The sequence below is a fragment of the Panicum virgatum genome, chromosome 9N, assembly GCF_016808335.1.
Source record: "Panicum virgatum strain AP13 chromosome 9N, P.virgatum_v5, whole genome shotgun sequence".
NCBI classification, from domain to species: domain Eukaryota; kingdom Viridiplantae; phylum Streptophyta; class Magnoliopsida; order Poales; family Poaceae; genus Panicum; species Panicum virgatum.
Genome location: NC_053153.1, coordinates 19796773 through 19937208, shown reverse-complemented (window position 1 = coordinate 19937208; position 140436 = coordinate 19796773). Strand labels below are relative to the sequence as shown.

General features: G+C 46.4%; 11 protein-coding genes and 1 pseudogene across 18 annotated transcripts in view; 6 read left to right on the top strand and 6 right to left on the bottom strand.

Annotated features, from left to right (window-relative positions):
• LOC120688409 (gamma-glutamyl hydrolase 2-like) overlaps positions 1-823 on the top strand; it is a 2417-nt gene extending 1594 nt beyond the window's left edge. For 4 of the 5 annotated variants that reach the window (XR_005681074.1, XR_005681075.1, XR_005681076.1 and 1 more), the window contains one exon: positions 482-823. Coding sequence is in view for 2 of the 5 variants with exons in the window: in XM_039970727.1 (XP_039826661.1) it covers positions 482-500 (19 nt within the window). In the remaining 3 variants the exon portion in view is untranslated. Of the gene's footprint in view, positions 1-478 lie in introns of all 5 variants that reach the window. The other variant, XM_039970726.1, reaches the window with a different exon arrangement.
• Positions 824-6830: 6007 nt separating this feature from the next.
• Positions 6831-7411, bottom strand: LOC120688408 (annotated as a pseudogene).
• A 14913-nt stretch (positions 7412-22324) lies between these two features.
• LOC120688407 (rab GTPase-activating protein 22-like) lies at positions 22325-25334 on the top strand. The gene is made up of 5 exons (XM_039970725.1): positions 22325-22715; positions 22800-22935; positions 23015-23064; positions 23466-23519; positions 23776-25334. Exons 1-5 carry the CDS (start codon positions 22567-22569, stop codon positions 25070-25072), a joined length of 1686 nt encoding a protein of 561 aa, XP_039826659.1. The 5' UTR covers positions 22325-22566; the 3' UTR covers positions 25073-25334.
• Positions 25335-25810: 476 nt separating this feature from the next.
• On the bottom strand, positions 25811-32607 carry LOC120688406 (cytochrome b5-like). The gene is made up of 4 exons (XM_039970724.1): positions 32429-32607; positions 32210-32309; positions 26355-26421; positions 25811-26262 (listed from the first exon to the last, which is right to left on the bottom strand). The coding sequence occupies exons 2-4, from the start codon at positions 32291-32293 to the stop codon at positions 26012-26014; spliced, it is 402 nt and encodes a 133-aa protein (XP_039826658.1). The 5' UTR covers positions 32294-32309; positions 32429-32607; the 3' UTR covers positions 25811-26011.
• Positions 32608-32710: 103 nt separating this feature from the next.
• Positions 32711-38771, top strand: LOC120688405 (protein HLB1-like). The gene is made up of 14 exons (XM_039970722.1): positions 32711-33287; positions 33898-34020; positions 34135-34204; positions 34371-34481; positions 34757-34840; positions 35823-35873; positions 36291-36320; positions 36441-36503; positions 36606-36671; positions 36830-36946; positions 37069-37104; positions 37448-37567; positions 37809-37979; positions 38240-38771. Exons 1-14 carry the CDS (start codon positions 32956-32958, stop codon positions 38348-38350), a joined length of 1485 nt encoding a protein of 494 aa, XP_039826656.1. The 5' UTR covers positions 32711-32955; the 3' UTR covers positions 38351-38771.
• Positions 38772-45592: 6821 nt separating this feature from the next.
• On the top strand, positions 45593-56978 carry LOC120688404 (serine/threonine-protein kinase BLUS1-like). 4 transcript variants are annotated; one of them, XM_039970718.1, is made up of 22 exons: positions 45593-46017; positions 48450-48704; positions 48787-48911; positions 49001-49045; positions 49313-49394; positions 49654-49722; positions 49835-50005; positions 50087-50152; positions 50424-50492; positions 50584-50652; positions 50825-50880; positions 51059-51328; positions 52121-52254; positions 52403-52491; positions 52587-52631; positions 52712-52771; positions 53650-53751; positions 53855-53906; positions 53983-54035; positions 54148-54215; positions 54537-54588; positions 56370-56978. In XM_039970718.1, the coding sequence occupies exons 1-22, from the start codon at positions 45802-45804 to the stop codon at positions 56445-56447; spliced, it is 2226 nt and encodes a 741-aa protein (XP_039826652.1). In that variant the 5' UTR covers positions 45593-45801; the 3' UTR covers positions 56448-56978. The 4 variants fall into 4 exon arrangements, with proteins under 4 accessions (XP_039826652.1, XP_039826653.1, XP_039826654.1 ...); XM_039970719.1 differs by having other exon boundaries at positions 45606-46017; positions 54151-54215; positions 56370-56872; XM_039970720.1 differs by lacking the exon at positions 52712-52771 and having other exon boundaries at positions 45628-46017.
• Positions 56979-66354: 9376 nt separating this feature from the next.
• Positions 66355-69311, bottom strand: LOC120688403 (DNA excision repair protein ERCC-1-like). The gene is made up of 9 exons (XM_039970717.1): positions 68954-69311; positions 68793-68868; positions 68571-68674; positions 68173-68272; positions 67998-68074; positions 67501-67600; positions 67215-67286; positions 66988-67056; positions 66355-66804 (listed from the first exon to the last, which is right to left on the bottom strand). The coding sequence occupies exons 1-9, from the start codon at positions 69226-69228 to the stop codon at positions 66496-66498; spliced, it is 1182 nt and encodes a 393-aa protein (XP_039826651.1). The 5' UTR covers positions 69229-69311; the 3' UTR covers positions 66355-66495.
• A 9596-nt stretch (positions 69312-78907) lies between these two features.
• LOC120688402 (AAA-ATPase At2g46620-like) lies at positions 78908-80942 on the bottom strand. The gene is made up of 2 exons (XM_039970716.1): positions 79153-80942; positions 78908-79115 (listed from the first exon to the last, which is right to left on the bottom strand). The coding sequence occupies exon 1, from the start codon at positions 80759-80761 to the stop codon at positions 79202-79204; it is 1560 nt and encodes a 519-aa protein (XP_039826650.1). The 5' UTR covers positions 80762-80942; the 3' UTR covers positions 78908-79115; positions 79153-79201.
• Positions 80943-92906: 11964 nt separating this feature from the next.
• On the top strand, positions 92907-96576 carry LOC120688399 (molybdate-anion transporter-like). The gene is made up of 8 exons (XM_039970713.1): positions 92907-93380; positions 93545-93689; positions 93786-93954; positions 94687-94957; positions 95046-95308; positions 95394-95609; positions 95792-95903; positions 95999-96576. The coding sequence occupies exons 1-8, from the start codon at positions 93230-93232 to the stop codon at positions 96040-96042; spliced, it is 1371 nt and encodes a 456-aa protein (XP_039826647.1). The 5' UTR covers positions 92907-93229; the 3' UTR covers positions 96043-96576.
• Positions 96577-97269: 693 nt separating this feature from the next.
• On the bottom strand, positions 97270-98271 carry LOC120688400 (mitochondrial import inner membrane translocase subunit TIM23-2-like). Its single transcript, XM_039970715.1, has one exon. The coding sequence runs from the start codon at positions 98133-98135 to the stop codon at positions 97548-97550; it is 588 nt and encodes a 195-aa protein (XP_039826649.1). The 5' UTR covers positions 98136-98271; the 3' UTR covers positions 97270-97547.
• A 10607-nt stretch (positions 98272-108878) lies between these two features.
• On the top strand, positions 108879-110443 carry LOC120688398. The gene has a single exon (XM_039970712.1). The coding sequence runs from the start codon at positions 109059-109061 to the stop codon at positions 110259-110261; it is 1203 nt and encodes a 400-aa protein (XP_039826646.1). The 5' UTR covers positions 108879-109058; the 3' UTR covers positions 110262-110443.
• A 10757-nt stretch (positions 110444-121200) lies between these two features.
• Positions 121201-126716, bottom strand: LOC120692979 (geraniol 8-hydroxylase-like). Its single transcript, XM_039976385.1, has 3 exons — positions 126472-126716; positions 125479-126382; positions 121201-121910 (listed from the first exon to the last, which is right to left on the bottom strand). The coding sequence occupies exons 2-3, from the start codon at positions 126358-126360 to the stop codon at positions 121305-121307; spliced, it is 1488 nt and encodes a 495-aa protein (XP_039832319.1). The 5' UTR covers positions 126361-126382; positions 126472-126716; the 3' UTR covers positions 121201-121304.
• Positions 126717-140436: the final 13720 nt, after the last annotated feature.

Below are 140436 nucleotides of genomic sequence, written 5' to 3'. Positions count from 1 at the left end.
TTGTGCATAAGCATTGCATGAAACTTAAGGTAAATCAACTAGCATTTTGGTAGAATTTATAAGCATTTATAACTAGGAATTAGGCAATAATACTATTATAGATGGGCAATAATATGGTTCTCGATAAGCGTCCCCCCATAAGTTCATCATTTGTGTCTGGTTTGCCGGTTAGTTGTACAAATAGGCGTGAACAGGCTCACAGAAGGCTTGAATTGGGGGATTTGCTAGTTATTGATACTGATTCAACTCCTTTGTATTTGCTGGTTAGCTGTCCTCATCAATTTCGGCCATTTTGCTGGTTATTAATAGTGATTCAACTCCTTTGTATTTGCTGGTTAGCTGTCCTCATCAATTTAGGCCATTTTGCTAGTTATTAATACCGATTCAATTCTCTGTTCTGCTAGTCAGTTGTTCTCGTCAATTTAGACAATTTGCTGGTTATTTATACTGATTCACATTTCTTGTTTTGGTGCCATAGCAGGCTCACACAAATCTGGTGATGGTGGCGGTCCATATTTTCTTGGTGCTAGAGAATGATGCATGAAGATTTATTTTGTATAAATGTTTAGATGGGTGAAAATTTCCTTTGTATATGTTTTAATTTTCTTAGAGTTCTTCATGAATTTGCTTAATTGGTCTCAAAAAGTTGCTTCATGTGAACATTGAGTTGAATGGCAGTATTAGTGAAGTAGAAATAACCAGTGAGGAGATTAGGAAGGGTGGTGGTGGTTGTGATTCCAGTAAAAAGTTGCTCGTGATACTACTTCTTTTCATGTACTAATTCACGTGGTTTCAAAATATGGAAAGTAACTTTTTTATTCTATTTATTTTTCCTAATTTGGGTAGGCCGTACGGCCGGCCTAAATTACGCGACCGTCCGTATGTTAGCCAGGTCCTTATGAATATTCTAGTGCCTTGCTATTTTCTGGCGATTTAGCATGTCGATGAAGCAAGCATGCAACTACACACCAAAAAAGCCGTGAGACAATTATTCGTGTAAAACGCAGAATGTGGAGGGAGTAGAATATGACGTTGATACAAATTTAGAATTCCATTTAAATCAGCTAATATAGACAAACATATATAAATGTCTTTTTCTAGATAATAAGCACATATAAACTACAGAAAGTTGTAGGGGAAGGAGGTGACGGTGGCGGAGGAGCATTTGGTGTCGGGGAGCAGCGCTGCGCCTTTCCGAGGACCTCGAAGCAGTGGCGTCGACGAGGACACCCGCAGGCAGTGGATTGGTGGCCTGCATCGGCAAGGCACCGGTGCTAGCGGGGAAGGGTGGGCGCGGCAGCGACGATGATGGCGCCTGCGGGCAGCGCGACCCCATTTTTCTACTGATACTTACAGTCAATTGTACTCCAATGTAGGTTCAATTTTTACTTTTTTAGACCAAAATCCAGCTTTGGCCCTACTTATATTGAAAGAAGAGCGTCTGATGCTGGGGGTACTAGATTTACAGGATCAGGCACAAGAGTTCAACTCCACTCCACTCACACATGGGGTAAAATCTCCAGGTTGCATATTGGTACTGTCTCTTGCACGTGGCCAAGCAATGATAGGAACACTTCAATTCTGGATGGCCATCACTAGCGCCTGCCTAGTAGCATCTGCATCTAAGGAAAATGGCGCGTAAAAGAAAAAAAAACACAGAGGTGGGACCGAGCTTTCTCTGCAACAAGCCTTCAGTTAACAACTTCGCCCGCACCTTCAATCAGCACCTCCAAATTCCAGCTTCCACTCCTTCGTACCTCTTCTCCGCCTTCATCATTTTTTCGCGACCGTGCCTGAGCACGTTTTTCATTAAGAAGAAAACAGTTACATACACAATCTTGATGTAGCCAAGTAGAGCTTGTCCAACGCAAGAGCACAAAGGACTAAAAGAAAAGAAACACTGAAAAAACACACAAACAAGGGAACACAACCAGAACAGCAGCAAAGCAACACGGGGATGACAAAGGGCACGACTCACAACACCCGCCAGAACCCTACAACTGAGCCTGCAACCAGAATCAACAACATCCAGGGTGCAAAGGTCAACAACCCAGCAGAGGCGGCAAAGCATCCACCCGATCAACCAAATATGGCAGCAAAGCATCTGCCCGAAGAAACCAACCATGGCGGCAAAGCATCCGCCCGAACGAACTTCCCCCAAAGCGACGACGGCGACAAGCATCCGCCAGTGAAGAGACTCCGCAGACCAAACACGACCTGGACGATGTAGATGAAATGATGCGAAGGCAGATGCAGAAGCAGAAACTCTCCGAGGAGAGCAAATGGCCGCCACCAGCAAAGCTTCCAAGACAACGCCTTCAGAAAGGAAACGACGCCACAGGTGCCATCGTCGTCCAACCAACATGGTCTAGGTTTTCACCCGGAAGACTAGCCGGAGAGGGAGGAAAAGGGAAGAAGGATGACGCCTTCAACAAGGTAAACGGTGCACGAGGGTGTCCTCGTCATCGGTCCGCAAGCAGAACAAAAGCTTTCGCCGTCACCCCTTTCCAACCCAGAACCGACGGCAGACAAAGCAAGCTGTGGCGCCACCACAGACCCAGACCACACCACGGGGACGGCAGCAACAGCCACCGAGAGTGGTGAGGAATGAGGCGGCAACGGCCACCGGCCCCGACAAGGGCGGCGCGAGGAGAAGGCCTGGCCAGGGCGAAGGGCAGAGCGCCCACCGACGGCGGCGCGGCCAGGAAGATGCTAGGAAGCTCAAAATAAATAATTCTTTCAAATAGAAAAACTGCTGGAGGATGTGTCATCTAAATCTTTATTGTTTCTAATACAAATTTTACTAGTTTGCATAAATTTTGCGGGCTTTTGTTCGGCCAATTCCATTCAAACAAAAGAAGTATAAAGTTGATGATCATTCAAAATCAAATTGAAACAACTTTCCTTACCTACAGATGATTAACTACGACCCGTATGACCAATGTACTCAGCACGTCACGTTCCACTGATGTATCATGCTCTGTCTGGATCCTTTGGATAAGAGCAGACATCGCACACATGTCGTTCTCAAGGGCACCGTTACGACTGAAAATTGGTCTACAGTGAAGACCAGAAGCAGATTGTTCAACACTCAACCTCAACACGCACGTACGCACACTCAAATGGAGGTGAAAGAAGAGGAGACAACAGAGAACACAAGCAAGGTACCTCGTAAGCCATCATTCTGAGGGTGATGATCAAAGTCATCAGCGTTAGCCAATATGCAGTACATCTACCGAAGATTCATGTCTTATGTAACTCCCTTAATTTTGACAATGTAGAGATTAAAATCTAACAGCAAAAAAACAAATCATATTAGTTATTTCTTTCATACAAGATAGAAATGGGAAAAGTATAGATAGATTTATTATTGTTAGGGTCCAGCCCATGGATGGGTTCACCATTGTACGGTGGGCCTCCACCACCACCACCACCTCCACCTCCACCTCCACCTCAAGCACCACCTCCACCGCCACCACCACCAAATTTCAAAAATTATCTGTTGAAATATGCAATGCATACTTGGAATATTCTAGAAGATTGTGGAAATCACAAGAAACTAACTTTGCAATGCATGAGGATAAGATCATGTCAAAGTAAGAAGGTTCTAGAAGAGTGGAGAGCAAATATAAGTAATAGTTATCATGCTTCATGGTGAAGTGTAGTACTCTCTAGAGAAAAAAATATTTGTATGATAGGATAAAAATGGAGAGAAATCTAGAAATGTAGAAGAGTGTAGAAGGTGGACACATGGCAACATCATATGAACTATGGAGTCCTATAAATAGGGGTCTCCCCCTCCCCCTTGCCATACTATGGCATAAGGGGTCTCAAGTAAGAAATGGCAAGGTTGCCATGTAGTGTAGTGGTGTCATAGTTAGATAGCCACATAAAGAGTGTAAGTGTCATCTCGTGTTGTATCAAGTTGAGTTGTGAATAAAAGATTGTGTTCCTTGTAAGTGTTAGTCTTCTAGTTTCTAAGTACTTAGTGTATAAGTTGTGATCTATCGTAGGCTGACTCTGCCACCCGGGATCACAAGGGTCTAGGCTTCATCTGTTGGTAGCTTTACTGTTTCTAATAAAATGCTAGGAAACTCAAAATAAATAATTCTTTCAAATAGAAAAATCTGGTGGAGGATGTGTCATCTAAATCTTTATTGTTTCTAATACAAATTTTACTAGTTTGCATAAAATTTGCAGGCATTTGTTCGGCCAATTCCATTCGAACAAAAGAAGTATAAAAGTTGATGATCATTCAAAATCAAACTGAAACATCTTTCCTTACCTATAGATGATCAACTGCGACCTGTATGACCAATGTACTCAGCACGTCTCGTTCCACTATTGTATCATGCTCTGTCTGGATCCTTTGGATAAGAGCAGACATAACACACATGTCATTCTCAAAGGCACCGATACGACGGTAATGTACCACTACCCAATCATTGATAGTGCTAAAAAACAAAACATAATTAGAACAAGAACAAATAAGACAAAAATATTACAAAATAAGCTGAATTAGATCATTAGATCATCTCACCTGCAACGACAGACTCGCATACTCCAATCATCAGCCGAAGCATAAAGTGCACTCTAAATTTGAACATTAAGTTTATTATTGACCTAATTTCAAAATAGCATTTGTAAAAAATGATTATTTTCTATTCAAAAATTACATAAGATAAATCATGAAATAACAAAATTATCTTACACTCCTTCTCTGAGACTGCCTTACGAACTCCCCATTCATGACTATCATTAAGAGACATACAGATATGGGCCCACTGTTCATCCTCTGCTTCAACATCGGGATCCATATTGACATTGAAAAGATAAACACCCTCTGCAAACAAGCATCCAAGGTGAGCTCAATTTTGGCCTTTGATCTTCACCACAGTTAGTGATTAGCTCACCAGAACCCTAACTATCATAGCTAGACAATACCAGCTACTCAAAGGCCATAGCAGCCACTATTCTAGATACCAAAATACTGATTATCAGTCCCATAGTATTTATCAATAGAAAAGCACAAAATTTCTTTTGAAACCATGACCAGTTAATTTTCTAGCTACCAAGATCTTCCAGTTCGCCTTATTAGTCCTAGCAACTTTATGTACATATGAGAAATTAACTTGTTACTTTAATATTTACCAGTTTCTTATATTAATCATTATTATAGGAGGAAGATATGAATTTAAAGGTAGTTAACAAGTGATGAAAGTAGTCCTTTATTCCTCTCCGAAAACCAATGAAAGCAGTGCCTGCATCTCCACCAATAGGTCTGTTGTTCTATCTGAGCATACCAGTACTAGTGTTTATAAATATCTAAAATTCAAGGCTAATACACAGGTAATATATCTCTTCTACCTTTTTTGACATGCTTGCATGCCTATTGGGTGGCAGTAGTTTTTTTCATGCAATACTGACCAACCGTTCAACCAATTAGTAGCTAATGCTTTAATTTTTCAGAATGTCAACAGTAACCATTGATAAACCCAATTATAAAAAATACACCGGCTACGGGACCTGCAGCCAAAGCATGATCAATTGCAGCCATGTGCACCCCTCCAACTAACCCCAAACCAAAAGCGTAGGGGGTCCAAAGCCATTGTCCCTCTGCAAATAATGCAAAAAGGGCATATGTAATTTTCATGTTTGCACAGAACTTCTAGTGGCAACTGCAAGAACCTTGTTTCAAAAGACCATACAAATTCTAAACAAAGATGCATCTACCTAGCATTTTTTTCTAAACAGCTATAATAAAATACATTGTTCTGGCCTTCTGGGTACTTGAAGTTCCTAACTTTTGTACCGCCACAGATCCAGAAGTGCAAGCAAAAGTAGGAAGATTCAATCATTCAATCAAGAATGCGCAGCAGCAAGTACAGAAAAAGCTATTAGAGATAGGGAGGAGGGATAAAGAGAAGAGGCTCATCGGAGGCGGCCGAGCGGCGTGGTCACGTGGTTGTGGTGGAGATGGAATCGGTCAGTCGGGTCGGCGGGTGGTGGCGCTGGATGTCGGTTATCGGGCGTCGAGGTGGCGGATGCAGCCCCGTACAAAAAATATTGTGAGAAGGCGATAAAAAAACCCTAGAGGAAGACGGAAAGATGTGGGTTCAGCTCACCTGCGGAGGCGCCGAGGCAGAGGCGGAGGCTGTTGTGGCGGTGGAGGTCGTGATCAGGGAGGAGCCCGATCCCGAACCTGCGGGCGGCGACGAGAGAGAGAGAGAGAGACGAAGCGGCCGTCGGCCTTTGGTTGGGACTGGGTGAGTGAGTATGGATGGATTGAGATTTCTAGTTTATATAGCTAGGGTCTGTAATGGGTTTCTATTGGGCTGAATTCATTCGGGCTCCAATGGTGGATCCATGAGTGAAGTTAAAAGATCCGACCCAAACCCGCTAGATTTAGGATATCATAACTCAAAATCTGTGGGCACAAATCAAACCCCAAAATTGAAACCCGTGGACGCGAAATCCACGGATACCCCCCCACCCGACCCACTGGCATCCAAGAGGAGGCGAAGGTGGAGGTGCTAGTGGAGTGACCGCGCAAGCGGAAGCGATGGCAATGATAGATGGAGCCGGACGGGGGGCGGCGGCAGCCTCACTACGGAGTGAGAGATGCAAACGGGGTGGGGGCGTCTATACCTAGTGCAAGCTGTCGATGGTCAAATGGGCTGGGTCAAATGGGCCGCACCAGGCACGACACAGAAAAACACGACCCTAACCCCGCCTAGCGCACGACCAATAGGGCCAGGGCCGACCCGACCCAATAGACCAGGTCGTCTCTGGGTCGGGACTCCAACCCAAGGCATCAAACAAATCACAAATCACATGCAAAAGAAGATACTGATCACAAAACAACTTACTACTTGCAAGTTGTCCCACACAATTGAAGATCCGTCGACCATACATCTCTTTTCGTTCCAAGTGGACCCACTTTGCTATCTGGCCGCTTTCAGCATCTTGTAATCTCCCTTTAGTTGACCTTCCTTCTCTTGAGTTTGACTTTTGGTGAATGACACGAATTTGTTTTGCGTGTGGAATTCCTTCACCATTCTATTCCAACCTTCTAAGTTCCAGCTATTATCTCCTCTACAACCACTGTCTTTGTACTCATGAAGGATTTCAAAGAGTGACTTCTCCAATTGTGTGTTCCAAACTGCTCTTTGTTCGCCTGAAAAAACAATTGCCTGTCATTTACATACATAATAAATGTACATTGTGATGAGTATTGAGAAGTTTTGAATAAACAATAAATATCATACCTTTTGGAGAGCCTTCTATCTTCTTAGCAAGTCTGCTCTGAGGAAACTTTCTTCATGCTTCTACTTGTTGTAGCTAGCATCCTACTAAACTTAGGCGATCCCCTTGAAATCATACTGACTTTTGGTGAACCTTTTCCAACCATAACTGTCGTATTATACATAACTTTATTTAATTATTACACAATAACTCATGATTAATATTTGACTGACATAATTTTAATCAATTATTACAACTCACAGGGGAAAAAAGAAAAAAGAACTAATGTTGACTAATATCCATGTCCATGTTGCTCATATTGGACCCACATCTCTCGAGAAATTGAGTCTCTCAATGCGTTGCCTTGTGCACTGCTAGCTGCATTGCCCTGATCACCACTTGGCAAATCAACAAAGTCTGCAGGGTTGATATTATCTTGCTGATCGTCCAGCCACTCATCTCCTTCTATTTTCCTGATTAGATTGTGAAATATAGCAGCTGCAATGGGTAACTTTACTTGATTCTTCAACTTGTGGAAGGTTGTGACTTTAAGAATAGAAAAGCGCTTCTTAAGCACTCCTAAAGTCCTTTCTACATGGTTCCTTAGTAGTGCATGGCGATGATTGAACAACTCTTTTGAATTTTGTGGTCTTCTATGTCCAGGTCCAAACTCTTTTAAGTGCTATCTGACTCCCCAATACGGTGCTAGAAAAGAACAGGTGTTTGCGTACCTGCCATTGACAAGATAAAATTTGCCTGGAGGCACCTCGAATCCTTTGTTGATAGCAGACCACAACAATCTAGAATCCGTAATAGATCCCTCCCATCAACTAGAAATAAACGTGATTTTAAGGTCAAAATCACAAGCAATCGTAATGTTGATGCTCAGTGTGTTCTTCCTATTTCTAAAAGGGGCAGATTTTTCAGAGGCAATTGAAATAGGAATGTGGGTGCCATCAATGGCACCGAGGCAGTTCCTGAAGAATAGATAATATCTTGGTTTGTGGCAATTTTTGTATGGACTTGATAAGGGTCTGTAAGTTTGAGGAATTCATGAGCAAGACCAGGGAGAACATTCTTGAAGAAGTGGTTTATGTGGTGGTGAAATGTATCATTACTGTGGTGAAATTTGATCTGGAGGTCCTGATAGGAAGACTTGTGGCGGAGCATGTGGAGGAAGAATCCAAGTTTCTCCTCGAACTTGATACTCGTATCAAGGACAAGTTCATTCCTTCAAAGGTAATCAAGCAAAGAACTGAAGATCCAAGGTTCCATCATAAAAGCTATCAAACAGTTCTTCACATGTCCTTGGAGCAATTGATGGACCTCCTCCTCGCCCGATTCCTCAAGGCTATGATGTTGTTTCTTTTTCCCTCCTCGATTAGACTAAAAAACTGAAAGGGCAGGGCATAAACAACATCCTATCGTCGTCATCTTCCTCCCACCTCTTTCAAATATGGTCTCTCAAAGTCATATTCATTGTGTTACTACATAAAAAATAACAGGCAGTCATATATTTATTAAGTTATCAAATAGTCAAATATTTATTGAACAACAGTGCAGTCATATATTTATGTTGACACCATTTTTTTGGCACGTGTCAATCTTATGGGCAAGCAGCCGATGGAGAGTGGGCCGACGTTGGGCCAAGAGAAGGAAGAAGCGCAAAATGATTTCATGGGCTAGAATGGGCGTCGCAGCCGATGGAGCTAAGGAAGGAGCTGGTGAAGCTATGTCAGTAAGTTATCTATTAGGAATCGTATTGTTTAAATTAGGAAAGTTTGTTTCTTGATTCGTAAGTTGTAATCTCATCGTATCGGCACCGGGGTCTAGGTTTAGGCTATATATATAGTTGACCTCCGTCATTTGTAAACTTTAATCAACCACATTCAAACTCAAACTTTACATTCAATGCATCTAGTTTTCCACATGGCGGCTTCGCCCTAGTTGCAGTAGTTTTTTCTCTTTACGAGTTCTTCTTAGCAGGTATGTTCCATCGCTTGTTGAAAATTTTCGAGTAGAGTTGTGTAGATGGATTCAGGTTGATGACGCATCGCTTCTTCCTCCGTCTATGACGCTCAAAGTTATCAAGGATGCTAGATCCATCCAGCGTGGTTTAGCTGTTCACCAGTTACTGAGCATGTTAGATCCGTCCGGCGGGGTCTAACTGTTCATCAGTTGCTGAGCTCTCTAGACCCGATCTTTGGTGTTTGGTTTGCTCACCTAGTCGGCTATCTGTTAGATTAATTTGATCCGTTAGTCTAACTTGCCGTTGCTTTACCACCAAGTTATCGATGTACACTTAGATCTTGCTAGGTTGACTCGTTTAATCTAGTTTGCTTTAAGTTTGCATCACAAGTTATCCAGCCTGGATCTATTCGCTATCGGCTCCTACTGTATCGATCTTGACCATAGCCGATCGAAATGGGATCTATGTGTTGTCTGCAGGTTGCGTCGTCACGGACGTGGCTTGCCTCCCCGTGAATCAGCTGTACGATGGCCGATCCGCGTGTGTCCATCGTTATCGGCTGGCTAGCGGATAGCCCCTCGAATTTAATGCATTCCTTGTCAATTGCAGGTCAAATTGACTGGCACGCTGAGCGAACCGTACGCTCACCGATTGGGTTCAGTACGACGGAGCAAAGTAGATCTCCCCGACCCTAGCGTACGTGGAGCGTGAGAGTCCCCCACAGTGGGATTTTTGTGTCAACAAGCTTCTTTGCATGCCTGGTGGGACTCGTCATCAACATCCACGACAACATCATATATGACAACATCTACATGGCCGAGGTTTCTAAAACCAACGAAGCCAAAGCCGCTGAGGGTGACACCCATGTAGAAGTTCACGCCAACAACACCATCAAGGTTACCAAGGAGCAACTCAATGATGAGCAGAAGCAGAAGCTTGCCAAAGCTGTTGAAAAATAGAAGACGAGTGTCTCATGACATTCAACATGGTCGGCAGAGGAGGCAAGGTGATTCAGAAGAACAATTTTCCCATGCCGTGCCATATCACCATCACTGAAGATTCTGACAAATTCCAGGAGATGTTCGACATGGCTATGCATCATGCCTTGAATAAACAATCCAAGGTCATGACGAACTCAGTCAAGAACGCGATCTACGACATGATGAAGGAAAGCTAGACTCCTGGATACATATGGCCGTGTTACTTCCAACCCGAGTCCCCGGCCGCCGCAGCAAACAGAGCAGCGACATCGGCTACAGTAGGCATCGGCTCCCAGCCGATGGCACCCAGTACAAGACAGGCAGGCACATGATCTATTCCTATGCCTGCACAATACTCTCAGCCGACGGCGTTCCAACCAGTTGGGACTCCAATGCAATCGGCTCCGGCATATGCCACAGCATTGCCGGCGATCACATCAGCATCAAGAAATTTGTTCAACACGCTACCTAGATACGTGCCAACTTCATCCTTTGGGAAGCCACCAGAGATGATGGCAGGCGTATGGACGTAGGCTCAGAATACTACAGGCCAGATGGGATTCAACCATGGTGCTCCACCGTCGCCTCAGAGATCGTTACCGCTAGTAATGCACCAGCAACTTCAGCAGCAGGCAGGTGGTCCACAAGCATCGCCATCGGCTGCACAGCCGATAGCTCAGCGCCCACAGTTTGATCCATATACTTTTTGGGCGATGATGAACGTCATGGCGCACATAGTGAATGAGCAAGCTCGGGGGCCAACACATCGACACCAACATGTTCCCGAGTACCAACAACAAGCGCCAAAAGAGGAGCCTCAAGGGTCAGTTCAACCTCCTACATCTCCAGGTCCGTAGCCGACACAGCACGTGCAAGCACATGTACAACAATCGCTCACTCCTCAGCAAGTTGTTGCTTCTCAAGTTGTTGACTGGTAAGCACAGATAGCCGATGTGATGAAGAATCAATTCGGTGTGAAGCCTAAAGAGCCGACATTCATGTACCGTAAGCCTTACCCTAAGGCTTATGATCAGATTGCTTTACAATCACGATACAGGGTGCCAAATTTTACCAAGTTTTTTGGACAAGACAACATGACTACTGTGGAATACATCAGCTGGTTCCTGATCTAGTGTGGGGATGCTTCACAGTTGATGCTCTGGGAATTCGACTGTTCCCACTATCTCTCTCTAAATCGGCCTTTGTGTGGTTCACTTCACTGCCACCGAATCCATCATTACATGGGCCGTTCTGGAGAAGTAGTTCCACAAGTACTTCTTTGCAGGAGTACATGAGATGAAGATCGCTGACCTGATGGCGACAAACAAAGGAATAATGAACCTACATCGACTACATTCAGAGGTTCAGAGACATCAGGAGCAGATGCTTCAGCTTGTCTCTCAATGATAGCCAGTTAGCTGAATTGGCTTTTCAGGGATTGCTGCCTCACATCAAAGAGCGGTTCTCCTCTCATGAATTTGAGAGTTTGAGTCATCTCGCTCAGAGGCTGGCATGTGTTGACGTCCGAGCCCCTATCCAAACACGGACCATGTTCCGAAAAGAGTCAACTTCGTAGGAGATTCCTCCGACTCTGAAAACAAAGAAGAGATTGGTTTGGCCGAGTGGACCAAGAAGAAAGAGCCAGTTTCATCCCCGTTTGCGAAAAATAAAAAGGAGAAGTTCAGGTTCGACATCACAAGGGTCGACCAGATCTTTGATCCATTACTTCAAGAGGGTAGATCAAACTATCCGCAAATCATATGATTTAGTCGGTCACTGAATTGAGAAATCGCAAGTACTGCAAGTGGCACAACGCCGTTTCACACAGAACTAACGAGTGCAAAGTGTTCTGCAAGGAGATCCAATCAGCGATTGAAGCAGGAAGAATCAAGTTTGATGTGCCAGAGAAGCCGATGAAGATCGACGGTCATCCCTTCCCTACCAACATGGTAGAGGTGATGGACCATGATGCCAAGATGGGGCCCAAGCTACTGACTTCTGAACAAGCCGAGCTTTCAGAAGCCGTGGACCCCAAGGTGCGAGTATCGGCCAGCCAACTCGAGGGGCAGGGCAGAAATGAGCACAGAGAAGGATCAAAGAAGCCTCGCTAACGCGTGACGTCCCAGATGTTGACCAATAGGTATTGGCATCAGCAAGAGAAGGAAGAACACCGGCAACAAGAACATGCCCGGTGGGAAGAAGACCACTGGTGGTGCCCGTTCTTCATGCACTGTTGGAATGCAGGTATGCATGTACCATTAGCTGATGACTGCCCTGAATGCAACAGGAACAAGGGAAAGTAACTCCCACACAATGAGCAGTATGGTGATGGACGCTACTAACAACCGATTCATGTGGACAGACCACAGAGAAGGCGTTCTCCTGTCCATGATCCTCAAGATCAGCTAGAAGCAGAGGCCAATGCTCGGTTTCTAATGAATCTTTTGCTCGTGACCCAGAGGTTCAGAAAGTTCATGATACTTTTGAAGATCCTAACTAATGGTGTCAGGGAGGATTGACCCGGTCTCAGAAGAGGAGACTGCAGAGGATGCGCGATCGTAAACGTCAAGAGGAAGATCGTGCTCGCAAAGAGAGGCGCCCAAAATCAATGGTTTGGCACCCAAAAGAAAAGGCTGATGGAGCAGAAGCTGCATCGATTACCATGGTTTTTGTCTACCCATGGAATTGAAGGCTTCATCTAATGAAGAGGTACAACAAACCATGGCTCAATTGTCCTTGGATCCTATGCAAGCAACATTTGAAAATCCAGGAGACAAAGAGCGCAAGCATCTCTGGCCATTGTTCATGAAAGGATACATCAATGGCAAGCCGATGACCAAGATGCTTGTTGATGGGGGAGCTGCAGTAAACATTATGTCATACACGATGTACCAAAAGCTTGGGCTCGGAGAGGATGATCTAATCCAATCCGATATGATGCTCAAAGATTTCCAGGGTGCAGTGTCTCCAGCCGGGGGGCAATTTGTGTTGATCTGATGTTTGGGAGCAAGACTTTACCAACCAGATTCTTCGTCGTCAACGGCAAAGGATCCCACAATACACTCTTAGGCAGGGACTGGATCCATGCTAACTGTTGCATACCATCTACTATGCATCAGTGTGTTATCCACTAGATCGGAGACTCCATAGAGGTCGTGGACGCTGACTCATCTTTAGGTTTTGTGACAGCTGACTTGGAATTTTGGAGCGGTCAGTGTATTAGATGCATATCCAGTGAAGCCTTGAAGTGTCCCCTCATGAGAGAAGACTTAAATGTGATACAAACATCAGTCCCATTAGGCTGATGACACATTTATAACATCAGATGGTTCATTACCGTACAACTCTACGCGGTAGTGAGCAGAGAAGCGCCACTATCGAGAGGATTACAACCCACACCCACACAATGATATTAATTATAAAAAGAGGGTCATCAGAGTCTTGCGCCATGCGGAATCTCCTGCGGGTGACCCAAATCCACAGGCAAGGCTGGGTGCAGGACGGTACCCTACTCAACGTCCTCTGGAACGAAGTCTGGGTCTTCCTCTGTAAAAATTAAGAATGGGGTGAATACAAATGTACTCAGCAAGTCCAACCACACCCACGGAGGGGGTATAAACAGAATATAATGCACAGGGTAAATCAAGGATAAGGCTAGGGTTTGATTTGCGGAAAGCAATATTTTATGCAGGGGTTCATTTGAAAGAAAGCATTTTCCAAAACCAGTTTTCTTGTATCGAGTAACACGAGGGGTTGATCCACACAGAATCCAAGTTTTAAGCTGCTACCGGACTCCTCATCTGCCGTAGCACACGGCACAACTGCCGGACACATTTCCAAAACAACTCACGCCAACCCATCCCAAAGTAAACACTAGTTATGTGACCACACCGTAACTCGCCCAATACCATGGGCACGGCTATTCGAATAGATTCTTAACTCTACAGAGGTGTGCAACTTTACCCACAAGCGGGGTACCACAACACGATCACCTTAGTGTCGGTGCAGATCCCAACAAAGCCATTACCCACCTTAGCTAAACCTGACTAGCCATCACGGGATGCACCAAGGGGTCATTGACCTATCACAGAGGTTTTAACCGGGGCATAAGTCACACAGAGCTAATCCCTTCTCCTTGATCACCCGTTGCTCTTAGCTCTCCTGATGGCTATCAGACTAACTAGTGGGGTTTATGCTAAACCGTTGCCCATTCAACGGTCGAGTGGTTTGCACGATAGTGGAGTTAGGTGAGATGACACATCAACTCAGTCCTTAGTGGTGATAAGATGGATATCTCCCTTCCTTGCTCTGCCACACAGGCACAAGCACACCAATCGGCAAATCACACAGAAATGCCACCCATCCCGTCTAAACTCATCTTTCGAAAATTCCACATTTTTCCCTTCCCACACACGCACACATTTCCTTTATAAAACATGTTGTATTGCGTATGAGGTCCTAAGCGTTATAGCAGTGATTAACGTCCAAACAACACATTCAGACATTAATCTAGGTGGTCAAGGAATGGTCATAACAAATCAAGGGGTGGCTATCAAACCGTGTTTTCAGCAGGCAAAACATATGCAATTTTGTAAAACAGGCCAATAGGTTGTGTTTATAAAAACTAGGACAAAAGCATGCATCAAAGGATGGGATTGAACTTGCCGTTCTCAAAGCCTTCCGGAAAGTCCTGATCGAGGTACTGTCCTTCGGGTTCGGGGTCGCGGAACTGGTCCTCGTTCACTTGCTCGCAGTACTGCTCATCGACAGGTTCTCCCTCGTTCACACCGTGATCTACGACGCACACAAGCAAGCACACAATCAAGAAAAGGAAATAAAGGTTTTATTGCTGAGCTCGAATCGGGAAAAATTAAGATAGAAAGATAAGAAGAATATTTTTGGGAGATTTTCTAATGGCACGGCTAAAATTATATTGGAAATGACGTGGTCGAATTTCAGGTCAATCGGAGGATTTTTGGCGCATGAAATGATAAGTTAAACAGATGCTTAAGGGCTAGACCGGGGTTCACGCAGAGATGAAAATAGTATGAATGGATCGTATATGATTTCATAGAAATTTAGAAAGAAGAATCGTGTGAATCAGAGTTTGGACGAGTGAGATATGACTTTGCAATGGTTGACTATTAATTAAATTCCGAAAATGATTTGGAGCCTAGCTTGCACGGGATTGGCCGGAGTGGGTTTTGGTTTTGCTTGTGCCTCTCGAACTGGCGCATGGGCTGCTGGTTTGGGCTTTGCGTTTAGTGGGCTGGTACCTAATTTGCTTAATAGGCTTGCTAGTCTAAACAAAACAGGGTGGGAGAGAGGGTCACGGGAACGAACAGGGACTTCGTCCCCGTTTTCCCAGTGCCGCCATGGCCGCATGCCCGAGCTCTCTGAGCTCCACGGGAACGGCGCTACCGGCCTCCATTCTCGAAGCCAAGGGTATGGTGAGAGAGAGGAGGGCAAGGGGGTTCAATCTTGGGGCTTCGCGACGGGGGTTCCTGCTGAAAAAGGAGGGGACCACGGGCGGCCATGGTTGGCGGCCGGCGAGCTCGCGGGGAGCTCTGCTCGAGCAACAAGAGGGATAGGCGGGGCTTGGGGCAGGTTGAGGAGGGTTTGGGGGTGCTCACCTCGAGAGGAATCGGACCGAGATGGCCCAGCCCAGGAGATCGACGGGGAGGTCTGTTCTTGGGGAAAAACAGAGGTGTGGGAAATTGGAGCAGCGAGGAAGACGAGCGGCGGAGCTACGCAGCTCGGCATGCTTGGTGGTGGCGAGGCGAGCTCGTGGAGGCCTTTTTATAGGCGCTGGAAGGCGGTGGAGAGGGGGGGCGCCGGTGGCCGAGCTCGACGACCATTAATGGTGGTTTGGCCTCGTCGGGGTGTCGCGGAGCGGCGGCGCGATTCGCAGTGGCATACAGGACGATGAGACGGCTCAGGCAGCGGCGAGCGGCGCGCCGGGCATCCCGCGGCGCGTGGAACGCGTGGGCACGGGGGTGCTGCAGCGCGTGGCACAGGGGAGGCCTTGTTCGTGCGTGAGCAGGAAGCAGGGAAGAGAAGGAAGGAGAAGGAAAAAGAAAAAGGAGAAAGAGAAAAAGGAAAAAGGGAGAAAAAGAAAAAAAAGGAAAAGGAAAAAGGAAAGAGGAGAAAAAGAAGAGGAGGCGCCGACGGGATTCGCGGCGACGGTCGCGAGCCGGGCGTGGCGTCGACGCGAAGCGACGCGCGTGAGAAATGAGAAGATCAGAGAAAAGATTAGATGGTGACTGATACGGGTGTCGGGACGGCAGATCGCCAGGGAATTTCGGGAGATTTGAAAATTATTTTTAGCGTGTGATTTAACTTGGTGAATTTTGGGATGTCACAAGCTTAGGAAGGAGGAATCCTGAAGATGGATGATTTCAGACTGGATACATTCTAAGAAATTGGCTCGAAAGAGTCATCCTAATCATCTACAAGGTGCAGATTATAGCCAATACTGTGTATCACCTTTAGCATATAAAATTAAAGAAAAATGTTGCAGAGATATTGTTCTAACTAGCCGATTACATTGACCATCTGTTGTTTCATGGCCGATATGTTATACATGTGTCGCCCTTGGTGCAAGAATACTTTGCAATGGAAGATTGTCTGTGTTACCATGGTGACTTCAATTTGTGAGGCTACAAAGCAAATCCATTATGTTGATCATTGTCAAATGGATAAAGAAGTTGTCTGCATAGTACATGAAAGGAAGCCGGCAAGTGAAGTCTCCATCAGAAGATGTGGTATGATCAAAGAAACTCTATTTCTTACTGCAAAAATACTTGGGAATTTTATCTTGCAAAAATAAAAGTAGCTTAGCTCCTCATTGATATTAAATTCCTACCAGAGCCATATGTTGACATCTTTTGAAAACCTTTTACATGTGCTACTTGTTTTTGCATTGAGCTTTGTCAAATTATGTGTGACCCTTGTGAGATTCATTTCATGATTTTAAGATCAAGATCACGTACACTCCACATACTGTTTACTCATATGCTGACTTCTACACTGGAAGTTTTGCAAAGACAGGCCTTCCATCCATGTAAAGATACTACTCCATCCCTTTGACACAACTCTTCATATTCGTCATGCAGAAAAATATGGGCTATGCAAAAAGAAAAAATATATCCATGCCCAGAAGTGTGGAAAGAAAAAAGTGAAAAAAATAAAGATAGCCCATATCTCAAGAGAGAAATAAAAGGTAGAGTTGTGCAAAAGGAGGTGCGAGTTTCATCCACAAAAGTTCACACACATGCACATCTTGATCTGATTGTATGACATGTTTTCTCTATTGGATCCGGTTTTTGACTTTGCAAAATATGCAGAATGAGTGTGCTTCCCTTTTCATTCCCAACCATGAGCTCCACAAAAAAGCCTTACTAGAGATAAGGAGAAAAGAGGCAACAAGATGCCTTGGTGAGGAATCATATACATTGAGTGATCGGAGAGAGTCATTTGGGGAGCAAGGTTATATTTTGATTTGAAAATTTTTCAAAAGGCCCAAGTTATTTAGCAGGAGGTTTAGGGTTGACTTAATTCTTCACATTGGTATAAACTTTACGATAAAAAGCTTGAAGAAGATCATCGGCTACGAAAAGGAGTTCTGCCAAAAAAATTTATCGCGGTTTCAAGTTCGCTACAATCTTCATCTATTAGAAAAACATCGGCTATGAAAGAGCAGTATCAGAAAAACCGAGGTGTCAAGTCCACGACATGATCATACAGATTGAGGCATTGGATCTGCAAAGTTTCGAAGCATGAAGCCTTCAAACTCTGAAACTGGGGGCATGTGTTGACACTATTTTTTTGGCACGTGTCAATCTGATGGCAAGCAGCCGATGGAGAGTGGGCCGATGTTGGTCCAAGAGAAGGAAGAAGGGCATAATGAATTCATGGGTCAGATTGGACATCGCAGCCGATGGAGATAAGGAAGGAGTTGGTGAAGCTACATCAGCAAGTTATCTATTAGGAATCATATTGTTTGAATTAGGCAAGTTCGTTTTTGATTCACAAGTTGTAATCTCGCTGTATCGGCACCAGAGTCTAGGTTTAGGCTATATATAGCTGACCTCCATCATTTGTAAACTTTGATCAACCACATCTAAACACAAACTTTATATTCAATGCATCTACTTTTCCGCACGGCGGCTTAGCCCTAGTTGCAGTAGTTTTTTTTCTCTTTATGAGTTCTTCTCAGCAGGTATGTTGCGTAGATGGGTTCAGGTTGACAGCACATCACTTCTTCCTCCGTCTATGGCGCTCAAAGTTATCGAGCATGCTAGATCCGTCTGGCGGGATTTAGTTGTTCACCAGTTACCGAGCACGTTAGATCCGTCCACTGGGGTCTAACTATTCACCAGTTATCGAGCTCTCCAGACCCGCTCTGCGGTGTTTGGTTTGCTCACCCAATTATCGGTAAAAGTCGGCGATCTGTTAGATTAATTTGATCCATTAGTCTAGTCCGCCCCTACAACTCATCAAATCTGCCTTCTTTTCTATTCTGCGCTATACGTATTCTCCAGTTATGAGAAAGAATGGATTTGGATGCTTGTCATTGCTTTTACCACCAAATTATCAATGTACACTTAGATCTTGCTAGTTTGACTTGTTTAATCTAGTTTGGTTTAAGTTTGCATCGCAAGTTATCTAGCCTGGATCTATTCGCTTTCGGATCCTACTGTATTGATCCTGACCATAGCCGATCGGAATTGGATCTAGGTGTTGTTTGCAGGTTGCGTCATCACAGACGTGGCTTGCCTCCCCACGAATCGGTTGTATGTAGTCGATCCACGCATGCCCATTGTTATTGGCTGGCTAGCCGATAGGCCCCAGAATTTAATGTCTACCTTCCTTGTCAATTGCAGGTCAAATTGACTGGCACACTGAGCACACCATATGCAAGGCTTTTGGCTATGGAGTTTGTTTTGCCAAAAAGCAATGGTAGATCCCTACTTTCAATGTTTTAGCTCAAAGTTCTATATAGATTAAGCATAAGCTAATATTTACAGAACCTAACTAGAGCAAACATGGTAGAGTATTAAATTACAATCCAAGGTGACCATCGTCATATACAAACCATGTTCCATATCATTACGCTAAGTTGTGACGCAGCGATCAAGGTTCACTTAACCGAGAGCGGCGGCATATGGATTCGATTTAATCCTTGCAAGGAAAACCTAACCACACGATGAATGCAACCCCGTCGAGTAACATGCATCAACAATTCCCGACAGCTACTACAAAATGGATGAACCGACCCTCGACCCGGGACTCGACCCTCGACCCGGGACTGCTAGCCTCACCGATACTAATTAACAAAGGGTCAGCCCCACTGGAGAAGCAGGTATCTGCTCAAACACCAGAGTGACCAAGGTACTTAGCTTACCGGGTTCGACTACCTCCTATTGCCGGCACGTGGTTAGTAGTGTTCAAACTCGATCAACATGGCCAACAATGAACATGACTTAATCGACACAGAAGGGGCTAAGACACCCAGGAACACTATCTTGTTGACATAACCTATGCCTCAATATCATTCCTCGTCTGATCTCCAATTTTATACATCCCATCAATATTTATTTATGATCCACTTTCCACGAGTATACATAGGTCCTACATTTCGTGAGTGACAGGAAATCACTCGACTTCTATCGAGCCCTATTAAGCATGACAAAGCTAGCGACCTACACATACTAGTATAGCCCAAAGGAACCTAGGAAACATGCATATGTGGTTTCATTCAACTCCTAGAAACTTAATGCATAATACTTAATTAAGAACATTGCATAATTTTAAAAATAGGGGTTATGCTCTAGGGCTTGCCTGGGGTAACACTCAGTCAGTAGTGTTGGTTAGATGATACTCGCTTTGCGAGCATCTTCCTTGGGTCATGCACATCGGGGTCCATCCATCCATCTTCTAGATGCATCCACCATTCATCGTCTTTCGGCTAGCTCCAAACCATGCTCTAGTTCCAGGTATATTCACCTAGCACACCTAGATGAGATGCACAGTGCAAGAGTATGATATTGGGGTTGTGGACACTGATATGCATTTTTTGTGTATTTTTGTAGCACTCGAACGAGCAGTGTTGGTGAGGGATGTGGAGATGGTTCTTCAACAGCATGAAGCTCATGTTCCTGGTGCTAGATCTTCTAATTGAAAGAGCAAGCAGGGGCGGAGGCAGTACTGGCCCAAAAAAAACATGGAGCCCCTCCTTAACCCCCCTCCATTTTCGAGAAGAAAAGAGGAGGAAGGAGAGGAAGAAGAAAGGGAAGGAGAGGAAGAAGAAATCAACCCCTTTAATCAATTCTGGATTCGGCACTGAGAGCAAGTGTCTAGTTAGTAGCCTCTTCTGGCCTGAATTCAGCGAGTTGTGGAATGGTTTTCTTTTGTATACATCACCAAATTGGAAAATGAAAACAAAAGAAAAAGGTTCTTCGCAGAAGGAACCGGGAAAAAAATGATAAATTAACACCTAGAAATCCTGAAGGTTCTTCTTTGATGACGGTGTCACCAACCAAAAGCATTCACCAACATCGGTTATGGACAGACCATGTAAAAAAGCATCAAGAGTTGTTCTGATCCTCTGCTATTTTAGTAGATGCCTTTTATTTGACACTAGCTAATTATTTTTGTAATTTTTTCCTCTAATCATTTCTTTTGCAAGCAAAATATGTTGAAATTGTTCCTTTTTTGCTTTCACTTGTTTCGATAGGATTCAAAATTGTAGCATCTGGTTTTTGCTTAGGCTCGAGTTGATAAATATCACCTAGGTGACCATGGTCTTCAGGCAAGTTATCATTCTGAATGTTATTACGGGTATGGTGGTACAAAGATAACTGCTCCAGGACATCATCATTCGGTGATTCCAATTCATCCAAGTCTTTTTATCTTTTATTCTAAAGTGGCTAGATATAGGTTTCTAAAGTTTTAAATGTGTACTCGCTTTTCTAACCCTATCCCATTATCAATTTTAAAGACACCAATGTTTAATATATTGGTTGAAATGAGATCTTCAAATAAATTTCAAAAAGGAGTTTTTTGTAACCGGTCCGTTTACTTCCCAAAAAATTGTGGGCAAAATTTTTTTTGGAAACTTTTACAAAACTAATTAAGAGTATTAAACATAGATAATTATAAAACTAATTATACGGATGGACAGAAAATCACGATATGAATCTATTAAGCCTAATTAATTCATTATTAGAGGTCATTTACTGTAGCACGATATTGTCTAATTATTGCATAATTAGGTTCATCTCGCGATTTTGCCCGGGGTTATGGAATTTGTCAGTTATCCATATTTAATACTCCTAATTAGTGGTCAAACGTTCAAAATTACTATAGCGCATGAAAAATTTTAGAAATTAAACAGAGCCTTCCGGGTTATGCTTGGCCACCATCCTCTATGCCCTTCTAGAGAGTGTTCCTCAAGCGGGTTGTAACTTTTTGTATCGCTAAAGTAGTGTGACTCTCATAGTCTCTCCCTTCAATGGAGGCAATGGAGATCTGTTTGGTAAACTGTTGACACTGCTCTAAATCATGTCCTCATCCTTATTTAAGGAGGAGGATCGGTCCACAATATTAGTGGGCTTCTCAACCTTTAGAGGACACTGCTAATCTGCTACAGAGGTCTTGCAAAGAATTGATAATAATTTAGTAATAGGCTTTATTTATAAACAAATTACCTCCTTCGCTATTTTCATCCATAAAGAAGTTAGCTTTTTATAATAATAACTAGATATATTGCATCGTGATGTAGAGGACAGAATATTGGACCATTCCTTTATTGAAAACTAAACTAGTTGGCTAATCACATCATGGAAAATTACTTAGATGTAGACTCTCTACCAAGAGGCGAATCTGCATTGTCATCATTGGTGTCAGAGTCCACGTGACACCAATGGTTTTAGAGTACTACTTGTGTAACATCCTTCTATTAGAGCACATAATACTAAAATAATAATCTAAATATTTGGTAAGATTAGAGCTTCATGACGTCAATGGATAAATTTTACAGGTCCGCCCTGTGACCTCAAAAAAAACACACGTCACGGTCTCACGGAGAGCCAGCAAGGCAGCAAGTGAGGCGCCGAACCGACCCACGGCGTGCCGCGCCCGACCGGGCTCGTGGCCGTGATCCGTGAAGGCCACGAACGCGGCCCGTCGGTGACGTCCGGCACCGCGCCACGCACCACTTCCTCGAAATCTCTGTGATGCCACCACCCGACACCGGAAACGAAAAAGTCACCGGGAGGCCGGAATCTTCCGATCGAGGGCACCACCGGCGGCGGCGGGGATAGCACCGGAGGGGGAGCCGTGGAGCGATCCGCCGGGCATCTGCGCCCGATGTGGGTGTGGGGCTGCGTCGAGCGCGTGTCCGCCGGCCTCCTCGGCGGCCCCCTCGCCGGCGGGGGCCGCTGGAACACCGCCGTAGCTGTCGGGGTCACGGCCGCCGCCGGGCTCGTGGTCGTCGCCGTCGTCGTCTCCTCCCGCAGGTCGGCCGCCCCCCGCGTCCCGCTCCCCACCCTTTTCTGAAACCGTTTATGCTGCTCCCTGCCTCAACGCGTGCTTCGATGCAGAGGCGGGCTCAAATCCCCGTGGTGGCGGCGGCGGAGGAAGGCGCCGCTCACGGCCGAGGAGTGGCGCGGCCTGTTCACGCCGGAGGGGAAGCTTCAGGACGGCGGAGTGAAGCTTGTGAAGAAAGTTCGGAGCGGAGTAAGTCGCAGCAACCATGGATGCTGCTGTTTTGCAGCCTTCTGAAGTTATGGGGCTGATGCATGTGTTTATGTTTCAGGGGATTGAACCGAGTATCAGAGCATTGGTCTGGCCATTCCTTCTGGGAGTGTAAGTAATCTGGAAACTCTGAATGTCGGTCCCAATACACTTGTAGAAGAGCTTAGTGACGCATATTAGATTCACAAGATGCTTGAACATGAGATATCCATGCTAGATCTTTTTTGTTCTCTAGCAAATGATTCAACTATCGTAATAGTATCGATCTGAACTTACACAGTTACAGGCTATTGGGCTGGTTAAACAGGCAGAACAAGATTCATCAATATGCTAGTTATACATAAGACTAAATCTCGAGTGATAATTATCTTGTAGCATTTGCTTTCAATGGGCACAATTCAACAAGATATTTTTTCTATAGTAAGAAATGATATGCTGACAAATTTCATAAGCTTTGTATGCTTGTGTTCAGGATAATAGCCTGAGTAATCTGATTTTCAACCCTCATGCAGTTATAGCCATGACAGTTCTGAAGCGGAAAGAGATGCCATTAAGGCCCAGAACAGGTACAAACTTCAGCATAAAATTTTATCTCTTTTTTTATCTTGCATCTATTCTTCATGTCTGCATATGTTGGAGTGAAGTTGATCAAAATAAATTTGCCCGAGGGCTCTCCACACTATGGCATTGCTGTTTATTTTTTTCTTTTAATTAGTACAGACTACAGAAACACGTTCTCCATGTAAGGATGCTATTTTGTTAGATGTTCTTTGTCCTGATTGCCTTAAGCTGAACTTGACAACAGTGGCTGATCTTATGTAGGAAGGGATATCTGTTACTGAGGAAACATTGCTTGCGAAAATCCGCATACAGCATGGAAGATAGCAAGCAATCAACAAATAAAACAGCTGGAGTCGACCCTGAAGGGGGGATTAGTTCTGAAAAAGGTGAAGAATCTGGTTGTGTTAGTCCTGTTGAATCTGAAGAAGTTCCTAAAAGTCCTAGTGTGGAAGAGGCTATCTCAACTGAGGAAGGAAATCCATGTCTCAGTACAGAGCAAGAATTGCAGGATGACACTTCGGAAACAAAGCCTGAGAAGATGGATGATAGCCAGTCTTCATCTAGTTCATCTAACGAGCAAGAGAGTGAGAAAAGTGATGTAACTCATGTAGAAACATCTCATAAGGACTTGGCCTCAGTTTGTGAGTCTTCGTTAGATGATGAACAAGAAAGTATCCCCAGATATTCCTGCACAGGAGGAAATATGGATGATATTGAATTATCTAAGGCTGCCCGCCCTGTGAAGTCTGCACGGGCAATTGAGGATTTTGAGACATGGCAGCGCATTATTCGTTTGGATGCAGTCCGTGCTAATGATGAATGGGTTTCCTACTCTCCGTCTCAGGCTTCAGTTTCCAGGGAGAAGGCAATTGAATCTGCTAAAGCTGTTTGTCTCAAGGACTACGAACACTTAGAACCATATCGGATCTACCATGCATCACGCCTTGTTGCTATACTTGAGGCCTACGCAATCTATGACCAAGAAATTGGATATTGCCAGGGCATGAGTGACCTCCTTGCGCCTCTCCTTGCTGTTCTAGAGGAAGATGATGAAGCCTTCTGGTGCTTTGCAGGTTTCATGAGGAAAGCCCGCCACAATTTCAGGCTTGATGAAGTGGGTATTCGCCGGCAACTCAACATGGTGGCCCGGATAATCAAGTACAAGGACTTCCATCTCTACAGACATCTGGAGATGCTCCAAGCCGAAGACTGCTTTTTTGTTTACAGGATGGTGGTCGTAATGTTCCGGAGGGAGCTCACCTTCGAGCAGACCCTATGTCTCTGGGAGGTGATGTGGGCTGATCAGGCAGCAAACCGTGCTGGGATTGCAAAGTCATCTTGGAGAAGAATGCGGCTGGGAGCCCCTCCAACGGATGACCTACTACTATATGCGATTGCAGCAAGCGTGTTGCAGAAGCGTAAACTGATCATAGAAAGCTACAGCAGCATGGATGAGATCATAAGGGAGTGTAACAGCATGGCTGGGCAGCTGGACATTTGGAAGCTCCTGGATGATGCACATGATCTGGTGGTCACACTTCACGATAGGATCGAATAGCTGTGATGTTCATTTCTTGTGCGATTTGTTGTATTAGATCACACTATCACAATTTCATAGTTCTGTTATACCGAATCTCTTTGTATGGTAACATGAGGTACCAGTAATGGATAGAAACATGGTGATGGAGGTAGCTAGCTTGTTGGCAATGCCAGACATTTTTACTGAGCAAGCATACTGGATACGGTGGATAGAGCCCCTTAGATTGAGTCGTTCTTCTGTTACTCTGATAGTTTGATGTATTACAATTTCTGTTTTTGTTTGTTCCTGCCTCTCGCTGCTTCCACTAATTCATGTGACTGTAACATGATTCGGGAAATTGGTGAATCTGGTTTTCTTCGGCTCTTTATGCGGAGAACACCAGAGTCTCACTCCATGCAAAGAATAACGTGATCAAAACGGGATGCTGCCTCAGTCTCACTCCAGGAGAGGCAAAGCCCTGGACCACAACCACAACTGATCCATGACATCATTGGATGCAAATAATTCCTTGGCACAAAACGTGTGGCGTATAATTTTACTCTAGCTCAACCACAGTAATGTGCTCACTGCTCAGCAAATGCCAAAGTTGAGGTAGATCTGGTTGCTTGGTTGATCCGATCTCTGATGGGGCTCTGGGTTTGTTGAGGATCTGGCGGTCAGTAATTTGTCTGGCCAGATGGTTATCGTAATCTTTTCCCATCTAAAAAAATATATAAATCTCAATCAAACGCAGATGAAAATAAAGAAAACTGCAAATATATGGCATCGGCTTTCAAGGAAGCTTCAGATATCATCTCATATCTCAGTTCACGGGAGAACACACGCTTGGGCACAAACATGTTCATAGTACAGAGTACTTATGGCCAATGAGATAACATTCTTCTACATGACAAATACACAGTTATTGCATTATTTTCATCCAAATCATTTCACATAGGTGAACCTCTACGAGTTGAGCTACTCCGATTTGGTGTACTGCCGGATACCAAACGCAAGTCCCAGGATCATAATGGGAACGAGAAACTGCAAGATTTTGATGAGGAAGTCATTATCCTTGTCCACGTGGCTGGGAGCTTCCTGGGGATTCACATAAGTACGCTTTACTGGGATGGTTGAAGCATCAATCTGCCCAATATGGTACTTCTCCATCATCTCCCTAGCCGAATCGCTGTGGCCAATATCTTCAAAATCAGCAGTAGCATCTTTCCCTGGTTCCAATTAAGAGCAGGTATTGGCTTTCAATATTAAGACAGCAGGGTTGAAGGCTGAAACTATGAAGTACAAGGGAAGTATGGCTCACCAGTTACAGCTAGCAAAACCTCATCTCCCCCAGGATGCTCATCCATAAAGGGTGTGACATCATAAACCTGGAATTACTCATATTGCAACACAGATGACAGAAATTTCCAGTCATTTATTCCATTTTTTTAGAGTAATAGAAAAGAAACACGGAACATTACAGACAGAAGAAGCAAAGGTTTCGATGTTACAATATTTTACACCACCACATCTACTTATACTTTAACAATATTAATTTGTGGAAAAGGCGCAGGCGTGCAGTTAGCTAACAATAGTCATCGCATATTTGTATCTGCAATATTTTTTTTCTACAAAGTCCAACTATGTCGGGAAGATCTGCGGATGTTACATCTTGTGACAACTGACAACAATACTAGGGTGAGAATAAATCTACGGTAGCATAGGTCCAAAATCCTATTTCCGAAAATAGCACGGCCATTAAGCATCAGCTACACTAAGAATAGCAAAACATTTGGCAAACGAGAGCATAAGGCAAGTTTCTGTTTTCCTTTTTTTTCTTAAAGAAATTCAAGTTGAATTTGGCAAACAAGAACATGGTACACATTTTTCCAACAGAATGTTAGAAAATAATATTTTCTGGTGCAGCACAAACCTATATATATATAATATAAGGACACACTGATACTAGTATGCAAAGTTCCGCTAGGCGGCGACTACTCGGCGACTACTCGTTGGGCGAAGCCCGTTGCCGCGACTAGGGGCATAGTCGCGCATCGCGGCGCTAGGCGGAGCTAGGCGGCGAGTAGGCGGAGCTAGGCGGCGATTAGTCGCACTAGGCGGCCGCGGACGCGGCGCGTAGGCGCGCGAACGCGAGGGCGGCCAATTTTGGCCCGCCAAATCGGAGCGCGGGAGGAATTCCCGCGCGGCCAGGCCCGCGCGCGGCAACAAGACCCAGGCGCGGGAGGATTAGGAGGGAGCGCGGCGCCATTCGCTCGTCCCCGCGCAAGATTTGGTCGTCCCCGCCGCCGGTCCTCTTCCTCTTGCCCGCCGGTCCTGCTCCTCCCCTGCTCGTCCAAGCTCGTCCCCGACTCGCGCGCCGCCGGTCCTGCTCGTCATCGACTCGCCGCCGCCGGTCCTGCTCCTCCCCTGTTCCTCCCCTGCTCATCCCCGACTCGCGCGCCGCCGGTCCTGCTCGTCGTCGACTCGCCGCCGCCAGTTGTGCTCCTCCCCTGCTCCTCCCCGACTTGCGCGCCGCCGGTCCTGCTCGTCGTTGACTCGCTGCCGCCATTCTGCTCGTCCTCGACTAGAACTCCTCCCCGCCGGCCACCCCAAGTACCCAAGGTGAGCTCCCTTCCCTCCCATGCCGGCAGCTCCTCCCCTGCTCATCTCCCCTGTATGACTGAATCTGCATATGTTTGTTCAGTCAGTGAAGTCTTTTGTTTACTGAATGAGTCTACTGAATATGAGACTACTGCTGCTGTCATCATTAGTTAACAGATCAGATTTCCTACTGAATGATTGCAGTTGCAGTTTACTTAATGTCTAATGTGCATGCTCTGTTCCCTGTTCTCTGTACTGTGGTTCATTGGTGAACTCTTGAATTTGAATGTAGGATGTCGACAGAACAAGGTGATTTTGCACCAGATGCAGGAACTGAGGCAACTAATCTCCTGAAAAGGAACTCAGATGATGTTGGATGGGAATATGGTGTTCTTGTTGATGCTAGCAACAAGGACAAGGTGAAGTGCAAGCTCTGTGACAAGGAGATGAGAGGAGGGATTCATAGGTTGAAGGAGCATTTGGCTCATGAAGGAAAGAATGTGAAGAAATGCATAGCAAGAACACCACTGGCTATGGAGGCTAAAGAGAAGTGCAAGAAGGCACTAGCTGATGCAAAAAGGAAGAGAGAGGAGAAGACTGTTCGTGAGCTAGAAATTAGAGAGGAAGTTCATGTATCTAGGGTTGGAACAGATTCAGATGAAGTCACATGTGTTGGAAGTTCACAGCCCCATAAATTAGGACTCATTGACAAATGGACACGTGCTATTGATCCTAAAGCTACCAAGTCTGATTCTTTGAAGCAACAGCAGCTGAACAAGGAACTTTGGAAAGAAAGAACCAATGAGGTGCATAAGTACATTGCAAGATGGGCCTATACACATGGTAAATTGCTAGTATACTATGCTGTTTTTACATTTCAAAGTTCATTTGATGTTGTTTTCCTGTACTGAACACTAATTATGCTTCTTTCAATGTTGTGTTGGCAGCAATTGCTTTCAATGCATGTGATAATGATGAGTTCAAGCAAATGTGTGAAGCAATTGGACAGTTTGGTCCAGGACTTGTACCTCCAACTCAAGATGCACTGCGAGGGAAGTTGCTGGAAGAAGAATATGAAAGAACCAAGAGTTTGCTGCAGGAGCGTGAAGCCGAGAAGATGAAAAATGGGTGTTCTATTATGACTGATGCTTGGTCAGATAGGAAGAGGAGAAGCATAATGAATTTGTGCACCAATTGTGCTGATGGAACCTCCTTCATCAGCTCTAAGGAGATGTCACATGTCTCACATACCAGTGAGGTCATCTTTGATCTTGTGGACAAAGCAATTGAAGAGATTGGTGTAGACAATGTGGTGCAAGTAGTGACTGACAATACCTCTAACAACATGGGAGCAAAGAGGCTATTGGAAGAGAAGAGACCACACATATTTTGGACCTCTTGTGCAGCTCACACAATCAACCTTATGCTCCAAGGAATTGGCAACATGACTCGGTTCAAGAAAGTGGTTGACCAAGCAAAGGCATTTACCATATTTGTCTATGGCCACACAAGGACATTGGAGTGCTTGAGATACTTCACAGAGGGGAAAGAGGTAGTGAGGCCAGGGGTGACTAGGTTTGCTTCAAACTTTCTCACTTTGAGTAGCATCCAAGAGAAGAAGGACCAGTTAAGGAAGATGGTGGTTCATAGTAGGTGGGACTCATTGAAGGATGTGAAATCAAAGAAAGGAAAAGAGGCAACAACTATATTGAGTCCAAGCTTTTGGAAGGATATGAAGCTAACATTGACTGTTTTTGAGCCATTGGTCAAAGTCCTCCGTTTGGTTGATGGGGATGTGAGGCCATCCATGGGTTTCCTTTATGGAGAATTACTAAAGGCAAAGAGACAGATCAAAGAGGCCTTTGGAAATGTTGAGGCTCGGTTCAAGGATGTAATAGCTATTATTGACAAGAAGATGAATGGAAGACTTGATTCTTCATTGCATTTGACAGCCTATTTGCTGAATCCTCACTATAGCTATAGTGGCCCATCAATCTTTGATCAGCCCAAAATATCAGAAGGGTTTATAGTTTGTGTTGAGAAATTTTATTATCATGATGAGCACATGCAACATCAGGCTGCCAACATTGAACTAAAGAAGTTTCAGAATAGAGAAGGACCCTTTAGCAAGAAGCTTGCTAGGACTTTTGAAAACTTTGATTACAACCCAAGTAGAGCTACTTCCTATAAGCGCATGGCTCATGGCTGTTTGTTGTTTGCTGTTTTCTAAACTAATAGAGGTGTTTTTTTATTTCAGCATCATGGTGGAGACTGTATGGATATGAAACACCAGCTTTACAGAAGATGGCTACAAGGATCCTATCTTTGACAAAAAGCTCTTCTGGTTGTGAAAGAAATTGGAGTGGATTTGAAGGGGTTAGTACCTATCTATTATGAACATTTCAGTTTCAGCAGCATTACAATTAAATTGTAGAACTGAGAATTGTCTTTTTAAATTGTAGATACACACTAAGAAGAGGAATAGGCTTACTACAACCCGCCTCAACAAGCTGGTGTATATCCAATTCAACTCCAAGCTGCTTAGTAAGAGAGAAAAGATCAAGTCAAACAAAATCACTGATGTTCTCTTGTCTAGTGATACAACTGAAGCTCAAGGTTTTCTCCAAGAGGGTGGGGATGATTGTGCATTAGTTGACTTTAGAGATGAGGAGGAAGATGAGATGGAAGGCACAAGGATACCTTGGTCTGTCATTGGAGAGGCAGTGGGAGCAGATGAACAGCTTGAGCTGCTTAGAAGTGCAAGAGTGAGGGAGCTCTATGCAGAAGAAGAATTTGAGTCTGAAGAAGAAGAGTATGAAGATGAAGATCTGTGCTACAGTGAAGATGAAATATGATCTGGACCATCTCCATCTAGTAGTGAAGCCTTTTGTGATGCCCTAGTCTTATGAACTGCAGCTGTGTCACTTTGTGTCTGTGTGTCTTCTTTTGTGATTTGTGAGACCTGAACTAAGAACTATGTGCTTGTGCTGTCCTTTATTTATAAATTGTGTTGTGCACTTGTATTACTGTCCTATCCACTTGTATTGTAATTACCAGCTGCTGATATGGTGTGCTCAACTGCTCATGGATGGGAGGCTGCTGAAATCATCCAGATAAGTCACAATTTAGTGTTTTCTATTTTTTTTATGAACAGCTAGCTGTCTATTGACTAATTTACTAACTACTAGCTGTCAAAATGTGTTGCAGGAGCTAGGAACATGCAAGAGTAAGCTCAGCTAGGAATCAGATATGTCTACTGGCCCTCTTTTTATACTTACAGTGACTCATATATAGTAGTTATATACATATATATATAGTTATATATATAATATATATATAATTTATGGCTATATTGCCAAAACGCCTAGAAAAACGCCTAGAAGCGCCTAGGACCGAGTACTCCCGACTAGGCGCTAGGCAATGGGTCAGCGCCTAGATTCCGCCTAGCACCTAGCTGAACTTTGCTAGTATGTAAATGGGTTTGTGCCCTTATATGAAGAAAAATACAGGCCACACATGATGCAAACACGTCATTTTGTTTGGATATGAAATATCAACCATGAAGCATTATTCATTTTATGATATGATATATTTTTATTTTTGAGGATGTATATATTAACTTACTCGTTTTTTTTCTGCCATGTACAAGCAAAAAGCAGGATAAGAACAAACCAGCTTTTCTCTGTTGTAATGTGGCCACACATGATGCAAACACGCCAATTTGTTTGGATGTGAAATATCAATCATGAAGCATTATTCATTTTATGATATGATATATTTTTATTTTTGAGGATGTATATATTAACTTACTCGTTTTTTTTTCTGCCATGTACAAGCAAAAAGCAGGATAAGAACAAACCAGCTTTTCTCTGTTGTAATGTAATATAGTCGTTTCATGATAAAGAAAAGTGCTCATTTAAAGCCCCATCCTTGTGGTAAATTCTACAATATGACGTTACTATGTTATTGGATTGTTATAAGCCCTATGATAAGTTATTTGTCCAATAATCATCCAAGCATATGAAGCAACCTGAAGTGGACCTAAAAGGTGGTTACTGGATCTGGAACGGATAAATACTGATCACGGAACAACATGAAGTGGATCTGAAATTATGAATGCCAGTTACTGGACTTGGATTGAGTGACCCACTGATGATTCACTACCACTGATATTTGACCTCACTAAATATAGGTTTATGTTTTACTCCTAGTACGCCAGTTTAGTTTCAGCAAATGAGTGGATATGGTTGAGGAAAACTCTGCAAGAGTCGCGGAAGGCCTCATGTACCTAAGATGGATGCCACAACTAACTCAATTCTCATGCCGCAAGAAACCCAACCTACCATCAATTATTCTAAAAAAAAACTTATCATCGAACAGAAAGCTCTCCCCGACTCTTAAAACCTTCGCAGCCGGAAGGAAACGAAAGCAATCACCATTCACCAACAAGAACACTCAACAACCTCACATAACCATACCACACAAGGGTACGAAACAACCAGAGTCAGGTCACCAGCCATCCAAAACCCGATGGCATCACATGGGGGAGGGGAGGCGGAAGCAGAAAAGCCGCACCTTGCCGGCGATGATGATCCAGCAGTCCTTGGTGACGTTGTGCTTGGCGACCTCCTCGAACTCAAGCACATTGTCACTGGCCATAGCAGAACCCTACGCCCTGAGCCAAAATTCCCATCCGAAAGAGTTAGCGCTTTGCAGCCACGGAATCGAGGCATGGAGCGTTGAGGCGGGAGCGGTTGGGTTGCTATAGTGGTTGGCCGGCGGGCGTTGGCTCACCTGCGCCGCGCTTCGAGACGGAGGCGGAGGCCGCCGGGGAGGTCAAGCCTGCGTCGCGCTGGCGCTGGCGCTGGCGCGCGGGATGCGAAGAGGAATCGCAAGATTTGGACAGCCTCCGCACGAGATGCTCGTGCCGGCATTTGAGCCCGGTGCGCCCCGCCCCGTTCCCCTACCCATCTGCGCTACAGCGGTGGCGTTCCCAAAATGCCCTTGAGAGCCAGCTGCTTGGACATGGCCGCCTTTCCTTCGTCTCGTCTCTTGTTGGGCTTCCAGCCCCGGCCCGGCCCATAATGTCATGAGAGGGAGGAGGTTGATGACACGTAAGCTTCCCCCTCCCCCACCTCCGCTGACGCGACGCCCGCCTCGGCCCCTCGCTGGTTCCCGTTCGCCGTTCGCGCAGTGACTGACCAGTGACCACGCGGCCGTGCGGAGCGAGACGAGCGACCAGTGACCACCACACGCTCGCGGCTCCGCTCCGCTCCCACAGATCCCGCGGCGCGCGCGCGAGCGAGCCCCGAGGAGTGATCATGGAGGAGCCCACGGAGAGCAGGCGCGCGGGCGCCGAGGGTCTCGCGAACGGCGCGCTAGAGCCTGAGGAGGCCGCGCCGGAGGTCGAGGTCGAGGTCGAGGAGGAGGAGGAGCCAGAGGAGGAGCCGCCGCGATCGGCAACGGCGAAGCAGGAGGAGGCGAAGGCGGCGCTGGGGGCCGAGGGCTCCCGCCCGTTCACCATGCGGGAGCTCCTCGGCGAGCTCAAGGAGGACGGCGAGGCGGCGGCCACGGGGTCCGGCGGCAGCTCGAGATCTGCGTTCGGGGACGGGAACGGGATCGGATCCGCTGACACTGAGGGCTCGTCTTACAGGTTCGTGCTGCGTCGCGTCTCGCTGCCGCGTCATTTTAGATCTCGCTCCGTGTACTGGATCACTGTGACTTGGTTAGGTTTGCGGCATTGGGTTTTTAGCCCAGTCCGCTTTGGATCTGCTTCGGCTACGTGAATTATGCGGCTGCTGCTTAATTTCGGTGATTAGCTGCTGGCTTTAGTAGAGATGTATCATCATATTTGGGTCTACCTTAACAACTTGAATTGCACTGTTGGTTGCTTTAGAACGCCAGCATAATTGTTTCTATGAATGGCAGTAGTCGGTGATCTTACCATCTTCTGGTTGGATTGTTGTATAGTTAGGTATGGATACAGAAGCACTTTTCTTCTCGGCACGTTGCTTTTTATGGAACTTGTGAACAATTCTTCAACTGTAATAACGGATAATGGATACCAGATGGTTCTCACTTCTCAGTAAATGCATTAATCATTATATCTGCTGCAATGTAACTAGTCAACCATTTATTTTCTTGGCGTTACACAACTGCTGCAATGTAACTAGTTGACCATTTAGTTTCTTGGCGTAAACACACATTTATAATGAAATGGCCCCACTGGTAAGAGTTTTATTTATTTCTTCAATCCATTTCAGCCAAGATAGCACGCAACAGTTTTCATCCCACCATGATGTGGCAATGGATTTGATAAATAGTGTAACTGGAGTCGATGAGGAAGGTTGTTCACGCCAAAGGATTCTTTCTTTTGCTGCCAAAAGGTTTGCTTATATTCCTTAATTAAACTCTGTTTCTAATGTTACAATCAGCCTACATCTTTAAGAGAACATCTGTAATTACTTGTTATTGCCAAGTTTTAAAGTTCTGTTATGCAGGTATGTCAATGCAATTGAAAGGAATCCCGATGATCCTGATGCATATTATAATTGGGCTCTAGTCCTCCAGGTACACATCTACATTCCTTTTATACATGTTACTATATGGTAAAGAAATAACTGTGACCAAACATAATTAAATTTTTTTTAATAGCATGCATGTTAAATGTACACTGCAAGATTGTTATTTAGATTTCAGGAGAGCTTGTATCTTATTCGTTTAAAATATTTTTCAGGAGAGTGCGGACAATGTGGATCCCAATTCTAGCTCCTCCAAAGATGCTTTGCTTGAGGAAGCTTGCAAAAAGTATGCCGAAGCTACTCGCCTCTGTCCTACTCTTTATGATGTAAGTTTATCATTTGATACATTGTTTGATCAGAAGAATTTGAATTTACAGTATTTTCAGTGCTTTTGGCCCTGGCAAAAATAAAGAAAATTTCAAAAAAATCGCAATTTTCTGTTAGTCTGTGAAAATCAGTGAGATTTTGAGATTACCCTGCAGAATGTGATTTCATGATTCTAATTTCTAATGTATAGTGCTCAATGTTGATCATTCTTATTGTCTCAGATATGAAACTTTTTAATATTGGTGGTTCTTCGCCACACTCTCTTTTCTTTTAGGCATACTATAACTGGGCTATTGCTATTGCTGATCGGGCTAAAATGCGAGGTCGGACAAAAGAAGCTGAAGAACTCTGGAAGCAGGTTTAGTCAATATGTCCTGCACTTCTATGAACTTTTATTGTGCAAGCAATGCAAGTAAATCCTGTCACAAAATTTGAATCTAGTTTAGTTTCACCTTGGCTCTCGCTTATTTACTTGTGCAATTTTCACTTTATGTTGTTTATATGATTATAAATTTTACGCAAATTTTCTTGAGGTATTATTAACTCAAATTGTGGCTTGCAATATGTCTTGCACATATTAAGTTGTTTTTGTTCTCTCTATTTACTGCTGTATATAATACTTGGTTGCCTATTTTGTAAATCTTGATTGATAAAATAAATGCAGACAAGTTATTCAGTAGCAATCAGATAGCAAGCGACATGGACACATGGTTCATCACATTTTTTTATTTCCTTGATAGCTCTTGAACTCTCTGTACTATGATATGACACCTTTTCTTGAAACCTGAGAACATGCTCTACCAATGCAATGATCCAACTATGCTCGAGGTTTAATTTCATCTAGATTTACATTTTCATCTTAGTGTTTGGGGGCAAGAATAGCTCTCAAGGATTTAGAAACAATCGAAATGCCTCATTTCTCCTTGTAAATTGTTAGTTTGGTCTCATAAAAGATTCTATAAAATAAGCCATGGGATGTGTTGGCATTCTGATTCTTACGTTGCATGCACCTCATTGAAGTAACACAATAATCAATGGTTCTAATGAATGTTTCTTTCTTCAAGGATTATTTTACTTCCATTGACATCTTCATTTTTAAGCTGTGCTAAATAAATGGAAACCGACATTTCAGTATTTCACCCTTTCAATAGTGCATGTATCTGCTGTCCCTCATCCATGATAGATATCATTCCTGATTTCCTTTTTCTTTGTAACTAGGGTTTCATCATTAAGTTGAACAATTATCCCTATATCTAACCGAATAAACTGCTGTGTTGCTTGATGTTTATGTGTGAACTTCGGCTGAATCCATCATGTACCTTTTCTTTTTTTTTTGACAGGCAATACTGAATTATGAGAAGGCTGTTCAGCTTAATTGGAATAGCCCACAGGTCAGTGCTAAATCCTTATATTTATCTGATTGCAGATTATATGATAAAATAAAAGATAAAAAGGGTACAGTTTGAGTTAAGTGGATGATGAATATGCACCACATAACTGATACAAAGACCATCAAGGTTTAGAAGAGTTAAGTAATGTCACACACATGTTTAGACTATAAGAATGCCATCCTTTTGTAGAAATAGCTGTTTTTCTCTTGTTCTGATATATCCATTCAAGGAAACAAAAACACTCCAGAGTGCTATGGCTCATCCTTACCTTTTTCTTTTTGGTTTATTCTCCATCAGAATTTGGCCGAAGCCATGGAATGGGATGTTTTCATATCATTTCAGCTTGAAATTTCTAATCTTGACTTATTAGTAGCCAATGTTGCTGCTTTCTCAACTTGCCTTTCTTTTTTATTGCAGGCTCTCAATAACTGGGGTCTTGGGCTACAGGTATGATATCTTGTGAATTTTTGTTTTCTTAGCTTTATTTCCTGAAGTTAGCCTACCTAGTTGCTCTTGAGTGCTACCTATGCTATCAGTTTGTTTTAAGAGTATGAATTTGCGATGCAGGAGCTGAGTGCAATTGTTCCTGCTCGGGATAAACAAACCATCATAAAAACAGCTATAAGTAAGGTAGATACACTCCTCAATAACAGTGCCTAGGATTATTTTTTATGGTATGCTCACTACAAGTCGTTTCTGTGATAAACCACTGACCTTCTGCTGTCTTTGTAGTTCCGTGCTGCAATTCAGCTGCAATTTGATTTCCATCGGGCAATATACAACCTCGGAACTGTCTTGGTGTGCTTCCTGCCTCATGGCTCACCTGATAATATATTTTATTTGCTTTGACTAAAATAATGACTTTATTTTCAGTATATATATAAAATTTTAATAGATTTATACTGATTAAGTTTCATGGCAGTAACAATAATATATCTCCTTTTATAATGCTGCAGTACGGTTTAGCTGAGGATACCATGAGATCTGGGAAGCCAGATGTCTCCCCTAACGAGCTTTACAGTCAGTCTGCTATCTATGTTGCAGCTGCTCATGCTCTGAAGCCAAATTATTCGGTATCTATCAAACTATCTAATCTATTGGACTTTTACTTTCTACTATCATATGCCTTGTTGCTTTCTTGTTTTTTCTTTCTAGAAACTCTATGGCTGACAGTGTGCCCTTTTGTCTAATGCAGGTCTATCGCAGTGCTTTGCGATTAGTCCGCTCGATGGTACAATTCATTTATTCTATTTCTAAGAAACTCTGTTAGTTCATTTTGTTTGGTGTTGTTACCTTACCTAATAGTAAAAGTTCATGTAGCTGGGGATATGAGGGGTTTCTTTTCTCAAGTAAGCTGTTCATGGGTATATTGAACTACTTTTGCAAACCCATACTCTAGGGGGAAAAGAACTGACAGCCCTCAAGAGCTTCGAACCTCTGTTAAATTTTGTTTCTCTAATTGACAATGTGCCGGTCTTCTTTTTTGTTCATTTTTCTGTTTTTTAGATGTTATCTTGTCTAATTCTTCATTGTGCCAATGTGACTTGTTCTTATTCGCATCCTATACCATGCAGTTACCTTTGCCATATCTCAAAGTGGGATATTTGACTGCTCCTCCAGCAAACAACGCCATTGCACCACACAAAGATTGGGAGAGGTCGCAGTTCATCTTGAATCATGAGGGACTCCAGCAGGTAATTCGGACAATGTTCATTCTTTTTTTCCTTTTGCATGCCTGTCCCTGACATAATCTTTTTGCTCTTTCAAGTTACTGGTGTCTCTTCTATCTTCTGTCATCTCGTTGTCTAATTAGTTCCTTTGTTTTTAAATATATGATGTTTAGGACAAGCTAAGTAGTTCACCTAATTAACTTGTCCTAAACATCATGTATTTAAAAACAGAGGGTGTTACTTATAAGTGTGCTGTAAATTTTAGGCCGGTGCTTCTGACCAGCCTCCATCACAATCCGCTGGGCATATGGACAGAGGCAGAAAGCCTGTCAGAATAAATGTTGAAGATATTGTTTCGGTATCAGCATGTGCTGATCTAACATTGCCGAGTGGCGCCGGCCTCTGTATAGAAACAATTCATGGACCTACATTCTTGGTATGTGCCTGCCGGATTATTACTACTTTTCATTTGTTCATTTTTTATATGTTGTTTTCTTCTGTTGAAATGTGTTCAGTATTATATGTAGACCGCACATCTAAATTCTTTTTTTTGTGAATAAATTTACTGGATCCTTTTAAATTAATGAGCAGCAAACATAATGCCATAGCCATGTATGTAGCCACCTTGGCTATCGCTAGTCAAAACAAATGCTGTGGAGTACATAATCATGCCCGTGTTGTTCTCTCCTTTGACAGGTTGCCGATAGTTGGGAGGCTCTTGACGGTTGGCTAGACGCCATACGCCTAGTCTACACTATTTTTGCAAGAGGAAAGAGTGATGTCCTTGCCGGTATTATCACTGGTTAAATTGGTTGGTGCAAGTGCAAAACAGCCACTGGATAGAGGTGTGAAGTTTTGGAGATTCTGCTGCAACCATATCAGTTCAATGCCCGCCTTTGATTTGTTATTATGTCTCCACATCTGTGGTTTATTTATCGCACAGTTTGTTTCTAGATGTAGGGTATATCATATATGTTGATTTGTAACTCAATACTTTCCACTGATTGGTGATGTGTTCATTTTCGTTCGTAAAAATGGTCGTGTCACTATTGTGCATTCACAGCTGATGTACCGGACATCCTTTAGTTTTTTATTTTATTTCTCTGTAACCTTGTATCAACTTTACTGCTGGAAGGCTGCCTTTGCCTGCCCCGCCCTCGTGTAGTGATTCCAGGGTCCAGGCTGGACTCATCAGCAACACCAAGGAGGCAAGGACCTATTTGGTTTATTGCAGAGCATTGTTGCACAGTAGATTAATCGTGTTATAAATTTTTAGGCTGCTTTTCTGTTGGCTATTATAATTTGGCCATGCTAGCTTATTGGCCTCATGGCCATGTGACATTTGCATGCATTTTTTTTTGTCAAAGGCACAGTGGCTTCTACGGAGCTACTTTTCTGTCCCAAAAGAAAGTGTCCTTGGACAAGCCATTTTTAAAGTTGATCAAGTTTATAAGAAAACTGTCAATATTTATGATACCAAATAAATATCATTTGATTGGACATATTTTTATATTATATCTACTGTTATAAATATTTTTATAAATTTAATCAAATTTAGGACAAATCTAAAACTGCTTCGGCGCGCCCGGCGGCTGGCTCGCCCCGACAGACTGCGGGCAACCCCCCCAGTCGGCTTGTTCTCTGGGAGCCCATCTCGAAAGCCGAGATCTTTCTGCCCTGTTTGCCTGCCGTCGCTCAGATTTTCCCATGCGGCCTGCGCAGCTGCGCAGCGCTCGCGGCACGCCGTGCCCTTTAACTTTGGAGGATTGGCTGCCGCCGCCGCTTGTGTCGTCTGTCGTGTGTGTGGACCTGAGATGGGCCCATTAGCTTATAATTGATGCGTATAATGGGCTGGCCCATATGTTCAACATGTGAAATATCAGCCTTCTTGTTTGTTTCAGCCTAGTTCATGGCACAAATTTGCAAAGCAATTTACTCTCCATTTCCAAACAAAAAATAATAAGGTGCCACTTGAGTCGTCATGGTCTCTACTCTCTAGATTAGAGTTTGACCTACAACTTTCCTATGATATAAAATATTTGTAGCAATGACATTGTAACCACAAATAATACTTTCAAATACGAAACCAACTATATCACTTTTGTATAACAATTGACATTCTGTTTCACTAATTATTGGCTAAAAAAATACACGGTTTGACTCTTGAAATTCGTGCACACCTTTAAAGAAATGGATGGAGCATGTGTGAACGCCAAGAAGCCAACAAAGCCGTCGATCCAACTCCAACCTTTGCCCAGCGCGTATTTCAGACTTTCAGTGCCTTGTTAGTCATCCATGCATGATTCGATTGTACCAGGCACACATTAGTTTTGGGGCTTTCGGGTACTTATCCACACGCGCATGCACATCATGCACCGTTTACCGGTTCAGCTAACTACCGTTCGCTACATATGGTTAATTGCTTTCAAATCATGACCTGATGACCATTTACCAGCAGCTTACAGGTTCCACCGTTGCAGACTTGCAGTATGCAATTGTTCTGCGTTGCCGAAGTCGTACCTTGATGACCTCACCTCATCGGAGCCCTCCAGGACCATCAACTGACAATTATCCTAAACTATAAGATGGAACGGAAGCCAAATCATGGACACCTGATAAGGACATAAAGCAGAGTCCGCCCGTGTATGTATGTCCAGAGCAGTCGCTGTAGGATGTAGGAATATATAGCACAAAATGAAACAAAATACAGAGAATACAAATCATTCCACCAAGCTCTACGATCATCTTGTCTCCCAATGGCAGCTGCGGCTGGCCTAGCCCACGACTGACCCAGCTGCGAGCATTCTCTCTGTTGCAAAAGCTGTGTGCAAGCAGCAACGGACTGGCCAGCCAACCAAAGCTCTGCCTTTTTCAGCTAGAGATGAGATGGCCAAATCATCCTCCAACAATATTCTGCCCCATTTTGCGTGTCAAAAATACCCACCACCATGCAGGTAGTAGCTAGACGATGTTGATGTTGATGTTGTTGCCCATCATCTCTCTATCTCTCTGGCAGTCCATGGACGATGAGACGGTCAGGCAGAGGTAACGCTATGCGATGGCGTGACGAGACGCTAGCTGCACATAGGACGGGGGCACGCACATCCATGATCCATGCGTATTCAGGGTATTCTCTTGGGGGCAATCAGACTAATCAGTACCCTGCTGAACAAAAAACCTTCCGAAATTCCCGTAGTCTTCAAGCCCTGATCATCCGGCCACAGCTAGCTAACCCAAAATTTCCCTGGACCGCCATCACCATGACAGTGACGCAGTACGTGTCAGCGCACGCCATCACGATGCCGACCCGCGACGGCGGCGATAACGCAGAGGCGTCAGCTGATGCGTCCGCAGCGCCGCCTGAACTTGAACAAACAAGATTTGTTTGGTTTTTTTTCCCGTTCGCGCCGAGACAAAAACACCTTTGATGATTTACATGCACGGCAGCTGGATCGATCCATCCGATCGCACGGTGTGCGCGGACAGATACGTATTCGTGGCGCGCCTACGTTTCATCCAAAGAATCTCCGATCCCCTTGATTTACAACTAGTTCGAACGATCGCCGTTAGTTAATGGTTATCCTAGATGTTGTACGGATAAATCGGCAACAACAAAGCGGTGATGGCAACTGCATGTGCTTTTTGGTCTGACTTGAATGCAAGGTTGCTTTCAGTTCATCTCCTCCTAGGAGCGAGCAGTTAATTAGCATAGTTTAGCAGGGCGACCGGCGCGCAATGATTATTATTATGGCGAAAGCAACATGTAAAACTAGGGAATAATGGCACTGGATTGTCTGCACCACGGACACGTGTATGATCCTACTCCTAAGCTCTAGTTCTTCAAGATCCTGTTTGAGCTGGTCATCTCTAGCTCCTACAAAAATATCGAGCTCGAGATCAAGCTCGGGGATATTGCGGTCTGGAGATGTACCTGTTTTATTCCTCTTTCTTTAACTAATTAATTTGGTCAAGTTTGTGGGGGTAGCTAAACAATTACGCGTCTTCGTTGATCGCTGGACACGGCCAATGCAATATCATCCATCTCACACACACACACAAAAAAAGAGTACCGAGACCATCTTGGTGAAGTGTTCCAGGTGGTCACAAAATGATAACATGCGCATGCCTTGACCAGCCTCCTCCTCCCACCGGAAGCGTACGTGGACACGCGCCACGGGTCAGATATCACGCGACACGACGTGTATACGAAATGGAAAGGGTCACGTACAGCAAACAATTTTGTACATTTCCTAAGAACATCGTACCGCATCCTCTTTCTTTCACAAAAAGCTTTACTCGAACGGAAGCACTCGCGATCTCTCCGCCGTACGCCCGTACCCGAACCCCCTCGACCTCGCGCCAGCCGTCCGATCGGAACCCCCGCATCCGCGGCCCGCGGGTCCATCCCACCAACCAGCCAAGCCCACCGGGGGCAGCCAGGGTTAACGTATCCGACCGGTGACCGGTAACCGCCGGCCTCCGGTTCCGGTATACCGGTCCGGTTTGGCCGGTTACCGGTCGGAACCGGTGGAATTCAAATTTGAATTCAAACTTTCCCGTTCAACCGGTTCCTACCGGTATACCGGTCGGTTAGACCGGTATACCGGCCGGTTTGGCCGGTATACCGGTCGGTTTGGATGATAACCGGCCGGTTTGACTGGTAACCGGTCAAATTCAAATTTTTTTCTTTTTTTGTTTAAATTCAAATGCCCACAAAGTATACTAAATAAATGTTTGTACAACATATTTTAGCCTAAATGAACCCTCCAACTCTTTTTTATACTACTTTTACATTGTATTTGTATACTTTCGTATGCACATTTTTTTTATTTAACTTATAAATTCCGCAAACCATACTAAATAAACGAATTTTTGAGAAAATTTGACACCATTAGATTCTTTGCACCTTGAAATATTTTTAGGAATTTTTTGGGAATTTTTTATTTTTTTGAATTTAAATTTAAATTTTGAATTTGGACCGGTTTCATACCGGACCGAACCGGAACCGGTCCGGACCGGTTTGACCGGTAACCGGTCAAACCGGACCGGTTACCGACGGTTCGGTTAACCCTGGGGGCAGCTAAGGATGCATCCGGATGTCTAAACATCCGAATTATCTATATTCGTATCTGTTTAAAATGTAAATATGAATATCCGTATTCGTATTCGATTTTAATATGGATGTCATATGAATGCATCCGAATTCGATTTTAAGAATTTTTCTCTATCCAATTCCATATTCGTATTCGAGGAATATCCGATCACATCCGTATCCGTCCGTATCCGCAAAGAAAAAGTGACTAGTGAGACAATGTTAAACTTATCTTTATACCTAATTACTTGATGATGTATACTATTTAAATTACTTAGAAAGCTTGATAACTAATAATATATTTATTAAAATTAGTAATGATATAAAAATTAACTTTAACTATTTAATATATTTATTTCATGATTAAAATTATTTGATACGAGTCAAATTAATTATTTGTTTAATGATAGAATCTTTTTCAATATATCTTAATTATTAAGTATTTAAATATTTATTTATTTTACATTTATAATTAGTATTATATATTTAATATAAAAGCTATGCATAGATAATTATATTCTTTTTCTATTAGCTATCTTCTAATCCTTTATTATCTATTTGTATAATAATTTTGATTTACTATAAAATTGTTGATAAAATAAACTGATACTCATGATAATTCTATGTTTCAAATCGAGAAGGTATCTGGATCTGAATCCGAATTCGAACTATCCGTTTTGTATTCGTATCCGATGAGATTCGTATTCGCATTTATATCCGAATTAAAATGTAATAAAAAGTGATATCCGAATACGATTTCATCCGTATCGCATTCGAATCCATGCTTAGGCAGCCCCCGCGGGAGGCAGCAGGCAGGCTAATTATTCCCCGCCCGCACCCACGCGAAAAGCCTCGGCCGGCCCCGCCCGCCTCCCCCGCACATGGGCGCGCTCTCCTCCGCGGGAACAGGTAGGGGAGGGAGCCCATCGCCGTCGCCGCCCGCCCCCGCGCCGCGCCGCGCGGCCCCACACGCCCGCACGGGGGCCCCGTCCCGTCCGCCCGTCAGCCCCGGGCCGCACCGCACACCAGTACACCACACCACCACCCCGCAAGGCCCCCACCCCCACGCGGTCACGACGGCGCCGAAACGCTCGGCTTCGTCGGTTTCCGCCGCCCGCAGCGCAGGAGCACGCGCGCGGCTCGGCGGTGGGGGCACCGCGACCACGCGGGCGCCCTGCTGCGGTGCTGCCCGCGGCCGCGTGTTGGTTCGTTCGTACGCGGGTACGTCCTCGGCCGTGGTGCCCGGCCGGCCGCCCGGCCGCTTGGCAGGTTGCGTGCGCGGGCCGAACAGAAACACGCGCCCGGGGGGCCCGCTGCGGCGTGCGGATTCTCTCTGGCGGATCGAGACGACGGGCGCGCCGTGCTTCGGTCGGTGGAGGGCGCGTTTAGTTCCCAAAAATTTTAAGGAAAAATACTGTAGCAAATTTCAACTAAAGATTAGGAGAACTAAATATAATCTAATTATAAATCTAATTACACGGATGGACGGAAAATCACGAGACGAATCTATTAAGCCTAATTAATCCGTCATTAGAGATTGATTACTGTAGCACGATATTATTTAATCATTGCATAATTAGGTTCATTAGATTCGTCTCGCGATTTTGCTTGTGGGTTGTGGAATGAGTTTTGTCAGTTATCCATATTTAATATTTCTAATTAGTGGTTAAACATTCGAAATTACTGTAGCATACGAAAATTTTTAGGAACTAAACTGGCCCTGACTCGGCGCGTGCGGCTGTGGCTGGCAACATGTTACGGCTTGTATACAGTGTACTTTTTCAAAAGGAAAAAGAAAGTTACGGTGGCTAACATAGAATCGTTGCTGCTAGCTGTTTTCATGAACAGATTTCTTGTGTGTTCGTTTCGACTAAAAAACATTGCTGAGATGTGTTGAGAGGAATCATGGTGTATTTAGTTCCTTTCTATGGTGGCTGCTAGCTGAGTCTCTCGTGTAGCTTTAAACCCTACAAACTTTGTAACCTTTCTAGCACAAGTGAAACTTTATTTACAAGCAACGCAAAGAGTAGCAAAGTTTTTGTCGTGCTTTTGCTCCAATTCCTTCTCAAGATTCTAGCTTGTATCCAAGGTATTTAAGCTAAGAGCGATTATAATTAGCGCATGGGTCTAGAACATATATTGGTTTTTTGTACTACACTACAAATTAATGTGACCACATGCTTCGTTCAAAAATATCATATATATATATAAAAGATACTATATAATAATAGTTCTAAGGTATGCTTAAAATGTTTTAAGATATGCGCTATCACGGATCAAGAAATGCTACATAATGTATGGATTTATTTTACAATGCACGTGAATGACAACCCCGTATAATTTAATATGAGATTAGAAAAGATAGTATTTACTTATCAATACATAGTGGATAAAATGATTCACTAAAACTACTCACAAAACAGGCGAACCATTTCAAGATACGCTTCATCATGCGTCAATGGTAGAATATCAAACCATGATCCAAACCATGGCTCCACTTCTCGTGGTATTTATTTATGATATTTTATTGCTTATTTATCTTTTAAAAAAATTAAAAAAAACACGCCTTCCACATTGCAAATTTGGTCAAAATCGTCTCTCGGAATTCTCGTTTACCACGGAGCACAGCAACATTCTCCCAGTCCCAAATGTGCCAACTGACCCTGACATGTCGTACAACTGCCTCCTGCAAACAATCCCACCCGGAGACCAGCATCGGGAGGCGGAGATCTACCGGGCAGTCGGCTGCACGCGGCTCCTCGCGGTCTCCGCCCCGTGCCCCACCACTGCCAAATGGACCCAGCGCCACCGGGGCCCGCCCGTCATGCTGCCACACCCACCGGCAGGGCCTCCCCCACATCGCCGCCGCTCAGCCCCGCCCCGCACCTCGCCTCCGCCACGTCACCGCCGAAATAACTAATTTCCGCCCTTTACGACCTCGTTCTCTTTCCCAAGCGGCCTTCCGTTCGCTATCTCCTCTTCTTCTCTCCCCCCCCCTCCCCCTCCCCCCTTCTCTCTCTCGCGACCCCCTCGCCGTCCACACGCGACTGCGCGAGACACTGGTCAACGGCAGGGTGGCAGCCGGCGCCCGTTGGGGGTGGGTCTAGCTCCGTCGATCGCCCCGGAGGAACGCGGCGCGGTGCTGCCTCCGGCGCGCGGGTTCGCCATGGGGAGGAACGGGAGCGTGAAGCGCTCGGGGTCCACTGGCGGCTCGGGGGCCGCCGCGGGGCCGCCGACGTTCACGGTGAACCCCGGCGACTACCGGCTGATGGAGGAAGTTGGGTACGGCGCGCACGCCGTCGTGTACCGCGCGATCTTCGTGCCCAGGGACGAGGTCGTGGCGGTCAAGTGCCTGGATCTCGATCAGCTGAATAACAACATCGTGAGCACCTGCGACACCCACCCCTTCCCCCTCCTGCAATTCGTCGGGTTTTCGGTTGCGGTCTGGTTGCGGCTGCCATCCGCTGTTTGATCTGGCAGGCGAGATGTCCGTTCGTCGATTTGAGTGGATTTCTTTTTTAATTCATTTGGTAGCTTGGCAGTTGCGGCGGAATTTCGATCCGTGTGACGCCCTACCAGATCAATTCGGACCTTGCTTTGACATCATGCTGATATCAACTTCCTATTTACTGCTTGGTCGGCTACTAGTCGTTGGTTAGTCTGAGTCTCAGAAGACCAATTGAGTCATGCATGTACCTGCATTTTAGCTTTTTTTAGCGCATTTATTGTTTTACGTGGTATTTTTGTGGGTGCTCCGGTTGAGATGGCGAATTAAAATATTTTGTCGGGACTCTTTTACTTAGCACGAATATGGGCTTCTGGTGGCTTGGGAGTTTGAGAAGACGCAGGCCAAAGAGCCATACGAGTTTGGACGTCGTAGACAGACCATTGAGAACTTACGGTCTCTGATTTTTTGAATTCAGTGAATAAATCTGTCTCCTTTCCCTACAAGTGCTTGGCCATTTGTTTTGCTATTCTTCTTTTGAGAGGTTGGCTCCATTCTACTAGATTGTTTCTCTAGTTTCTGGTATGTTTACATTTTACATGACAAGATCATTTCCTGCAATGTGCACTGGAGTACTGGACTTGGCAAATTTAAGGCAGTAGAGCTAGAGTGCTAGGCAGTGATTCTGTTTTCTGTTGACTGCTTACAATTATTGATGTGATGAATGGATGATATTAAGCTAACATGAGCTCATTGTTGATGATGGTTCTTTAGTTACTACTCCCTCCATTCCTAATTATAGATTGCTTTGGCTTTTCTAGATACATAATTTTTGCTATGCTCTTAGATATATGCTATGTTTAGATTCACAAAAAAGTGTCTATCTAGATTTGCCAAAATGACCCACAATTTGAAACGAAGGGATTAGTTGGATGTGTGTTTTAGTCTAGGATTTTTTTAGTTTTCTTCCATCCAAACCTTCTTAATAGTCGGCTGATAATAAAATTTATTTGAAAAAAAAACTAGTAAAATATATCTCAGAAAACACCTTTTCAAGCCATTTTCTTCTATTTTTAGATATTTGGTTCACTAGAAAATTAGATGGACTTGTTTCTTTTACTAATATAACCATGCTTTCTTCCCAACATTTCATTGACTAGTGTCCCATGTCTTGGCCTATTGCCTGCACCAATGGGAGCTAGCCACTTCATGTTCACTTGTAGATCATGATCTGGGTCTCATTTGAGTAGGAATATGTCTAAGTGTATTTATGTTATCCTCTTTTTGTGGCTCATGTTGGTATTCATCTTTGGCAAGCTGTGGGTAGCTCTGAAGTGGCATATAAAACTTTCTCCAATCCACTGTAAAGGGGAAGCCTAATCAGCAGCACTACTAGCTTGGAATGCCAATGTTGTGAAAGCTTGTCTAGTGCTAAACAATAATAAATTGTCTTCACCACTGGTGTTAGCCCTGCAAATGGGTTGGGTTGAAATGAGTTTAATGGGTTGGGTTTTGATATGGATTGTGTTTGGGTGGGTTCAAATGGGTTGTATTAGCTAATGGGGCGGGGTGGAACGGGTTTTATGTAAATGTGGAGTGGGGTGGGTTGGGTGGGCTGAAAAAACAATATGACTATATATAAATGTCTGTCCCGTAAGAGCCGGACCCTCAAAATAAAACCTCACATTCACAATATAAAATTTTATCGAAATTGACTAAAATTTGTTGGAGATAACTCAGTATGACTAGCAGCTACTCTGTGCAAAGCAGTGTGGCTAGAATTACATGTGGACCCTACGTCAAGAGTCGAACCCTACAAATAAAACCTCGCGTTCACACTATAAAATTTTATCGAAATTGACTAAAATTTGTTGGAGATGACTCAATATGACTAGCAGTTACTCTATGCAAAACAGCGTGGCTAGAATTACACGTGGGCCCCACGTCAAGAGCCGGACATTGGAAATAAAACCTCGCATTCACACTATAAAATTTTATCGAAATTGACCGAAATTTGTTGGAGATGACTCAGTATAACTGGCAGCTAGTCTGTGCAAAATGGTGTGGCAAAACCTACACTATAATTTTTTTTTTGGAAACGGGTTCTTATTGGGTTGTAACTATAGTTTGGCTAATAGTTTATTATATTATGAGCTGAAATGTTTGGGTTGGGTTGGTGTGTGGTGGTGGTGGTTTGAAATGGTGTGGGTAGTATTAATTTTCCTCATAAGAATGGATTGGTTTGGGTATAGTTTGGTTTCCAACCCATTTGCAGGGCTACTTGGTGTTGAAGTCTTACTGGCTGTTATTTCTCTTTTTATTATGAAAGGAATAAATGGATTTAATTCTTGCCGCTGTGTTATTTGTAGGATGAAATACAAAGGGAGGCTCAAATAATGAGCTTGATCGATCATCCTAATGTCATCAGGGCTTACTGCTCATTTGTTGTGGAGCACAGCCTTTGGGTGATAATGCCATTCATGACAGAGGGTTCATGTTTACACTTAATGAAGATCTCATACCAGGATGGTTTCGATGAGCCAGTCATCGGTTCCATCCTAAAGGAAACTCTTAAGGCTCTGGAATACCTTCACAGGCAAGGTCAAATACACCGTGATGTCAAGGTTAGCTTTGGCTGAATATTTTTGTTTAAAACGGCATGTGTTTGATGTATTTTACTCATTGTTTCCATCTGGCACTGTGCAGGCTGGTAATATCCTTATCGACAGTGCTGGTATAGTGAAGCTTGGAGACTTTGGCGTTTCTGCTTGCATGTTTGATAGAGGTGATAGGCAAAGATCTAGGAATACATTTGTAGGAACACCATGCTGGTAACTGCTTAACCAATTTTTGTATAAAATATATCTTGTATAGCTTTATCATGTTTGATATGGTTTTTGGGTTCAACTTTTCTGTCTAGGATGGCTCCAGAAGTGCTCCAGCCTGGCACAGGATATAATTTCAAGTATGTTAACCTGTGTATATTTTTTAATTTATTTTCCTCAACTCATGCTTGGATGGATCATAGAGACCCTACCTCTTTTTTACATTGATGCCAAAAGATAACAATGTATTCCTCATGAATCGCTTAATAGCTGCTCTTCCTCTTGGATTGTTTCTTCGTGCAGTTTGTATAAAAAAAAAATCAGATGTTGCTGCTGTGCCAGGCTTTTATAATTTTGTTTGTTAACAAAGTCGATATGAATTCACATCCAGTTTCATCTTTGTACAGAGCTGATATATGGTCATTTGGAATCACTGCGCTTGAACTAGCGCATGGCCATGCTCCATTTTCCAAATACCCCCCTATGAAGGTAATGCTTCTGCCTGCCCAGAACATTTTAGTTCTGCTGGTTTGTTGTTGCGTTAATAAATGTTTCAAATACCCTGTGGCATGTTGCAAATTGCAATGTCTTCCACATGGTCGTAACGTTAGAAATAACCTCTTAGCCCTGTATGACCCAGCTCAATCTTTTCATTTGTGGGATAATGGTGGTAGATGATCCCATGAGATCTAGTCCTAGCTGTACTATTGTTTTGGTCTAACCTAGAAACATTGTAATTTGATTGCAGGTTCTTCTCATGACCCTCCAGAACGCACCACCTGGTCTTGACTATGAACGTGACAAAAGATTCTCGAAGGTAGTACCGATCCTTTCAGCTGATTATCAGATATGGGCCAGTTCTATGGTTAACTACCGTAGATTGTGTTCTAGGTTTACCTTTCTAAGTAGGCATTTTCAGTTGTGTTCAGTCATTTAAAGAGATGGTTGCCATGTGCTTGGTCAAAGATCAAACAAAGAGGCCAACAGCAGAGAAGTTGCTAAAGCATTCATTTTTCAAAAATGCAAAGCCTCCAGAATTGACCATCAAGAGTATCTTATCTGATTTACCTCCTCTCTGGGACCGTGTAAAGGCTCTCCAGGTATGCTGCCTTACTTTTCATGTTATTATCATCAAACACCCTCTTCTGGGAAATGTAGCTGAAGTTTCTATATACTTCCAGCTTAAAGATGCAGCACAATTGGCTTTGAAGAAAATGCCTTCTTCTGAACAGGAGGCCCTCTCCCTGGTTTGTGATATGCAATTAACTCGTTTTTATATTTGTTATTTACTGTTTAATAGACCAAGGATTCATCAATTCTGCTTTGATAATATAACCTGTGATATAATATCTTGCCTACAAATGTGTAATGCTGAATAATTGGCCCTACATTCTGTTCCATAAATAGTCATGCCTCGCATATGTTGTACTTTGTAGCATTTTTTTGCTGTACAATTTGGGTAAATGCTGCAATTAGTTTTATAGGCTGCTTATCATAAAATTGCATGGATTCATACAGAGTGAATACCAACGAGGTGTTAGTGCGTGGAATTTTGATATCGAGGATCTCAAGGCTCAAGCATCATTGGTAAACCGAACTCTTGTTCTCCAGTTCAAATATCCTTTCTATTCAGCCTTCCATCCATTTGAAACTATCATTAATCTGGCTGAATTCCCAGATTCGTGATGATGAGCCACCAGAAATAAGAGAAGACGAGGACACTGCAAGAAACACTGAAGTTGAAAAGGTCTAGCAGATTTTTATTATTATTTTCTAGGGAACTTATTTGATAATTATCTTAAGAAATGTTAACATTACTTTCAAAAAAAAATTTGCAGAATGTCGCAGAGTTTGCATGTGTTCATCTTTGCATTAGACAAGATTTTGTATGTAACTGTCACCTTGTGTTCATTCGACAGGATTTATCTTCCAGGAACCATTTGGGGAAGTCATCTGCAAACAATTGCAACTCCAGGTCAAGTCAATCTTTTTTAGCATCTTGTAGTGAATTATAGCTCTGAAGTCCCGCTTGAATTCCATGGAACTAAGTAGGATGCTAGAGATAGGGATGAATCAGTATTACCGCTCCTTCTTATTATACTGTTTTAAAGTATAATATTGTTACTGAAATGTGATCTCATGATATATTTCAGGGAGCAAACTTTTGCAACCATTGTAAATTCGCATGGAAACAACCCTATTATGAAAGAAGTCTTTGATTTTGATTTCGATATTAGTGATGCCGACCCTAAAAAGAGGGCTGATGGATATGAAAACAACAGAAGAGAGAATGACTTATTGCCCTCGACATCAAAGAGAGATCCAGAGTCAAATCATTGGACAAGTGATGTTGGGCAGCGACAACAGACTTCTGGTGGGAACAATAGCTCAGTAGCTGCTGAAAGGGGCCCTGGTTTTGAGAGGTCTATTATCTATTCATTGCTTCTTAATTCTTACTTCCTCTGATCACAAGTATAAGTCCATCTAGGTTTTTCCGAAGTCAAACCTTTTGAACTTTGACATGCAATATCTATAAGAATATTCTATCTTAATTGAAATGTGTTATAATACTATTAAAGTATTTTTCATAGTGAATCCAGTAATGTCTTTCTTGTATTATCAATGTATATAAAATTTTAGATTTTATGGTCAAAAGTTAAGAAATATTAACTTAGGACAAAGTTAGATGGACTTATATTTTTTTTTATCTATGATTTGGTGTTCTTCACTGTGTTTTTTGTTCTGTAAGAGCCCGTTTAAATTTTTATCTTTATTCTACTGCAAATAAGGCTGGTGACCGAATGTTTATATCTGAGGGTGATAGCTAGATATTGATTTTAGCGAGTCTGTTTCTAATTTGTCATCATTTAGTTATTATAATGTGCGTTCTATTCTAGGTAAATTTAAGTGTACTTCTTTGTAAATTCAAGCCTATTTTTATGAATGTGCAAAAGATAAAGTAGAAATCCCAATTAATTTGTTTAGGTCCTCAATAATTATGGCCTCCTTCCTTTTCTGAGTTAGTTGTTTTTTCCTGGATGTAGGACTTCCCATTTTATTAAATCTTGCTACCATACCAGAAGGGCTTGTCATGCCTCTTCAAGAATTGTTGCATTTTTATTTATGATGACTAAAGCATTGAACATGTTTTTTAGAGTGTTGCCATTTTATTATGCTTGATGCTTAGGTTAATTGTTATTATTGTTTGGTATCAGGGATGCTGCTGTTCAAATGATATCTGACAAACAAAGAAGTGATATGAGAAAAACAGCAAGCCTTAGTGGTCCACTTTCATTGCCAACTCGTGCTTCTGCAAATAGTCTGTCGGCTCCTATTCGATCTTCAGGAGGTATGAGGATCTATCTGATCATCACTGCACATGTTCATTGTTTTCACTTGTGTACAAAAAAAAACATGCACTGGCAGTCTGACACTGCTTGTAGGTTTTCTATATGTATTGTGGCATTTGAACATTATTTTTCTTATGCTCATTGTAGTTGATTCACCAGTAGACAAGTCCAAACGAAATGTAGTGGAGATTAAAGGCCGCTTTTCGGTGACATCAGAGAATGTTGATCTTGCAAAGGTAAGTGAATTGGGTGGATACTGGATACAATATTTTAGCATGGCTCAGTTGAGTAGTATTTCATCGAGAAAATTTGATAAATCTCTAATTTCCAGGTTCAGGACGTTCCAGTCAGCAGTCTCTCCCGCAAGTCACCAGAGGTGAGGTCATTTTTATTGGAATATAGTTACAATTTCGAAATGTCATTCAAAAATTCATGGTTAATTTTTGGTTTTCTCAGGGTTTACTGCTAAGAAAATCTGCTAGCACTAGTGATTGTTCGGTCAATGCTAAGCCAATGGTATAACCTTTTTCCCCCATGATTTGATTTTTCTAATTCCTCTGAAATTGCAGTAAAATATTTTCCATTTTAGTGGCAAAAGAAAACTACATACATCCAGTTTAGCATAATTTTATACTTTGGAAATGGGATACAAGCCCTAGAATCACACATATGGATGGGATTAAATCTTGTACTTGTTGATTATCACCCTTATGCCCCTTCTGTGGACCGATTGTAAATTTGATTATTGTCCAATTTTGGTACATCCTATATTTTGATGGATTCTTAAAAGCTCTAGCATTGTTGAGTTCCTTCACTCTGCATTAACCATTGTTTTTCTTGCCATCGTCGGTAATTGTTAGCTCCTTATAAAGTCAGTTCCGTTATAGCCAAGAAACAATTTCCTAAACCTTCAGAATGTTGGTCCAGTGATAAAGCCCCCCCTCTCCCCCACTCTAACACCTGGGTTTTAGGGTCGGAGTGGCTAGAGGGGGTGGTCTAAGTTGGTACCAGAGCCAGGTCCTGGGTTCGAAACCCACCAGCCACGCATTTCTTCCGCTGCGCGATTTCCCCTGCGGGGTTCGCTGAGACAGCAGCCAGCAGCCACAGGCGCGGCGCGGCTCGCTCGCCGTAGGGGGAATGTTGGTCCAGTGATAAAGCCCCCCCTCTCCCCCACTCTAACACCTGGGTTTTAGGGTCGGAGTGGCTAGAGGGGGTGGTCTAAGTCAGAACACTGGCATTATTGTATGAGGTTTATTGTTATTTCTGTCATTCTATGGGATATTTGTGAACAAAGCAATGTTGGTCATGCTGATTGAGTAAAGATATCTGTTTTGTGGAGGGTGACGTCACTCATCATTTTCTTAAGAAAAAAAAGCAATGCTTTGATGTTGCAGTGTAACCCTGCTCAGCTGAAGGAACTCTGCAATAGTTCAGTGTCATCGTCTATATTGATTCCTCACCTGAATAACCTTGTGCAACAGACCATGTTTCAGCAGGTATGAAGTTTCGATGTCATCGTGTGTTTCTGTTTAAGAATGCACGACACATTTTAAGTTATTTGATAAGATTTTAGCTAACAATTATATATCTTTACATTAGGATCTGATTATGAACCTGTTAAGTAGCTTGCAACAAAATGAGAAATTTGATGGTAAGTGGCATTTCTTTTGTGGCTATTGAAGTTCAATTTATTTCTTTGATCGTGAGTTAAAAACTCTCTTCTTCAGGATCAGAGCCTGGAATATCTTCTGAAGTCCGAAATATGGAGAGTGATAACATGGTAAGCATCAAACTAGTTTATGGTTTCAAGCATTGGCAAATGAGGTTCCAGTCATAGTGGTTCTTTCAATATTTTGTTAGATATCACTAAAAATGTCATTTCATTTTTTTAGCAGGCTGAGACAGCTAACTCTGAGAAGGAACGGTCATTACTTGTTAAAATTTCAGAATTACAGTCTAGGTAAGCCAACTTCTGCACAAGTGATATTACAAAAAGTAGCATTGTTAAACATCACAGAAACAGTTAGCAAATTTACAACTCCATATCACAGATTATTAGTTGGTATGGCACCATTTATGTTCTGTTTTGGCAACCATGGTTTAGTAGCTGAACTTACGGATATACTTTCACTATCAAACTGAATCGTGTATTTTAGTACATTTTACAAATGCTCACTGTTAATGTTTGTGTTATTTTGAACATTCATACTGCTAATAAGGACCACTTTTGTTTATTCCTACAGTTTTTTTTAAGGATGTTTATTTTTTTTCCTCCATACAGGATGATTACGTTGACTGACGAACTAATTGCAGCTAAGCTAAAACATGCGCAGGTTAGTATCATTGCCTCATTTTTTTTTTCGCGACCGTGCCTGAGCACGTATTTCATTAAGAAGAAAGCAGTTTATAGACAACTCTTGATGCGGCCAAACAGAGCTTGACCGACACAAGATCACAAAGGACTAAAAACAGAGAAAAAACTGAAAAAAACACAGACAAACACCCAAAAACCATAACAGACACACAGCAGAAGCACAACAGAGGAGAACACCTCCAACCTTACAAACCTAACTAAGACCGGCGCAGCACCAACCAACAACTGAACCTGCAAAAGAACTACATCGCCAAAGATGCGAAGATCCGCAACACAAACAAGGTGGCAAAGCATCCACCCGACCAACCAATATCGGCGGCAAAGCATCCGCCCGAAGAGAACTCTCACCAACGACGATGGCGGCAAAGCATCCGCCAAAGCAGTACAGCGGCAAAGCATCCGCTAGTGTAGTACAGCGGCAAAGAACCGCCAACCGACGACCAACGCGACCTAGACGATGTAGGGGAACAAAGCAAAGGCAGGCGCAGAAGCGGATCCTCTCCGAGAAGAGCAATCGACCGTCACCGGCAAGAGCTTCCAAGACAACGCTACAGCAAGGGAGCGACGCAAAGGCGCCGTCGTTGTCCGACCAATATGGTCTAGGTTTTCACCTGAAAAGCTCACCGAAGAAGAGGTCATAGGGGAAAGAGTGACGCCTTCAACAAGGTAAGCGATGCCCTCGGGCGTCGCCGTCACCGGCCCATACGGACCAAGGCTTTCGCCTTCACCCTAATCCCAACACAAATCCGATGACAGCAGACGCCTCTCCCCAACCACACGAGGCGACGACGACGCGGCCAGGAGCCCCTGGCCACCCGAGGCAGCGACGGGAGAGGAGGGCAGCCCTGGGCGAGCGGCGCCACCGACAGACGAAGCGGCGGCAGCCACGAGCCCCCGGCCACAAGGCGGCGGGGCGAGCAACGGCCCCCCGGCCCCGAGGCAGCGGCGGCGGTGGCGCAGCCACGCCCCCCGGCCACCTGAGGAGGAGGCGGCGGCACAGCCCCGGGCCCCGGCCAGCTGGGAAGGCCGGCGGCCAGCAACCACCCCCCACGAGGACGGCGCCCCCAGGCGGCGGTCACCCAGGAGCGGCGCGGCCACGGCCACGGCCACGGAGAGACGGTGACGGCGGCGCGGACACGGGCCCCAGGCCGCGCCCCAAGGGCCCCCGGCGGCAGCGGCGCGGCACGGACTGCCAAAGGCGGCGGCGCGGCCACAGACCACCAACCGCAGCGCGCCCTGGCCCCCGACGGCGGCGGCGGCGCGGCACGGCCCCCAGCCCGAGCGGCGGCGGACCGACCGGGGGTGGCGGATCTGGCACCCAAACCCAAGGCCGGCGGTGGATCGGGCCATGGGGAGCCCGGATCCGGCGAGGAGCAGGCCGGGACAGGCCCCGGCGGCCGGCGGCGGCGAAGAGACGGCGAGGTCCCAAGGGAGGGAGGAGGAAGGAGATAGGAGAGAGAAGAGAGGGCGAGGGGGAGCAAGCCGGGCCGACTTCGGCACGGCCATGGGCCGCCGCCGCCGCTCGGATGGAGGCTGCCGGCGGCGGCGGCCAGCGGGAGCGACGCGGGGGAGGGGTGGAAGGCGGCGCGCGGCGCCCCCCGGGTCGCCAGCGAGAGCGAGGGGGGTTGCCTCATTTTATTGTAATGAAGATGCTGGAATTTGTGCTATCCTACATGATAAAAATAAACATGATCCTGTCGTTTGGATTCTGATTTCTTTTTTGTACCACTCCATTTTCAGTTGCAGCAAGAGCTAAATGCATTGTACTGCCGAGAAGAAATCGAAGACGTCAGGGACGAGGACAATGAAGAAACATAACATCAGGAGGATCCATGTTGTGCGAATTAGCTGCTCTGGCTTTTAATGTTGAGGCTAAGGGAGTCTTAACAGGAGAAGGAACTTGATGCCAACAGCGCTTCTGCGTCGCAAATATATGCCTGATCCGGGGACTAGCTCTTACAGCTGCGGCACTTATGGAATTCTTTTCTTTGAAAGTTGTCTGTGCCCCACTGCCCTTGGCCTGCTGCCATCAGTGTGTATATCCATCTTTCTTTCAATTACCTTTATTTTCCGTTGGTTCAACGGGTTTTTGGTGCTCCCAAGATTGCGGTTGCGGCATGGTTGATTGATTCTGCTATACATATCATTGGAGTAGCTGTAATTATGTAGTTCGGAGGTTGCCAGTTGGTTCTCAATGCAGAATAGCGGAGTACTGCATAATAAAAATGTATTTTATGTAGCAATAGGCTGTATATTTCTGATTGGTGCATTCGTTGATATTTTCATGCATATTTGCAAACCTCCGAACAGAGTTGTTTGCATATATCAAATAATAAAGCATACGTTTAATGCATCGCTCTCACGTATTACGTGCCGCGCCTCTTCAATCGTTTTAACGGCAGTGTTTTTCCAAAACCGAATAGCCTGAATTCAATATCGAATCACATTATGGTAATGTTAATATCAGATATCCATCCAGCACAAAGGGCTTTCCCCTGGACCTGTTATTATGGCAACAGTTAAGGCTATCTGCAATGGTACCCCCTAAGGCTATTTGCAACGGTGGCCCCTAAACCACCCTGAACCGGTACTGTAGCGGTTTTCTCCCTAAAAGCCATCCGCAACGGCATCCTGGATCCAACCCTCGATTGTCCAGGGACGCCGTCCCCTCCCCCAAATTTCGGGGGGCCTTCTCCTCCGCTACCTCCCCTTGTCGCCGCCTCCCCCTCGTCACCGCCTCCCCTCCTCGCCACCTCCCTCTCGCCGTCGCCGCCTCTCCCTCCTCGCCACTTCCCTCTCGCCGTCGCTGCCTCCCCCAAGTCCTCCACCCGCGCCGGCCCAGCACCGCGCTGCTCCATCCACGGCCCGCCGGCACCACCCGCCGCGCCCGTCCCCGACAGTGACGCAGCACCCACCACGGCGGCATCTCTGGAGAGCAACGGATCGACCCAATCGCCTACAAAGTGAGTACCATGTTGCTGCCCCTTTTGAAAATTTTCATACTTGAACAAGCACATATATAGAAGCACTCAAATCATTTACAGGCAAAATTGATACATGAGTGAGGATTTGCATTTTCTTGATAGAAAAGAAGACACATATACTGAAGCAATTGATTGTCCATGCTTACTTTAATATAACTCACAGCACTGTAATCAAGCTTTTTAGGATTAACAATATTTCTGTAGCTTGACCAATTTGGCCCCTGCCCAAGTTTTGATCCTTCTGCTTTGGCAACTCTCTCACTTTGTAATTACTTTCCCTAACTAAGCGGGCAATGCTAGTTTCTTTATTTTGAAGAAAAACTCTCCAGAATGGAGGCATGAATTGTTACCACAAATGTATAGGTACACAACCAATGTAGTATCAAAAAATAGCGCCTCAAAACAATTTACTGTTACTACAACACTTCAGGAATATAAACACAAGGAACATGGATAGCATACCTGGATCTGGATGGCAGTATTTTTGGTATTGTTTCTCCACATGTTTGATAACCGCAGTAATATTCTTTTGAAATAATTAGACTGGGTATTGCAAAAATAAAGTTAGGATATTTGTACTTGGTTCGCGAAAACATTACGGCACTGATTTTCAATTTTGCTAGCAATGTTTTGACGCGCTATGCTCTTCCACCGGCAGATATCTCCTCACAGTTTTGAAGCATTGATTTTCTACAACAGAATTGTTGCACTGATTTTCTACATCAAACTTGCAGGCCATGCTTGCAAAAAAAATTATCAATTTTTCTTACTACTCCCTGTGCATGTTCGATTGGAAACCCTGTTGCAAATGGTTACACTGTTGCTGCTGATGTGCTTTGTCTAATTTTGTGATGTGTAGACATCAGCATGTTTGAATCAATGAAATGCCCGTGCCAATTCCTTAGATATAAAGCTTACTTTTATTGCAGACTTTTTTGTTCCTTTTTTTTTCTTTCTTTACTACATATGTTGACTGCAACTTTCTTTGGAACAATGTAGGATGGATGATTTCTTTATCGATCTCAACAATGCAACACAGGGTGTTGGTGTTGGAGAAGTTTCTGAATCTTCCATGAGCGGTTCTGCTTCCAAGGTGGGGGCAACAAGAAATAAGCTGTAACACCCCGGTGTTAATTTTTGGTGCTAATCATGTGTTTAGTCGCTAATCAGGGTTAATCACCATCATTAGCGTAACCGAGTCCACACGTTAAGCATTGTTTTAGCCGTGTTCGTCTACGTTTTTCTCCTTGATCCGAGTCTCAAATCAACTTTCGCCCAAAACGAAAGTTGTAGATCTTTTCTTTCCCTACAACTTTTATTTTGGCCAAATTTCAAGTTCCTATATGGAATTTTGAGTTTCAATTGGTCAAAGTCTGGTCAAAACTAGTCAAAACGATCTCTGTGCTACACTGTTTGTCACTGTGTTTGCCCGTACCGCGACCGGTGATGTGCCGGCGACTCCACGCGTCGCACACGCCGACAATCCTCGCCAGTCATGTGCGCCGCCTTATCCGCTCCCAGCGCCATCCCTATCCATTTCTATCCCCTTCGTCCTCGTCAAGCCGAGCCCGAGCACGAGCGGAGCTCGTCGTCGTTCGCCGCTCCGACCACCCCCTCGCCGCTCCGCTTCGATTCCTCGCGCCCCAAGCCGAATAACTTCGCCCTCCACCTTCACCGCCCCTCTCTGAGCCTGTTCGTGCCGTTTCCCCGGCCGAATCGGCCCTGCGCCGGCCGGCCGCCATGGTTGGCCGCCGGAGCTCTGCCCCTTCCCGTCGAACTTCCTCTCCCGGCCCTCCTTAGCTCTATTCGAGCGCACGATGAGGTTCCTCGCGACCTCCTCCTCCTCCCTAACCTTTTCCCCCTTGGATTCCGCGGCTGCCGGCGCCGGTGCGCCGCCGCGCCGCCGTGGCCACCTTGTGCCGCCGCCTATGCCGCCGCGGGCCGCCGCTGGCCCCAGGGCCGCCTGGGCTCCCTGGGCGCGAGTCAGCCCCACACCTCCGCCGGTCTGGGCCGCCGGCGGCGGAACGCCGTGCACCGCCGCCGCCCCTGCTCTTGCGCGCCGCTGCCGCCCCGCGTGCGCCTCCGCCCCACCCCGCGCGCGCAAAATAGGGGAGGGGGGCGGGCTGGGCTCCCTGACGGGTGGGCCCCAGTCGTCAACCCCCCCTCTTTTACAATTTGTTGTCCATTTTCATTTATTTTTTTCGGCTAAAAACTTCAAAAATGGGTAGAAAAAATAGAAAAATACAAAAAATGCAAACTAAATTTTTTTAGGTTTCTAAAATCAAGATCTTCATAAGAAAAATACTCAGGCATGTGAAATGTCACTTTTGCCCTGCTAAGAATTTGGTTTGCATTTAAGCTAGTTTATTTAATACCGGTTGTTCCGCTGCTCTAAAAATTACGAAATTTATTCAGTAAATTAACTTTTGTATGTGTAGTTCACTGAAAAATTTTCAGGTGCATAGCCTATGTGCGTTTTTGTGGATCTATTGTTGCTCAGTTTATTTTGCTAGGGCAAAAATAAATGTTTCCTTTTTGCAATAAAAGTTAATAAATTTTTCTTGCATGTGTTGTCAATGTATTTTTCATGCTAGTAAAATGTTGCTACTTTATTCATGTCGGCAAGTTGAGTTACTGCACGTGTTTCACTCCTAACCGCAGTTTTCTTTTTTGCGCTGCCAAATAATCTTTTCTCTCGGTGTAATCATTGCATCAAGAACGCTTGTGTCATTTCATTGCACCATTTTAATTATTGCATGTCATCCTTTTTCATACGTGTAGACGTCACGAGCGAAGCCGTCTACGAGTTGGTCGCCGAGCCGATCCAGGAGCCGCAAGCAGGGGAACCACGAGCCGAAGCAGCCGTCGAGCCAGATCCAGAAGTCGCTAACCCCGCTGACTGGCAAGGCAAGCCCTGGAGCATGACCCTTATTTTAATTACTCCATGTTATATTTAAAGTATTGTGCATTTACGTTCAAGGAATTGATTGGAACCATAGATGCATAATCTTGGATACCCAGTGTCTTTACTAGTTCAGTTATCGCTAGCACTGCTATGCTAAGTAAACTCGGTAGAAGACGGGTGATTTCCTATCACCCGCGAGATATAGGGTTGTTACTTCAGACAGTTATATGAGAATAATGCTATGAGAATGGAAATGGAGACCGGGCGGAGAGAAGGCTGGACATGACCGTGGAATAAAGGAAAGTTGAGTCTCCGCCTGTGTCTATTGAGGACCGTACCGTTGTTGGCCGTGCTGACCAAATTTGAACAGTACTAACCACATGCCGGGAGTAGGAGGTAATCGAAACTGGTAAGCTCAGTAGCATATGTGCACCGGTAGGCGGACTTGATACTGTCTTCACCAGTGGAGCTAGTATACAAACTCATGGCTGACCCTTCGTTGGTATCGGTGGGGCTAGCAGTCCCGGGTCGCAGGGCAGTTCGGCTGTTCGGTGTGCATATGTGAAGGGTTGCCACGTAGGGTCCGACGGGGCCTATATGTGACGTGTGTGTTAGGTCCACCTTGCAAGGTTAAATCGGATCGATTCGCCGTGACTCGCGGTTATGAGAACCTTGGTCACTTCGTCGCATCGTAGTAAAGAAGTGGAATGAGACTGGAATGGAAGAATGGAGTTGTATGTTACTAAAGATTAATGTGTTCAATCATGTATGCTCTAGAGAACTAGGCAAACCTAAGTTATGGCGGTCACCTCAATTGACGCTAAAATATTGAAAGTAAGGATTCAATATTAGCAGCTTTTCAGCAAAATAACTCCAGAGCCAAACAGCTTTGCATGTCTAGATAATGGGCTAAGTATACCCATGGATGGGTAAGTCTTGCTGAGTATTAGAATACTCAGGCTTGTCGTAATATATTTTTAGCAGGATGCGTTCCGGAGGACTTCGAGGAGATCTGCGCCTCGTGGATCGGTCAACCACTTCCTCCGGGTTGGTTGGTCGAGTGGGTCCCGTCTTCTCCGTGAAGTTCGGGCGGGTGAGCCTCACATCAGTGGGCAAGATGTGAAGCTCGTCTTCTGTCGTCGACGTTATCTATCGTATTGTATTTTGAGATCATGTTTTAAACTCTAAATTACTTTCCGCTGCGTTGAACTCTGAGGTTTGAATTGTAAAACTAGCTTGTAAACGCTTACTGTAGATTAAGTTGGTACTTCTGTAAACTCGGGTTGTAAATGACTTTGAACATTTTTATTGCCGGTAATCATCTGTGCTCGTCTTTTGGCGAGAGTTCCTGTGTAATCGATCCTGGTTACAGCAGGCGGTCTGAGTGTACTGGTTGAGTGCAGAAATTCTGGTTTGAGGTTAAGTGTCAATTGTTGCACTTGATTGGTATTATTTGGACTGTCGTGTGACATAAGCAGACCAACTTCTCGGCGTATGAAGACAACATGCTCTGCAAATCATGGCTGGAAATTAGCTGCGATCCTGTTGTCAACACCGGCCAGAGGAAGGAAGCCTTTTGGATTCGTGTGCTCAACTGATACAATTCTAAATGCGGCACCTATCCGATGAGGACCCAAAAATCCATTATGAGTCATTGGGATCACATCAAGGCTGAAGTAAGCAAGTTCTCTGGATACATGGCTAAGATGATCCGTTCCATTCCTAGTGGCATGTCGGATGCAGATAAGTCAGTGGCTGCTGCTGCTGATTTTGTAAGTGTGGAGAAGCACAATTTCACCCTCATGCACTGCTGGCAAATCATGAAGGATGAGCCCAAATGGATGGAGCTCAAAAAGAAAATGGACACCCCTCAAAATAGTGGTTCCAGGGAAAACACACCCCCCTAGTGTGCAGCGAGACATTTTCGATCTTCATCTCGAAAAGTCTTCATCAACTAGCCCATCAAGAAAACGTCCCATGGGGAGGACACATCAAAACATGCTAAGAAGAAAGTTGCTTCAGCGTCCTCTGAGTACGTGTCCAAGATGCATGACCTATCTGTTCAGAAGATTGAGTTATTCAAGGAAACAGAGGGTGAGCGCAAGGCCCGGCTCGATGGAATTGTTACTCTAGAGAAAGTGAAGGTAGAGGAAGCTCGCGAGCACTGCAAGAAGATGCTGGACAAAGAGAGGGAAATGTTGGCTCTGGATAAGAAACGGCTTCACATGAGGCTAAAAAGGAAGAGAAGGAAGAGGACGAGCGCATTTTGGCCATTAACCTTGATCAATGACTATCAAGCGCTACAAGAAGTTGATGTCTCAACATCATGGACCAACTCAGTGAGGAAGTTGGTGGCAAATCATGTTGGTGTGCTGTGTAATCTGGGATCTTCTAAATACAATTGAATAGTATTATCATGGCAAACAATATAAATTTGGAAGTTCAATGAACTTCTTGCATGATTTCCTGTACTTTGTCATCAAGATGCCAGAACACGTACACCATTTACCACTCAAATAAATGTGAGAACCTGAGTATCCAGTATCAAATGCCTGTGTGCTGCCGCCAACCAACCCAATTTGACAAAACAATGCAGCTACCATTCTGCAATGACAGAAGTACAACAACCAACCCAGAATCATTTTATAATAGATACCATTCGACTCATGTAATTTATGACTCATTCCAGAATTCAGATAAAGATTTGCCATGTTCACATGAACTGAAAATTACAACTAAAGCAAAAGAAAAAGAAAAAACTAGGTTGAACCATATCACATCCAGTTGTGCTCGATGAGATCCTTCTAAAGTTGGATATGGCGAGCTTGGTCACGCAACTTGTGATGTGCTGCTACAAACGCTTCCCGTTCCACTACATTTCCACCTGAAGGATTGACTTGTCTGCCAATGTTGTCGAAGTTGGTATTGATGGCCTCATACTTCTCATCCTCGACAATCATGTTATGCATGATAATACAAATGTTCATAATATTAGAAAGCTGCTCCCTGTCCCATCCATAAGCCGGCCCACGGATTACTGCCCACCTTGCTTGAAGAACTCCAAAAGCTCTCTCAATATCCTTGCGCACACCCTCTTGCACAGCAGCAAAATGTTGTGTCTTCCTCTCCATAGGATGGCGAACACTCTTGACAAATGCTGGCCAATCAGGGTATATACCATCTACAAGGTAGTACCCTATGTCATATGTCCGTCCGTTTACAGTGAAGTGAACAGGAGGTGACTCTCCTCGGATATATGCTGAGAAAATAGGCGACCTCTGCAATACATTGATATCGTTGCAGCTACCTAGAAGGCCAAAGTAGGCATGCCATATCCAAAGGTCATGAGATGCTACAGCCTCCAAGATCATAGATGGGTGCTTCCTGTGTCCAATGAACATGCCCTTCCAAGCAGTAGGGCAGTTCCGCCATTCCCAGTGCGTACAATCTATGCTACCAAGCATACCTGGGAAACCTCGTCTCTCACCCTCTTGCAGTAGACGAGCCACATCGACAGGGGTTGGAGAACGCAGGTATTCCTCCCCAAAGGCAGCTATAATAGCATTGCAGAAATGGTTAAGAGCCTCACGAGTGGTTGACGTGCCAATTTGCACATACTCATCAACGGCGTCTAACGGCAAACCATACGCCAGTATGCGCATTGCGGCTACCACTTGCTGCAAAGCACTCAATCCTAAAAGCCCAGTACAATCCTCGCGTTGCTGGAAGTAGCTGTCCATAGACTGAACTGCATTAAGAATGCGGATGAACACGTGACGCTTCATACGGAACCTGCAAGATAGAAAATGTAAGCAACATGCACATATTGAGAGAAAAGACAATAATTTGACTCGCTGCACACTGGGGGGGACGTTTTCCCTGGAACCACTATTTTGAGGGGTGTCCATTTTCCTTTTGAGCTCCATCCATTTGGGCTCATCCTTCATGGTTTGCTAGTAGTGAATGAGGGTGAAATTGTGCTTCTCCACACTAGCAAAATCAGTAGCAGCAGGCATTGACTTATCTGCATCCGACATGCCACTAGGAATGAAACGGATCATCTCAGCCATGTATCCAGAGAACTTGCTTACTTCAGCCTTGATGTGATCCCAACGACTCATAATGGATTTTTGGGTTCTAGTCGGATAGGTGCCGCATTTGGAATTGTATCTGTTGAGCACACGAATCCAAAAGGCTTCCTTCCTCTGGCCGGTGTTGACAACAGGATCGCAACTAATTTCCAGCCACGATTTGCGGAGCATGTTGTCTTCATACGCCGAGAAGTTGATCTGCTTGTTCCTTGTTGCCCCCACCTTGGAAGCAGAACAGCTCATGGAAGATTCAGAAACTTCTCCAACACCAACACCCTGTGCTGCATTGTTGAGATCGATAAAGAAATCATCCATCCTACATTATTCCAAAGAAAATTGTAGTCAACATATGTAGTAAAGAAAGAGCAATAAAAGGAACAAAAAAATCTGCAATAAAAGTAAGCTTTATATCTAAGGAATTGGCACGGGCATTTCACTGATTCAAACATGCTGATGTCTACACATCACAAAATTAGACAAAGCACAGCAGCAGCAACAGTGTAACCATTTGCAACAGGGTTTCCAATCGAACATGCACAGGGAGTAGTAAGAAAAATTGATAAAAAATTTTGCAAGCATGCCATGCAATTTTGATGTAGAAAATCAGTGCAACAATTCTGATGTAGAAAATTAGTGCTTCAAAACTGTGAGGAGATATCTGCCGTGGAAGAGCATAGCGCGTCAAAACATTGCTAGCCAAATTGGAAATCAGTGCCGTAATGTTTCCGCAAACCAAGTACAAATATCCTAACTTTATCTTTTGCAATACCCAGTCGGATTATTTCAAAAGAACATTGCTGCGGTTATCAAACATGTGGAGAAACAATACCAAAAATACTGCCATCCAGAACCAGGTATGCTATCCATGTTCCTTGTGTTTATATTCCTGAAGTGTAGTAACAGTAAATTGTTTTGAGGCGCTATTTTTTGATACTACATTGGTTGTGTACCTATACATTTGTGGTAACAATTCATGCCTCCATTCTGGAGAGTTTTTCTTCAAAATAAAGAAACTAGCATTGCCCGCTTAGTTAGGGAAAGTAATTACAAAGTGAGAGAGTTGCCAAAGCAGAAGGATCAAAACTTGGGCAGGGGCCAAATTGGTCAAGCTACAGAAATATGGTTAATCCTAAAAAGATTGATTACAGATCCTCACTCATGTATCAATTTTGCCTATAAATGATTTGAGTGCTTCTATATATGTGCTTGTTCGAGTATGAAAAATTTCAAAAGGGACAGCAACACGGTCCTCACTTTGGAGGCGATTGGGTCGATCCGGTGCTCTCCAGAGATGCCGCCGTGGTGGGTGCTGCGTCGCTGTCGGGGACGGGCGCTGCGGGTGGTGCCGGCAGGCCATGGATGGAGCGGCGTGGCGCGGTGCTGGGCCGGCGCGGGTGGAGTACATGGGGGAGGCGGCGACAGCGAGAGGGAAGTGGCGAGGAGGGAGAGGTGGCGACGGCGAGAGGGAGGTGGCGAGGAGGGGGAGGCGGCGACGGGCAGAGGGAGGCGGTGACAAGGGGGAGGCGGCAACAAGGGGGAGGTAGCGGAGGAGAAGGCCCCCCAAAATTTGGGGAGGGGACGGCGTCCCTAGACAATCGAGGGTTGGATCCAGGATGCCGCTGCGGATGGTTTTTGGGGAGAAAACCACTACAGTACCGGTTCAGGGTGGTTTAGGGGCCACCATTGCAAATAGCCTAACCCCCGAGGCAACAGTTAACCCCCGAGCACCATGCTTGGTCACCGAGTGAAAGAGCATAAATGTTTTCTGACACAGGCAAAACATACAGCGGAAAATTTTGCAGTTACAACAATAATCACTGCCTGACAGCAAGAGCAGTATTTGCCTGGCAATGGTACACTAGTGTTAGCATCCTACAACAGCTGATCTAGTATTTGGTATTGCCATCTTCCATGTTTGAGCTGCTACCACCTTCACCAGCCTCGTTGGCATCGTTATGGCTCTGGCTGCGCATCTTCTCCGAATACTTGGCAAAGGCAGCGGTAAGGGCTGACCTCACATTGGGATCTTTCTTCTTGAATGCCTCTTGTTTCTCTGCTGTGTTTTCTGATCTATCATTCGTCGATGAAGGTTGACCTGACGCTTTCTCTCTGTCGGGAGAATCAGGGACTACAAGGTTTGGGCGGGTGGAAACCCGTTTGAACGGCTCATGGAAAGTATCATAAAGTCGTTTTACCTACAACAATTGAACAAATTATATGCACATTAATTAAAGGAAATGGGGTCCGTCATGCTATCAAGCAGAACATCAAAACACTCCAAATAGTGTTTTTGCAGTTCCTGTAAAAGGCATAACAAATGTGCACATCGCACAGCAACATTGACAATGAAAGGTAGAAAAGGTAAGTGAATGCAGTACCTTCCGCTCACCAATTCCTGGGCAACGAGCCAGCTCTTCCATAGAAGCATTCATAACTTGTGAGAGTGACTGAAAAAGTGAAAATAAATTAAGTACATACACATTTTCTGCATACTTAGTTTCTAGATTACTGCCATATGAAAGTGCAACAACATAATACATTGTCAAACAATTAATATATGAAGTGCCAAAGATTCCAGGTCTAAGTGATCCTTTGTCCAACTTACCCCAAAAGATGAACCAAGTGTGACAACATCTGTTTTATTAACATGCCGAATGGATGTAAGTGCATGTCTCAACTGCAAAACAATATCCAAAAGAACGTATATAAATAATCCATGACACTTGAAGATGTAATAGTTAATAATATTGGACTACCATCAGCCCAAATGGGCAGTAGAGAGAAAGCTTCAATATTGAAACCACTTGCAATGCTAGAAACATACTATTGAAAATAAACAGCACTAAGGAAGCTGAGGAGGAGCGGCAAGGGTGCTTAGGAAGAATACATACCCGTGATAGATAGTCATTATCCATGTGCTCACGGATATTGTCAGCTGGCTTGTTTTCGTACACTTTGATAGTCTCCAAGTACCGACCACATTCCTCCAGGCTACGAGAGAACAGTTTGCCCAGACAACTTACTCTTTAGTCTTTACAAGCATATCGTTGCATCATTGATTCATCACGCAACATTCCAGTACATAAATGTGTTCTAAAAACTCCCCGATTTGTGTGATGGAGGCCATTAAATTCATTCTAAGATAAATGAAAATAAATGTGTGCAACTGTTTCAGAATTTCAACATTGAGATGCTAAATAACATTTTCTTGAACAGAACTGTACTTCACAGGTAATACCGCAATACATAAGATCCAGAACGAGGTGATCGCATCGCAGAACTATATTTATATTCCATAGAATTGATACAAAAACACATGATATAGCACAGAGAATAGGAACAAGAATATTACTCAATCCAAGCATATTAGGAAGCTACAGAATAATACCTCCAGCCGCACAGGAGGGTGCAGTCATGAAGCAGTGCTGTTCTTGTAATTTCATGCAGAGGCTTGACTACATCTTCCTATGAAGAGTGGGATTGCTAAATTTCTTAAGTTAAGATGTTTTAAAATGCACATCCTATGACAAAGCAAATATATAAGTCAAGAAACTGAGACTTACAACATCAATATGGCACAAGATGACACGCAGCCTGAAATTCTTTTGCAGTTCTCTTATCCGATAATACAAGTAATCTGGATGTAGAAGATGGTACCTGATACTGCATCCACACAACAGAAACTGACCAGTAAAAGGCACAGAATGACAGTAAGGACGCGCTCTGTAGCACCATCATGTCCTGATAAGCAACACTGAAAATTGCTAGCACGAAGGAGTAAAACTAGAGAATTATTCTTACAATAAAGGAATCATCACATAGCTAAGACGCAGTGTTGTGGGCTTCAGGCAGGAAGAAAAATGTCTCATGGTAGGTGCACAATCAACTAATCTATATATTCCAATTCAGAGTTTCTAAAGTTGAACCGAAGACATAACGAGATGCAGAGAATGAGAAGAACCTCAAGTACAACGCACATGACGATTGACCGAGCACATAGTCCGGCACGACATCGGCAAACGCCCACCTAGCATTCCTGATGTGCTTCAGCAGAGGGTTCCCTCTCTGTGCAACAAGAATGAATAAAGACTCGAAATTTGCCATACAAGAGGGGTGGGTTGGGGGGGGGGGGGGGGGTGTTAGAGATTGAAGTGCCATGGTGCCGGTAATCGCGTCCCAGTACCTGCCTATGACTGACGAGAATTGTGTTCTTGCTCTGGGACTGAGCCACCGGCGCGGATGAGCTAGCCTGAGGCGGCCTGCGCCAGGAAACCGAACTCATCAGAGTCGAGGCCGGCGTCGTAGGGATTGAGACCAAGAAAAAGGGGAGGCCAGTATACATACCTCGGGGTGGAGGTGAGCTGGGGAGGCGGCGGGGGAGGCGAGTAGAATTCGGAGGACTTGAGGAAGGAGAACGACTGCGAGAACGACCCCGACGACGAAGAGGAGGATGAAGCGCCGGGGGCGCCGGTGCTGTTTAGAGGAGGGTTGTAGGAGGGCGGCGTCGAGGAGGAGGAGGATGCGCCAGTGCCGAAGACCTCCTGGTAGGACGGGATCTTGATGAGGTTCTTGCCGGGCTGCCGCTCCGGCGGCCCCTGCTGCTCTCCTCCCCCGTCCATGGCGGCGCGGGAGCCCGAGAGGCGTGTCCGTTCGAGGACAGGGAACCCTGACCATCGCTGCCACTGCACGGCACCTGAAGAAGCGAGTAGCACGGTGCACGGAGAAGTTTTGCTCTGTCGTCGTCATGTTTCGGCCAGATCCATGGGCTTTTTTCTGGCCTCTAAAGCCCATGGGCTAGATTCATCGTAATGTACTGTTGTTGTAGTAGTTTTCTAAAATATAAACGAGGTTGTCTGTTTGACCAATTGGATAGGTGGCAATTGGTGTGAGTATGACACTGATGAAACCACGAGGCAAAGTTTTTTTTTTGTGCGAGGTAACTACGACTTTAAAGATTTTTTTAAAATAGAGAGCATGTGCTTCTTTCGAGGGTTTGCACTACAGCACATGCTGTGTAAATGCTACAAAGTAGCTAGCCGTACCCGCTCAATCACTCATTTAGCCTGTTTAAATAGCCAGTATATACGAATAAATAGCTAAGTGTAGCTGCTGGTAATCGATGTGAAGTAGCTGCAGCTGTAGGAGCCGTAGCGTTGGCTAGCACATGTGTTAGTGTGTGACTACTGACTACGCTTGTCGGTACCTCTGGACTAGGGTACCCTCTCTTGCTGTGTCAAGACTCGCGTAGTTATCCGTAACTACGCCCTAAGAGGCTGAGCAGCCGGACCCCTGGAGTCCAGCTCTATCTCACCAGACTAACGGTCCAAAACCCGCTTCCCGCTCGGGGACGGGTCCGGTGTCACCACGTGTCCTAGAGATGTTGCTGAGTCTATACGAGAGCCTCGTAGTTATCCTTAACTACGCGCTAACGGCTTGAGCAGCCAGGCCCTCGCGGTCCGAGGCCTTTCTCACCCGGTCAGCGGCCCCGGACCCGTCCCTTGCTAGGGAAGAGTCCAGTGACGCCACGTGTCCCAGAAAAGAGAGCGCTCAACCAAAACAGCCAGGGCCCTGGACCCCCCACCGGGTCCCGGACCCCCATATACTATCCGGACCCCTCAGCAGGAAGGGAACAGACACCCCGCCTGGGAGGGTCCGGAGCCGCCACATATCCGCAGGCACAGGCACGCGCGTGGCTGCGAGGCTTCCTCTGGAAGACTCGCCCACCTACCGCATTCAATGCGGGAGGCGTTAAGTGCGCTCTGCCACAGCATAGCCCGAGGTGATTTTTGTCAGGCTGTACTGTTGATCGCGCGTTACCAAGGCGCACAGAGCAGCCGCTGACGCCACCCACACCACGCGCGTCAGTCTGCAACGCTAGTTAGACATGACAGTTCGGCGACGGAGTATCATAACGCCTACGCGGTAGACCCAACTGTCTACGCCGCAACCTACACCGCCTCGACGGGCACCTCGCCGATGGGACAGGTGAAGACCCCCCTCGGACAGAGAGTTTACAGGGCGATGAAGCGTATCCGGCAAGAGATTCACAAAGCACTGTTAGTGTCTTTTTCGTGGTATACTGTACATCCTCGTTGGGCCCAACTGTCGGGGTCCAACACCTGTGTACGCGCCTCCCTTGCGCTATAAAAGGGAGACGCCCGTTAGATAAGAACTCAAGTCGAAACAGGGGACTTGGAGGCAGAGGCTAGACTCATCCACAAACACAAGAGCTATACAACTCTCAGTGGACGTAGGGTATTACGCTCCGGCGGCCCGAACCACTCTAAATCCTCGAGTGTTCGTGTGTGCTTGATTCATGAGTAGATCTGAGGAATCGCTTGCACTTCCCCGAGTAACCACCCTCAGGGATTAGGCGGGTGCACTACGCCACCCGGCTGTGGCCCTCCTCTTAGAGCCATGACAACGCTAACGCCACACCCGTAGAGCGGTCGCGCATGCGGCAGTGTATGGATTTTGTTGTATTGATAATGCACTTACATAGTTACATATCTGCACAGTTATTTTTAAAGGTTCCAAGAATGAACAACATGGGTATGTATGAAGGAGCAACATCGCCATCATACAACATGTGTTTATCTTAGCAAAGAACACAAATTGTTATCTATTACAATGAGCTTATGTAGCTGAATGTCCGTAAGAAAGGGCAAGTGAGCGATCTTGGCATAGGTCTCCTGCACATATCACTCAGAGAGTCATGGTCAAGGTTTCTATAAATTTTACAACCTGGAATCCCAATTGGACAAAAAAAACCAAGATGAAAGATTCAAGCATAGGTCACTATATAGTAAAACCGAAGGAATTTGTGTGCTAAAAGATAGAAATCTATATATGATGGATGGTTTGTTTTTATTTTGTTGAATTAATATCAATGATGACTAGAAATAATCTATATATATCTTACTTTTGTTTTGAGTTTTTTTTTAATTGTACCAACTCGTCAAGTTGGATGTTTAATCATAGTTTTTTCTCATGTACGTTTGATATTGGCATGCTAAACTTTTTGATAGTAATATGGCAGAGGCAGACTAATCTTATGTAGTTCCATGATGTGGGTTTAAGTTAAAAATACGAAAGGGCAAGTTTGGACTTTGGAGGCAAATGGGTTAAAATTCTAAAGATCAACAATCCAAGAGAACAAAGGTTAGAATTACCATCTACTTCCTCTGTCCCAAAAAACAAGTCATCATATGAATTTTAGGACAAATTAACAAGAAGTTAAAAATAACAATATTTGCCCCTATTTATTATCCATATTTGGCATTAATTGGTTTTTTGCAAGTACATGAAATTTCTAAATAAGGTAAGATGGCTTATCTTTTTAGGATGAATTTTGAATTCTAAGATAACTTATTTTTTTAGGACGGAGCGAGTAGCTGCATACGCTTGATAGGTTAGTAGCCGGTCATTTAGTGTACCTCCAAACTGATAGGTGATGATGGCATATGGAATCTCTAACGTAATTCTAAAGTTTATCAAGCAGCTGGTCGCACACGTGTGTATGGTAAAAAAATAACCTTCTTTTTGCCAGGAAGAAGTCTTTTAATTTTCTTCAAACTTTGGTTCTCCGGCGACATCGACGAGGTGGTGGTGATGATGACATTTTAGAATAAAGTCTCTCCGCCTTTTTCTACCTCAATGACATCCGTTCTGACGCCGACGAAGGCCAAATAGAAGTTTGTTCTGCCAAATTTGAAGGTTCTCTCTAGATCTTTGCGGTTAGTGTGTCTAAGGAGATGCAGTTGACTGTCTTTTGTTGTGGAAATTTTGACCTCTTTTTTCGATGAATTCTGTGACAAGATCCGGTTCTTCAACTCTCTATTTTGGTGGTGAAGGATTGCATGTCTGTGTTGCTTGGGGAGTTTCCCAAGTCGATGTTCTTTCAGCGATTGCTAGATCTCGTTGTAAGCAACAAGTGATTTTTACCAGGGTGGATCCAGTAGGGGGGCTGAGGGGGCTCCAGCCCCCCTACCTTCATGAAGTCCACGGAGCCTCCCTAAGCCCCCCCCTAAAATTTTTAGCCATGGTTGAAAGGGAGGAGGAAGAAAAGGAGCAATAGGAAGAAGAGAATGTGAAGTTGGAGGAAGAAGAAAGGAAGATGAGCCCCCCTATTGTTCAGCTTCTAGATCCACCCCTGGTTTTTACGATCTTCAAAACCTTATGTGGCGATGACGTTTGCAGGTGTCCCTTTTCCCTTGCATTTTTAGTGTATTTTTCAAGTTTCGGTTGATGACGAACAATCAGGTGGAGAAGACGAACAGAGAACTCTTTGATGTAATTTTATTTTGTCTCTTTGTCATCTTGTGTCATCTTGTGTCAAGTACTCTTGTTCTTTTGTACTACCAATCCTTTTTCCTTGATATGAATAAGATATGAGACACATTTCTAGTGTCTTTATATATATAAAAAGAAAAAATGGCTCCATTGCTTACAACTAGCAAGGTGGCCCGCGCGGCACACGCGTGCGATAGGTTGACAATAATTAAATTTTCAATATGGATTTGACATTGCAACATTTTTACTTATTCAAGTATATATTTGGCAAAAGTAACAACTGAAAATAGTCAAGCACGCCCAAGCACATCACAAAGAAAAGACTGAACCCCCCCCCCCCCCCCCCACCACACACACACTATGCTCTTAACTTCATGGAGCCCACTTTCAATGTTTGTCTTAATTATAAATAAGATAACATGTCATGACAGTTCTTTTCCTTCAAAGGATATGCAGCATTGAGAAAAAAGCCATCAGCACTTCAGAAAGAGACAGAAAGATGGCGAACAGCAAAGAGGTAGCATAAAAAGGTAAACTCTTTCTCTCTGCAGAGCTCGCACTGTTTCGAACAGTTTTCCAATCAATGGCTTTGAAGCCGCGATGCAGGTTTCAGGGAAGGGACCCGACCTCGAACTAGGCTTCAGCTAGCTAGCTCTCGGGGCCTGTTTGGTTTACGTTAGCACAAGTAGTACAAAAATTTTGACCGATAATTAAGGGTAATAAATAAAGGTAATTTACAAAACTAACTCCACAGCCGTGTTCTACTTCGCGAGACGAACCTAATGAGGCAGTTGACCGCACGATTCGAGGGTGGTTACTGTAGCATTACTGTAGCCAATCATCGATTAATTACTATCATTAGATTCGTTGTGAAAAGTTACACACATTCGTGAAAATTTTTTGCAAATAAACTTCGTTTAGTACTCCATGCATTGAAGATTCTTTTCTCGGGAAATGTGTGCTAGTAGTACTGCAAGTAAACCAAACAGGGCCTCGGGTCCGTAGTGCAGTCAAAGCCCTGCGACGTGCATGTACTGTTAATCTTCAAAAAAAAAAAGACGTGCATGTACTGACGCTGTGATGGACGGCGCCGCGGCTGGTCCATCCAGATCGGCTGCTTACCCCATTCAAATCTTGCTGACCGGCCCACCACTGTAGCTTGGCAGCAAGGCTGCCCGGCCGGCGTACGGTCCGAACGATCAGTAGCGTCTAGCGTGGACAAGGCCTGAGCCCAAACCCCAGAAAGTCTGGGAGGGGAGGGGAGGGGAGGGGACGGGACGGGACGGGACAGAGCGGGACGACAAGCGTGAGATCCCAAAAGGAAAGGATACGAGACTGCGAGATGATGCGATGGACGCAAAAGGAGCTGATAGATCATAGGAGTAGATGATGGCCTTTGTCCGTTCAGACTTCAGAATCGAGACGCGGTTTTGCTCTGATAATAAATGCGCTCGGATTTCTTTTTTTTTTGAACTTAAATGCGCCAGGGATGCTGGAAATCGTCGGAATCCGTGACGCACCTGTCGCATCACGCCAGGCCTGGGCGTATCCCTGCGGCACAATCCTTAGCTACTCCACATCATGACAGGACCCCCTGGCTGCCTGCTGCCGGTGGAGGTCGATGGCACTGGCAGATGGCACAGGCACAGGCAGAGGCAGGCCCTTTGAAAGCTGCCGCCGATGACGGAAGGCAGGCAGGCAACAAGGAGGAAAAGGCTCGCACAGCACAGTGCCACAGTGCCATAAACTGAATGCGAATGATGCCCCTACTAGCTGAGATGGGTGTTTAACAAAGGATTGTGTAAATGTTCAGATTTGCAAGTGTGCTTATGCGAAACCACCTGCTGATGCTTGTCTACAATTTGTTTGTCATTTGGAAGGAGAAAACGGTATCATTAACCCAGAGTTGCAATGGATTTTAGATGGCGCTGATAGCCCCCTTTGTTTTCGATCGGGGAGCACGATGATGACGATGTGCTAACCTAGAACCCAGCTTGAGCGAGAGACAGAGACCCAATCACGCTGTCGGGATGCTTGCTAACCCGGGCCACTACCGGGGTGGCCCATCCTGCGAGCACAAGCACAAGCACGGGATTCGAGCTTCGCGCGAAGCCCCTTGTCTTGTCCGCACGTCATGGCAACGGGTTCCCCAAAAGCCTAGCATTGGGCTCTCTTTTGCCCTCTGGAGGAAAAAATAACAGATACTCCTATATTCGTACTAAACACAGCACACTTGAAGTGCATAGCCAAAACTGAAAATTCCTTGCGTTTGACGGCACAGACATGCGGGCCGACCAGTCTCGGTGTGATGTGTGGAGAGTTCGGTGTGGCTTGGCCAGTTGGCCTATCTTTCTCCACAGATAGCGCAGCACACGTTGGAACATAGGTCAACTTTTTTTTTAAAAAAAAACCCACTGGGGTGGCGGCCTATCGCTTACCGCAATTTTTATGAGCATTTTATTTAAAAAAAGGGAAATTTATCTGTGGCACACTCTGAAAACGTGATTTTGTGCGCTGCACACCGCACTCTCCAAATTAGTGTGTAGCATATCCTGAATATTTGATTGTGTGTGTGGCACATTGACTCCATTAAACAACTCTTTTACAATCTGAATGGTGAGAGAAAAGACCAAAATGCCCCCAGAACCCATGCCCGTGCCAGTGGCCGCGCCGGCTGCCATTGCCAATGGGAAGGAGTCTCCTCTAATGGGCAGCTTGGAGTTCTACCACTTCCACCACGCCGAAGACCTGCTCGACCACCACCGCTTCAGCACGAGCTCCCTCGTCGAGGACTTCTCCGCCAGCCTTGACGCCGCATTCCACGGCCCCGCGAAGAAATCGCGGCGGTGGCGCAAGGCGTGGAGACTCTGGGGCCTGATCCACCGCCGTGCCGCCGGGCGCCGCTCCGACGCGGCGGACCGCGCGTTCTCGGAGCCCTGGCCAGAGCTGTGGGGCCGCTCCGCCAGCCGCGCGTCCGCCCAAGAACCACAGCGCCCGCGTGCAACGGCGGCGCTCCGCCAGCCGCGCGTCCGCCCCAGCACCCGCGTGCGAAGGCGGCGCCCCACCGCGAGTGCGTCCGCGCCACCCTCCGCACGCGACGGCGGGGCTTCGGGAGCGTGCGTCCGCAACCGCGTCGGCCCCCGCGCCCGCGCCACCCGTCCGTGCGCGGCCCTGGCGACCTCCATGTGTGCGGCGACGTTGCCGCCACCGGGGCGGACTCCGCGGCCCAACTCTCCCGGGGCAAGAACGCTGCCGCCGCAGGGGACCTGCAGGCACGCGCCGCGCTGCACGACATCACCAACGAATCCCCCATCATCGGCCTCGCCGCGGGCGGCCTCCACGGCTCCGCCAAGACCCCCGCCTCCACCGCCGCCAAGACCCGCCGCAGGGCCCCGCGCCGCATGCCCGGCTCCGGGGAGGCACTCCTGCGCTGCCAAGTCAAGGCGCTGCTGCACAAGGTCGAGGAGGAGCAGGGATGCGTCCCCACGGCTCTCGTCAGGCCAGCGCGCATCCAGGAGCTTCTTGGGGTCTCCAGGTCGCCGGCCCAGCTCCTCACGCCCACGCCGGCCAACACGCCGCAGATCGGGCCCGTCCACGCAGGAGCGCGCATCCAGGAGCTTCCACGAGGACAATGAGGATGAGGAGTGAAGCAATGTCAGTCGTGTTCAGATCGGGCATTGCCGTGGTCTCGGCCGCCAGCCTGCGCAGCGCCCCTGCAGGCTGCCGCCCCCGGTGCCCCGCCGTGCCTGTGCTGGCTCTGCGGCTTCAAGCTCCTCCTCCTCGCCGCCAGCCACGGGCCGCTCCTCCTCGTTGCCGGCCACGGGCTGCTCCTCCTCGTCGCCGGCCACGGGCCGCTCCTCGCCGCCGCCGGCAAAGCGTGGATTGGCGTCGAGGGTCCAGGCGGCACGGGCCAGAGGTGGCGTGGACCGGCGTCGAGGGGCCACGGCGAGGCGCGGACCGCCACCGTAGGGTGCGAGGTGGGGCGGCCGCGGGAGGCCGCGATGGGCGCGGCTGTGAGGAGACGGAGGGGAAAGAGAGAAGAAGAGATGCGAGGAGGAAGAGGGCAAAGGGCAAAACAGTCTTTTTATCTGACCTCTCAGTTGAAAATGAATAGTTTATTGGATGCAGTGTGTGGTAGACCAAATGACCCTTTCGCGGTGTGCTGGGAACAAATTCGAGTTTGGCGGTGTGCTATACACAAAATCATGCTTTCACAGTGTGCTGTGGACAATTTCCCTAAAAAAAAAGGCACGCAGAGAAGCATCGCATGACACGGCACAAATGCACAATCCCTTTCCTCCTGGTGTTTCTCTATTTCCCAGATCCTTCGACTCTATACGTCCTAGATTTTTTCTTTAGAAAAAAGTTCAATTTATTGCTCGACGCTGAGCACGGTGCACCATTTACGCGCCCGGCGATGGAGGACGATGCGCGCGCATCCATCCTGTGAGGAGGCTCCCGTTCGGGCCAACCTCCGTCCAGTTCATCTCTTCAGCGGCAGGCTGGAACAGCGAGACTGCGAGAGGACACCTGTGCGTGCGGTGCGGCGTCGGCGGCTGCTGCTGGTCCTTGTCCTTCCTCATTCGCACACACCTTGGAGCTAGCTGTGCTCTGCTGTGCCGCGCACAATCCTGTGAACGGAATAAATGAAAAAAAACTCTCCAAACGGCATATATTTTATATATAAATAAAACAACAACCAATACGTGCAACATTTTATAATTATACTAGAAACTGCAAAGCTAGCGGCACACAAGTACAGTCAGTGCCCAGCACAATCATCGAGCCCGGGCGCTCGCGGACGGCTGGAGCGCGTGTACGCTTCCCCATCATTAGCCCGCACAACCACGCCCCTAATCATCGCTAGCCGCTCGGAGTTGTATGCACTCTTTTTTTTTCCCCTCTCGGTCACAATTTTATTTAGGATCAAGCTGCTTCACCGGAAGGCATTATTACCAAAAAAACAGGAGCTTCACGGATCTTAAGCAATGTTTTGGAGAAAACATTTCCCATACCAGTAACCAGTGGCAGCTCGCTCTTGGCGCGGCAGACGCCAACTGCCAGAGTTGCATCTCCTCTGCAAGCCGTCGTCATCAGCCGCTGGGGGGCTCCAGATCACACATTGTTTAGCAATTAGCACAGCGTATTCTACTGCTCCTACTGTTTAACGACAACAGGAGTCTAAACAAACGCGGATGGACACCTGAAAGCGGCGTGATGGCAAGGCCGCAACCGCAGCCAGCCCGAGACTAATGAAATCGCAGTTGACGACGATAGGTTGGGACGTTGGGTGACCGACCCGGTTCGTCTCCCCTCCTTCTGTACCCAATCATGGGAGACCCGATCAGAGAATTTGGAATTAGCGACCGAGCCGAGCATCATGGCCCTGCAGGAAGCGGCGGCACCCCGGCACGGCAGGTGGCAGGAGGAGCCGGCCGCCGCTGGCCGGCCGGCTGGCCGGCGAGGGCGCTGCGACGGACCAGACCGGCGGCGGCGGCGGTCCAGGTTTAGCACTCGACGCGGGCAAGCCAAATGACACAATGAGAGGGATTGTTGGTGGTACGAAGTGCGAAACCGCGCTGGAAACTGGAATGGTGGGTTCGGACGACGTTCCACATCAACGAACGTTCCCAGGAACAGGGCAGTTGCTTGTTTTTCAGTGCACGTGTCGTGCTCTGGGACCGTGAGTCCAATCCCTCAACTAGATTATAGCTGACACCTGCTGGGTCTACGAGTGCACAGTACCATATTTCTATGCAAGTATACTTGGTTCAAATTCAAACTAGATCATTGACCTTTATGTAACGAAAGACTGCCGTCAATCCAACAAAAGTACCCTCATGGTTGTTGGTTTTGTTGGTGAGAATTTGCTGCTCGTGGCAGCTGTACCGTACTGAATTGGAGGCCAGAATGCCAATGGACCTCTCGAGCCCGTAATTCAGATGTCACACGGTGCAGTCAGGTTTGAACATTGTGACAATTGTGTCTGGTAATAGGCGATGGAACTTGTTTGTTTGAGATGAACATTTTCCTTGCTTCTCCATTCCAATGTTATTTTGAAACGTTTCTTTGGTCCAAGTGAAGAAATTGCCCACCCTACCATAGTAAGTACAGTGTACACCCCCAAATTTCAGATAAGAAGAAAGTCCTAGCTAGCAACTGCCAAATTACAATGTACAACGCACAGGCCCTCAAATTTCAGATAAACAGAAAGGATGTACTTAGAATCCATGATCATCAAAACTAAAAAGAAAATAGAGAGCAGATCCAAATTGCTCCCTACAGATAAATAATTAATACCTAATCACCGGTCCGGTCCTTGTCAGAGCTGTCCTCGCTGCCCCGCCCGTTCGGCGATGCCGCGATGTCGTCCACCGGCACGACGCCGGCATCCTTCCGGCTCCTGTACTTGATCAGGCCGTAGAGCTTCTTGAACTCCCTGATGGGCGCGTCCTTGGCGAACCCGCCCCCGCCCCGGGGCGACGACTGGCCTGCCGCGCTGGCCTCCGACGCCGCCGCGCTAGCGTAGTCGAGGTGCCCGGACCACCTCGAGGCGAGCCTGGGCGGGCGCGCGGCGGCGCCGGCCGGCTGCGGCTGCGGGGGCGGGGGCGGCGGCGCCACTTGCTGCAGGGCGTTGATGACGGTCCGGAGCGCGCGGCTCGGGGACCCGCGGTTGGCGATCATGATCTCGCCGAGCTCGGCGGGGCTGAGGCGGGCGCCGGCGTGGAAGCCTTCCTCCACCTGCGGGTACAGCTTGTGGTCCTTGAGCCCCAGGTAGTTGCTGGCCAGCGCCTTGAAGGCCTCGAAGTCGCACATGGTGAAGTGGATGTGCACGTCCAGGCGGCCCGGCCGCAGCACGGCCGGGTCCACGCCGTCCTTGCCGCCGCTCATGGTGAACACCATGACGCGCTCCTCGCCGCAGCAGGAGGAGAGCCCGTCCATGAAGCTGAGCACCCGAGCCGTCCTGGCCGCCGCCGTCTCCCCGTCGCCGCCGCGGAGGTACCGGTCGAGGTCCTCGACGAGGATGAGCGACCGCGGGGCGGTGTCCAGGAGCAGCGCGCGGAGGTCGTCGCATCCGTCGCGGGACAGGTCGATGTCGTAGACGTCGTAGCCGAGGAACCTCGCCATCGCGGCGGCGAAGGTGGACTTGCCGGTGCCGGGCGCGCCGTAGAGCAGGTAGCTCCGGCGCCAGACGCGGCCGAGCCGGTGGTAGTAGGCGCGGCCCTTGAGGAAGCTCTCGAGGTCGGTGCGGACGCGGGCCTTGAACTCGGGGTCCATGGCCACGGTGTCGAGCGTGGCCGGGTGGGTGAAGGGCGCGGACGCCCACCGCGGCGCGCCCCCGGCGCCGGTGTTGGCGTAGAGCCGCAGCTCCCTGCGGCGCGCCTCCATCTCGTCGGCGACGGACTCGACGTGCTGCAGGTAGGGCCGCAGCACCCGGGTGCGGTCGTGGCGGCGCACGCGCAGGACGAGGCGGCCGGCCCCGGCGTTGGTCCAGGCGAGGCGCGCGCCGAGGAAGGCGTCCCGCGCGGCGTGGCCCGGGCCCAGCTGCAGCGCAAAGTCGTTGCTCTTGGCCGCCGACGACAGCACGCAGGCGGCGTCGGCGTCCTCGAGCGACGGCAGCGACGCCACGTACGCCGCCGCCTTCCGGAACAGCGGGTTCTCCGCGCCGTCCGCGCCGACGCGCGGCACCTCGTAGTACTGGTACGCCTGCGCCCACTCGTCCGCCCACCGCCACGCCCGCCGCAGCGCGTGCGCCGCCGACTTGTACGACAGCACCAGCCGCAGCGCCGCCACCGCCAGGGCGCCGTAGGCCAGCGCTCCGATCACCCCTCCCCAGACGCCGCCGCCGTCCAGCGCCATCGCGGCGCTCCCCGGCTCCCAATCACTACTCCCTCGAAGAAGCCGCCGCCGTTGGCGGTTGCTGCCGCCTGCTTTTGATCCGGTCGCGTCGGTTCGTCCGTTGCGGAGAGCAGAGGAGGAGGCGAGACGCGGCTCGAAGGGTGGGGGAGGAGATCGGATTGTTGGAGGGGTGGGGTTTTAAGGGAGGGCGCCCCGGCCCAAGCCGGCGTCTCTCGAGATGGGGAATTCGCTGCGGTCGGGTGGGATCGGGTGCGGCGTGGCGTGCGCGGGTCAAAGAGGGCGGGTCGGGCACCGCACGGCTCCCCTCCGGACGCAGGCGGGCGCGGGGCGTAGCCGCGGCGGATTGTTTGGTTCGCGTGCGGTGCGGTCTCGGCCGGTACCGGTACCGCTACCCGCCACGCCTCCTTCCGAATCGTTTGGACCCGTCGCTCCGGCCGGCGCGGCGGCGCTCTCGTCCAGGGGCACAGGCGACGGCGACGTGGTTGGGGGCGCCCGGTGGTGGGCGCACTGGGCGGAGCAAGGAGCAGCCGACGCCGAACCGGTCACAGCTCGCAACTCGCACGAGCGGTCGGCGAGGTCCCGAGCCGCCCCGCTACGTGCCGCCGCGGAGAGCTCCGTGCGCCTCCCCGTCGATTTCTTCCAGGACAGCGTTTGCGTGTTGGATGGAGATCGCTGGAGATGGAGAGCTCCTCGAGTCTATCCGGTCACCGGCGGTGCATGTATATCCTTCGTGCTGCTGCTCGGGGCTCCGGCGGCGCTCCGGACAGAGACTCGTGCGGTCTCGGGCGGGACGTGCCGTGCGGGCTAGTGTTGAGCTGCTGCTGCTGCTACAGGGGGAAACCGGTAAAGGCACCGCGCGGCGTGCAGCAGAATCCGGCGGAGCCGTTAATTGGAGACCCCCCGGATTAGCTAGGGATACCCCCCAAATCAGAGTGGCGTGACCGGCGCTCCGACCGATCGGATGCGATACGATTGGAATCCCGTCGGCGACGGATGGGGAAGCTGGAGACCTGCCCTAATACAGTCGTTTTTGATAGGGCGTCTGTGGAACCGGATGAATGCGGCCGATTCGGCCGCGTACCACATCGTATGCGTGACCTGTCGTGTCAGCCTGTTTCGCACCGTCGCCTCGCGGATCGAATCGAAGTGTGTCCAAAAAATGTGAGAGGATTGCCACCGCACCACAATTTGATTACTTTCTTGTTTTGGCCAAGTCCACGAGGCATTGCTTTTATAGGCCAGCGGAACAAGAGCCGATTTTCCTATCCGCATTGTTCTACAGCTCGGACTCGGAACGGCCCTGCGCTGGTTGTAAACTGTAATCTCCAATGGCACCACTAGTGTCATCCACGTCCCTCTTCATCTCTTGCCAGCCCGAAGAGCTGGACCTGGCATGCCGATCATACGTCACTCACGTCTGACTTTCTTCCGCGCAATGTTTAGCGTAAAACCGTGACAGAAATGGTCATGACACACTTTTAATTCCCACACGTCTCTGTTATGCGTCCTGCAAATGGATCGTTCTCGCGTACTACAGTATGCTAGGCGTGGACCCGATACAAACAAATTATTTAGATCAATTTTAATGAAAGTGTCATGATCATTAAATTTACTGATATGGCAAAGTCTTTATAAAAAGAGAAAAAATGGGAAGTGTCATGAAATATAAAAAAATGCATCACTATAATACTCCTGATTCGATTATTTAGTTCATAGTTTTGATAACTATACCGATACAATTTATTGAGACTGACGTTAGGCGTACATAGGCTGGAGTCTTGGGAGACTGCGAATATTGGGCATCGAAACAGACGTCAACCTCCGGTCTGCAAAAGCAATCTCCAAGACCACGTTTGCCTGACCAACCGGCAGTTCTACAATTTCCCTGCCTGGGTTTATTTGTGACGGCAACGGCGTGTCTTCTCATTGTGCCTCATTGTCGCCCCATATGGGCAAACAGCTTGGCTAATTAAGGAGATGTCTGCGGGGGCCAAAGTAAGTTGGTACTCCTACTCGTGGAAGATTAATTATGCCAACGTGCTGGCAGCAAGATGTCTTGAGTTTGAAGAAAAAATGGCATCAGACCACATACTAATTAGACTAATTTTAATGTGAATATTATAGGAGTGTTATGATCGTTAAATTTGCTGGCATGGTATAATCATTAAGAAAAGAAAAAAGGTAGAGTTTCATACAATGTAAGAGAAGTGACATCATCATAATACTCTCAGTCTGATAACTATAAGATAGCACTCTCCACTCAGACTGATGTTATTGTTTAAATATTTTTTCACGCGCTCATTTTTTGACCCATTTTTTCAAGGACAAAAAAATTGTTAGTTCGTGCCCATTGCAAAGTAGTAGCAGCCGCCGCAATACGGAAAGCAAGCCTTCTTTGAACTCGAGTATTTCCTCGCCCACGGCCGATATTCCAATGCGCCACCTGAACACAACCGCTCGTCGATTAGACCGGTACAACAGTCACGGTCCGTCGCCTATACAAATATCAAAGGAAACGCATGGCGTACAGTACAGACACGGACCAGCTTCTTTCTTTAGTACTATATTTTAAAAAAGAAACTACCCGTGCCCCCCACCCAGCATAGGCAGTTGAGCTCCGGTAACCCAGCAGCAGCACCCGTCCACCCGTCTCCGCCGAACTCCGAACCCCTCCCCCACCCCACCGAAACAAGCGGTGGTCAGGAACTCAAGGATGCGTCGCCGCTACCTCGACGCGACGAACAAAGCCGCCAAGCAACGTGCTCCCTTCCCGAGCAACCGGCCTGGTGCGACCTTTTTTTCTTCTTCTTTTGCCCGGAGGAGACCACGGCGCGTCGCGCTTTCAAGGTGGTCGCGCCGTGGCTGCCGCGCTCTGGGCGGGTCGATGCCCGGGTCTTCTTGGCTTTTCCTCCGTAGTAACTCGCAGACATGGAGCAGCGCAGCGTTGTCCGCTTGCTGCTACGCACCGGCTGCGTTGGTCAAGGGACGAGGGGGGTTATCCATTATCCTCGTGCGGCTAGCCGATGCGTCCGGTCCGGACTCCGGAGAAGTGGGCACGCATCTTCGCCTCAGCCGGTCGAAGGTGGTTGTGGCGCCCTGGTCGCTGGGTTGGTGTGGTGACACGAGCGCGGCGCGCGGCTGGCGGGGGGTGCCGGGGTGGGGACGGTGATGGACGGCGCGGAGCGGGCGAAGCAGGGCCCGATACGTGGGGCGAGCCGGGCGGACCCCGCGTCGCGTCCGCGTCCGCGTCCGCGCCCAGCGAAGTCTCGCCGCGGGGAGGCACGGCGGCTGCCACGCGCGTCCGGCCAGGCTCCCCGGTCGCTTTCGCCCCCCATGCGCGAGCCCCGCGGGCGAGAGGGACCGGCGGCGCTGGACGGCCGAATCGTCGCGCGATCATGTTCGTACCACTGCTACCTCAGCGACCAAACAACCGGCCGGCACAGTGTCAAGGAACTAACGAGCGCTTGGTTCTTCTTCAGCTTGTGCAAGAGCAATTCGTGGATGGTTCTAAGCGGTCAAAGCAAACGTATGCGTAAGAAGCATGCCGCGTGCCTAGTGGTCAACACGAACGCATGCCGAGTTTCTCCAACATGCCGCGGCGAGAAAAAACACCCACCCACTAAAATTTATTTTCGAACATTCCTGACTTGCAAGTCAGCAAGTGCGAAACAAATTGCTGAGCCTTGCTTGCTTAGCGTTGTGAGTCAGCACGTACGCCTCGAGAGTTAGGAGTTTGTCGAGTTGATAACCTAATTGATGAGCTTCCCTTTTCTTAGGCCACCGGTCCGTGTGCAAGAATCCCGCGGAGGGCAGATTTTTTTCCTTGGGGAAGGATGGACACCAGACTTAGTAGGCTTCCGGTGGCTTGCATCCTCCGAGCAAACTCTTGCTGGCTCTTACTTATAAGCTCGCGTCGCCGTCGGATAGCGAAGGCGTGTGAGATATGCGAGGGCGTCGCATCGCGTGTAATAACCTGCACCGAGACGTGTGGTCTCTCGTGGAATCGGAATATGATCTGCGCAGCGCTCGCCGATGATCCGGCGGCCGCGGCGTCGACGTCGAGGTTTTCAGTACGAAAACGATGAGCAGCTGCCGCGACCTAACCTATCGTCGCCACGGCGGCGGCGAGCACAGCGCCTGAGATTGGACAGGGCAAAGAATATTCTGGCGTTTTGATTCTGAGATGCACCAGCGATGTGGCGCCCGTCATCATCTATCGTTTACCTGTAGGGGGAAAAAAAGGTGGGTGCATGACCTAAACAAGATGCTTATACTTACCGAAAGCCCAAGTCGGTGTCGAATATATGCTACCGCTTTATTAGAACACAGGTATTTCTCTGATGTTGTGCGTGCCATGCCTTTTTGTTTGCCACCTTGTTGGTTGCAAAAGATCATGCCGTTTCTGTTCTAAATACAGCTGCTAAACACCGATGTTTCTTAACGAGGGAGAGGTTCTGCAGCTTCATTTCGTTGCCATACGGAACATTCCGATCCGAAAAGCGACTCCCCGTGTCTTTGGTTCATGCGAACTCTGCACACTGCATCTGCAAAAAAAAAAAAAAAGCAACACTACTATCATGCATCTAGCAGTAGCACCGATCGATCCCATCCTTCCATCCGAAAACGCCGCAACCATACGCAGGACCACACGTCTGGGCTTTTCCCCGGCCCGCGGGTGTCTCCAGCAGAACGGATCGGAGCGAGCTTTGCAGCTGGAATTGCATTTGGGAAAGCTAGCGTCGGCTGAGCCCGTGCTTTCCCTAACCTAAGGTCTTCGCTCACAGAATGGGGTGTATATTAATAGCTAGCTTCAATCAGCAGCTGAAGCTGAACGCGTCAGAAGCTTAAAAGGAACACACTTGGCAGACCGAGCGAGAGCCAAAATGGCCGTCCATACTGACGAGCTTTCGGAAAGGTCGAATCGATCGCATACCCGTGGGCTTTGCCAAGAACATATTCGCGTTGGTAAACCTAGAAGCTGAATTGCCCAGGGTCGACGATCTGCTAAGAATCATCGACGTTTAATCCGGGAAGCACTCGTTAACGATTAGAGCATGCTGATGTTGCGGTAACTTTGCTTCAGAAGCAGACGTTTGGATGAACCTTAGGTGCTAAGAAACCGGCTGATTTGGTTCGTCGACCAGGGGAAGAACGAAGAAAGACCACTGAAGAAAATGTTGGCCGTGGTGAGCTGGGGACTGAAGAAACTTGTGACTGATACAATCATAAAGTGGTACAAGCCCTCAGTTACTACATAGCTGGGGAACTAAGCTTCGTAATGAAGAATCAGAATCAGTGACCGGGCACAGACGAAAAATGTGACCACGCGTAGAGAAGAATAGGCAAAAATGTTGAGTCACGTGTACCGTGCTTTCTTAAAATAATCATCATAGATTCAGAGGGCAGAGGCTCGTGGAAGCGCCAGGGGCTGATGATACTCTGATAGACGCCAGGGACTACGAGGCCAGTGAGCAGCTGCAAGCGCAGAGTAGTATATCCTGAAGAAGCCTCTCACCGGAAGAAGCCTTCTCCGAGGGCGGCTTCAGGCGAAAGCAAGTGATACCAAAGGCATCAGAGAGAAATCATCTCAGCTAGGAACAAGATCATGACGCCACTGGCAGGCAGGAAGACGGTGGAAAAGCTCCATCGAAAAGGCAGGAGTGACATGCCACAAGCTGTTTCTGGACAGGCTAAAGCATCCCACGATAACAGTTGAAAAAAAAAATGCTAAGTAAATCGCATGTGCTGACTCTTGGATCAGCCCAGGATAAGCTAGATGATGCTGCGTCACGCGTGAGGCCTAACTGCACAATCGCCGCCGCGCCGCTCAACAATGTGACGTGTCGCTGATGCGCCACGCAACAAAAGGGGCGCAGTCGTTACCGGCTTGTAAAGGGAGCTCTCCGTGTTGGCGTTGGCCAATCTCACCTTGTTTACCGCCTAGTGTTTATCCGGACGCGCTCGCTTGAGTGGCCGGCGGGTGGGTGCGGAAGGGGGAGCCTCTCGTTGCCGAAGACAAACAAAGCCTGGTCTCGGCTTACCTACCGTGATGAAGTCCCCAGGAGGAAAACTCCAAGAGAGACTCTTGTGCTGCGTTTCTTTTTGTATGGCTACTAGGTTAGTCCAAAAGGCAGAGTTCGTGTGTTCTCACTGTGCTGTCGCTGCACTTTTTTTTTCCACTATTTTTTGTCTCATGAGTGGGGATCTGTTGTCACTGCTGATGGGGAGCCTTTGACCTCGTTGTTTGCCGGTGGAACCATTTTATGACTTCTGGATATGCAGCCCAGAGCCCATATCCACAGGCCAAGTTGCATCTGGACCGAAACGAGGCCCAACGCATATGCATATCAGCATTTCTTTTCCTGATGGGGATGGGCTTGTAGGCTGAGCTGAGGCCCAACAGAGAGGACAAACTGTTTCTTCTGCAAAGCACTGAACTGTCTGAACAGTACGCTTGTCTAAATAAAAACAGTGAGTAGTAGACAAAAGCAGTGAACAGTATGGGAAAGCGACAAGTAAGCTGTAAGCTACTACTAAGGATGAAATTGCATCCATCCATACACACTAGTTGTCCCCGGAGGAGGACAAGTACACAGCAATTTATGCAATGGCACGGCGCAACTGCGCATCTTACAGAGGGTCCAAGAAATGCACAAGTGCTCCAAGTCGATTGAAGCCACTTGAGTTGACTCACTTGATCCTTGTTGAGGTCTATCACTCACAAAATTGTGCTGAGGTAGTTCAAACAAAATAATATTGGCGACTGCATTCATGTCATGTATTCTATACAAATTGCGCGATATAAAGAAAAAAAAGGTAATGAGCTATAATACAAACTGGCGCCGTGAAACGGTTTTGAATTCTGAGTGCTTTTTTTCCTTCTTTTTTGCATTTTATAACCAGAATATTGTTTTGATTAATCACATTGTTCTTTCCTTATCATCCATCTCAATGATACAAAACCAGCATAAAGAAAATATTATAGAAATTATAATGGAACATAAAAACACTAAATAAATTATTAGACATTATAAAATCAGCAATAGCAAAATTGACTTCAAATTCCACATCATTGGCAGCTGGAGTCAGGGACGAGCAACCTGGTGCGTAGGGTTGAAAACGGGACGGGAAAATCCCGTCCCGACCGGCACCGAATCCCGTATAAACCAATCGTATACCGTATTGATAAAAAACAGGAAACAGGAAAAAACCCGGGAAAATACGGCAGGAACAGGAGCGGAAGCGGTAAGGGGCGTTTCCTGACCGTATCTGCGGTTACCGTATTTGACGGGAAAATTCCCGTCGGTATTCCTGTTTTTCCAAGAACAAACCAATTCAGAGCCCACTAGCCCAGCGCCTCCCGCTTTTCCCCCAATTCCCTCCCGGCCCAGCCCAACAATATGGCAAACCCTAAGCCTGCTGCCTGCCTAATCCCCACTCCCCAGACCTCACTCGGACGGAGACCCCAGACCCCCACCCACCCCGACTCGCCCGCCACGCCACACCGGCGCCGCTCACCCCGACTCGGCGCGGCGACTCCCGCTCCGCCGCTCGGCCGCCACCCCAGACGGCCGCGCCAGAGACGCCCAGACCGAGTCCCGCTCCGGCTCTGCTCGGCCGCTCCGGCGCCCTGCCGGCGCTCCCACCGACCTGGAACCGCGCCGCCGCCCCATTCCATCCCTCCCTTGGTCTCTCCCTGGCGCCGCGCAGCCATCCCAGGCCCCAGCCGCCGGCCCGCCACCCGCCAGGAGCAGGATTGAAGGACCCCAGTCAGCAGCCGCGGAGTCGACGCACCGGAGATCTGACGCACCGGCGAGGCGGCGACCGGACCGAGGTACGTAGCTAGCGTCCTAGCGACCGTTCTGTCGTCGTCTTCGTCTCGTCTCCCCGCTTGTGGCATGACCATGACGCACTGACGCTGCAGGAGGCCAGGAGCAGGACATGGAATCGACGGGCGGCGGCGCACCAGGCTCAAAGATGCCACCGACCAGAGGTGTTTCTGCTTCAGCTGCTGGTTCGTCGGCATCGCAGCGCCGGCTCATCCTAGAGCCGTCATTGCCATTGGTGGTGCATAGCACCAATCTTCCTGCTCCTACTCCGACATCAGGTAATTGATAGGCTTAGTAATTGATGAGTAGAACGTGTGAATGTGTTAACCTGTGAGGCTGTGAAGTGTGGTAGTAGATGATGCACTGATGCTTGATTGCTTCAAAGATCTACTCTGACTTTTGTCTTCGTTGATTTGATTTATCTGTTGGCAGGATCTAAGAGGTCAAGGAGTCAAGAACTTGGCTTGTGTTTGTCTAGCGCAACTCCTGCATCTAGCTCTATACCGACTGATGCATTTTCTTTGCCAAGTGGATTCGGTGCTGGTGGTAGCGGCAGTGGTGGTGATGGTGATACTGGCAGTGGAGTAGCTGATGGTGGCAATGGCTCTGCAGCTAGTGGCAGTGGCAATCAGGGTACTACTGGTGGACAGCAAGGTGCAGGGGCTGCAGATCCCATCATTGTTGAGGGTGATGACCCTTTGCCACCTGGAAAGAAGAAGAAGAAGTGCACATCTGATGTGTGGCAGTATTTTACTAAGAAGAGAGTGGTCATTGAGGACAATGGGAAGATATATGAACAGATTTGGGCTCATTGCGATTTCCCAAGATGCAAGCACAAGGGCAGATGTGAGAGCAATTATGGAACAACGGGATTTTGGACCCATATGAGGGTAGCACATAGTATAGTGAAGGGCCAGCAGCAGCTCAAAGCTGAAACAGACAATAAAAAAGGTATGACTACTGTTGTTCCATACAAGTATGATGAAGAAGCCAGCTTAAGGAAATTTTACTTAGCAATAGTGATGCATGAGTATCCATTTAATATATCTGAGCATGAGTATTTTGTTGAATTTATCAAATCCTTGCGTCCTAGCTTTCCAATCAAATCTCGGGTTACCATTAGGAAAGAAATCATGAGCATGTTCTTAAAAGAAAAGGACCAGCTATATGCATACTTCAAATCTGTCTCTTGTCGGTTTAGTGCCACCATGGACATGTGGACTTCAAATCAAAACAAGTCTTACATGTGTGTCACATTACATTGGATAGATGACAATTGGTGCATCCAGAAAAGGATTGTCAACTTTGTGCATGTAGAGGGCCGTCATACTGGGACCAAGTTGTCTGAGACATTTACTGAACTCATGGTTAAGTGGTATGTTGACAAGAGATTATTTGCTTTGACCTTAGACAATGCATCAGCAAATGAAGTAGCAGTCAGAGATATCATTGCTGATTTAAGGGCCAATGCTAGTGCTTCAACTTTGGTATGTGATGGACCGTTTTTTCATGTGAGGTGTGCTTGTCACATATTGAACCTTGTTGCTCGTGATGGTCTGAGTGTAATCACAACCACAATAGAGAATATTAGACAGCTTGTACTTGCTGTCAAAGGATCTCCATTGCAATGGGAGGAGCTCATGAAGCGTGCAACTGAGTATGGACTAGATACAAACAAGGGTCTTTCACTTGATGTTTCAACAAGATGGAATTCAACCTATTTGATGCTTCGAGATGCCTTGTACTACAAGAATGCATTCATGAGGCTAAAATCATCTGATCGTCGAAGGTATGAAAAAATTACTCCATCTCCTAGCGAATGGACAATGGCATTCAAGCTTTTCCAATGCTTGAAGAAATTCTTTGATCTCACTGAACTATTTTCTGGCACATTATATCCCACTGCAAATCTGTTCTATAGAGGGTTTTGTGAGATAAAGATTCTGCTAGGTGATTGGTCTATTAGTGAAAATACTACTATTAGTGCAATGGCTACTTCTATGAGTAAGAAGTTTGAAAAATATTGGAAGAAGTCATCCACTACACTAGCTGTTGCATGCTTTCTAGATCCTAGATATAAGAAAAGACTTATAGAGTTCTACATGAGAAAATTTTATGGCAATTCTTGTCAAGTTCATATTGATGAACTTGTTGATGTCATCAAGAAGTTGTACCAGTTCTATGCTGCTGAAGCACCCTTATCTTCGAGGCCTAAAAGTGGGTCAAATGAGCCTGGAGATACTGATACAGCAGACCTATTAGTGGACAATAGAGATGAGGAACTAGAGAGCTTTTTGTATGATAATGATGGAGCTAATGGTGATGATATGAATGAGTTGGATAAGTATATGGCAGATCCACCTTTGAGGCTCAGTGGTCAGTTTGATATCTTGGCATGGTGGAAGAACCAGACTGATGAATATCCTGTTCTTGCAAAAATTGCTCGTGATTTGCTGGCTGTACAAGTCTCAACTGTAGCTTCTGAATCTGCTTTTAGTGCTGGTGGACGTGTAGTTGATCCTTTTCGAAGCCGCCTTGACCCTGAAATGGTTGAAGCATTAATATGCATGAAAGATTGGGTTGCTGCAGAAAAAAGAGGTTAGAAAAGCTCCTTAGTTTGCTCTTTGCTGTATACAATAATCATGAGTGTATGACCAATGTTTGCTGATTTATGTGTCTTGGTTTAACTTTGATTTTCAGATTAGAAGGTTGGTTCAATTGTTGGTGATCTTGAAGTCATTGAGGCTCTTGTTTCAAAGCTTAATTTGCAGGTATTGTGCCTGCCAAGTTCCTTTAGAAATTTGCCTAAACTGATCTATGGTCCATCAAAGTTTGTGTTCTGTACTTTTGCCCAATGATGCCTTCATGAGATATCATTTCATCTTCTGTACTTAATTTGCTAGCTCTGAACTTAAAATGTACTTGATTAATAGCTATCTGACATGTCTCTAATCTGCTATATATATATTAGAAACTTTATATAGAAAAATCAGATGGTTGGCTGTGCTCCATGTGATATATAACTTTATATATAAACTTTATATTACAAAGGCTTGGTGCAAATATATGACTGCTCTCCTGTTCTAGGACGACGATGTCGCAGACAGTGATGAAGAGGATGATGGGCCACTACCTAATGATGAGGAGTTCTACGACTACTAGGGAAGTAGTGATCTGTTGGCTGTCAGTGCCGGCTACTTTTGCCCAATGTGGCATGTAATTTTTTTTAATTTGGACCTTTGAAGTTTGAACTATGTCTGTGGTGTGGCCGTGTGGCCGGGTGACTGACTGATTGTCTAATGGAGACAGTGACAGTATGTTGCATCTGCATGCATCATGCATGTGTCGTTTGGGTGCTGCCGTGCTGGAGACAATCCGCTACTTGATGCTTATTTATCAAATCGATTATCTCATCTATTCTATGTATTGTTTGCAAATGAATGATGTATGGTTGTAATTATTGTGCCGAGCTAAATGTTTTGAGTGGTTACATGTGTTGTTCCCTATTTAAGTTACCGCTTCCCGATCGTAATCGACATGTTCCCGACCGATATGTTCCGTTCCCGATATCCCGTAATATCGCTTTCGTTTTCCCGTCCGCCTATCCCGTTCCCGGCAAAAAAAAACAGGAACAGAAATGGTTTAGGTGTTTTCCCGACCGTTCCCGACCGTTTTCATCCCTACTGGTGCGGGCGAGCCTGCTGTTCAGCCTGCGCACACTGCCTCCGTGTGGCTCCGCACCTAAATCCCGTCGACACGACCCCAATGTTGGTTTTACGGTTGGCCGGAGGCAACGCAATTCACGGTCATTCCAATCGACCCACATGGTGGGGCCCTTTAGAACCGTATCACTTTCACTTGCCTCCTCTCGTTTCTTCCCACCGGTCTCGTCTCTTTTTTCTATCTCCTTCCTATCTCTCTCTGAGCGCAACAAGCGGCGGAGATATGCAGCGGCGGCGAGCTCCCTGGGAGGAGGAGCAGCAGCAGCGGCTGGACGGAGTGGCGCGGCTGATGTGGGGCGGCGGCGGCACGACGAGTTGAGCTAAGCGGCATGGTAGGGTGGAGGCGGAGCAGCGGTGGACTTTTCCGAGCGCGTAGCGGCGGTTTTTTCTTTTCTTTTTTTTGTTTTGATTTTTGAATGCAACATTTTTTTGATAAAACCTTTTCCAAACTTTTTTTTAGTTTTGGATGCAAAAAATTTCTCTTCAAATTTTTTCTCAAAACTTTCAAACTTTTTCTCATCAAGGATTTCCAGACTTAAAATTTTCTCTAAAATTTTTTTATCGAATAAAAAATATTGTACAACTTAATATTGGCGAAAAAACTTTTCAATCTTTGGAAGAAAAAAAGTCTCTTTCAAACTTTTTCATCAAAGGTTTCCGATCTCTTCTATTTTTTTCTTGAAATTTTTTTATCGAAACAAAATATTGTTCCAATACGTGTGTTCCGACCAGCTGTTGGAAATCGACCGTACGCACGTCTACTTCCGGGCGCCCGTAAATTAGATGAGCCCCAAGACGACGCCGGAGAAACCAGTCGGTGCGCCGAATAAATCCCAACTAATCGCCAACCCCCAAATCCCACCACTACCCTCCCCCTTCCCACCTCTGGCGATCTCTCCGCCCCGCACCGCCACGCCATGGAGGCGTTCTACTACCTCGTGTTCGGCGCGCTCGCCGCCGTCGTGGCGGCGCTGGAGCTCGGCAAGTCCGGCAAGGACCGCGTCGCCACCTCCCCGGCCTTCAACTCCTTCAAGAACAACTACATCCTCGTCTACTCCCTCATGATGTGTACGCCCCCCCTCCTGATTCCTCCCCCTCGCCCATTCCCCTAACCTCGAATCCCCGTTGCCTCGCGGCGGCGCCTCCTCCCCCTCCAGATCTGGACTGGGGGGCCGCAATGCCGGTTGGTTTGTTGGGTTACTGACGCTGTTGCTCCGCGGCGGATGGCGCAGCTGGGGACTGGCTGCAGGGGCCCTACGTGTACTACCTCTACAGCCAGTACGGCTTCGACAAGGGCGACATCGGCCGCCTCTTCATCGCCGGCTTCGGCTCCTCCATGCTCTTCGGCACCATCGTCGGATCCCTCGCAGATAAGCAGTGCGTGCCCCCGCGCCTCCGCGATGGATGAACCGCGTCGATTTCGTTGTGTTTCGGTGTGTGCGGTGCTGGGGCTGATGGGTTTTGGGTGGCCAGGGGGCGGAAGAGGGCGTGCGTCACCTACTGCATCACCTACATCCTGAGCTGCTTCACCAAGCACTCCCCCGAGTACAAGATCCTGATGGTTGGGCGCGTGCTCGGAGGCATTGCCACGTCGCTGCTCTTCTCGGCGTTTGAGTCGTGGCTCGTCGCGGAGCACAACAAGGTGACTGCGCAGATCCCTCTCTCCGCAGTGACACTAATACATTGGAGATGGCCTGTGGTTTATTAGCTCCAATCCTAACGAACTCTTCTTATGCTCTTTTGGTTTTGTCAATATATGTTGCCGCTAATGGGTACATAGGTTGACTGAAGCTAAGAAAATACAAGGTATTAGGGAGGTTGACTGCTGGTACATGATAGCTTTTTTTTTTGAATGAAGGTACATGATAGCTTATTATAAAATGACTTGGTATAGAAAATATAAGACACCTGGATTAGAATGCAGCTACAATGTAGTGAAGTGTTAGTGGATCAGTGATTGATACAGTACACACTTACTGCATCAGGATCCTAGGCTTGCTGGCTCATCAGTGATTCACTATATTGCAGTCTTCCTGGCATTCTTGTTTGCTTTGAAGCCCTTGCTGGCAGATCTGGACTATCTCCCTTGGCTTGACCAGAACAGGCTAGCAATTAAAACTGTGGCCCAGTTCAATTAATTTTTCAGGATAGTGGTTGTCCTGTTGTCCGTGCTGATAATTAGTCCATTTCTGGACGTATACATACAGTTATGGAAGATCATTGTCTGTACCTCAGTGGAATGCATTGTTCTTTTTAATAACATTGCATTTGTTTCTTAACGATAAGTGAATGATAGCATTATTTTGTCAATACCTACAGAGATATCCCTTTTACTATTGCTGACAATCAGTAAATTTATACTGTTACTGTACAGAAAGGATTTGATCCACAATGGTTGTCCATAACATTCTCCAAGGCTATCTTTCTTGGCAATGGTCTAGTCGCCATTGTTGCTGGGCTCTTTGCAAATTTTCTTGCTGATAACATGGGTTTTGGCCCTGTGGCTCCATTTGATGCTGCTGCTTGCTTCCTAGCAATAGGAATGGCAATCATCTTATCATCATGGGGTGAGAATTATGGAGATTCATCTGACAGCAAGGACTTGATGACCCAGTTCAAGGTTGCAGCTAAAGCCATTGCTTCAGGTAGTTTAACCTTCCTAGCATAGAAAGTGGTTTAATAAATTTAGTGAACTTAATATTGACAATGGAAGGAACTCTCATGAAATTTCAGATGAAAAGATTGCATTGCTTGGAGCTATACAGTCATTGTTTGAGGGTTCAATGTATACTTTTGTTTTCCTGTGGACTCCTGCTTTGAGCCCGAATGATGAAGAAATTCCTCATGGCTTCATATTTGCTACATTCATGCTCTCCTCGATGCTGGGTAGCTCAATTGCTTCTCGTCTATTAGCTCGGAAGATGAAGGTTGAAGATTATATGCAAATCGTGTTTTCAGTATCAGCCTGTACTCTTTTCCTTCCTGTTGTGACAAATGTAAGTCTTTTGATCGCAATGTTCAGTTTGTCTCTTTCTCTCTCTCAAGAATTTGAATTTAATGTTGCCTGTTTATGCTCTACAGTTCCTAGTACCTCCCTCCTCGGAGAAAGGTGGTAGCATTTCATTAGGAGGCTGTCTGCAGCTTCTTGGTTTCTGTACATTTGAGTCATGTGTTGGTATATTCTGGCCATCAATCATGAAGATGAGATCTCAATATATCCCTGAGGAGGCAAGAAGCACAATCATGAACTTTTTCCGCATACCACTCAACCTGTTTGTTTGTGTGGTACTATACAATGTAAGCAACAAACAAACCTCCTTAATTTCCGGATTCATGTGTTTTGTTTACTCAACTTGAAGGAGCTCAAGGAAGTCATAAACTTGCTCAAACGGAACATGTGGATAAATAAAAGTTGCACTAAAATTTGACATACAGTGTCTTGTCTCTATAATATATTTCTTACAAATGTCATTCTGCAGGTAAATGCATTCCCAATCACTGTCATGTTTGGCATGTGCTCCATTTTCCTTTTCATGGCAGCAATCTTGCAGAGGCGGCTAATGGTTGTCTCTGATCTTCACAAGTCGACAAGTATGTTCACTTACTACAATAAAGGCCATTTTTTCCACCTCTGAATCAGGTGCATGTCTTATTGATTTCTAACCATTGGATAAAATTTCTTGCAGAAGCGGTAGAGATGAATGCAGAAGACGAGCCTCTGAACCCTTAGAAAACAGCATGACCACAGAAGCGAATTGGAGATCAAAATGGCCCCAATCCTGGACTTCTTCCCACAAGGATGCTGAATAAGATCAACATCAGAAGGCTGTAATGGAACTCGGTTTAATGTGTCTGTTAGGATTGGTGCTCGTGCAGTTTCCAGTTTTGTGAGGACAGGGAACATGATGTAGCTGGGTCTTGACTATTGAGCTATACACGGCAGAGTAGAGCTTGGCATAGCCACCCCTTTTTTCACCTTTTTTTTTTGCTTCATATGTTTGCTCATAGGGTCGCTATTTGTATTCAAAAGCCCAAAATTATGATGGAGCCTGTATCCTCTATTTAGGATGCAAACGCTGAGTAATGTAAGAAGGCTGTCATAGGCGTTTGACTCCGTGTCATCTCAAATACTGTGTGGGTCTGTGGGTCTACTGTTATGCTCACGTCCTGTTTTCTGTGGTCATAGTGACACTTTACAGGAAATGTGCCGATTGCCTGTTGAATTTGCACTGTATAACATTTTCATTCAAGCTGTTGTCATTAAGCGCTGTAATTGTCTGCTCCCGAGCTTCCCCTGTATTGTTTCAGGTTCCTCCTTTTCCCATCTCCTCTTGCTGAATTTTGTATCTCCTCTGTTAGCGTTTCCTATCTGCTTAATAGATGTGTTCAGGCTGACTCCAAAAGGAGTCCGCCGTTGTTCGCGTCAAAAAAATTGGTAAAAAGCTTCAGATTTTACTGGCCGATACATGGTCCTGAATTTGTTCCCTCTGACCAGTAATTTCTTTCTTGCTGATGGGTTTGATCAGATCAGCGGATAATTGTATTGCATGGGGGAAAAAATAAAGCTGCAGAGTGGAGACATTCAGCCTTTACTCCGTACTTCCGTGTTTCTGAATCAAATTTGTTCCAATACCCTTTGAAAGAGACCACAGCAGCAGATGAGATCTTGCCATCACTCAACCTGGAGGTTCAACTCACAAACTGTTGATCAGATCAAACAAATGCTTTTGCTTCACATTCACCAAAACAAAGTATGCTTGTTTTGTTAACTTTCAAAGATAGATTGCACTAGTGCAAACTCAAGATGTCGATCGTTTATCAACTGATCATTTCATTAAGATCCCGCGACAGAAGAACACAGAGAACAGATCGAAGGACTAAGCAAGTCATATTTTGCACACTCCAGCTCTTTCTCAACGAAAAGCACAACGGCAAAAAATTCCTAGGCTAAACAATGTGAGAATCAAAACTCAAAAGGATCAGCTCTTATTGCTCAGCAACGCCAGTACAATGCATGTTCTTTCATTGAGCATGGTGTTACATTGCAATGCAGCTCAAAAGTTCCCATCCAGACTCTTGCTCTCAAGTGACTAGCGGAGCATGGATTTATCAATCAGAGAAGGTAAACCCCTATTCCTAGATGGAGTTGCTAACCTGAAGATCATAACACGAACAAAAAAAGAAGACCACTTCGATTTTTTTCCGACAGATTGTTTCATTGTTTGATAGGCACGATCATATGACAGGCACATATCGATTGGCGAGCTGCTTGCCCCCCATGGCGGCCGCGGCGAGGACCCCACCGAGGGCGCCCGCGACGACGGCGGACCGCGGGCCGTTGGCGGCGCGGAAGAGCGCACCGGTGCCGAGCCCGGCAGCGACGCTGTTGATCCAGTCGTCGCGGTCGCGGGCTGCCACCATGGCGCTCTCAATCCCGGCGTACATGAAGCCGATGACGCCCAGCGTGTTGCCGACGCGGCGACCGGAGCTGCCGCAGGAGTTGAGCACGCGGTTGGCTCGGATCTTGGCGGTCTCCCCGGGCTCGGCACCCCTGGCGGCGTCGCGGAGGCCCAGGGCGGCGCCGCCGACGGCGCCAGAGAGGTACCCGACCCCCGTGTAGAAGGTGAGGTTCTCGCCCCAAGAGCGGCGCTGCGCCAGTTCCTCCTCCTTGAAGAGGAACTCCGGCGAGGTGGGGAGGTCGTAGAGGGTCCGGTAGCTGTAGTGCATGTTGAGGTCCTGGTACGGGTTGTACAGCCGGCGGCCGGCCTCGGAGGATTCGCCGCGGTCGTCGGATCCTGACAGGAACATCCGCGGGTCGGTCATGGCGGCGGTAGGGTGGGGGCGGCTAGGGTTTGGTGCGTGGTCGGCGGCGGGAGGCGGAGGCCGGGAAACCAGGGGAAGGAAGGGACGGCAAGGGAGCTTTTAGGAGGCAGCCGCCATTTGCGAAGAGGTCCCTCTACGGAGCGGTATTTTATTGGCAGCATCAGGAACTTTCGGGGTGAGGCCGTGAGCGTGAGGGATTTTTCTGCTGAGATTTTCTCGAAGGATTCACCAAAAGCAGAGGATCAAATCATGAAATCGGCAGATAGCATATTGACCGCTGATGCTGACAAACAGAAAAAAACCCTAAAGTTGTTAATCATTCATTCAACCTTTTACACGCGAGATGGTTTATATGTTTGGACGCCACGTCGAAACGCAAGGCCTATTTGCTTGGTTAGAGTATCTCCAGCAGTTTGGCAAATCGAGTTGCCATCTTTGATTTTTGGCAAAAACGTTAAAAATACTCATCCAACAGTTTGGCAAAAGACTTGGCAATTTTTGGCAACTTGGTAAAAACCAGCCTCCAGCGCGTAAATATACGCGCGCGGTGCGCGGTTGGCATCGTGATTTCTAGTCAGGTGGGAGGGTGAAAAAAGAAATAAATAACAGAGAAGGGTTTCTGATTTAAGTTTTCAAGAGGTGGAAGAGCATAAATATAATTTTGTTTCTCTCTCAGGGTTCCTGATGTAAGTTAGATCTAAATTTGGCAAGTGAATTATGCCAAACTGTTGGAGATAAGCTCTTTTTTTACTTGGCATATCTTTTTAGAAGTTGGCAAAACACAAAATATGCCAAGTAAAATATGGCAAACTCTTGAAGATGCTCTTACAACTTATAATGTAGACATGCTTAAATATAGGTAAATTATAAATTTTAGCACTCATTTAGTTAGAATTTAAAATGTAGCTCTCTTAACCAAGTGTTATTCTAAATTTGCCAAAAAAATTTAGAAAATCAGCATATATATATATATATATATATATATATATATATATATATATATATATATATATATATATATATATATATATATATATATATATATATATATACCTCAAACCAAGGAGACCCGTAATATAAGTGCAAAAAATAAAGAAATAGACACATAATATAGGACCGATGTGCAATTCAAATGTTATATGAACCTTAGACATAGGAAAATTATTAAACATGTATTTGCATGTTGTAATTTAGTAGATTAGTATCTTAGTGCTAGTAGTTTAGTTTTAACAATATAACGATATCCTTAGTGCTTGTAATTGTCCCTATGCATATCTTATCATCACATGATCTCGCTGTAGCTTGTATGCTCCATTCGAGTTTACCTTTAATACATGTGGATGAGGTACTCTCTGAGTTCAAAATATAGATGGTTTTGGTAAATTTAAATATATAGTAAAAATTATATATCTAGTATTTTAAATGAACTATAATTTGGAATAGAGAGAATAACAGAGGGAGTAGTATGGATCATGATATATACATTTGCTTATTGAGATTTCCATTATGCACCGGTAGACAAGTCGTCGATCATCATAGTTTTATGCGCTGATTGTTAAAGTTGTTGTTTGGCCAAAACAGAATCGCACCAAAGTGTGTCCCTGTGAATTTAGCCCCCCCCCCCCCCCCCCCCCCCCCAGGAGCGCCCCGGCTCCCTGCGGGAAGGGCGAAGCGAGAGGTAGAGCATGCGGAGCTATTTTTTTCTTTTTTTTCTTCCCCTGCTCCACCTTGTCGGAAGCAAAACCACGGGAGTGGCTCTCACTCACGAGCTCCAAGCGGAGCCGCTTCACCTCCCAGGACGTTTGGTGCAGACTCCTTAGCTCCGATGCAGAAGCTGCCCGGTGGAGTGGTTGCTGCTGCACTGCTAGAAAACGAGGAATCAATTATTTAACCCGGTGCCTTAGGCATTCATTGGCACCGGTTGGAAAGATCAACCGGTGCCAAAAAAGCTACCACGTTGACGCAAGGTGGCAGCCCCTTTGGTACCGGTTGGTCTTTCCAACCGATACCAATGACTTTCTCTTTTTTTTTCCGAATTCCAGTTTTGTATGTTATATTTATTATTATTTATTCTTTTATAATTGCTAAATGCACTCGAGCTCTACAGTACTATACGTTCATTGGTCGTACGTACGCGTTCGTTTTCAGAGAATATTTGAAACTAATTAAAAGTGAAATGCGAGCATATAATTAAGCTAATTAGATGAACTAATATATTTACAAATATACAAACATCAAGGCATCACGTTTAGAAATATTTACAAATATACAAGTCATGTTTGTAGTCCAACTACTGGGCCCCTCAGGAGGTCGATGGAAGTCCTCTATGGATGTGACCGTCGTGGTAGAACTCGCCTCTAGAATCCAGGATCTCGTTCAAAATGAATCCAGCGAGCTACTCGCACACGGCGTTGATCCGATCAGTAGAGTAACATTCATCCCCCATTTGAGACATCTATTATTTAAGAAAAAAGGACTGGTATATTAAAATCATGTGCGTTAGTATAATTATGAAAATATACTAGTGAACAGTTTGGACGTACTCTCATGTCCTCCGTAGTAGGCTTTCCGTGTGGAGTCATGATGTGCAAGTAGTCGCATACGCAGTACCTGCACTAATTAGTTCCTTGTTGTTGTCTCGCACACTTATAAACAAATAAATTACTCAATTTAGAACAATTTGGGATTACTTAACTAGATAAATCTTTGTGAATCAATATACCGGATAATCCATTTTAATGTTCAGTTCGGGTCTCCATTGACCACGTTCTTTGTTCTTTTTCACAAATTTTTTACAAACCCTACGCTCAAAGTTAAGTTTGATATTCAGGAATTGTTATTAACAGAAAAAGGATTTGATTGTGCAAACTGAATTTACCCGTTCAAGGGGTCTATGATAAGTTGGATTGCGGACTTTGGATTTCTCATTGAGTCAAAGACTATAAGATTGCCGGTCTCTACGGAAAGTATGAGTAAAATCCAATGATAACTGCAGATATATGATATATATACATACATGTATTAGACGACTTAGTATTTATTTAGTAATATAACAGAGGATTGAATTCATTACAAAATATAAATTTTAAATACCATCATATTTCCATACAAAATTTGAATTCAAATATATAATTGATAATGCATATAACTATAATAAATAGATGGCAAAATTTGCTGTGGGACACTGCGATATGACCTAATATGCTGGCACACACCGCAAACCATCGAATTTGCCCGGTACCATTATGAAAACGGATTCCTTTGCTGCATCACACCGCACCCCTTTTTATATTATTTTGCCCAAACCTGGAGAGATGAACCGAACTGAATGGACAATACTGCCCTTGGCTCGGGTTAGATGGTCTGGTTCGACCAAGTTGAACAGGGGAGGCCGACAAGCCATTTACTAGCGCAGTTTAGGGTCACTTGAACCCTAGCTCAGTTCACCCCTTTGCGCCGCCACCCCACCGACGAGTTCCTCGAGTCGCCGTCAGTGCCGCCGGTGCCGGTGCCAGTGCTGGTAGGCCTTCTCCCCTAAGCCAAGCCGAGCGTGGATGCACAACGGAGAAGATGGTGTCTCCGACAGGAGGGAAGCGATTGTGCCCCAGCATCGGTTCCCCATCGGAGGCAGCCAATCTTGATTGGATCCCCAAAGGGTAAGCCTCTCGTTCTTTTGATCTGGTAGATTCGATTGTTCCCCAGCATGGAATGGTTGTTTGGACATGATCATTATGGATTTTGCACTTCGCATCTTAGTCTAACAACTTGCATCTTAGTATTCACGCCTGGTTTCTCTTGCTTGTAATTGTTTTAGGATGGATCGTACCTCTGCTTGCATAATTGCTTTGCGTGTTTCAGACTATGTTGAGATTTGTGATGACGGTAGGCACCTGACTCACAGAACCAAAAATTTTGAATTAGTTGTGGATAGGGATATAACCAATTTCAAGGTTCTTTCAGATGATATAGCAGTAGAGGTAAAGCATGGGAGAAATCAGGGAATGAATCTGAGTTTCTGGAACAAGGAAACATCTGCTTATTCTACTCTAACTTCTGACTCAATGATGATGGCTGCACTTGACATGTATTGGGACTATAGAAGGCTTCCTCTGTTAGTCACAATTTATGACACTCTGCCATTGGGAAATAGCCACCAGTAAACTAGCCAGTCAATTGAACCAGGTATGATAACTAGTAGACATGAAACATCTAGCATTTTGGCTGAGAGTGGATCTGTTGAAGCAAAGGCGAACAAGTCAAAAAGATCAAAGGTAGGAAAATCAATTGATGATGATGAAGAACCCTGGGTTGATGATGAAGAAGAATATGTTGGTATAAATGATGAGCTTCCATATATGTCAGATGTAGAGGCACATGCTGAGGCAAACAACAGATCAGATCATGCTCCATCTGATTCTGATTCTGATTCTGGTGTGAATGATGAACTCCTAGTTGATGACGAAGCTGGATGTGATGTACTTGAGCATGTCACTAACTTAGAAAACCCCACCATAGCCCTCAATGTGACATTTGAGGATGGGGATACATTTAAGAGGGCAATTAGGCAATATGCAGTACTAAATGAGTTTGAAATTGCAGCTCCTTACAGTGAGAGGACAAGGTATAGAGGGCATTGCAAGGGCCCACAGAGCAAGGGGAAGAGGTGTAAATGGAGGATTCATGCTTCAGTGTTGCAAGATGGACAAACTTGGCAGGTTGGCATTGATATGCTTTGTTAATTGAATACAATATTGACAATATTGTTTTTGGATCTGATAATACTTTTTTTTTGCATGTTGTATTGTATTTTGCTGATAAAGAGGCTAGTGGACAAGCATACATGTGCCAACAGAGCCAAGGTTGACCACAATTCCATGGCAACTAATGCTTGGGTTAGGGACAGGGTCATTGATATTCTAAGGGAGGAACCAACAACTGGAGTTGCTGCTCTAAAGAAGATGTTAGAGAAGAAGTACAACATAAAGCTATCATACTATGTGGCCTGGGATGGAAAAGAGATGGCTCTGGAACAGATCATGGGCAAATGGGAGGATAGTTTTGAAGACGCATTTAGATTCAAGGTTGAGGTTGAGAGGACCAATCCTGGCAGTCTAGTGGAGATTGATCATCAAAAGATTGGAAATAAAGTGAGGTTTACAAGGATGTTTGTTGCCGTAAAGACATGTGTTGATGGATTTCTGACTGGTTGTAGACCATTTCTAGGTGTGGATTCAACTGTCTTAACTGGTAGGTGGAGAGGACAGCTTGCATTAGCCTCAACAATTGATGGCCATAACTGGCTTTTTCCAGTAGCTTATGTTGTTTTTGAGTCAGAATCAATTGACAATTGGAAGCGGTTCTTTGAAAGGTTGCAAATTGCTATAGGCTCACCACCAGGGCTTGTTATCTGTACAGATGCAGGAAAAGGGATTGACAATGCTGTGACATCAGTGTTCTCAAATGGGGTAGAACACAGGGAGTGCATGCGCCATCTTGTTAAGAACTTCCAGAAAAGGTGCAAAGGTGCTGTATTCAAGAAGCACTTATGGCCAGCTTGTAGAGCTTACAATCAAGGTCATTATGAATACCATTACAACATTATGCAGAAGGCCTCACCAAATGCCATTAAGTGGATAGAGGATAATCACAAACATTTATGGAATAGATGGAAGTTTTCTGATGTTAGCAAATGTGACTATGTCACTAACAACATTGCTGAAACCTTCAATAGTTGGATCAGAAAAGAAAAGACACAACCAGTTATTCCCCTGATGGACATGATCAGACAACTGATCATGGAGAAGCATGACACTAGGAGGGATTTGGCTAAAAAGTGGACTAGTAGGATCCTGCCTCACATAACAAAGGACCTCAATGCTAGGAGTAGGAATTTGAAGTATGTCATTCACAAAGGCCACAATAACACTGCAGAGATAGAAGGCACTACCCAAAAGTTGAAAACCTGGAGACACACTGTTGATCTCGAAAATAGGACCTGCTGTTGTAGAAGGTGGCAGATCACTAGGCTCGCATGTACACATGCCCTGTGTCTAATCAATGCAACCAGAAACAGAGATGTTGACGATTTTGTAGATGAGTACTACTCAGTTGACATGTTCAAGAGGGCTTATGAAGGTGTAGTGATGCCAATGACAGGTAGAAGCCAATGGCCAAAAGTGAATCCGGGATTCAAGCTTTGGCCACCACTTCTAAAGAGATCTGCTGGACGTCCAAGATCAAGAAGGATAAAGGGTGTCGAAGAAGGAGGGAAGGTAACTGGTAAGAAGAGGTGTAAGAGGTGTGGACAGCTTGGCCACATGATGAAGACATGCAATGAGACCATTTATGACTCAGATGCACCTTCTCCGGCACCGCCCAAGCCAAAGAAAACAAGGACTAAGAAAGCTAAGACTACAAGCACTGCTTCAACCATGCAATCCCAGACTGGAGAGTGCACCACAATCGTTGCAGCTGCTTTACTGACAAACAGCCCTGCAGGCAACACGAGGAGGTGAGATGAACTTGTAACATTTCCTTTACTTGTCAATTACACATGTCAGCAGTCCTAAAAATTTTCTTTCCAATAGCCGCAAGAGGCAATTGGACAATGCAGATGGTGCTACCTCACCTACACCTGATGATCAGAAGGCTAACAAGCTAAAGAAAAGGAAGGTGCAGAACAAGCAGACCAAGAAGCAGTTGCTTATGAACCTACTGTCTGAGTGAAATTCTTTGTCTCCTAAAATGCCAAACTTGTTGGCTTAGTTAAGTTATGGTAGACTTGCTGCCTTTGTTAAGCAATGCCAGACTTGTTGGCTTAGTTAAGTAATGGCAGACCTGTTGCCTTTATTAAGCAGTGCTAGACTTGTTGGCGATGTTCAGACTTAAATCATGCTGGATTGGTCATGACAACATAACTGCATTACTCATGTCTTACAGCATTCATCAGAAGATACCAACATAACCTACAAACTGCTTACTTGACTAGCAACACCATCAGAAAACAAGAAGCAAAAGAAACAAGTTGGCTACGCCTAAAACAACTAGACGTTCCCTGTTCTATCAATCTTGGTCTCTAATGCCATCTTGCTATGAGCAACGTTCTTGAAAGTAGCATCTGCATCCTTCAAATTGTCAATTGCACCTTGCAACAGTTCAGTGCACCGCTCAACACCAACGATGGCCCTCTTCACAGCCTCAATGCCTTTCACATCTGGACCTCTTCCTGCTACCTTTGAGCTAGAGAGGAGGCAATGGCGGCGGCGGCGGCGAGCTTCGGGGCCGCGCACGGGGTCCGCATCCGGGACCCGGAGGAGGTGAGGATGAGGAGGAGGGCGGCGCCGTGGACCTCCCTGGGGGTCGACGGGGCCGACAGCGAGGAGGCGGCGGCGGCAAGGGCGAGTGCGAGGTCACGTCTACGTCGGGCACGGCGGCGACGTGCGGAGGATGGCGGCGTGGCTACACGCCGAGCTGGAGCTGGTGGGCGTACCCTGCGTCACGGCCGACCGGCGCTGGTGCGGGGATGCGCCGGCGCACGCGGCCGTGGTCGGGGCGACCCTGTCCGGCGCTAGTAAATGGCTCGTCGGCCTCCCCTGTTCAACTTGGTCGAACCAGACCATCTAACCCGAGCCAAGGGCAGTATTGTCCATTCAATTCGGTTCCTCTCTCCAGGTTTGGGCAAAATAATATAAAAAGGGGTGCGGTGTGATGCAGCAAAGGAATCCGTTTTCATAATGGTACTCGGCAAATTCGATGGTTTGCGGTGTGTGCCAGCATATTAGGTCATATCGCAGTGTCCCACAGTAAATTTTGCCTAAATAGATACTATTCACTTATCAAATAAATTGATAAAACATATAAATACAATAATTTGATAGTATTCATATATCAAATAAATTGATAACGCATATAACTACAATCAGATGCTACAACTAAAAATAATTATCACATGTATAAACTAAATTAAGTGATAAGTGCTTCTAAAAACCAATTGCTAAGTTATGGAGAAAAATAACTAACCTTTTTTTGAAAAAAACAAAAATTCGCCTCTCCTCCCCTCACTCAGCTGTCATAAATAGTGACTTTACGGCAACTGGGAGGGGGCAGTGGTTGGGGTATTTATAGGCATGGGCCAAAAGTACCAGTTGGTGCTCAACAACCGGTGCCAAACACTAGGTATAGGCACCGGTTGAAGTTACCAACCGGTGCCTTTGTGGTGGGCACGTGGCGGCACCGGATCATGGCAAAACCCGATACCATTGTCCTTAGACATCGGTTGGTGCCACCAACCGGTACCTATTCTTCCTTGTAATAGGTACCAGTTGGTGGCACCAACCGGTGCCTATACTGGGTTTTTGGTACCGTGTGATGCTTTAATCCGATACCAAACTCTTTATCTTTGAGCGCCGCTGGTCAAAAGTACCAGCTGCTTTTGTAGCCGGTACTGATGTGATTTTGGCCCGTTTTCTAGTAGTGCGGTAGCCTCACCAAACGGTCTCTTATTCACGGCTTGACAAGCCTTTAGAAACTCATTTCTCCATCAAAGTTAAGGTCACCTCGCCTGTGCTGCCGGTCAACACGAACAGCAACCCTACTTCCGCACCAATACTATGTTTATGGATATTGAATGTTATGCTATGAAAAGAGCGGGGGAGTTCTAGTGGGGGTTTGGTTCCCTTCTTTAGGCTATCCACAGTGAATGGAGCAAATGGAGGAGCATTTGTACTGTAGATGCACTGTTTGACACTATAGACGCACTGTAGACAGTAAATATGTGAGGGGGCGTGGGAATCGAGGAGGGAGAGGAGCAAATTTGCTCTTGCCGTTGTGGACAGTACGGAGCCTGCATTGCACATGCAAGCCAGACCCAAACTGGACAGCCTATAGTGGTGCCAACTATTCTTATTTGGTTGGCTGCACGAAAAGAGCCTGGCTGACAAGAGATATTGTTTGGTTGCCCTCGTGAAGTTGTATTGTGGAAAATAAAAGCATATAAACAAAAATAAACAAGTAATGTTATAATATTTAACTTATGGAAGTATACTAACTATATTTCTAATATCTTAATCTACTTTAAAATACATTAATATTGCTTAATATAATTAAATCACATGTTAATTGCATCACTAAAGCTGCACCATGCGAGCCTTTGCTCGCTAGAAACACAATTGAAATACGAGGTTTAGCGAAAATTGCCCTACACTGGGTACTGGAAAACGTCCGCTAAAATAGCGGACACACGGGTGTGCGGAGGCCCGGTACCGATCGACATGGCGCCGCATGCCCGCGTCCTCGGCCGCGGTGCTCGGCTCGCTTGCCGCCCTCATCCTCGAGTCCGGCCGCCGTCAAGAGCAGCGCGCCTGGAACCGGAAGCAGCCTGCCACGGCGGAGAGGAGAGGTGCGGTGGGGACCGAAGCTAACGAAGGCCCTGAGACCACACGGCCACCGGAGTTGGAGCCGAACCTCCGCCGCGTGGGCCTCCACTCCCACCCTCCCTTTTTCGCGCCAGCCGCCAAACCTGCCCTCCGCTGCTCCAGCCGCCGCGCGCTGCCCACCGCTTCCGCCGCCACGCGCAGGCCTGCCCGGGCACGGCGCAGCACGGCCGCGGGGGAGGGAGGCGCAGGGATGGCCGGAGGAGAGGGAGAGAGAGAGGGGCGGAGAGATGAGAGAGAGACGTGAAAGGGAGGGGAGGGTGGCAGATAAGGAAGAAGGGGATAAAAAATATAAAATAATTATCGCAAGTGGGCCTGCTCCTAGTAATTAGTATCGAGTAGAAGATATAGAGGATGAATCTGTGCAGAAAAATTAGATATAGAGTAGATAATTTCGATGATCAGAATAGAATATTTCTTTTAGATGATGGATTTAGAGTTTGACAAGTGCGGACAACCTTATACTTTTGGGGGCAGATTCAGACTCAACCAACCACAGTAAAGTTGCATTTGCAATCTGGTTTTTATAGGCAACCAAATGTCTTCTTTTAAAATGTAAGAGAAGTTTTATTTTCATAACATTCATCGGACTCGGTTATTAAGTACACCGTCTTTAATAATAGTGCAATCAAATTATGCGTTTAAAATGTAAGAGAAATTTTATTTTCACAACACTTATCTGACTCGATTATCAACTTCACCGTCTTCAATAATGGTTCTGTTTGATTTTGTAGCACATGGTACTGTAGCTAACTTTGACAATTAATTAGGGGTATTAAATAAAGATAGTTTTCGAAACTAACTCCACAACTCCTGCACTACTTCGCGAGATGAATTTAATGAGTTCTTTGACCACATGATTAGAGGATTGTTACTGTAGCATTATTGTAGTCAATTATGGTGGAGGTTGGCTCATTAGATTCGTCTCGAAAAGTATACCCATATGTAAAAATGTTTTGAAAATAAATTTTATTGAGTATTTCATACATAAAAGATTCCTCCGCATTAAAATTTAGCGCGCAGGAAGGGCACAATCAAATTATGCGTCGCGACTAGCTAACGACGCGCGCATCATTACCCAACAACCCCAGTAGCCCACAGTGGTGTCTCCACGTACTGCCCCGGTGCCCCTCCTGGGCTATCGATCGTCATCGCGACCCCCCGGAACATGTCAAAATGAAATGGAGATCACAGTCACAGAAAATATCACACGCACGAGTCCTGCGATTTTGCGAAATTATTCCCTCCCGACCCGAGACAGGGGCTATGTGCCTATTCGTACGCATCCAGCGCACCGGACCGTGCACGCGCACGGCGCATCGTCCGCGCCGCGCATGTTGACTGGCTCGCGCCCCGCCCGCCTCTCCTACCGTGTTCTTTGCTTCGGGGGCCGGCAAGCAAACCAACCCGCCGCTCGAGGAGTCAATCGGGTCGTGCGATAGCCTAACCACTCGCGCCCCCCACTCGGGGTCGATCGGCGCCTCCGCTTGCCATGGCGGGCGGCGGCAGGGGCGGCACGGGGTGGTCCTCGCTGCCGGCGGACCTGCTGCTCGCCATCTTCGCGCTCCTCTCCTCCGACGCCGACCGTGTCCGCTTCCGCGCCGTCTGCGCGGCCTGGGCCACCGCAGCCGCCGCCTGGTGCCCGCGCCCCTGGCTCGTCGGCTCGCGCACCGACCGCTCCGGCCGCGGCGGCGGCACCGTCTCGTCCTTCTGGCTCTTCCGCCCCGCCGGCGCCGGCGCCGCCCTCCTCCGGCCCTTCGCCGCCACCGTGCCAGAGGGGCTCGATTACCTCTCCTCCTCCCGCGGGTACCTCGCGCTCGCCGACCCCAGCGTCAGCCCCAAGGCCGTCGTCCTCGTCAACCCCGTCACCGGCCGGCGCGTCCGCCTCCCACCCATCGGCTTCTTCAAGAGGTGGCTCGACGTCACCACCGTCGTGCTGTCCGCCGACCCGGGCGGCGCGGCCGAGTGGGCGGCGGTCGCGGTCGGGTTCCCGACGACTTCCCTCGCATACTACAGCTCCGCCGCCGGGGCGTGGGCGCGGCTCGACTTCGCCGCGCCCGGCTACGCCGGCGTCGAGCACTACAGCGGGCGGTTCTACGTGGCCTTCGGCTCCCGGATCTGCGCCCTCGAGGCCGACGGGGACGCGCCCGCGGTCATCCCACTCGAGCGCGTCGACGACGACGGCGCGGACGGCTCGGACGACGAGCCGAAGCTCCCCGGCGGCAGCGGGAGGCGCGTCGTCGAGACGCACCTGGTGGAGTGTGACGGCCAGCTGCTCCTCGTCTCGGTGCACGACGACGTGGTCTACAGCTCGGACGACGACATGGGCGGCCTCGCCGTGGACGAAGGGGGCAGCAAGGGCGGCGGGGATGCGCGCGCGGTCGAGGTGCATAGGGTGGAGTGGCTCTGGGACGGGCTGGTGCGGCTGGTGAGGGAGACGGACCTCGGCCGGAACGCGTTGTTCCTGGGCCGGAACCGCGCGTTCGCGCTCTCGGCGGCGGAGTTCCCCGCGTGCCGCGTCAACTGCGTCTACCTCGTCGACCGGCAGGGCCACCCGGACGGGGTCGTCAGGGTGCTGGACCTGGAGAACCCGTGGGCGTGCCGTGAGGAGACCATCTGCCCCGACGACGCCACGGGAGGATCCGCTTCGTCGGCCGGGTGGGCGCGCCGTGGCTGGTTCTTCCCCAACTACTAGTCACTGTTGTTGAGTCATTATTAGGTTTTGTCCTGTTGTGGTCATTTTGTCGTTACGCACTTTGTGAGTATTGCTGAGGCCGCGTTTAGGCCCTGTTAGTTGCGGGGTGTAAATTTTTCGAAAGAGAACTTTTTTATATTTAAAGTATTAAATATAGACTAATCACAAAATTAATTATAAAATTTGTTTGTAAATCGCGAGATAAATTTAATGAGACTAATTAATTCATTATTAGAGGTTGTTTACTGTAGTATTACTGTAGCAATTTAGCATCTAATTACATCCTAATTAGGTTCATTATATTCATCTCGTGATTTACAGACAAATTGTATAATGCGTTTTTTATTTCGTTTAGATTTAAGTCTCCATGCAGGTGCCAGAAATTTTTTTTGGAATTTTGAATTATGCAACTAAACAAGCATTAGATTGCGAAAATTTTTGGCCAAAGCGAAAAAAAGCTGACTCAGGACGCCATGGAAAGTCTGTTCGCGATCAGGATTTTGGGTGGCGTTTAGTTCGCGAACTGACACGGTCGCTGGGGGAGGAGGGAAAATCGATGATGGGTGGGCCGGCTGCCTGTATGTCCCGTGAATGAACAGTAAAAGACTGAAATTTTTTGGCCACCGTTTAGTTCCCAAACAGGCCTGCGCGAAAATTTTTGGGCCAGGCCGAAATTTTTCGCAATCTAAACGGGGCCTAACCTTTTCCTTTGAAAGCGTTTTAGATCTCAAAATTTTACATTAAAAAACGTCACATCTAATATTTGGATATATATATAGAGTATTAAATATCTATTTATAAAATATTTTACACGAATGGATTGTAAATCGCGAGATGAATCTAATGAGTCTACTTAATTATGATTTGCAACAGTGATGTTATAGTAACAATCTACTAATTATGAATTAATCATAGATTAACTGAACTCATTAGATTAGTCTAGCGATTTACAATCCATTCGTGCAAAAAATTTTGCAAATAGATTTTATTTAGTACTCCGAAATAACAAAATTCCGTTTGAAAATTTTTATAACTAAAGATCTAAACACGGCCGTCTAACACCTGTTTGATACCTTTGCTTAATATCTTAGAATATTTCTACTTATAGGTTAGAAATTAGAATGGTTCATGAGGAAAATATGTGGAATTTTACATGTTGGGTCATATTGAAGTTTGTGCACTTTTAATCCGTGTTTGGATTCCAGGTTTGAAATAAGTCATGTCACATCGAAAGCTTCGATATCCATAGGAAAGACTAAACATAAACTAATTATAACCCGGGATTTATTCACGAGACGAATCTATTAAATCTAATTAATTCTTAATTAGCATATTTACTGTAGCATCACTGGCATCACATGAGCTAATTACGGACTAATTAGATTTAATAGATTTATCTCGTGAAAAAGCCTAGAATTATGAAATTTATTATTATTAGTCTATATTTAGTATTTAGCATCGAAACATCCTATGTGATAGGGCTTAAAATAAACTGGGGAATCAAACATGGGCCTAAGATTATGGTGAACTTTTAAGGTGGGTTACGCCCTCTTGTCTTCAAATAATTATCGTTTCAAATAGTGATATGGTCATCGCTGGTAATAAAGTAGTATTATTCAACACATAAAAAGTATAGCAGATATGTTAATATTCTAAAACTATCGTTGAAGACAAATCTAACCACACTATTTAAAATCTAATTTAAAATATCTAGAAGATATTGATGATTAAAACACATTTAAATTGTATGGAGAAGGTCTAAACAAGAAACACGGATAGGAAGACGTCGAACAGCTGGTACCCGGCCTCGAAGGCGGGCAGCGGGACCTCGGCGCGGGAGACGGGGTCCCTGAGGAGGAGGCGCTTGCCTTCGTCCACGGCGAGCCAGCCGCGCGACGCGCCCCTGATCGCGGAGGCCGGGGGCCATTCTCCCGTGACGGCGTCGGCGTCCGCGCGGACGGGCCTGACGCGGCGGTGGCGTGCCGCGGGCCGCACGAAGGCGGCGTGGCCAGCGGGGCCGTCGCCCGAGGGCTGCAGGGCGAGCTACGGCCGGGGCACCGGCGCCCGCCGCGACGCGCCAGCCGCGGCACATGCGGCGGAAGCGGACGGCGTCGGCGTCGGCCGGGAGGCGGAGGAAGATGTCGCGGAGCAGCCCGCGCTCGAGGGACGTCCAGTCCCTGATCTCCCTCATGGATGCGATGCACAAAACAATGGCACGCGGCCACGGTTGGTCAGTTGCATCTCTACTTGATGGATGCGGGTGAATCGCTCGACGGCTTCAGTTTGTTACGCCATGCGCGTGCCTCCGGGCCGTGCGCTCCGCCCGTTTTGCAACAATACCTGCTGAAGAAAAGAACTTCTTTTCTCCCGCGCGGCACTAGAAAAAAGTTCAAGCTACACAACAGTGAATCCCACGAAATTGAGGAGATCTCGACGTATTGACTGAAGACGCTTGAGATTGTAGAAGCATTGAAAAAGAACAGAAGAAGAAAGTTGAGCAGGCCTGAAAAGGACCAACTACTACTGAATGTTCTAATTAGATCGGGCACCTGCAGAGTACAATCTTCATTGGATCATGTGATTCTGTGGCTAGTGGCAGTAGTACACTCTTGTCGAGCCCGATCAGGCTTCGGTACTCGCTATGAGACTCGATGGGCAACACTATTCAGTTTGGATTGCAGTGGTGCTCACCTCTAATCAAACGAAGGAACACGGAGGTTCTGGAGTTTCTTGTACTGTCCATGCCTAATGAATGTACCATTCGTCCTTACAAAGTTATATCCTGGAGTATTTCTGAAACACCAGCGTGGGAGCTCACTGTTCATGAGAAATCAAACTGCTCCAACTTCAAATCAGCAAGGGAGGCAGCGGCGACTTTTCAGGGCAGAGCCTGGAGCACAGTAGCCGCTCCCCACGCCTCTACACTGTGAAGGCATCATCCACCGCATGTCCAACTCTACGCAGGAGTTCCTCGAGTGGAATTATAGGGAGATGGCAAGGAGAGGAAAATAGGATCAAGCTCGCAATCAGTTGAACAGATCTTAACATAGATAAATTTTTTGAATTAAGTTCTGAGGTCTGTATCTGTTCTATCAACAGAGGATCGGACATGTACAATATCGATAAGACGATAAGCTGTTTGAACTAGTAGTAGCCAACTCTGTCTTGATAAAAAATGTTCTAACTTGCATAGTGTCAAACAGGCCGCTTCAAACTGAAAAGCAACAATTCAGAAACATTGGAATGCATCCGAATGCAGATACTGATCCCCAATCCTGTGAATGCAAGGTGCGCAAAATAGCAAACAATTAACAGAGCAATAAGCACATATGCCCATAAAGATGATCGCTACATGTCCCTCTCTTGGGCCAAATCTCATTTTATTCACAGATCCGAGTTGGGCCAAAGACATTCTGCACCACACTTAAGCAGAAAGCGTATTTAACAAAATACGTCAATGGTTTTGTGCCGGATGTCCTCACCATGCTGAGCAGTGTGAACTCACGTATGAATACTGTAGGAAATAAAATTTAACTTAATCTTAATTAATCTAGAATCTAGCACCTAATAAATCATAACTAAAACCTGAGTAAGTTATAGATCTAGACCCAGGAATGAGCATAGCCGGGGGCGTAGTGGATCCTCCGGTCATATTGGTCGGATATGTAGTTGATGTAGGCGAAGTATTTGTTCCCAGAGTCGATGAAGTTCGTGCCGGGTACTGCCGTCCTTCCGGCACTACCCAGTGATGGTGTCGGCGAGGGGCGGTGATCTTCAGGTGACTCCAGCGCCGACGGAGATCGGGCGGCTGTAGGGGCTTAGGGTTTGCTTTTTGGCTAGGTTTTTCACCTCTCAGCAAAAGTTGCCAGGACCCTCTTTTAAAGTGGCGCTGGGTAACCTGGGGTCACAAGCAGTGAGTTGGTTGGGCCCCCGATCAGGGCGCAAACGGGCCTCTTTTGAAGTTCTCATCATTTCCTGTTTTCTTATTTCTTTCTTGGCGTTTTGACCACCGAAATAGTTCCAACATTCTCCTCTTTGGTCTAAAGGCCGATAACGGTAACGTCCCGCCTCCCCGAGGCCAGGCCCGCTTACATCTGGCTGCTTTCTAGGACATAGACTGTCATCACAGACCAACACCAGTCTTTTCTGCACACTTTGTCCTCACTCGTGCGCATCCGGGAAGAACTTCCCGGTCGGTCACCCATCCCCAAATTTCTCCGAGCCAAGCACGCTTAACCTCGGAGTTCTTTGGAGACCGGCTTCCGGAAAAAAAGTTGCAACTTGTTGGTATGAGTATCCTATTAATTCTATTAAGCCCTGGCCCGGGGTGTCACATGCTCACCCCCTTAAGAGACCGACGTCCTCGTCGGTCAATCCCAAGCCAGGAACGTCCTCTCTTGGCCACGTCCCGTACGTCCAGTGCCAGCAGCCCATGTGCCACGTCCGTGCGTCCAGTGCCAACGGTCCCTGTGCCACGTCCGTGCGTCCAGTGCCAACGGCGCATCCCAGATGCCCGCGCACTGACCCGCCACGCGCCCGTGGCATCTACGTCCCCACGCGCCCGTGCTCATGCCTCCGCACTTACGCCCGTACGTGCCCGTGAAACCGCGAGAGTCGGCTCTGATACCATTCTATAACGTCCCGCCTCCCCGAGGCGGGCCCGCTTACATCTGGCTGCTTTCTAGGACATAGACTGTCCTCACAGACCAACACCAGTCTTTTCTGCACACTTTGTCCTCACTCGTGCGCATCCGGGGAGAACTTCCCGGTCGGTCACCCATCCCCAAATTTCTCCGGGCCAAGTACGCTTAACCTCAGAGTTCTTTGGAGACCGGCTTCCGGAAAAGAAGTTGCAACTTGTTGGTATGAGTATCCTATTAATCCTATTAAGCCCTGGGCCGGGGTGTCACAATAACTAATGCCATAGTTAAGGTAGAGTCATGCAGAGAGACAATGCGTTACAATAGTGTACTAATCCTACTGCAGCAAAGTTGTCCACGGTGCACAACCTACTCATCCTGATGAGAGATTGTTGACTTATGACCCTCTTATCTCCAAGATCACAGGCTATCTGATCATCCCTTGCCCGCAATAAGCTCATGAAAATTATTGGGAGGTAAGACTTTCGTTAGTGGATTCGCGAGCATTTTCTTAGTACTTATATGGTCTAACTCAATAGTATGATCTTGATTCTATCCTTCATAACAAAATACTTAATCTCGATGTGCTTGACAGTGCCACTCGATTTGTTGTTGTTAGCATAGAAAACTGTAACCTTATTATCGCAACATAATCTCAGTGGTTTACTTATATTGTCTACCACTCTTAGTCTGGGAATAAAACCATTAAGCCACACAGCTTGCCCGACGGCCTCATAACATGTCACGAACTTTGCTTGCATCGTAGATGCTGCTGTAAGCGATTGCTTATTCCATGAAATCGCTCCATTCGCGAGTGTGAAGACATAACCTGATGTGGACTTCTTAGTGCCAACACAACCAACAAAGTCGGCACCTGAATAGCCAACTACCTCTAAATTCTCAATTATCTTATATGTGAGCATGTATTCCTTAGTGCCCTGCAAATAACGCAGGACTTTCTTAACCGCTTTCCAGTGGTCCATTACTGGATTAGACTGAAATCTGCCAAGCATCTCGGTAATAAATGCTAAGTCAGGGTGCATGCACACTTGTGCATACATAAGGCTTTCGACAGCTAAAGCATATGGAATCGTTCTCATTTGATCAATTTCTAGTTGATTCCTGGGACTTTGAAATTGCCCAAACTTATCGCACTTAACAACTGCAGCAGCTGTGCTCGAACATTTTTGCATATTATATCTTTTAAGAACTTTCTCTATATAAGCCTTTTGAGATAGTCAAATGCACCCTTGGACCTATCTCGATGTATCTCAATAACTAGAACATAAGAGGCATCACCAAGATACTTCATGTCAAAATTCGATGAGAGAAATCCTTTTGTCCCATACAACAAGTTCTTATCGCTGCTAGCTAATAGGATGTCATCCACATAGAGTACGAGGATGATAAAAGAGCTCCCCTTGATCTTAATATTTATGCAGTTGTTCACTACATTTTCAACGAAGCCTGATTTCTTAATCGCTTCATCAAACTTAAGGTACCATTGTCTGGACGCTTGTTTTAACCCATAAATGGATTTTTTAGCTTGCATCCCAACTATTCTTTGCCTTCCATAACGAAACCTTCTGGTTGCGCCATGTATACATTCTCATGCAAATCACCATTAGGAAATGCAGTCTTAATGCCCATTTGATGTAACTCGAGATTGAAATGAGCTGCTAGAGTCATAACGATTCTGAACAAGTCTTTCTTTGAGATAGGCGAGAAGGTTTCTATATAATCGATTCCTTCTCTGTGTAAATCCCTTAGCCACAAGTCTTGCTTTGAACCGTTCGATTTTCTCTTTGGAGTCATACTTAGTTTTATAGACCCATTACAGCCTACATTCTCAGTTCCTTTAGGAATTTCTACCAGATCCCAAATCTTATTTGTGCTCATGGATTTCAGTTCTTCTTCCATGGCCTCAATCCAGTTGTGGGAGTATTCACTACTCATTGCTTCCTTAAACGAGTTTGGATCATCAACCTTCCCATATCGTGTCCACTCATATACACGAAGTCTTCTGAGACAGTTGATTTTCTTTCTCGTGTTGATCTTCTTAGAGGTTGTGGTTCTGCTACTGGAACAGACTCAACTATTTGCTCTTGCTGTGCCTCCTATGTCCCATCAGCAGTTTGATCCTGTCGTTGCTCAACAGGTTTTGCCACATCTTCATTTTAATGCTCAGTATTTACAGGCACATCCTCATGCTCACTCACGCCAGGTGTTCTCTCCACATTAACTTCTGGATGATCAGCTACCTAAGACGATGTTGTAAATCGAGTCATAGGCACATAGTAATTTTGAGTCATCGGAATGGGGTCATGAGTCCACATTTCCTCAAAATCAATTTTCCTAGGCTCATCGCATCCATTTTCCTCTAAGAATACAGCATGCATTGTCTCAACAAACTTAGCGTACCCTTAGGACAATAAATTTTATATCCCTTTGATTTATCTAGATAACCAATGAAATAGCAGCTTTCTGTCTTAGGATCTAAATTTCCAAAGGATGGATTAAATAATTTCGCCTCTGCTACACAGCCCCAGACATGCATATAATTCATGCTGGATTTCCTACCAGTCCAAAGTTCATAAGGGGTCTTAGGGACTAATTTACTAGGAACACGGTTACTTATGTGTGTGGTAGTCTGTAGCGCTTCCATCCACAGACTCATTGGCAGTGTAGAGTTACTAAGCATACTGCGCACCATGTTCATTAGAGTGCGGTTTCTTCTCTCAGCTACACCATTTTGCTGAGGTTTGCCAGGAGTGAAATACTGCGCTACTATTCCATTTTCTTGATGGAACTTAGCAAAGGGACTGGGGATTTGTCCATATGTGGCATGTCTTCCATAATATTTGCCTGCTCAGTCTGATCTTACCACTTAACCTTCAACTCATGCTAATTAATCAAGTGCTTCAGAATTTTCTCTTTTAGGGTAAATATATCCATAATAGGAGAAATCATCAGCGAATGTAATGAAATAACTAAATCCATCCACTGATCTTACATTAAATGGACCATAGATGTTAGTGTGAATTAATTCTAATAATCCTAAACTACGCTTATCTCCATCCTTTTTAATTTGTTTGCAAATTTATCTTAATACAATCAACGCATTGGTCTAAGTCAGAGAAGTCTAATTTGGGGGTATCTCTCTTCTCTAATGAGACTCTCCATTCTCCCATTCGAAATGTGGGCTAAACGAGAATGCCATAATTTCGACAAAGTCTCAACCTCTCTTGTGTTTATGGTTGATATCGCTTACATTCATCACAGAGATATTACTTAGGGACAATAAATAAAGCTGATCATGTAAAGGTGCATAACAAATTAAATAACCATCACATCTTATCACATATATATTGTTCCCAAACGTGCAAGAAAATCTATCATGATCTAATTTAGAAATGGAAACTAAGTTTCTCTGAATAAATGGAACATAGAGGACATCTAATAAGCGAAGTGTGTAGCCGCTATGAAGCTCTAACTGAAGAGTCTCAATGGCCTCCACTTTAGCTTCAACTTCATTAGCGACCCTGAGCCTTCGAGTCCCCCTTCTTATAGTCCGCACGCCAGACAATCGTTGTGAGGAATTCGTAACATGAATAGTGGAGCAGGAATTTGTTAACCATCCCCATAATGTGTTCTCTAACACTGCCTTGCCCATTGTACTTAGCCGTCACTGGTTGGGATAGAAGAGTACTTGAATTGGCATTTGCAGAACCCTTAAAGTACTCCTCAATGCTCTGCATGATGCACTTAGCACTCTTAGGCTTCTTCTCAAGAGCTCCTCTGATTGTGGGGCTGATGGTCATGTCCATGATGTTGAGAGCCACCCTGTCAAAGCGCTCCCAATGCTCTTTCTCCTTCTCATAAGCAAGAGTGCGCTTAGCGTGCATTACCACTCATGCAATGATACTTATCCATCACGAGCAAGATGAGGTTGATCTCATAGCTCCATTGGATGAAGTTATCGCCCGACAACTTCTCCACACTATTGACATAAGCTTTGATGCGAGCGGGAGTGGAATCTGATTAGAAGCAAAACAAATTTAATCAGTAATGACAACAACAATAATGAACTAATCAGCGTTGGCCAAATTAAAACATAAATAAAAAAATTTGCATCACCGTTGGGCAGAAGCAAATTAAACACTTAATTAACTCATGAATAGTATTTTGCATCACCGTTGTGCAGAAACAACACAAACTTAGCATAATAAACACAGCGAAAACTTAACTTTGCATCACCGTTAGCAGAAACAAACACAAACATAAATTTAAACTTAGTATCTCATGGCAATTATTTAATAACAACATTGGTCAGAAATTAAATAAATGCTTAAAATAAACTTAAACAATTCTGAATAAAATTCATGTTGGTTTCATTTGCTCAGAATAGTAACTCATGAATTTCTCATAATTTTTCAATATAAATATGCACGAAATAAATTTACTTAATGCTCATATGAACTTAGAAGCAAAATATAGTGAAAAGGTTAACTTAGAAATGAATAAACTCAATAAAAGGAGAAAAATCAAAGGGGCCTAAAGCTTAATGGGATCAAGGCCCTAAAACCGACGGATGAGCCGCGCATTCCCAGCAGCCAATGGTTGGGCTGCCGAACTGGCCCAGGTCGGCTTCCCTCCCCTAAGGTGCGATCTCAGTCGTTCAGATTGAATCCCTTGATCGGACGGTGGAGAGCCTTTATCAGAGGTATAAAAGAGTTGTGCTGCTCCCTTCAAACCCTAATCTCCTCTCATTTCTTTCTCCCATTCTCCTCAACAGCTAAACGGCCACCACCCACTTCTGATGGCGCCGTCGGCACCTCTCTGTGCTGTAAGCGCCGCCGCCACCGAGCGCCGCCGTGGAGCCTCAGTGCCGCAGCGCTGCCTCGGCGCCCCGCGAGTGAGTGTGTCGCTCCTTCGTAGGCTCAAGCCCCGTCCTTGCGGGTTGCGACGGTGCCGCTCGTTCCGGCTGCCCTTGTGGCGGCCATGGAGCGAGCACGCTGCCAGCTCTGCTTGGTCGCGGCGACGCCTTGTTCCGGTCTCAGGTCCCACCGTCGCGGCGGCTCGTTGCCCCGCGCCAGTGGAGGCACTTCTTTTTTTTTATATTGCAACCGCTGGCATCGCTTCTCCACAGCATTGGGGCGCTGTGGCGGTTCGGCGTTTCTGGCGCCTTAACCGGCGACCACGGAGACTGCTCGCCTGCACTGTTCGCTGGCGCCGCGCCGACTTATGGCACGTCTCGGGCCTCATGGCATGACCGTGGCCTAATGGCGCCGCCGTGGGAGCGGCAAAGCCCCGCGCGACCTCATGGCACAGCACCACGCGTGCGCCCAGCTAGTACGTTGAACTCTAGCGGAAAAGCGGGCGCCACCATGGGTGCTCTTATTTTTTTTTGATTCTTATGCCATGAATCTAAATCTAAGTTGGGGATTTGGGGTTTCTAATGGGTGGGGCTTATGGATCTGAGGTGTTTCTATTCATTTGTCTAATTCTTTTCTCGGATATGACGTTGTTCATGCGAGATCTAGGCTTAAGACTTATAGATCTAAACTAAAACATGAACCGAGAACAAAAACCAACCAAGATCAAAAACTTGATCTAGATCTAGGGTTCTAATGGCTCACAGATAGATGTTTAGGCGACTGGTACCAAATGTAGGAAATAAAATTTAACTTAATCTTAATTAATCCAGAATCTAGCACCTAATACATCATGAGCGCAACTAAAACTTGAGTAAGTTATAGATCTAGACCAAGAATGAGCAGAGCCGGGCACATAGTGGATCCTCCGGTCATCTTGGTCGGAGATGTAGTTGATGTAGGCGAAGTAGTTGCTCCCAGAGTCGATGAAGGTCGCGCTGGGTACTAACGTCCTTCTGGCACTGCCCAGTAATGGTGGCGGCGAGGGGCGGTGACCTTCAGGTGACTCCAGCTCCGACGTAGATCGAGCGGCTGTATGGGGCTTAGGGTTTGCTTTTTGGCTAGGTTTTTCACCTCTCAGCAAAACGTGCCAAGACCCCCTTTTAAAGTGGCGCTGGGTAACCTGGGTCACAACGAATGGACTGGTTGGGCCCCCGATCAGGGCGCGAATGGGCCTCTTTTGGAGTTCTCATCATTTTCTGTTTTCTTATTTTTTTCTCGGCGTTTTGATCACCGAAATAGTTCCAACAAATACTACATCAAATCGAGTTTGTGCTGAATCGATCTTAGCTTAATGTTACCTCTCTACTCCTTCCACAAAAAAATGCTTATTTCTTCTCACAGAAAGAGGTCGCAAGATGCACATTATGCACACCACATATATATCTATAGAATTAAGATGGATGATTGCTCCAATTTCATAAAGTTACATAAGTTGGAGGACTTAAATCCCATGCAAGATACTCCGATCAAAGTGGTGTGGCAAAAGCACAAAGAGGCACAGCCTTGGTCAATGTCACGCCAAACTTTTCAGCCATGTCAACCCCATTTCTTTCAACCTCATCTGGAAGTCTCCATGTGAACTGATTCAACAGCGACGCAAGAATCAGATGCACCATCCTGATTGCCAGCGGCATTCCTGGGCAGATCCGACGGCCTGCGCCAAACGGGATGAGATCGAAGTCCCCACCTCTAAGGTCAACCGTCCTTCCCAGAAACCTCTCGGGCATGAACTTCTTAGGTTCCGGCCATGTCTCCTTGTCTCTGCCCATTGCCCATACGTTTATGAACACACGAGAGCCTTGAGGAATTGTGTACCCCATTATCTTTGTATCGACCTTTGTATGCCGTGGTATCAAAAGCGGAACAGGAGGATGTAGCCTGAAAGTTTCCTTCACCACTGCTTGAAGATAGGGCAGCCGGTCAATATCAGATTCTTCTATGCTTCTTTTTGAGCCAATAACTGTAGCAAGTTCATCGCAAGCTTTCGTCATTGAAGCTGGGCTTTGAAGCAACTCTGTCATTGCCCATTCTAGTGTGCTAGAACTTGTGTCACTCCCAGCACCAAATAGATCCTAAAAAGAGTATACGGAAATCAATAAATATGAATTCACACACACACACATGCAGGGGATGTGAATAAATACATTTATGAGTAAGCAAAACTATCTGCAGGGGATGCATAATTGGAGGACACCATGCTTCTGTCCTGCCAATGAATCCATACATCACTTGTTTTTCGATTGTCCCAATGGCCAGATTTGTGTGGAGTCTAGTTGCTATGGTAGTCAGACTGTCGCCACTCTTCCTTTGATAAGTTCTGGGTATGGGCGGGTTTACGTGAAGGGCGGTGAGAAATCTTTCATGGTCGGCTTAGCTGCTATTTGCTATGCACTGTGGAGATCGCGTAACAGCACACATTTTGGGAAAAAATTATTCGATCGAAGACGGAGATCATTTGCTTTGCCTCATCTTTTATCTTTGCAAGTCAGAGTTACAAGGTGCTGAAGACCGTACGGGGCTAGAGGCTGGCGCTGAAGCTCTCAAGAACGCTGGGGGGGGGGGGGGGGGGGGGGGTTGTAAGACCACGCTTGGAACTCTGGGTGGATTTGGTTACTCTTGCTGCATAAGTAATGAAATTAGGGCTAATGCCCCGTTGGGAAAAAATGAACACAACCCCAGGTGCATTTACTGGAGGGAGTGAATGATAGCAGACTTGTAAGGCCGTGTTTAGATGTTTAGGTGTGAAAATTTTAAAACAAAATCTTGCTATTTCGAAGTACTAAATAAAATCTATTTGTAAAATTTTCTGCACGAATGGATTGTAAATCGCCAGACAAATTTAATGAGTCTAATTAATCCATAATTAGCAGATGATTATTGTAGCATCACTATTGCAAATCATTGGTTAAATAGGCTCATTAGATTCATCTCGCGATTTACAACCCATTTGTAAATAGATTTTATTTAATACTCCATGCATATTTCAAATATTTAATGTGATATTTTTTGGTGTAAAATTTTGGGATCTAAACACAGTACGGGGATGGAGTGTGTTTGTTCAATGAGAGAAAAATATACATGGTACTATAATTGAAATTTAATGCTTAACATAATGGCCTCGCTTTCAACTCTTGAGATGGTATATGGAGCAAAAAAGTAAGGCAGAAATGTGTGCGCGTGAAACATTTAGGCAATACTTTTTAGCAATCATGCAGGGAGCCAGCTGTCAGGGAATAAACACAAAAAAACCGCTAGAAGAAAATGACAAACTGGTCAATTTGCTCCAACTCTTCTCGTTGGTGATAATGTTGTTTACATTAAAGATAACCAATCTATATATGGATCCCTCGCCCGTAGTTCGTGCCATCGATTGGCTAGCAGCTCACGCTGCTCGAGAATCTGACCCGACACATAATACTCTCCGTTTGGATATAAAATTTCTTTGTGTCACCATTCACAAGTCGTTTGAAATTAGAGAATTTTTTTATATATCATTGAAAATTTAACTTATTTTTTATATATGATCCGTGCGAGGCTCGTGAGGCCCTCGCGTCGCCCTCCCGCACGGGCGCCGCGGGCAGCGACGCCGTCTAGCGCAGCGGCCGGCAAGCCCCACCACCCCTCCCTCTCGCCGCTGTCGAAGGGAGCCGCCGGGAAGCCCGCGCGGCCCCAGGACGGTGGCGGCGGGGATCTCGACCGGAAGGTCGCGAAGGCACGCGTGCGGGCCGGTGCTCCGCTGCCGGGTAGGCGCCGCTCTGGTGGCGCGCCTCCGCCCCCTTCCTTTCCAATTCACCTCCAGCGACGCGCCTACAACCCCTCCAAGAGACGGAGCCGGGCCTCCGGCATCCGGATCTGGTCTTTCCGTGGCCGGATGTGGTGCGGCTGCTGATCCGCGGAGGGTTTCGTCGGCGGCGTTGGCTGCCCAGGTGGGCGGCCAGGCGGTGGATCCGGGCTTCCAGTGCCCAGATCTGCGGTGCTGCGGGTGATACGGCGGCGCTGGCCCGCTCGTCGGGCAGCCAGGTGGCAGGGGCGAGGACCTCGGTGGGGGGCTTGCACGGAAGACATTGAAGCGTGGTGGCGCTGGCTTGCTGGACTTGGTGCTGATCTCTTGGGTGATCTCACCGGCGTTTCCGACGTAGCATGTCGGTCTCGTTCTTCCCAGTGCCAGGCCCCTTCGGTAGTTCTGTGTGGATTCGCGATGTGTGGCTTCGGGGCCCCCGGGTGCAGTTCGGACGTCGGCTTGGCCTCCAGTGAGGACTTCTCTCCGGCACACACGTCTTCGGCTTTGGTGTTGGAAGGGCTAGCTTCGGCAAGTACTTCTGGTGATGACATCTTTAATTTCGCCTTTATTTTCATTTAGACTAAGAGACCAGAGTCACCTTGGCTTCAATTCGCGGATTCTCTTACTCGAAGACGGATTTCATCTGCACTTTGTTTCGGTGGATTATGCACGGGTATCCAGTGGCTACTTTGCAGCATGGTATCTCAGGTAACGAGTTCAGATGGTGTGCTGGACTTGGAGTTTGTGGCCGTTCGAAGTGGGTCATGTCTGGTCTATATGGAAATATTGGCCTGGTAAGAAGGGGAAGTAGCACGGTTTGACTTTGTTGTGGTGGTACTTGTTACTAAGGGCATGTTTGTTTCAGCTTCCGCGGCGCGTTTGAGCAAAAAAAGCAAAATACACCCGCCAAACGCCCCGCGTTGGCCGCGCGTTGCACAACCACGAATCGCAGAAAAATCTGTGGTTTCAACGTGCGGCCGGCAAAAAGCGAGAAGCGGGGTTGGAGCTGCGTTTCGCTTATACGTGTCGCGCTTACCTAGGCCACGGTCCCAAACAGGGCCTAATTCACAGGTTCCGGGAAGAAATTTCCAGGTCTGATCTTAATTGGTTGTAACTAGCAATGATCTTGTTGGAGGCATTATTTGGATCAAGATGAATTACTCCCTCAGGTGAAAATCTTTGATCTGGTCTTAATTGGTTGGGTCACTGCAATGTCGGCGCGTGCGCGTGCCGTTCCCTCGTTGGAGGCGTTGCTTCGGGAGCCTACTTCATAGTCCAAGAACTGCGTTGGTTTGCAAAGCGAATGAAGGAGAAGTCATTTGTGGTAGTTTGCTGCGGCATGATCATTTGGGCCATGTCGCTGGCCGGGAATTTTGCGGATTTTAATCGAACCCCCCTCCACCACACTGGCCGGATTTTCTTCTCGAGGAGGCTCAAGCACCCATTGACTACCATAGGATGACGTTAATTAGTAGGCCCATGTGTATAAATTGTAGTTTCTAATTAGATAGTGTGGTGAGTAGGTGTATGTGTATAGGTTGTAGTTTCTCATTAGATAGTGTGTGGTGTGTGGTGTGAGTACACATACTACAGTTTACAGTTTGTACCTAGGTTGAGGCTTTCAAAAAAGAAAAGAAACAATATTGGCCTAGAAGAAAAGAGAGAATATTTTCCATACTATTCCTTTTGGTATGTGAGGCACTGCTGTTCTTTTGAGGCGCTTCGAAATCAAGAAAACATAACCGTCAACTGAGCAAAAGATTCTTTGTGTGTGAGAGAGAGCACAGGTCGATTCAACGCGACCAAACATGCACACATGCTCCAACCCGCCGACCAATGCAATGAGCTTTTGAGCTTACCGTGAACAGTGATCGTAGCGTGTCGCGATCCAGCCTCGCCGTGTTGTCGCCGTCCTCCGCGGCGTCGAGCAGCAGGTCGAGGAAGTCGTTCTTCTTGGGCCCGCCAGTCTCGCGGCCGCGCAGCCTCGCGTCGATCTCCTCGTCGAAGGTCCGGTGCAGCCGCGCGAACAGCCGCCCCAGGCGCCGCCGCCAGCCCTGCAGGTCGGCCGCCGCGAGCGCCGGGAAGAAGTCCGAGATGTTGGGGCTGCCCCCGGCCTCCATGATGTCTGTCACCACCTCTTGGAACTCCCCGGACCCGCCGTCGTCGTCGAGGCTCGTCAGGTCGCGCGAGAAGATGGTGCAGGAGATGAGGTTCACACACGTCGTGAACGCCACGCGGCCGATGTTGACGGCCTCCCCTCTCCGCGCCAGTCGGCCGACGTGGTCCACGAGCTCCCGCACCTTGTCGCGCCGGAGGTGCTGGAGCGCGTCCAGCCGGTGCGGCGCGAACAGCTCGGTGCCCATGATCTTGCGGAGCGCGCGCCAGCGCGGCGCGTTGGGCAGCCAGACCAAGGAGTTCCGGGAGTGGTCGCCGGCGGCGTCCGGCACGGACCTGTTGCTGAAGACGGCGTCGTGCCTCTGCAGGAACTCCTGGGCGGCTGCCGGGGAGGAGGCCACCACCGTGGTGACCGCGCCCAGGTGGAGGGACATGAGCGGGCCGTGGACCTTGGCTAGGCGCGCGAGGGAGCGGTGCGGCTGGTTGCCGAGCAGGTGGAGGCTGCCGATGACGGGCAGAGGGCGCGGCCCTGGTGGCCGGCCACGCCGCCGGCCGTGCCCGAGGAGGTAGACGGCGGCGAGGGAGACGAGCAGCCATGCCAGCCACGGGAACAGCACGGACGCCATTGCTAACGCGACAGCTGCGTACCTGACGAGCGAGTGCCAACGAGACGAAAATTGGGCTGTGAGCCTGCGATCTTGAGATGGAATGAAGATTTCCTGTACCTCCGTTTGTACCTCGAGATCCGGATGGTGCCGGAATGGAGCAGATTTACCCAGATCCGGTATATGCGGCCTCTCCACGGCGGTGGCGCGGTGGTCGACTGGTTGCGGGCGGCCGGGTGGGATGCGCACTTCCAGGTCAACCCCGTGGTGCCACTGCTTCATGCTCTTCACTCTGCTTAGCTTCTTTTTTATTTTTTGTTTTATGAATTGATATTTCTGGATGCGTACAAATCAATCATGACTGGATTGAAGCATTCTAATCACTGCGCATGCGTACAAATATTTATTGGTAGTTTTTGCTAGTTTTGAAACCTCCGTTCTTTCTCTATGTGCTTCCTGTTCCTGCTTCCTGCTAATTGTTTTAGTATAGCATAAGCACATTTACTTCGTCAAGTCTTTCTGCTAATTGAAACGTCCATTCTTTCTCAGGTTCATCAACAGTACCAATATTTTGATTCTTCAGGTTGGTCAGAATGTAGTTGAGTTTTAGTCTCCCATTTTTAGTTCTCAGAATGATTGTCCATATTGGTACATGCACGTTGTTTCTTTTGCTTAATCATTCAAGAGAAAAAAAATCTCAAACAAGCTTGTTTTGACAATAATTGCATTATTGCTGTCTTCTTGTACAATCTCATTTGTGCATTCATGTACTAGTACATACTAATCTTTATGTTTAAATAAAGTGGTACAAGTTTCTTCTATATTTATCTTTACTTGAATTTTAAAAATATTTCTGGATCATATTGGCACATGCATGTTGTTTGTTTTGCTTAATCATTCAGGAGAAAAAAAATCTGAAACAAACTTGTTTTTTACAATAATTGCATTATTGCTATCTTTTTGTACAATCTCGTTTGTGCATTCATGTAGTAGTACATGCTAAATATTGCTAATCTTTATGTTTAAATAAAGTGGTACAAGTTTCTTCTATATTTATCTTTACTCTTGAGTTTTAAAAATATTTCTGGATCATAGTAGGTACACTCGGGCAGCCGGCCACTGGGGCAGTGTTGGGCGGTATGCGCGCGTCGCGGTGGTCGTTGGCACCATATCCGCGTCTTTCTCCGCGAGCAGCGGTCCATAGGTACTTCCACGAGCAACCTCCTCTTGTCTCCTTTTATGTTTTCACTTTTTCTCGGTGTTTATGTGCCAATTTGTACCCGTATGCCATATGCTCATTCGTATTTTCTGCTTAGAGAGTAGAGACATGGATTCCAGCTGGTTGTGCTTCTCTCAGCATGTGGAGGAGGAAGGTGCTAGCAGTTGAGATTTGGGGGAAACAGAGAGCAGAGCGATGAGTGCTCCTGCTTGCCTGATGCTACTCTATTCGTGGAGAAGAAATTGCCGAGACAAAGGTAGAAGACTATCTTGGTGCTTGCCGGTTTGAAAAATGCTTCTTGCTGTGCTTTGCCGTTGTGGAACAGAAAGAGCTACCTATGGTAGCCGTGAGTACTTATACAGATGGTACTAGTGTATTCCGGTACCGGCGAACACATGAAATTAGACAAAAAAGGTATAGATATGATGCTGCAAATGTGTATTTATAGGTAAGGTACCGGCATGTACCAGCAGGTAGTACAAATATATTTTAGTTGCACTTTAATCCTCTTTAGGACCCGCCATCTAAAAAATTGGAATACGCATGTTCCCACTTCTATGTTTAATTGTACTTATTAACTGGAGCAGAAGCGCTATCTCCCACGAAAAGCTACAAGAGCCTCTGTACCACCTGAGGTTCTGGGTTCAACTCTCCATGAGAACGAATTTTTCAGGATTTAACGGCATTGCGTTTTCAGTGGTAGGCGATGTCTCCGTCGACAGCATACATATAAGAGCAGGCTTTCCCCTTGGTTTGGACGCGAAAAAAATTTGGTGAAACTTTTCGCAGCTTTGACCACTAATTAGAGGTATTAAATGAAGTCTAATTACAAAACCACCGCTGCAATTATGGTACTGTAGCAGTTACTATATTTAATGAGGCATGTAGCATTACTGTATCTAATTATGGACTAATTAATCTCATTAGATTCGGCTTGCAAACTTGCACCTATCTGTGAAAAGGTTTGCAAATAGACTCGTTTAATACGGCATGCATGTAAGGTTCCTTAGTAAAAAAATATACTCCATTCGTTCCAAATTATAAGTCATTCCAAGAATCTTAGAGGGTCAAAATTTTCTAAGTTTGACCAAATTTATACAACAAGATAGTAACATTTACGATACCAATTAAGTATCATTAAATTCTTTGTTAGTTATATTTTTATAGTATACTTATTTGATATTATAAACCTTTATATTTTTCTCTATAATTTTGGTCAAATTTTGAAATAATTTGACTCTCCAAGATTCTTGGAATGACTTATAGTTTGGAACGGAGGGAGTAGTGATTTTAACCAAACATGGCCTTTAAGTCTATTTACTCTGACAATAGCAGCAGGGCGCGAAGCTGAATACGCGCTTGCGGTGGATCCCGCAGACACCTTCTTCTCCCTTCCCCTTTCTCCTTGGTCTCCTTGTGCTTCGCTTTCCTCCGAATAGATCCAGGAAGGGGAGCTCAACCGGCGCCGTTGCCCACCAGCGTCGGCGACCTCCCGGGCGGGTGGCGGCGCGCTCCGCTCCCCTCTGGCAGCCGGTGGCGCGCTCTCCCCTCCGGCAAGCTCCGCGACCCAGGGTTAACCAAACCGACCGGTCCGGTCAAACCGCCGCCCTCCGGTAGCGGTTTACGGGACCGGTTTGACCGGTAACCGGTGGAAACCGGTTGAATTCAAATCCAAATTCAAATAAATTCAAAAGCTCCCGTGCAACCGGATCCGACCGGTTTACTGGCCAGTTTTTTTGGTTTACCGGTCGGTTTGACCGGTTTGAATTCAAATCCAAATTCAAAAGCTCCCGTGCAACCGGTTTATCGGCCGGTTTGACCGGTTTGACCGGTGGGCCTTAATGGGCCGGCCCATTTTTTTCTTTTTCTTTTTTGATTTAACTTTAAATCCCCGCAAACTATACTAAATGAACGAATTTTTGAGAAAATTTGACACCATTAGATTCATCGTACCTTGAAATATTTTTAGGAATTTTTTGGGTATTTTTCATTTTTTGAATTTAAATTTAAATTTTGAATTTTGGCCGGTTGGGTACCGGTCGAAACCCGAACCGGCCCGGACTGGTTTGACCGGTAACCGGTCAAACCGGACCAGTTCCCACCGGTTTGGTGAACCCTGCCGTGACCGCGGCGGCGTGCTCCCCTCCGGCGGGCGGCGGCGCTCTCCCCTCCAGCGGGCGGCGGTGCGCTCCCCTCTGGCGGGCGGCCGCGCTCTCGAGGGGAGCGGCGGCAGCGCCCCCCCCTAGTCCGGTGTCGGAGACAAGCTCTACGGTAAGTTTTTTTCATTTTCTTGCAATTTTTTTTAAAAATTACCCAAGCTTTTTCTTTTATTATTTGATGCAATTTTTTCCCCAAGTATTTTTTTTTGTTTAGGATGCCAAATTTTGCACTATTTTTTTTTTGCTCTGGATGCAAAAATTTTCTTCTCAAATTTTCTCAATTTGTTTTTCTCATCAAAATTTTTATCTCTCCAAAATTCCTCTTGAAAAAAATTCTAAAATAAGAAAAATGAAAAAAAAATACTAAAAAAAGAAAAAAAATGGTCGGGAGATCGACCGTAGGAGCCCTCCCTACCCTCCCTACGGTCGACGGTAAACTAGGGAGCCCCGCAGCAGGGCACGGTATGGAATACGGAAAGAAAATATGTGAGAATACACTCAAATGGGACAACATGGCACATATCTCAAGATAGAATTTATGGCCATGAAAACGTCGACCGCGGTTGCGGGACACAAAATCGAGATTTCGTCTTGAGATGTGCTAGGCCACTAGGCCCCAGTGAGGCAGCGACTCGACCTCTTTTGAATAGCAGCTCCATGCATTTTTTTTGGAAGAAAACAGCCATGCATTTCCGATTTGACCTTCAAGGCAGAATTGCTGGAACGAATCTGTGCTCCGTAATAAGGCTGACCCCAACAAGGCAACGCAAAATGAAGGAGGCATTCGGGACAACGCAAAATGAAGGAGGCATTCGGGAGTTTGCATCACGCACAATGTTTACATCGCGCACGCAAAAAATACGGTCTCCAACAACTGCCGCTGGCGCCGCCCCCTCCACTCTCCTCCCGCCGCCACCCCTTCCCTCCTCTCCAGCTGCCGCCGGTGCCGCCCCCTCCCCTCCTCTTCCACCGCCACCCCTTCCCTCCCCTCCGCGGGGTCGGCGAGGAGGCGCGCCGCGGCGGCGGGCCGTAGGAGGCGCCCCGGCGACCTTGCTCGACGGCGCGGCAACGGCCAGGACCGCGCCAGCCTCCACCACCAGATACGGCGCAGGCTGTGGAGGTAGGGGGCGGGCTCGCGGATTGATGGCGTTGGCCTCCTCGTGCGGCGCCCTGCACTCCACACGCGGGAGGAGCCCCTGCAGATCCGAGTGAGGGAGGAGCGTTGGATGAGAAACGGCGGCGCGAGACCGGTCCTGCACGGCGGCGCTGCCAGTGCCGGCGGTGGAGGCGCGAGATCGAGTAGGGTTCCGGGAGGGGGATGGGGGTGGAGGGTAGACCAGAGCCAGTCGACGCTCACCTGGCGCCGCCGCTCGCCAAATGCATTCAAGGAGAGAGGGGATGTATTTTTACGTCTCCTCACTCCTCGGAAGACAAAGTGTGTCGTGGTTTGCCTGCTCTGTTGTAGAAAAATTTTATGATGCACAGTATCATTTGGAGATGCAAAAATGCATTTGGCTATCCAGTTGTGTCAGTCTAACCGCAACTGGTCGACAAGAGCCGCGGATAGCCTTCCACGTAGGGAGAGACAAGAAGAGAGAGAAGGAGCTGCAGCTACGCGCAGCGACTCTATGGCCCTGTTTGGCAGGACTCCAGCAGCGGCTTCAAAACCGGCTTCTACTGGAGCCCTCCCAAACGTGTGCCCGGCTCCGGCTCCGGCTCCGACAGGTGAAGCCCCCCGATTTCCGCTCTCTGGAGCGATTCGGCGGAGGAGCCACAAAACGTGGCTCCGTGCGGCTCCTACAGCTCCTCCATCTCGTCTTCCTCCTTTGCCCCCGACAGCCATAGACACTTCCACCGCTGGTCAACATCCTCTTGGTTACTGCTCGGGCTTGAGCTCCTTCCTGGTGAGGCGTCCGTAGCCGAGGAGGCGGACGACGAGGCCGGCGCTGGGCGAGGAGCCACCGGCAAGGAGATGCCTCGCGCCGGGAGCGGGGTTAGGAGGCGGCCTGCTGCAGGCATCGAAGGGCCAGAGCCACTGGCACAAAGCTGCCCCGCGTCTGGGACGGATGGCCAGGAGGCGGCCTGCTGTATCAAGGGGGGGAGGGGGGCAACCAACCGAGGAGGCAAAAGGGGCTGGATCAGGGGGCGTGAGGAAGGTGAGATGGGGACGGGGGAGGGGCCCGAATGGATAAGAGGATTGGAGGAAAAAAGGAAAAGAGAAAGAAAAAGAAAAAGAGAGGAGGAAAAATGGAAAAGAAAGAAAAGAAGAAAAAGAAAAATATAGAGAAGGGCAATTTAGACATTTTACAATCTCAATACAACAGGTGAAGCTGTTTTGCCAAACGTTTTACAAAATGGCTTTAGTTCCACCAGAGAAGCCGCTCCACCAGAGGAGCCGGAGCCGGAGCCCTGCCAAACAGGCCCTATAGCACAAAATTCGAGCAACGTGGCGGCTCCATACCAACATTAGAGCAACGTGGCGGCTCTATACCAACGGAGTACGCGGGGATTTGGGCGAGGCAAACAGCAGGCAGGCCACCGGTTGCCCAGCACGTCAGCGTGGTGCGGCCGTGCAGCGGCGTAGGGACCCAGGCGAGGCGATGCCGCAGAGGAGAGGGTGCTCTACTAGGCCCGGCGGCGTGCTGAAGCGGCCCGGAGGAGGCTCATTGGTGCGGCATTGATAGCGGAGGAGGCACATGGTCAGGTGAGGCTAGTGAAGAGGAGGCACATAGTGGAGTGGCGATCTCTCTGTCTATTTCTAGTTGTAACTCAAGAACACCTTGTTTACTCAAGTCAGTCAAGTTAGAACCCACTGATCCTCTACCTAGCGATCCATCAGATATAACATTGGTATCAGTCACTTAGATCTTGGTTTAGATCCAGTTGGGGAAAGATTTTTAGAAGGAGAAAGAACCGATTTGATGCAAATCGAATCAAAGAAAGTCAAGAAACTCTAAAAACCAAACCCTAGCAAGCAAAGGAGCCGCGGATCCTACCTAGATCTCGTCGGCCACCATCACCGACGACCTTTTCGTCATGTGGGAGAAGGACATCAAGGCGCCGGCTTACCGGCACACCACCGCCTCCGCGCGGGCAAGATCCAAACCTGAGCCGCCTCTGCGCGCGAGCTCCGGGCCCAGAGCACCGCCACAAGGGCCGTTCGACGGCAGCGCGCCCCTCACGGGTGTGCGCGCAGCCAGTGAAGGGGCCTGTGGCGATGTAGAGCTCTCCTCTGGCGTGCCGTTCCGGCCGCCGCTCAGTCGCCTGGTCGCCGCTTGGGTTGAAGAAAGAGGAGGAGAGAAGAAAGAATGAGGGTTAGGGTTTGGGCCGGCGGCCGATGAATTTTGTTTGCGCGAAAATGCCGGACGGCCGTCGGATCTGATCCGACGGCCAGTGGCGTGCGACCGGCAGCTAGGCCAGATTCGGCCCGTTAGGGCGGAGGAGGTGTGCTGCGCCGGGCCAGTTTGGCGGCCCGGTCAATGGCTATCGGGCTGAAAGCCCAGGCGGGCGCGGATCGCCCTGATCCGGGCCAAAACTCAGTCTGGGCCGAGTTTTTAGCTGAGCACAGTAACACTTTTGTCAGTTTATTCTTTTTCAGAAGCTGTTAATATCTTGTTTGGTCTAGTTTTTATCTCTAAATTTTTTGCACCAACGTGTATAATCTATAGAGAGTAATTATAACCTTGAGATGCTTCTGAAAAGTCAGTATTACATTTTCATGTTTCCGCTGCTGTTAAGTTTTATCCTCTAATTAATTTAGAACCAACGGGACATTTTAATTAGAGGAGCAAGTTCATTCATGTTTTAGTCAGTGTTAATATTGTTATTTTCTGACCAACGTTGATAATAGCAATATTATATTTTTTATTCAATAAGTTTTCATGCATTTATTCTATTTCTGCCCAACGGTGATTTAGAATTAATGTAGCAAATTAATTGTATGTCTTAATTTGGACCAACATTAAATTGAGATATGTCATTATTATTATGTTGAGGTTCTCACTTTCTTTTGTTTATTAATTTAGGCTCTAATGCTATGACCTTCATCAATAGCATTCCAAAGCTTACTGGGTAGAATTATGGCAGATGGCGTGAGGAGTTGGAGGTGAACCTAGCACTTGCTGAGATAGATCTGGCACTGGCAGAGAAGGCTCCCACTGAGCCGCCAGCACTCGTAAGGGGAGAGAGTGAGACCGATGCGGCTTGGATCGCTCGGGTAAGAGATCATGCTCCAGTGCAAGCTAAGTATGATCTAGACAAAGCCAAGTGGAATAATTCCAACCGCAAGTGCTTGATGGTCATCAAGAAATCCATCTCAGAGGGTATAAGAGGAGCTATTCCAGATTGTGCTACCACCACAGAGTATCTTGAGAAAGTGAAGAATCATTTTACTGGTTCTACAAAGGCTTATGCATCCACTCTCATAGAGAGGCTGAGTACCATGAAATACAATGGTGGCGGTGTCAGAGATCACATTTTGAGCATGAGCACCATGGCAGCCAAGCTTAAGACAATGAACATGGGACTCCCAGATCCCTACATAGTACATCTGGCTCTCAACTCATTGCCTCGCGAGTTTTTGACTTTTATAGTCAACTACAACTCTCAGCCTGATGAGTGGGACATAGAGAAGGCCATATCCATGTGTGTACAGGAGGAAGAAAGACTGAAGAATGCACGTGGTGGTTCTCTTAACTTTGTGCAGCACAACAAGAGAAAGAACTTCCATGACAAGAATGCCAGACAACAAGGGAAACCTCATTGGGAAAGAGGCTCCTCCTCTAACCCATCTGGCAAGTTTCAAAAGAAAGACCCACAGCAAGTAGAACATGATGAATGCCTGTGGTGCCACTCTAAGACACACAGGAAGAAAGACTGCGCAGATTTCCTGAAGCATCTACTAAAGGAAGGTGAGGACACTATTACATTCATAGATGAAACCCTGTATTTAAGTTATGATAAATCTACTTGGCGGATTCACTTAGGTGCAACTGTTCATGTTGCCAATTCTTTATAGGGTTTAAGTACGAGGAGGACCCTTCAAAGAGGAGAAAGATGGCTTAAGGTGGCCAATGGAGTTACAGCCGACATTGAAGCGACAGGAGAACTCACATTAGAGTTAGATGGCGGCTTTAAACTCCATTTACATGATGTTCTTTATGTACCCTCTTTGTCTAGAAACTTGATCTCAGTCTCATGTTTAGCAGACTATGGTTTTGATTGTCATTTTGGCAAAGAACATTGTGAGATTCAGATTAATAATAAGTGTGTTGGTCTCGTCTTCCGACGAGACAAGCTTTAAAAGCTATCTATGCATGAGAATGTGAATGTTGTATGCAATGAAAGTAATATTGTGTGCAATAGTGAGTCTTCCTCATTTATGAATGGAAAGAGTAAGCGCAAACGATGCGATAGTGAGACTTCAGCGAAATTATGGCACTGTCATTTAGGCCATATTTTGAGGGGGAGAATTGAGAGATTGATTAAAGAAAATATTCTCCATCCGATAGACTTTTCAGACGTAGAATATTACATCGATTGCATTAAGGGAAAGTATGCCAAGCAAATAAAGAAAGGAGCCAAACATAGTGCTGGGGTTTTGGAGATAGTACACACAGATATTCGTGGACCATTCCTCGTAAGGTCTGTGGACGGATATGTTTCATTCATAATGTTTACAGATGACTATTCACGTTATGGCTATATTTATCCAATTAAAGAAAAATCAGAAACATTGGATAAATTTAAGATATTTAAGGCTGAAGTCAAAAATCAGCACAATCTAAAGATTAAAATAGTAAGATCCGACCGAGGTGGTGAGTACTACGGTCGGCATACCCCCTATGGTGAAGTTCCTGGACCTTTTGCGAGGTTCCTACAGGAAAATAGAATAGTAGCCTAGTACTCTACACCGGGCGAGCTTCAGCAGAATGGAGTAGTGGAAAGGCGCAACTGTACCTTAATGGATATGGTGAGAAGTATGATGAGCTACTCCACGTTACCGATTAGTTTGTGGATGGAGGCGTTAAAAACCGCCATCCATATTCTTAATCTTGTACCAAGTAAGTCGGTGCCTAAAATACCATATGAGTTGTGGATAGGGAGAAAACCCACATTAAATTATTTACATGTGTGGGGTTGTCCAGCTGAAGCAAAAAATTTTAACCCAAACATTGGGAAGCTAGATCCTAAAACAGTAAGTTACCATTTCATTGGCTATCCAGAAAAGTCAAAAGGTTATCGTTTCTACTATCCAGATAGATACACAAAGTTTGTAGAGACGAGACACGCTGTCTTTCTTGAAGATCAGATGGTCAGTGGGAGCATGGTAGCGAGGAAAATTGATCTTGAGGAGAAGCGGGTCTTTGTGCCCACTCCGATGATTCAGGAGCCATTTTTCGCGTTGCCTGTTGCTGCTACGCCAACAGTGCAAAATACCATAGTGCCAGCACCTGTTGTTAGTTCTCCAGTTGTGGCAACAAATCAGAATGAGGAACCTGTCCTTCAGGATCCGATAGAATAAACTGTCACAGATGAGGGGGAGCAACGGCAGCCCCAAATAGAAGAAGTGCCGATAGTTGTGGCGCCCAGAAGATCTCAAAGAGTAAGAAAGCCCGCTATTTCTGATGACTATCAAGTCTATAATAGCGAGGAAGTTCAAATGAAGGGTGATCCCACCTCATTTGAAGAAGCTATGAGAAGCAGTCACTCATCTGAATGGTTAGATGCCATGAAAGATGAGACGAAATTGATGAGTACCAACGATGTTTAGGATTTAGAAGAAATTCCCAATGGAGCCAAAATAGTAAGCTGCAAATGGGTCTATAAGACGAAATGTGACTCCAAAGGGAATGTAGAAAGATACAAAGCGCGATTTTTGGCGAAAGGTTTCACACAGAGAGAGAATAGATTACAATGAGACATTTTCTCCTGTCTCATGCAAGAATTCTTTCAGAATCATAATGGCGTTAGTTGCTCATTTTGATTTAGAGTTGCATCAAATGGATGTAAAGACGGCATTCCTTAACGGGGATTTATATGAACTTAACGGGGATTTATATGAAAGTGTTTACATGGCTCAACCCAAAGATTTTGTCATGGAAGAAAAAAAACATATGGGATGCCGCCTGAAAAAATCCATTTAAGGACTAAAACAGACATCAAGACAGTGATATTTAAAGTTCGATGAGACAGTAAGAAAGTTTGGATTTAAAGAAATGAGAAGGACAATTACATTTATGCAAAGTTCAAGAATGGAAAATTTATTTTCCTTATCCTGTATGTGGATGATATTCTGCTTTCCAGCAGTGATATCAATCTGCTACTGGAGACAAAGAAATTCCTGTTCTCAAAATTTGATATAAAAGATCTTGGTGAAGCATCATTCATTTTAGGAATTGAGATTCACCGAGACAGAAGAAAGGGGGTTTTAGGATTATCGCAGAAAGCATACCTAGAAAAGGTACTGAAGAAGTACAGTATGCATGCGAGTAAGCCAACACATGTTCCAATAGTCAAGGGCGACAGTTTTGGAAAATTTCAGTGTCCCAAAAACCAGTATGAGATAGATCAGATGAAAGTGGTACCATATGCTTCTGCTGTCAGAAGCCTACAGTATGCTCAAGTATGTACTCGCCCTGACTTAGCATTTGTTACCGGGATACTTGGCAGATTTCAGAGTAATCCAGGGATAGAACACTGAAAAATGGTTAAGAAAACCTTGCATTATGTGAAGGGTATGAAAGGCCTCATGTTAACATATAGGAGATCTGATTCCCTAGAGATAGAGGGTTATTCAGACTCAAACTTTGCGGTAGATATAGACGATAGAAAATCCACGTCAGGTTATGTATTCACTCTCGCAGGTGGTGCTATATCGTGGAAAAGCTCCAAATAGATAGTCACTGCATCATCCACGATGTATGCAGAATTTGTGGCATGTTATGAGGCCTCCGGGCAGGTTAAGTGGCTAAAAAAATTTATACCCGGGTAAAGAGTGGTTGACAGCATAGAAAAACCACTAAAGATGTACTGCGACAATGAGCCTGCAGTATCTTACGCTCACAACAACAAGTCAAGTGGTGCTGCCAAACACATTGACCTTAAGTTTTATGTTGTTAAAGAGCAAATCCATGATCATACCATAAGTCTCGAGTATATGAGCACGTATATGAGCACGAAGAAAATGTTAGCGGATCCACTTACGAAAGGCTTATCGCCCATTGTGTTCAGAGAACACTTAGCCGGCATGGGTTTACGGGAAAGCCTATGAATCCTGGATAGTAAGGGCCCAAAAGTCAAGCTTCTGTTTCAAATCAGAAAGGTGCATTATGGCTGTTAATCCAATGGTATTAATTGTTGTGACGAGGCATGCTCTATGCGCTAATCTATGATGGAATGGAGTATAAGAAGTAAGTATGTAAGAAGAGATCAAGGGGGAGAATATTAGAGTTGATCTCGCCAGCCCAACGGCTGGTCGACCCTTGATTTGCGCCCTGATCGGGGGCACTCAACCAATCAATGGTTTTGGGCCCCCGTCACGCAGCGCCATAATAAAATAGAGGGTGGGGGCCAAGGGCACAGTAAACAAAGTTCACCGCCGCCCCCCCTAAACCCACCTACAAACCTAGCCCGATCCGATCTGGGAGGCGCTCTAAGCGACGGGAAGCATCACGCCGCCATCCACGACCTCTGCGCTGCCGTCCACGACTCCGGCGCATCCCCGACTTCGGCATGGCGCACAACCAAGAGGCCGGCTCCTCCAAGTCTTCCGCGGATGGTTTGCACCTCTACCTCTCTCTCTCTCTCTATTTCTAGTTGTAACTCAAGAACACCTTGTTTACTTAAGTCAGTCAAGTTAGAACCCACTGATCCTCTACCTAGCGATCCGTCAGATATAACATACTCATCATCATACAAAAAAGAAGCAAAAATTTATTAATAACACAAAGAAAGTTATATATATAGCATTTCCTACAAGAAATTATATATGTAACTTTTTTTTGCGGTTAAATTATATATGTAACTTACGCAATATAAGAAACACTAATCAAGAAGAAGAAAAGATTATATATATATTTTCATATAAAAAGGTTGTGTATATAACTCATGCAAAAGAAGCAAAAATTATAAGATGAGAACATAAGTTATATGTATATAACTTTTCCATTGCAACAAAAAATAAATAAAAAGCAAGCACCTCTTGTAAATGTTATATACAAAAAAATAAATAAAAAGCAAGAAGGGCGGCCGTCGAGGTAGGCTTCAATGATGCAAATGTTGTTAATATTATGATAATGGATCATGACTCTAATACTCTCTTCACAATCCAACTTGGCTCTTAATATGTTTAGCTCAAAGCTGTATAAAATTAGAGTCCGGCTCTTAGATTTTCTCGACTAAAAATTAAGTCCTTTTACCACCCCTATTGTTAACCAAAATTTGTGTTTGAATCCAATGTATTGATAAAAAAAAAGACTGACCCCCACCCCCCCAGTATAAGTGTCAGAAATTACCTTTTTTTTCTCGTGGGATAGGGAGAGCTCCTTGAAATCACGAGCTAAACCGCGTCCTGCTTCTCCAACCAATGGAGCGTCGCGCCTCTCTCGATCCCCCGTAACAACAAACTCCGCACGGACCGTTAGGACAGGAAAAGAGCACATGCTCGAGCCCTTCTTGCCGGAAGCTCTCGACTCTTGAGGCAAGAAAGGCCGACGGCGACGGGTGCTCCGGAGTCCGGACTGTCAGGCATCCCAGCGAGAAAAATCATCTTTACAGAACTACGGGTATCTTCACTTTCTGTTTTGTTCCCTGCAAGAAAAATTGTGATGTTTAAATACAGGAATTCAAGGGAAAAAACGAGTAAGTTTATTTAAAAAGGTATAACATTTGTTCTCGGTCAACCACGCAGAGATGTCTTACCTGGTGGCAAAGATCAAATGAAAAGGGTGAATTAGGTGAGTTTGAGTATGACAGCTCACTTTCATACGTCGAAAAAGAGACACTACCTAAACAATTTTGCCTAAAAAAAATAAATGCATTAGAACACACACTATACAAAAAAAAATTGAAACCGCAGAATACATGAAGGTAACATTACCCCATACCCCTAAACAGCCTAAACGTTAAACCCAAAACCAATAAACGCTAAACCCTAAACCACTAAACCCATAAACCCTAAATTCTAAATTCTATCCCCCAAGCCTCCTAAACTCTAAACCTCTGAATTCGAAACCCCTAAACCCAAGCCCTAAATACCTGAACTCCCTAAATCCCTAAACTAGTAAATCCTAAACCCTTAAACTCCCTAAACCCTATTGCAAAATTTAATTATGACGACCTCAAACTTGGTTTGCTATGAAAATTAATTTTATACCACAGAATATAAAGTGCATAGTTGATAAGTCTAAAATAGGGTGGGTGGAGGAAGAAAAGAAAAGGAAGAGAGAACAGTGAAGCGTGTAGCGGAGACGGATCTTTATAATTGAAGACATATTTTTTTGGGCAGGACCCTCTTTTCCGTTCCAAACTACCTCTGGTACTACAGCTAGAAGGAACACAAGCGGCATACACATCACATGCTGAAAACTGGAGCAGAGGAGCCGTTCCCTACGGCTCTACACTGTGAAAGGCACCATCGACCGCAAGTCCAACTCTATGCAAGGAGTTCCTGGAGTTGAATTACAGGGAGACGTCCGAAAGACACGGCAATGAGAGGAA

Bases quoted from the DNA above. Each gene is read 5' to 3' on its own strand.
- LOC120688399 (XM_039970713.1), top strand. From the start codon at position 93,230: ATGGAGGCGTTCTACTACCTCGTGTTCGGCGCGCTCGCCGCCGTCGTG. The intron at 93,381-93,544 runs GTACGCCCCCCC...CGGATGGCGCAG, and splicing joins CGTCTACTCCCTCATGATGT to CTGGGGACTGGCTGCAGGGG. The intron at 93,690-93,785 runs GTGCGTGCCCCC...TTGGGTGGCCAG, and splicing joins GGATCCCTCGCAGATAAGCA to GGGGCGGAAGAGGGCGTGCG.
- LOC120688402 (XM_039970716.1), bottom strand. From the start codon at position 80,761: ATGGCGCTGGACGGCGGCGGCGTCTGGGGAGGGGTGATCGGAGCGCTG.
- LOC120688400 (XM_039970715.1), bottom strand. From the start codon at position 98,135: ATGACCGACCCGCGGATGTTCCTGTCAGGATCCGACGACCGCGGCGAA.
- LOC120688405 (XM_039970722.1), top strand. From the start codon at position 32,956: ATGGAGGAGCCCACGGAGAGCAGGCGCGCGGGCGCCGAGGGTCTCGCG. The intron at 34,482-34,756 runs GTAAGTTTATCA...CTTTTCTTTTAG, and splicing joins TCTGTCCTACTCTTTATGAT to GCATACTATAACTGGGCTAT. The intron at 36,947-37,068 runs GTATCTATCAAA...TGTCTAATGCAG, and splicing joins CTCTGAAGCCAAATTATTCG to GTCTATCGCAGTGCTTTGCG.
- LOC120688406 (XM_039970724.1), bottom strand. From the start codon at position 32,293: ATGGCCAGTGACAATGTGCTTGAGTTCGAGGAGGTCGCCAAGCACAAC. The intron at 26,422-32,209 runs GTGCGGCTTTTC...GAGTAATTCCAG, and splicing joins GGATCATCATCGCCGGCAAG to GTTTATGATGTCACACCCTT. The intron at 26,263-26,354 runs GTGAGCCATACT...AATTGGAACCAG, and splicing joins GGTTTTGCTAGCTGTAACTG to GGAAAGATGCTACTGCTGAT.
- LOC120688407 (XM_039970725.1), top strand. From the start codon at position 22,567: ATGTGGGTGTGGGGCTGCGTCGAGCGCGTGTCCGCCGGCCTCCTCGGC. The intron at 22,936-23,014 runs GTAAGTCGCAGC...TTTATGTTTCAG, and splicing joins TGAAGAAAGTTCGGAGCGGA to GGGATTGAACCGAGTATCAG. The intron at 23,065-23,465 runs GTAAGTAATCTG...ACCCTCATGCAG, and splicing joins TGGCCATTCCTTCTGGGAGT to TTATAGCCATGACAGTTCTG.
- LOC120688404 (XM_039970718.1), top strand. From the start codon at position 45,802: ATGGGGAGGAACGGGAGCGTGAAGCGCTCGGGGTCCACTGGCGGCTCG. The intron at 50,881-51,058 runs GTCAAGTCAATC...GATATATTTCAG, and splicing joins GCAAACAATTGCAACTCCAG to GGAGCAAACTTTTGCAACCA. The intron at 54,036-54,147 runs GTAAGCATCAAA...TCATTTTTTTAG, and splicing joins ATATGGAGAGTGATAACATG to CAGGCTGAGACAGCTAACTC.
- LOC120688403 (XM_039970717.1), bottom strand. From the start codon at position 69,228: ATGGACGGGGGAGGAGAGCAGCAGGGGCCGCCGGAGCGGCAGCCCGGC. The intron at 68,075-68,172 runs GTAAGTCTCAGT...CACTCTTCATAG, and splicing joins TCTTGTGCCATATTGATGTT to GAAGATGTAGTCAAGCCTCT. The intron at 67,057-67,214 runs GTAAGTTGGACA...TCACTTTTTCAG, and splicing joins CACTTGGTTCATCTTTTGGG to TCACTCTCACAAGTTATGAA.
- LOC120692979 (XM_039976385.1), bottom strand. From the start codon at position 126,360: ATGGCGTCCGTGCTGTTCCCGTGGCTGGCATGGCTGCTCGTCTCCCTC. The intron at 121,911-125,478 runs GTAAGCTCAAAA...TACTCTTTTTAG, and splicing joins CGCTACGATCACTGTTCACG to GATCTATTTGGTGCTGGGAG.
- LOC120688398 (XM_039970712.1), top strand. From the start codon at position 109,059: ATGGCGGGCGGCGGCAGGGGCGGCACGGGGTGGTCCTCGCTGCCGGCG.